The sequence below is a fragment of the Vicia villosa genome, linkage group LG6 (assembly GCF_029867415.1).
Source record: "Vicia villosa cultivar HV-30 ecotype Madison, WI linkage group LG6, Vvil1.0, whole genome shotgun sequence".
NCBI lineage: Eukaryota > Viridiplantae > Streptophyta > Magnoliopsida > Fabales > Fabaceae > Vicia > Vicia villosa.
The window spans coordinates 149,311,001-149,455,179 of record NC_081185.1 but is presented as its reverse complement, the minus strand read 5'-3'; the positions used below and the strand labels follow the sequence as shown (position 1 = coordinate 149,455,179).

The following is a 144,179-nucleotide window of genomic DNA, read 5'->3' as shown; positions in this document are numbered from 1 at the left end:
CCTTTCCTTTCATCGTATGTCTTGCTTCAGTTTGTTGGGTATTTTGCGGAGGTTCGCCTTAATATGAGCTTGGACGCAGTTTTATCGTAGTACACATTTTGAGATGGCTAGCCTCATTCTTGGTTTTGTAATACGATGCCCCTTGACTGGACGACTCTTGGGATCCACTCCTTTTGTTTGGGCCTCGTAGTGTTTTGCCCCAACATTAGCTTTTGAAAAATATGCCCCTCTATCTCCAAGACTTGAAGGAAGTATCCTTAGAGGGGGTTCAAATTTTTCCATGTTGTGAACTTGATATGTGCTGCCCCATTTTTGATAGTTGAAAGGTCTGCCCTTAATCTCCGGGATATGGAGGGCTATCCAAGGTGTGGTATCAATTTGATACGGATTGCTCCGAGTATTTTAATTTTGCACTCGAAGTTGCTTCACAGTGGAACTCGGGTCCACCATTAAGACATGAACTGCCCCAATATTTGGATTTGTAAAAGATATGCCCCTGAGTGTTATTGCTTCGAGACGCGACCCAAGTCGATTGGATCTTAGGGTGAATGTCGCTAGTTAATAGGATCTTTGTATACCCCTGTGATCATTGGGATTTCCCCCCTGGTTAGGAGAACCCCCTGGACGTGGTTCACCCATTCAAGAGTCTTTATTAGAAATGATCGCCTTTGATTAAACCAATTTCGAGATCTCCTTGATGCTAAGCGTGTATTTGTAGATAAAGTTGTACCCTTTGAGAAGTAATTCCAACGTGAAGTACATGCAAGTTTTGAAATCGAAGTTTGTTATGAATTGGAAATGGATGAGTAGAAATGGATGTTTGAGGAAGTGAAGTGGTTAGCCATTAACAAACAATAGGAATCAGTTTAACCAAATTAATGTCAAGTATGCTTTCGTAGTTAACCGAGCTTCAATCAGGACTTTTGAAGGGTGTAACGTGGTCGTGGTTCGCAGTTTAAGAAACTTGGTTTCTTTATGGAGTTTTCCATCTGACTTAGCGGACACTTTTTTTTTGAAATTCCAGAAACTCTTTTTGGGGGGAGCCGGCCATTGTCAGATTGAGACAACAATGGCCGTAAGCTTTGGGTTTGAGTGGTTTGAAAACGTGAAATTGTGAAAATGTCACTCAAGGGATTCGAACCCGCGACTTCTTATTTGCAAGTCTTGCTTCCTTACCAATTGTGCTATGTTATTTATTTGTAATAAAAAGGCAATTGAAAGTGTATGAAGCATAGACAAATATTTTCTATTTATTAAAATATAAATAGTTTAAGAGTAAACTATTATACTTTTGATAGAAAAAAATAATTACAAAAATCCAAAATATTGTAGATAAACCGAGGAAGTTTATAAAACCCAAGTTTAAAAATAAATTTTGAATCCTAAAATTGGGCCTCATATTCTAATGAATAATAAGCCCAATTAAATACACACTTTTACTTAATGTATACTCCTATCTTTTGAATTGGACAATTTAGAGAATGGTTACTCTTTTGAAATGGGCTTGCCAATCAAGATGTCAAGCCCACTAGTTTGATATACACCCCTTGTAGATTTGTATTACGTTCCTGTTAATAAAATGTAATAGCAATAGGGCAAATTTTGGGGTATGACAATGGTTCAACCGATTTAATAAATATATAGTTCTGTTATAAAGACTATTTTATTCAACCGAGTTATCTAGTTTAGTCATGTGATTCGACCAATGACTCAATGGTTCGACCAGTGACCCAGTACCCTCACCGGTTTGATGACCAGTTCGATTTTTAAAACATCATATAATGGTATTGTTAATTTGTCATAATATTATAGAACAAATTCTATTCAAGTAATGCACATTCATCGATAGGGGAAATTAGGGGATTCAAATAAGATCTAATTGCCTTTGCATTATCGTGTCTTTTAACAGCTCTATTCGTGTAATTAATTTTCTGCAAACCAATCTGAAAACCCTCTCTATTTTATTTAAATTACATGATTACAACCTTATTTAAACTTGTAATCCAAGTGGTGACAAATTTAATTTTATTACTTCGGTCGTATTAGTACACTTGCTAAAAAGTCATCATTAGATAAAGCCACTTTGAAACTCTAACTGATGATTATATAATTGTCAACATAATTGATTGGATTGCTTCAAATAAATCTAGGTCATTTAGTGAATGACATCAGACAACTAACACAATCGCTTTTTGAGAGTTTTATTTAACACACCCTTCTGATCTTTCTACCCATATCCTTAAATTTTAAACTTATAAGATGTGATCAAAAGACCAACTCATAAGCCAATTGTTCGTGGAGAATATGGTAGTCTAATGGTCTAGAAGGTGGGGGTTGAATATATCATTCCCCTAAAACATTTTCTTCAATGGTTTCTCCATTAAAAATTTGCAGTGTCTTTCACTATTTTGTAAAATTAATACAAGTGTATTTTTGGTACAACGGATAATCAACAATGTAGGATACTACAAGCCCATTGCTTTAGGTAACACATGTCTAAATGACCTTTACTCAGTCCTACTAGTTCCTTGTTAGAGCCTTTGTTCTACCCAAGAATAATTGGAGAAGAGTATAAAGATTATTCTTTCTCTTTGTAAGATATCAATTTCCATATACCATAGACACAAAGTTATTCTTTATCTTGATACATACACAAAAATTTCACAAAAAACATTAACTTCCATAACGTACTTTGGATCTACCACTCAAAATCAATCTTTAGAGTTAAGCACCGCAACAATAATTTATTGGTACAAGAATAAATATGATGAAGGTTATCTAAAGAATCTCACAGAACACAACTTAGATCTCACAAGGTCAATATTCTAGGAAGTTTTTTCAAAGATTGAAATAAGGAGATGATGTGTTTGTGAAAGGAAAAACTCATATGGATTTTTTTTCAAGATTTATGAAAATATAGATTTAATATTGCTTGATCTCTCCTAAAATAATATCATCTTAGTAAGAGTTGATTCATCTAAATCACATCATCTAGAAAAATGGCAAAAAATTATTTATATAGGTGCTAGAGGTTAGGCATAAAAAGGCGAGGAAGGGAAAAAATGACTTGAATCAAATCATATGGAGTTATGATTTGAATCAGCAAAAAGAATGAGTTGAATCAAGGTGGTAAAATGAGGAAGTGGTCATTTTGATTTGAATCATCATTATCACTCATGATTCGAGTCAAATAAAAATGTCATTTGAATCGTGGTTTTTTTTAAATGTAGGGTCATGATTTGAATCAAAAGAAGTTGTGATACAAGATATTGACTTTGAATAACTTGCTCAAGTTTTAAAAACACATTAGCATTGATTCAAATCTTATTTATCAAAATAAAGATTATACAAAGTGAGTCATTTAAAAGAATACTCGAGTACTTAAAAGGAACATCTAGTTTTGGTCTCATGTATGATAAAGGAAAAGAAAGGAAGCTTACTGGATCAACATATTCAAGTTATGTAAAAGACCTAGACGATAGAAGAAGCACTTCATATATTTTTATGCTCAAAAAGGGATATTTTATAGTCATCGAAAAAGCAATCTATTGAAACTCTCTCCACCATAGAAGCATAATATAGCAGGTCCTAGTAGTGTTTGCCAAGGTGTATAGTTGAAGAGGATTTCAAACATATTAAAAGTTATCAAGAATCACACATTATTATTCATTAACGTCTTATCGATTAAATCGTCTAAAAATCCAATAATTCATCTATAAATATTAGATTTTCCTTTATATGTGACTTGACAAATGAGAAAATCTTCCCATTTGTTCGCTGCTCATCTAAAGAGTAAGTTGTTGATATTAAACCAAACTTCCGAATTTGAAATCCATTTATAAATTTAGAGGTATGATCACTTTAGGGTAAGATTTGTTAGAACTTAACCACTTTATTTGGTGAAATTAAATTACTTGCTTTGCAAGTAAACGAGTTATGTCCAAGACCAATTACCCATTAGTTACTTTGTTAGCTTTATGTTATGTTGTTAGTTAATAACCCTTGATGTGAGTACAACCTATTAATAAGCCATGTTCATACATGAGAAACATTGAGCATTCACTGTAATATTCCATATGGGTCTAATTCCATATACTAAGGGACAATATTCCCAATGAGTTAAGAAAATAATGGCACGTGAAATATATAGTGAAAATAGAGAAGACTTAGCAGCAGATTGGTAACATAAAAATCAATAAAAAGTGAGACATAAGGAATCTATCTTGCAACATTTCCTTTCCTATGCCACTTGACAATGTATCCTTGTGTTTTGGATTCATATTATCGAAATTCAGTGCGTTCAAAAGTTGTAAACCTAGCATGCTATAAGTATAGCCATGATCACAGTAGCTAAGGTCAATTTTCATGTATAACTTCATTCAATTCATTATCCTTCATAGAAAGAAGTGGTTTTGAATTTCTTTTAAGCAAGCAAGAATCCAATAATATGGACACAATTTTTTATTAGTGATTTTTTAAATTCCACTAGGGTATGTTTTTTACAATTTTTTTAAAATCATTTTTGTAAAATTATATGTTTCTCTTAAAAGCTTATTGTATTAAAATGTATTTAAAAAAATCAAATAAAAAGTTAATTTAAATTGTTTCTCTTACAGAATTATTTTACATATTTTATTATTTAACTATAATTATTTTGCCATCAAAATTTTAAGAAATTATTAAGATTTAAAATTATTTTAAAGATGTAATTTTTAGTAAAATTGTGTGGTTTTTATTGTATTAAAATTTTTAAGAACAAATATTTAAATAATTGAGTATCAAGATTATTCTATTAATTTATAAAATATGACTTTCAACAACCTCTATATTTTTTAGAAAGTTTTCATAAAAATATTTTACACTATATATTTTTTTTTGTGAAATATTAGATCGAACTATAGTATGGTTGAAGGCTTCTTGGTTCGACAGGATTAAGCATAAAGTCAAAGGGTGTTCACATGCTTGTGTCGAAGATGCTAGGGTTGTTAGCATGTTAAATTAGGTTTAGTGTTTAAACTCTAATTTATTAAGTTAGCTTGTTTATTAAGTTGACTTGTGTAATGGGCATTGTGGAAAAAGCTCATTAGTTAGTATGTTAGGTTTTATTATAAATAGCATACTAGTCTCTCATCATTGCTAAGCTGCAAATCCTAATTTAGGGTGTGAGAGGTTATTTGTTATTCTTGATTCTCGTGTTCTTCTTCTTTCTTATCCTTTATTCTTCCCTTGCATTATACTTTGTTCTTGACATTAAATTCACAACACTTTTTTTTTATTTCAAATTTTTAATATTTTATATTTTTAAAGATGAAATTTTGACCTGACTTAAAACTTAAAATTAAATCTATGAAAAATTACAAGTCAAACTTTGACTTTAAACAAATGTTAGTGAAGGCATGCTGGTTTGGGAAAGAGATTGTAGAAAGGCGGGCATTAGCAAGGACAGTGCTCGCGGTATATGGATTACAGTATTGTGGTGCGTTTGGAGGTATCGGAACGAGATCATTTTCAACGGAAATAGTCCTTTTATATCTGATTTGGTTTGGAATATCAAGATTAAATTGTGGAAATGGTTGAATTTAGGCCATATTTCTTTATTCAAGTGTAACTTTTACGATTTTTGTAAAAATCCGGTGGGAAATCTAGGATAAGTTTCAGTTGGTAGGAAATCTTCCTTTTCCAGGTTTCGGCCTCGGTTTTTGTAAACGGGTTTGAGTATCCCTAGTACTCGTTATTATTGAATCTTGCTTATAAAAAAAATATACAGAAAAACAAATTCGTTTAAAATTTAAGAAAAAAATATACACAAAATTTACTTTCTGAGTTTATAAAATATAGCACTTAAACAAATTGAAACTCGCTCGGATATTATGGGACCATTTGTTTTACCTTTTGAAAAATAATTTTTATAATATTATATATTTTTTGTTTGAAACATATTTACAAATAAATTATAAAAAAACATTGAATAAAAAATTAATTTAAATAGTTTTTAAAATTTTATTTTATGCATTTCATCCTTTTGAGTAAACTTTTTTTATTATCAAAATTTCAAAAAAAAAAATCGCTTAAATTTAAAATTATGTCAAATAAGTTCTCGTAAAAATTATTTTTAATACATATTTTTTTAAAAAATTGTAATTTTGATTATGTTTTTATTTTCAATAGTATATATTATGTTAGGAGGTAAAAATTTGTCTTTTATTTTATATAAAAAAAAGAATTTAAAAAAGTTTTTGTATTTTAAAAATTATGTTTATAAGAACTAATTTTAAAAATATTTTAAAAAAACATTTTTTAAAATTAAAACAAACAGAATCTAGAATTTAGATTTCTCTCAAGAGATAGCTTAAAAGATGATCTAGATATTCAAACACGATTATATATCCAATAATTTCGAAATCTAAAGAATATGAAACTCCAACAAGATAAAAACAACTACTACTATTTGAATTTGACTCTTAAGTCACTTATTAAATAAGTTACTAAAATTTGCCTAAAAACAAAAGCAATTTTGTTTTCATGACTATAAATCATTCTTCATTGCTTTAATTTTCTTCATGAGGCCGGTTGATTTGCTATGTCTTCAATTATTACATTATGTAATTAGTAATTTTGAAGATACCTAGCATAGCCAATAATGTTTCAATGTTATTTTCAAATGATTATTGAAAACTTCACAATCTTCACAAAGCCATTGGTAGTGGTGACATGGTCAACTAATGTGTCAATTCTTGAATACAACTTTTTGTGGTTCAATTCCTCACCTAATAGATGATGTTATCTTACACTATTGATTTGGATCTTTTGATTTTTTTTTTACTCAAAAAGACAAAGATTTTGGAATAATTAGATAACGATGTAACCTCTTTAAGGAATAGTAGAATATCACACAACATTACTACTACCACTAACTCATTCACTCTCTTTCTTGGTGTAATTGCTTATATACTTTTTTTTCCACTTTTTTTGAAACCCACTTTTTCAAGTAAGCTTCTAGCCAATTAAGTGTGGTATTGGTTTCATGTTGTAATGAGAATCATTTTTAATATTGGTAATTAAGGAGGTGAATCTTCCACACGACACTATCAAGAAAAAGGTTGTCCCTAAAGTTTATCATTTATATGGAAATAAACAACTCATAAAGAAAGTGGCAATCTTTTGTTGCATGCCATGGATGAGGAAATTATATTTATTCCATTAAATAACATGTGTGGTCTGAGGTGGAATTTGAACAACTGAGTTGTTGATGCGTGACGGGACAGACAACTAAAAGGTTTCTGTTATAGTAGAATATCTGCGAATACTCTGACGTTGTGTATAATTTTTAAGGGTTGGTCTGTTGGTGAAGTCTTACGACTTGACATTGTATTTCTCTTAAGGTCTCAGGATCAAATTTTACTAGGTGTTAACAGTTTATGTGTTGGATCAATCCATATAAAAAATTTCTCCGACTTTAAAAGGACTTCCGCATATAGACAATGGAATTCATCTCTCTTGGATTAGTTGATACTTAGGCAAGTGGACAGTAGAATTGGTTTTTCTTATTGAATAGTGCATGATATATTTTTAAAGGAATGAGAAGCTTTTAATATTGAGAAATTAGTGTGCCTTGTGTTGAGATGTGAGTTTTAAGTCTAACATTGATTGGAAAAGTGAAGATTGAGCACTTTATAAGTGAGAGGATTCATATATCAATTACCTTAAGATATTTAGTGAATATGTGGCATTTATTTCACTTGTTTGGGTGAGTCTTTGACCTTTAGGTGAGTGTTTGACCCAATCTAAATGTTTCCCCCTCATGATGACTCAATAGTAGTATGAGAGTCTGGTTCAAGTAAGTGACCGGCTCCTTGTATCAAAATTCTTCTTGACGTGTGTGTTATCGGCGGTCCAAGTATGTGGATGAAACAAGTGCGAATGTGAAGGGAATTCACACTTGAGGGGGAGATTGTTAAGAAAAAATGTGAGTTGAGTTTTGTTTGACTCAATGCAATGTTTCCCCTTCATGATGACCCAACAATATTGTGGACTTATAATGATGGAAAGTGCGGAAAAGTATCCTGCAGACATTATCTACAATGGATCTCGTCTTGCTGCACAAATCAACGTCTGATTGATATCATGTAGTCGCTCATCTTTAAGTGTGTTCGCGAGTGGTATTAGACCTTTAATTTGGAAGTCATTATTACTTATGGGCCTTAGTTATTAGTTATAAGAATGAGAATTTCTTAATGCATTCTAAGTGGTGGAAAAACACCTTATGAAAATATAAAAATGTCTCTTTTGATTTCGAAAAATACATTTCGGACGCACCTCATACACAAATCCTTCATTTTTTAGTCACGCCCCAATGCTATAAATAAATTTGTTTCGAAAATTCATTTTCGGAGAGTCTTTGGAAATACATTTCTGGAATTAAAAAATGCAAAAACTTTATCATTTCATAATGGCATTTATTTTCATTTCTATTCAATTTTATCATCTCTTAAACTCCATTTTGCAAAGTAAAAATTTCCCTACTTTCTGAATGAGATCCATCCTCCAAAATGAACTTATGCAGTATTAGGTCATAAGCTGGAATATATGTTGAAGTCTCTTGTCATTGACTGGAATATATGTTTTCCCTTTTTCAACCATGCCTCCATGTGAGCATGTCAACCTTACGAACATCACACCGTCAGGTAAAGTTCCTTCTCTCTGAAACCAATTTGTATTGGTTCAATAAGTATCAGAAATGCATTTTTCGGAGACTCTCCGAAAATGCATTTTTTGAATAAATTTATTCGCAAAATTGAAGCACGGTTCAAAAATAAATGAATTGTGTATGAATTAAATGCTTTCAAAGATATATTTCTAAAATCTAAAGATATTTTTTGTTTTTCACAAGGGGTGCTAGAAATTCAAAGAGCATTAAGAAATTCCCATAAAAATTAAGAATAAGAACCCGGATTCGGAGATGTTTATAATGTGATCAGGACTATGAAGTAAGTATGAAAATTACAAAAGCTATATAAACTCATCAGAAGTGATGTACATGATCCAAACTATTACAAGACTCAAACTAGTCATCATTTATTGAATTGAAATTTGAAACAAACTTGATGATGATATACATTTGCACAAATATAATCACATTAATAAACACAAGTAACAAGTCTTTAACCACATCAATCATTTTTTGCCTTGCTGTTTTGAGTCAGGTTTGAGAGGACTTACTCCCCTATTCGACAACCTCATCTCTCTAGGCATTATCGGACTATTAGGTCCTCTTGCGCCCGACCGAGGACTTTGTTCTGTCGTGAGTTCCCCTGCCCGAGAATTAAAAGAGATGCGCGGGCTAAGTCGGCTCTTAGGATCACTTCTCGGTGTTGGAGTAGAGCTATTGATCTTTGGACTGTTAATAGTATGCCTAAACTCGCCACGGCTTCTAGTGATAACTTCATCGAATATCTCACCTTCTCCGATATGAGAAACGCCAGCTCCAAACTCAGATTGCTGTTAATCAATCAATCGTAATCGTTAGATCATAAAAAGAAGTTTGTTTTTAATCATAACTACTTCTAAAGTCACACATATCAGTGATTGAGACTTGTTGAACAAGAAATCTTACCGATGCAAGGTTGAATGGTAACGCGGTTTGCTCTTCGTATTCCGCTGCATCCAAGTCTTGAAGATGGGCACCTTTGAAGAATTTGGGAAGAAAGTATTGTCGAACCGGAACTAAGAGCATGATCATCAAAGGAAACATGACTCCAGCAATAGGTACCCAAGTTAGTCCAAAACATATCAGTAGATAAATGGTTTGGAATATCGTGAATGTCGCTATTGTTTTGAAAGGAACTGTTTCGACAAAAGTAGCATGGTAATCTTCAAGCACCCTACACATAATAAAGAAAAATTGTTCATCATTTTATGCACAGTCACAGATAGAAGAATATGATTAAACATTTATAGAATTTTTATTAACAATTACTTGAATCTTCTGCTCGGTGCGGTGAAGAGTAACAAGATCCTTTCCCAAAACTGATTTCCAGGTAAACTTTCAATTGCCATGAAAGCGAAGTAACCCCAAAGTACTGAAGTTGGGATTTTCTTGAGAATAGGCATGGCTGCAACACATCCTCCAACCATTACTGATTGAAGCAAGTTACTGACGCGTTGTTCTTTTACCTCAACAGGTAGCAGGTCGTCTATTTCTTTCTCGACGTCAAATATAGACTCGTCGACTGGGGCGTCCACGCTTCCCATACTTGTAGCTGCTTGAATGGTTGTTTCTTTTAGTTCTTTTAGTCCTTGAGCCTAATTATTTTACACAATACCAACATATGTCATGTATTAGTATTAAGAACTCGTGCAATGCGCATGGAGAAATTCGTGAAAAGATAGTTCCGTGTCAACTTACTCGAGCGGAAGGATCCTGGTAAATAAGAGGTGTCTGCATTTGATGGTATGCTTCTTGCATGTTACCATATAACTGTCCTAAACTAGCGTTCTTACCGATGCTTTTTCGGGCGGTTATCACGAGTTTGTTACGAAGCAACTGTACCAACAGAACTCATTCTTAGTTAGACATGTTCATGTTAATAAGAATTGATACCGTTTTGTCGATACATATTTAATTCGACTTACCTGATGTTTAAGAGTTGCGAGGCTTTTCGTATGCATCGGAGATTGCGGTATGACTCCATTTGCCGGAGGAATTCCAATAAGGCCACATAATAACGTCTTCGATTAAAAAACATAAATGTTACGATTAGAACAAATTTAGCCAGTTAAAGTATAATGAGCTAAGAATTAAAATAATGCAATTTCATACCAAAAATCCCAAAAGAAGTAAATCATAATGGTAAGAAGATGGTTTTCTCAAATTGAACTCTTTCTGCTGAGAAAGCTGAGATGCGACACTATGATCGAAGTAATAAAGCACGGCGATCATAGTTGCTGGTATAAATGCTCCGATTATGAAAACAACGGGAACTTGAACCATATCCTGTTCAGAACAAAGCCATCTAGTTAATAAAACAGTGTTTCTATCAACAAGAAGAGAGTTTGTAGGTTACATGCCTTAACAACGGTCCAATTGTCGTAGGCACCGGGCGACCACGGATTCGGACTAAAGAGGCGTCTTGGGATACCGTTTGGAACACTTGCAGTTGGTATGTAGGATACACCTGTCCAAACTAGGACCATAAGCGGCACACCATAGTCGGCTACAAGACTACGAAGCCAACCTGTATTTTAACAAAAACGATTTTCTTAGAAAACCGAATGACTACAAGAAGTGACGGATTCAAAAAATTTTAAGCTATAGAGGCGACTCTCGTAAGTATAAAGTAGTGAGAGCAGGACTTACCACTGCCATAACGCCATGATCTAGCTTTTCTGCTTTTTAATGCAGTGAGGAGAAGGCCAAATGAAAGGACCAAAGCAAACATCCCGTTAGCAAACCTCCACGACGGTAAAAACTCAATCAATTTCGTATCTTCTCTCTTCGGAATGCGAAACTCATCCACGAGTCCCTAAAAAACAACGAGTATATATTATAAATATGCATTAAGTAACACCTTTACAGATAGACAGACAGATAAATAGAATAAACGAACAAGCTAATTAATTGTCTTACTTTGATAGCTTGCTGCATGAAAAGCATTGCGATAAGCATGCCAAACAACTCGCCAGCGATTCGGGTAAATCTGTTGATGATGGAACATGCTCCTAAGATGGCCAGTAAGAATAGTATCAATGCAGTCCAAACACATACCCTACAAAATCAAGTCATAAAAAAAGAAAACAAGAAAATGGTGAGCCACACGACAGCGACAGTACTAGAACATAAATAAGGGTCTGTTTGGATTACTAGCATAAGCACTTTTGTCAAACTCCCTCTGGTCCTATTATTTATAGATCAAATAGATACCCGGCATATTCAATAAATCTAAAAAGTAAACTTTTCTTATAAACAGGATCAGAGAGAATACTATTTTGACTATTATTTATCTTTCATTATAGTGTATTCATAAGAACTTATATAATAAGCACTTATGCTATAAACACTTAATTGACCTTTTTATCCAAACAGAACTTAATTGCGCCAAGCTCCGAAAAACAAAAACAAAAAGGAACAAGCTATTTACCATCCAGTCCATGCAAGAAACAGCTTCCTACCCAACTCAGGTCTTTCTTTAGCAAAATTGAACATGAACTGATACATGATCACAGTAGGTTCTGCCACACCTAAAATCAGCAAAGGTTGACCACCAATGATTGAGTGTATAATGCCACATATCGAAGTTGACACCAACGTTTGAACAGCTGTTAAAACACCCTCTGCAAATTCAAAACAAAAACACATTTTAACACTGACCCATTTCCAAATTTCCTTCCTTTTTTCCATTTTTCAATCCAAATTCCAAAAAAATAAAAACTTTTCATTTCAGTACCAGTGTTTCTCTCAAGCTGTTCACCAAATGAAATAACAGGTATTGCAGAAGCAAAAAATATGTATGTTGTAGGAGCCAAAATCCTGAAAAAGAAAAAAAAAAAACTTTTTTTTACAATCCAATTTAAAATTTATAAAGCATATGTATAATCGAAATTATACAGAAATAACAGACAAACAGACAACAAACTGAGCGACAAACAGGTAACAAACTGTGCTGTTACACTTTTTATAATCAAAATTCTGAATCTTGCTTTAAGAATATACCTTACACCTGCTTTGATTCCACTTGTCCAATCTTGTTTGTAGCACATTAACCTTCCTCTTAGATCATTCTTGATACCTTCAAGAGGCACAAAAGTCTCCTCCATAGTATTTGATTTTTTTTTCCCACCAAACAAGGTTAAGGAAAAGAGTAAAAATTCCAATGAAATCACAAAAAGTTTAATTTACATGATTTTTTGTATTGGTTTGTATCTCAACAAGGTTTTAATCACAGGCAAAGTGTGGAATTAGGATAGAGGAATGTGGTGATTGAGTTAAGAAGGGGGTGTGGATAGCATGAATGTTGCAAGTTAGGTTCAAAGACATATGGAGAATGAGAGATTCAATGAAATGAAATGACAGCTGTATGAAATGGTTTTTTGGGACCTTCTCAAGTGGTTCCTAATAAGATGAATGTGTTTGCAGAGTATTTATAAGCTTAAAAAAAGTGTGAAATGATGAAGGTAGATTTGGTTTGGAAGTATAGTGTATAATGACACTAGCTTGTAAAATGTAAAATACATTATAAATGTGTATATATGTAATGTAATGTGTCTTTCCAGCTTCATCATCAATAGGTTTTATTTTTTTAATGACAAGAAGTCAGCATCATCTATAATATGGACCCACTTAATAATGTGTGGGATCTCTAATTTAAGTGTTTTTGTTATGTGTTATTGAAATTGATTTTAATCATAAAAATGAAAAAAACTTTAACCCTACTAGCAACTTTAGAGAAGGCCGATTAATTATGTTAGATCGGTTGAAAAAATTGGTGGTCGAATAATGGAAAAATTCATAAATTTTTGAAATTGCAGTTTTTTAACGTTTTTTATGCGATCTGAAATGCGAGTTTTTGACAATAGATAGGTCGTGATTTTTGAATTGACACGGGTGTTTTTTTAGAGTTGGTAAAAACTCGATAGAGTTAGTAGTTGTTTGTGATATTTTGGTACCGTTCGACATTGATATAGTGTACTTTTATAAGACTTTGAGTCGAAATCGCATGTGTTGTTGTGTTGTTGGTTAAATAATGTTGACGGGTGTTGAAAATAGTGTTGAAGGCAATTCTAAGAAGCTTATTATCGAGTTCGTTACTATTTTCACAAGACTTTTTCACAAAACTCAGTGACATTAAGCTTGATGGGGATGGTGGAAATTATACAATGTAGAAGTATCTTGTTGAAGTTAGTCTCAGAGAAATGGGAAAGGGTGGACATTTAACTCAAGCATGTCAAAAGGGAGCAACAATATGGGATACAAAGGATAAATATTGAGAATAATGAGTAGTGTGGAGAAGTCTCACATTTGCCAGAAATGTGGATATTTGAGTATGTATAAGTGAGAGAACCCACACACTTATCACCTTAAGATTTTGAATGAGTATGTGGTGTGTCTCTCATAAAGGTGTGTTGCTCATAAAAGAAAACCCCCTAAATATAAAAATGATTCCTCATATTGGCCCTTGAACAGCCCCAACAGTCGCATGAGAGTCTGGTTAAGCGAAGGGATCAACTTACTGGCCACTTAAAAAGTATAATCACATTTGAGGGGAGTATATAGTATGTCTCTCACAATGATGTGTTACTCATAAAAAAAAGTCTCAAAATGATAAAATACTCTCTCGTGTTAACCCTCGTATAGCCCCAACAATAAACACACATTTTTTGGTGTGTTTGTTTCAAGATTTTAAAAATTGTTTTCAAATATTTTTTTATTTTTAAAAATGTTTTTACACATATATTTCTCATATTCATTCACATGTTTATAAGAGTGTGTTTTTTATTGGTTAAGTAGTCAGGTTCGGCGGGACTCACAGGAAATGTACTTTGATTTACTAGGAATGTGGCAGAAGCGGTTTTTATCTGTATTTAAGTTTAACTGTGATAAATGAATAATTAATTCATAATCTTAGATTCTAATTTATTGTCATCCAGAGTTCTGGATTGAATCGGTCAGTCGGACAGAAAATTGAAGGGATCACCGGTATGCTCTAATTGTTGGATCGAATATGTTATTGAACTAATGAAAATTGGACAAAATCGATGAACAGGCGGATTAAATTCATGCTTTTTTCTCGAACAAAACGATGTTGTTTTGATATTATTTTAAAATAGAATTAAATTAAATTAAATTAAAATTAGATTTTATTCAAAATTTATTTGGAACAATTTTTCATTGTTTACGATAAAACATGGTTTAAAATTTATTTATATTTCTATTTTTGTATTATTTTATTGTATTTAATAATTATACTCGCTTGTGTTGACCTCTGAATAGCATCCAAGAATAAATATACACAGACTTTTGGTGTGTTTCAAAGTTAAAAAATATTTTCAAATATTTTTTATTTTCAAAAATGGTGTTAAGATGATATTTATCTAGATGTTTATAAGATGAAAATTCAGCATTCCCTTAAAAATAAATTTAATTAAACTATAACTTCTAATTAATATTCATATTTATTATATTTTTTAATTTTAAATTAAATTAAATTTACACTCATTCTTAAAAAATATTATTCATAAAAATATTATTTGAAACAAACATACCCTTAAAAGTTATTTAGTTCATGCGGTGTTTAACTGTAATAAATTTCTTATCTTTAGGCTCTAATCTTAATCAATAATTAATTCATAATCTTAATTCTAATATCTTCTCATTCAGTGTTTTAAAAAATGTATCAAACCGACTAATCAAACTAAGAATTGGAGTTGTCACCTGTCTGTTCTAATTGTTGGACTGGATATATTATTTAAACAGTGAAAATATGACAAAATTGGTGAGGCAATTTTGAAAATCGACGAGTTAAATGTATGTTTTTTTCTTGAACCAAACGACGTTGTTTTGATATTATTTTTTCAAAAAGATATAATTAAAATATTAATTAAACTTTATTCAAAATTTATTTGAATGAATTTTTCATTGTTTACCATTAGACATCATTAAAAATCTATAAATTTTTTTGTTTTGTTATAGAGATCGATTTATTCAACTGATTTATTTAATTTAATCTAATTTAGTCTTGTAATTCGACTCATGATCCAGTAGTTCGACCAATAAATCAATGACTCTATCTTCACCAATTTAATGACCGATCTGATTTATAGAATTGTCATTTTTGTATTAATCAATTCTTAAAATATTTTAATAGAAACACATTATTTTTTTTACAACCCTTTTAACCTTTTCCTAAGTGAGATAACAAAATAAAATAATCACTAAAAAATCTAAACACGCGTGTGTTATTACTTTAGACAAAGTGACTTACCATGTCGACCTAACTAAACAAGATATTGTAAAAAAATAATGAAAACAAAATGTTTAAAAATAAGTAGTCAACCCTAGTTTATTTCATTTATTTACAACATTATCATAACCGTCATCTTGTAAAATAAATTATATTTCCCTCTCCATAATAGGTCTCGTTGAGTATATACGTAGCAACTTATTTAGTTGACTATCTTTTTTTTATTTTCATAATTTTAATTACTTTTTGACAAATTTTAATTATTTATTATTGATCCACCATTTTATGCCCATTTGGCCTAGTAGATAGATGGATCATTGTTTGCATCTATCCATTGGACTTGACACCATAACAACATTATTAGAGATTTAGAGATATAGTATAAAAAAAAAGCTTCAAGAAAAGCAAAAGAAATTTTTTACTTTTAAAAGAAATAAACATTTATATTTTTTTACTTGAAGTAAATATATAGAATAATAAATGGAGAAAAATTAAAAATTAAAAATATTTAATAGTTTAATATAAGAGAAAACAAATGTTTATTAATAGTATATAAGATAGTTAGATAGGGACAAAATTTTGGTAAATAGTTTAATATCTGATAATAGTATCTCTTATTTATTCGAAATAAGTTTTTGATACTTTCAAATCAATAATTTTTTAGAAAAAAATGATAAATATTAGTTTAAAAAAATTAATTAACAATTTTATTACAATCAATCAAAATTTTAAGAAAAAATACGATAAAGAATTTAGTCAATTTCATTCTTATTTTTTCAAATAAAAGACATGTATATTTTTAAACATTATACTATATAATACGATTGTAAAATGACTAGAAAATTCTTTATCTAACTAAAAAAACTCCCTCGTCTCTAATTTTTAATGATTTTATTATCATTTATTAAGTAAATATAGTTGTAACTTTTTTAAAATAACTTTTTTTTATAGTTATAGAATATATTTATTTTTTAATATATTTCTTAGGTATAATTTGAATTCGTATTCCACTTATTCATCTTATTCTTATACTGATTTATGCATTGGAATGCTATCAGTGCAGGTCTACCACTTTTCCACCGTACTAGAAGTTCAAGTCTATTGTTGCAATTCACCTCTTCTGATACTGATCGATTTTGGTTCCCTCGTGGAACAATGACATTGTTTGTGGAAATCGGCATCTGATTCCCACATTTACACGTTAAAAAATTCACCTCTCGATTCACTGAACCAAAGCGTCCTCAAATTAGAAACTTAGATTTCCTAAATTTGAATCGCAGATCTGTATTCTCGATCCTCACTGATCAAAGATCAACATCGCTTCTCATATCTCCACTAGTTCCACCAGCAATGGAAAGTTCCATAGTCACTCGCTCTGTCGTGTAACCCGAAGCAGACGCATTCGCTCAATTTGCAAGTGATCCACTTCATCCTCTAAAAAAAGGTAGCGATCAAGTCCTGGTGAACTCTTCGTTTGCACCGTTGCATCCAGATCTACCTCAACCTAAAGTGTCTTAAGGAGTTTTTGAACCTCTCATCCTCTTAGGATATGCTCCCCAATTCCAATAAGGAAAACCATTTCTCAGACCTCCACACTTCAAATGGTGCTTATACTAGAGGCATTACCTGGTTTCTAACTACTACAAGTCAACCTTGGCGTGGAAGGCGCCAACGAACTATTGAATCGTGCTTACAACATGGTTCAACGGTTAAATTCACAAGCAGTAGTGGAAAGGTTACTCTGATTCGAAGAAAGCTTACACAATGTGAATCCAAAGAGAAACACGGTGCACAAGGCTATTTTCTAAAGACACAATACTCCTTCCCTTGGTCCTAAAGAAGGTTGAGGAAGTCACACTCCCCTCCTGAGGTTCTCCGCCCTCAAAGGGGGAGGAACAGATGAAGAAGCCTCTCCTATTAAAAATTGGGAGAAACATCCTCTTTTTGCTCGTATCCTCAACAGTCTGATACTGAAATTAGTAGAGAAACTTCCAAAGCTAAATATTTATGGCATAAAGGAAGATCGAGTAAGCAGATGCAACATGTTGATGATCTCCTAAACTATTATCACGTGGATGATACGCACAAAGTGATTTTTCCAATATTGTTTAATGATCAACTCTCTTCTCTCAATAAAGTTACAACAATATTTCCTCTAAAATAAACTTATTTATTTAGAAACACAAGATTTTTCCAATATTGTTTAATTATTAGGTGTTCTTCACTATCTAGAAAATATGATATTAGTTTATTTAAATTAAATTAATTATCATATCCAACATATTATTATAATAATTATCACATGAATAATACATAGCTTTTACAAAATAAAAATAAAAATTTTAAAAATTTAACATGTCATTGTCAAGTTAATAAAAATAATGATTGGTTTTTACAAAATAAAAATAAAATTTTTAAAAATTTAACATGTCATTGTCAAGTTAATAAAAATAATGATTGGTTTGAATGAGAGGCCAAAAAAATCTTTGTATTACATAAAAGAATATTTGTTTTTTATATATATATGTTTTCGAATCGCTCCATATGATAGGACGAATTTAATACTAACCCTTTTTTCAAAAAAATTAAGTTGGATTTATATTTCAAATCTAAATTTGATCTCCCAATCCTCGTAAATATTGTAAAATTGAAAATGTTCAAACACACCAAGACCTTCTCGTTATGAAAATCTAACAATAATATTAATTTTGTATCATGCTACAAATAATAATGTGAGGGACAAAGAACAATGACAATCAAACTAAATGGTCTCAAGCAACAAAGTTACTTTCCAGGCATTGTAATTTGTAAGTAAACCCACAACAAAAAAGAGAAAGATGAAAGACGAGTACATAAAGAATTTTATTTCTCAATTTAATCAAACAAATCTACTATAGAGGAGAGAGTAGCTCTCCAATTCAATATACTTTCAAATGTTGTTACAAAAGATTACAAATGAGTTATAAGAAAATAATATATTATGTTTCCAAGAACAAACCTTATTGCTTATCCAAGTGTTTCTTAATTTTTCAACTCTTTATATATGAATCACACAAACTTAAGATATTTAGAAGTATTTCTCGATCCCCTTATATACATCCAATGATTTCCCTAATCTTTACCATTGTCTCTCTAAGAATGATTTTCATCTCTTCCCTTTGTCTTTTTCTCTTATTAACAAAAGTGATAGAGAATCATATTTATAATATCCTAAAACTCTATTGGGCTAGATATCCAAGTCATATTGATCCCCCAAACCACCTAACTCATGGTCCAATTGTACCCTTAACTAGCCAACCCATTGACCTACTCAACCATTAAGCAGTGATCGATCCAACATGTTGACCATTTACTATTCAACTAGTTAACTATTAACCTAGTGTTGACTTTTTGATCAAAGTCATTTGGGCTAGAAAAATTCTTCTCATCACTTTAGTTTATAAGAAATACTTCTACAAATACTCGACTAAAAAATGATGGTGATGTCAATTTAACCATCACTCACCTTGGTGCTTTTTCCAAAGTTGAATAATTATTTAACAAACTTGATTTCAACCCACACTTTTCCTAAATGGGTATTTTAGCAAGCCCACAAATATGGTTCTTTAACCATTTTTTACTCACTTTACTTCTAAATACCTCCTTGAAGATCCTTGTGTCAGAATCTTACAACCATTCAGCTACATTCAAACTATAACAACTAAGGTTGACATAATTGTATCCCTAAAATATGGGTGGGAATAGGCCAGGCCGGCCTACAGAGGCCTATGGTCTAGCCTATATAAGGCCACGCCAGGCTTATTTGACAAAAAGGTCAAGCTTAAGCTTTTTTAAAAGCCTATTTAATAAAATAGGTCAGGCTTAGGCTATTAAAAAAAAACCTATCAAGCCTTATAAGGTAGCCTATATTTTCATGTAGATTAAAAATAGGCTAAATAGATTCGCCTATATTTGCATGTTTATTAGAAAAGGGGCTAAATAGGCAAGCCTATGTATGCTTATATAGGACGACTTATAAGTTTTCTTAAATAATATGGATTAATTGAAAACCATAATAAAAATAGGCTTTTAAATAGGCTTTCAGGCCATGCCAGGCTCTTTAAAAGGCTAGGCCATGCCAAAAAAGAGAGCATATTATAGGCCTCAGGCCAGGCTCAGGCCTTTCAAGTTTATCATAGATCAGACTCTGGCCTTATAAAGCCTAGCCTAGACTAGCCTATTTCCACCCCTACCCTAAAATGGTAGAATCTACTTCCTTATCTTATCACAAGTCAAATGATAACTAGAGACTACTGTAAAATTTCTTTCACTAAAAGTAGTATCACTTGCATGAACCTCCACCTCAAACTGAGTCTTTTACACCATAGTTTTTAAAACCTTCATCTTTAGATCTTTAAAATTCCTTCCTTTACGGGCCTCAATGAAATTAATATATCTACTTATGATGAATTTTGATCTTCCAAGTCCCGCTTCCCACAACTTATAACCCTTCCGATATTATGAATAACAATAGAAGACATATTTCACTACTTTACCACCAAGTTGGACTAGCTTTATTTGTTTAAATGAAAAATATTTGAAGACCTTCACTTTAGAGTAATCTACAAGTTTCCCGCTCTAAGCCTCCATAGGTTTTTGGAAGTATATTCATGTGAATGGATATTTGTCGATCATGTAAGCCATTTTGAAACCGATCTTACTCCAAAAAATCACTGGCAACTCATCTTCTAGCACCATGCTAGAAGTGTTCATATGTGTCTTAATCTTATCTCCTGCAAAACTCATTATAATTTTTTAAAATAACCATGATCACTCCACCATGCAAAATCATTAATACCTCATGTTCAATTTTAGTGGAATAGCCTAGATCATCAAGCACGCTTATGGATGACAAATTATTCCTGAACTCGGGAACATACTTCATGTAGCATAGAAGGAACTCACGATCATCAAATATTTTAAGTCAAATTGTACCAACACCATGAAGCTTGCAAGCATGATTATTATCGAGTCGACGACTCCACCATCTTCCAGCTTCAAAGTCTCAAAGTATTTTCTTGGGCGTACGTGACAAGAGAATTTTAAGTCCATAACCCAACTATTTCAGTCTTTAAACTCGGCAAAACTAGTGCATCAACACTTTCATAACTATCCTCGTTTGAGAAAATTGCAATACAAACAAATTTTTTACTATCCTCCCTATTGGAATCCTTTTTTAAGTGACTAATTTTTTAACAAATAATGTATTTTACCCTTGACTTATCAAACCTTATGGATTTGGACACCCTCTATATGCTTTCTTCCTCCTTTTTAGACTCTAAAGCCATCACAACTATATTCAATCTTGAAATTTTTTACCTTTAAAAATTTCTCAGATCTCACATTGTTTGGACTTTATCTAAAGTAATAATATCTTCCTTATAAAAAATAAAGGCATCCTTAAAGTGTTCAAAGGATCAAGTTAATGTTCTTATAAGATTAAATTCTTGTCATCATCATCATTTTTCACCTCAATATTCTCCAGATCATTAATGGTCTTGTAAAATTATGTCAACTTCTCCACGGTAGATTTAATCTCTACCATTTAGAATAAATAGAGTTGTTATTTCAAACACAAGTAAGTCAAAGACTTGATCATATACAATATTTTAAGATTTTCCCACATCGAAGTCGGAGTCTTCTCCATGGTGACTTCCCTTAGAATTTTATCCTTGAGGCACATAATAATGACACTTCTGATTTTATCCATTATATTGGTATTCTGTGTTTAGTGTTAGGCGTGCAGGCATTGATGTCCCACTCTTCAATGCTTCAACACACTTCTTTTGAGTTAATATTGCTTGCATCATCACTTTCCATAACTCAAATTTGTTATCTCCAGAAAAAAATTGATCTCCCATTTAAAACTCATGGTGCTCACTCGTAAAATTAACCTCATTTCCCCACAGTAGACGTTTCTTGTTGTGAAATTGAAAAGGTTCAACCACACCAAGACCTTCTCACGCCAAGAATAATGATGTGTGAGACAAAGAAAAATGACAACCAAACCAAATGACCTCAAGCAACAAAATAACATGTCAAACAGTGTAAGTAAACCCACAACAACAAAAAAAGAAGATAAAATATGAGTACACAAATAATTTGTTTATCTAGTTTGATCAAATCAACCTACTCTGAAGGAAAGAACAACTCTCTGATTCAATATTCTTCCAAAAATTGTTACAAAATATTAAATATGAGTTACAAGAAAATAATTTTTCATATTTTCAAGAACAAACTCGATTTTCTACACAAGAGTTTCTCAATCTCTCAAACTCTATGCATATGAATTATACAAACCTAATGTGTTTAAAGTATTTCTCAATCACGATAAATACCTCCAAAGATTTCCCAAAATTCAAAAGATTCAAAAAATTCTATAATTGTCTCTATAACTAGGATTACCACATCTTCTCTTATCTTTTTCCCTTACTAACAAAAGTTATAAATAAATAAAAAAAAATCAATTAAATTGTTTGTCCTTTTGAAAAAAAAAATTCAGAACCAGCGTTCATTCAATTGTATGTACTCTTTTTTTATTTATTTATTTAGTTGTATTGTACATGGAACATTTTAGTATGTTTAGTTATTAACAATTGGTATAATTTTAATTTATTTTTAGAAAGTTAACTAAAAACATGCTATCTATTGCCCATGTGTCTTTCGAAAAGTTGACAATTTTTTTTTTAAAAAAATTATAAAAATTGGCAGGATATGTATATAGAGGTTTATTCCGAGGTATAGCCTCCCCATATCGCAAAGTATTTAAATATAATTTCTTATCAATAGTCCTAGTTTTCGATGCATGGTTGGTCAGAAACAAAAAAATGGGGTCATATGATGAAATCATTGAATTCAATAATACAACACAACTTGGTGATGAAGCAAAATCATCGAAAGAAAATTTGGAAAAGGGACAAAAATAAAGCTCTTTAGTTGATATGATAGAAAACAAGTCTAAGGGGAGGGGGGCTATTTTTAAAAACAAAAGTCTAAGGGGACATGAAGTTAACTCCCTTGTTCTCTTCATATCTGAAGGCAAAAAAATATTAGTTTTATCATTTTTTTTTATCACCACCGATGTAGTCTGGTTTGAAAGATCATCGATTTTTTTATTATCACCGATATAGTTCGGTTTGAGAGATCAGTTCTGACATCAAGTGGGTCAACTCCCTTCCCGATCGAGGTTGCGGAGATTGAAATATAGTCTTCTTTATTAAATTCAATGTCAATCATCACTGGATCAACTAACTATTAGTTTATTTTTATCATTTAATACAATTACTTTTGAATTTTTTTATAATGCTCCAAATGTAGTCAATGATGGATAATCCTAGTGAAGTCAATTTATCTACACAATAATTATCTTTTCTATATAATGTGATTCATTTTGAGTCAAATTCTAACCAAAGGTATGTTCCACCCTTTATCATAAGCAAATTATATTGCCTTCATAGCTCATATGATATTAACATGAAGAGCATACGTAACACCAATATTTTATGCAAGGCAACCAATGGAACAACCATAACTTTTCTGGAAATTCAACCAATGGTACAAAAAAATATCCTTTTTATTTGGGCTTGAATTAATATAGTCAGTATTTAGTTTTCTGATCTAATTGGCTATATATAAGACACTTGTTCCTCTTGTAACGAATATATAATAATAATTTTCTATATGAATGACCTTTTTACATGTCATTAATTTGTTATGGTATTATGTGTAAATACTTCAACCCTTCTTCTTTTCCCTTATCCATTCAAAATAGGGTTTTCCGTATTCATCATAGTTTCCAAATTCCTCTTCGGTCACCATGGCTTCCGATGCTGATTTCGACCATGAAGATTCCACCACCAATGATAACAACAACAACAAAATCGACCCTCAAGATTCCATCTTGAACTTCAAAAACCCCTACTACCTTCATTCTATTGAGAACCTTGGTGTCGTTCTTGTGGCGCCGCCAATGGATGATAACAACTGCCACAATTAGAACAAATTTATGCGTCACACCCTAACATCAAAGAACAGACTTAGATTCATTAATCACACATTCTCCAAACCTCTTATGTCTCACTAAGATTTTGATTTGTGGGAACATGCTAATAGCATGGTACTCTCATGGATCAATTGATCTCTTTCACCACAAATTGCTCAAAGTACCATCTGCTTTGACTCAGCGTTCAATCTTTGGGACAACCTTCAAGAAATATTCACCAAGGGGAACCATTTCGCTTCTCCAATCTTCTGCGCGACCTTCACTCCATCAGACAAGGTGACCGCTTCCTTTCATAATATTTCACCGATATGAAAATTCTATGAGATGAACTTGAGGATCTACGTCCAACACCCTCTTGTTCTTGCATCGTCCCTTGCACTTGTGACTTGGCCAAGGTTGTTCGTGGTTACAAACACGTGAAATACATTTCTTATTTTCTCAAGGGATTGAATCATACATATCACAACATCCACACTCAAATTCTTCTTCTTGATCCTCTTCCCAATATCATCCGCGCTTATTCCATGATTGCATAACAAGAAGTTACTTCTCCTTCTTCCTTCAACACCACTCCTATCGTCCTTTACGCCAACCATTCCACCAACAATGGTCACAGAAGAGGGAAAACTCCTAATAAAGGTTCGATTGTTGTGCACTCATTGTAACAAAACAAATCACATGGTAGATTCATGTTATTTTAAACATGATTTTTCCCTTGGGCATCACACCAAGAACAACAAACCTTCCTCAGATTCCAAGACTCACACTGCTGACAAGGATGGGGTAATCTTGAAATAAGATTATCAACATATTCTTCTCCTACAACAATCTAAGAAGAATGCTCAGCACTCTGCTAATGAGTTCTCACACCATTCAGGTATTTTCAACAAAGGTACTGATTTAAACTTATCTTCTATGTGGATCCTTGATTCAGGGGAATCTGATCATGTATGCCCCTACATCAAGTGTTTTTCTGAAATTAAGTTTATTGAACCCATACACATTCAGCTCCCCAATGGAAATAATATTATTGCCAATTTCTGAGGAACTATCATTCTTGATCCCTCTTTAATTCTACATGATACAACCTTATTTTTATATCTAAATTATGTAACAATCATCACTATCACATTTCTTTCTCACGTAAATCATGTCATATTTAGGATGTGTCTACAAAGAAGACGATTGTTCAAGTGGTCCAACATAGGAATCTATATATTCTGCACAAGGACACTTACACACACACACCCTGTTCACACTTTTACTTGTAATATTGATAGTTTGAGTAATGATGCCTCTAGTAATTTGGATGTATGGCACCACAGAACCGGCCACCCTTCTAATGAGGTGTTACAACACATGACTACTTCCTTGACTGATATCAAATATGGTAAAATTTGTTATGTCGTGCTTGCCATTTAGCTAAACAATGTAGACAACCTTTTCCTACTGATAATTTTGTTACTTCTGTTTGTTTTGAACTAATACATCTGGATATTTTGGGTCATATTGTTGTGCATTCTTTAGTAAGTTATTAATATTTTATCACTATTGTAGATGACTTTACTGGATACACTTGGACTTTCTTAATGCACAGTAAATTTGAAACTAGGACTAACATTCATAATTTTAATGCTTATTTTCAAACCCAATTTTCAGCCAAAATTAAAACTATTAGGACTGATAATTATAGTGAATTCCTCATGTCCTCTTTGTATGCCTCCTTAGGAATCCTTCATCAAAGAAGTTGTGTAGAAAACCCCCCAACAAAATTCCACTGTTGAAGGAAAATATAGGCACCTTTTTCATGTCACTAGATCCCTTCCACTTCCTGCCACCTTACCTGAATGCTCTTGGTCTTTTTCCTTATGCCATGCTACATACCACATTAATAGACTATGCAGTTCCTCCATAAAAAAATAGAACACCCTATGAGCTCATATTCAAAGAACCTTTTATCTTTACATATCTCAAAAATTGTGGGTGTTTAACCTATGCCAACACCGTTACTAGACATAGAGATAAACTTGATCATAGGGCCACTAAATGTGTTTTTCTAGGTTATCCTAATGGTTTTAATGGATATTTATTATTTGATCTTAACACTAGGGCCACTCTTGTTTCCATGGATTGTGTTTTCTATGAAAACACCTTTCCCTATACCAATCTGCCATCAACACATAAACAAAACAATGACAATGATCACTCAAATATACCCTTTATATTTGAAATCCCCATCCATCCCTCAACCCCTCCTACCACTGTTGATCCCACGTATGAAACTTTAAATTCCAACCTTCACACATCACCAATTTCAACCCCCATATCTAGACCCACAAACACGTCCTCTCATGCCTCACCTGCACCTTCCCATGACCTGTCCCCTGACTCATCTTCTTCTCATAACATAGACAACAACAATGATTCCATCATTCGTAAATCCACTAGAAATAAGACCGCACCTACATATTTAAAAGATTGTGTTTGCAATGTTGTACATTCTCCTGTTCGTGATATTTCCAAATATGTTTCCTATCATAACATTTCTCCTGCATATTATTCCTTTATCTCTACTATTACTATTATCTGTGATCTTATTTCCTTTAAGCAAGCTAGCACTAATGCTCATTGGTTAATATAAATGGACATAGAAATCCAAGTGCTTATAGCCAATAAAACATGGATTTACACACCTCTACCTTCAGGTAAGAAGGCTATAAGGTTGCAGCAAGTTGGTTTATAAGACTAAGTTTCATGCTGACGGTTCCATTGAACGGTATTAAGCTAAGTTAGTTGCTCAAGGATTTATGCAAGTTACATGTATTGATTTTTTCACACATTCTCTTTGGTTGCTAAACTGACCATTGTAAGACTCATTCTAAACTTAGCTTCTTCATTAAATTTACACTTTCACATGAAGGATCTTGGATAGGGGTGTCAATTTGTATATGTTAATAGAGAGCTCTATGGGGATTATCTGTTTGGAGAATCGAAGTTGGGGATCTTTTTCCCCCGTGGGGATGGAGGGAAAAATTCCCTCAATGACACTTTGGGATGGGGATTGAGAAAGTACCATTCGACCCGTGGATTCCCCGACTCCGACCATATTATTTAATTTTTATATTTTATGTAATATATAATTATATAATTTTACAAACAAAATATTAATGTATTAGAAAAGTGCATTGTCTTCTCTTTTTCTTTTCTCAATTATCTTTGTCTCCTCCATTCACCATCTCATCTATTCTCATCATCATCACAACAACCACTCTCTTTTGTTCATTATGATTATGGTAATTACTCTTCAAATTCACTTTACTTCCATTAGTAACATGTTTTTCATTCAATTAATAAATTAGTAGTTATGAATTTTTCACACTCACACATAATAAATGTGTTTTTCATAGATGTATTTTTATTTTTATAAAAAGAAAGATGCAAAATATATGTGTTTTTATTTTAAAAGAAAATAAATAACAAAATATTCATAGTTTTGATCGGAAAGTATACAATTTTTGTTAAGATTCGATCTCTCTGGATCTCCGTGGGGATCTGTGGGGATGGGGATGGAGGAAAATATTCCCCTGTGGTGGGGATTGGGGAAGGGGAATAAATTTGGGGGCAGGGAGCGAGGAAGCACCCTCCAAACAATTCCTTCCCTCATTGACATCCCTAATCTTGGACATTTAAAGTACTTTCTTGGATTAGAGGTGGCAAGTACCAATTCAAGGATCAACCTTTATCAGCGTAAATATGCTATCGACATCCTCTCTAATGCTGGTCTTTTGGGCGGTAAACTTGATACAGCTACAATGACTCATGACACAAGACTAATCACCAACGCATGAAAACCTCTAGAGGATCCTACTCCATACCGCTGCCTCGTTGGATAATTAATCTACTTACTCAACACTCGCCCAGGCTTGTCCTATTTTGTTCAACAACTTAGTCAACACATGAGTCACCCAACTAACCTACATCATCAAGCTTTCATCCGCGTTCTCCTTTAACTAAAAAATTCTCTAGCTCAAGGACTCCTTTTTCCTTCTACTTCACCATTACAGCACAAAGTTTTTCTGACTCTGACTGGTAAACCTATTCTCATACTCGCAAGTCCATCACATGCTACTGTATATACTTGGGAGACTCTTTCATCTCGTGGAAATCAAAGAAGCAACCAACTATTCCACGAAGCTCCATCGAAGGTGAATATCGTTCCATAGCACCCACAATTTGCGAGCTTTAATGGTTAACCAACATCTTAAAGGCATTACAGGTTTCCTTCATTGAACCATCTCTTCTCTATTGTAACAATGCTTTAGCACGCCATATCGCCACGAATTCTTTGTTTCATGAACGAACTAAACACATTGACTTAGACTACCATATTATTCACGAGAAATTACAGCTTGGGCTATTCCATCTCCTTCCAATTGCTTCCTCTCAACGGGTTGCAGACATCTTCATCAAGCCCTTAAATCTTCAACCTTTCAATATTAACTTGTCTAAGCTTGGTGTTCACTCTATTTACCCCCAAGCTTATGGGGGGCTATTAGATACATAAAAATATCTTCTTTATTTGGGCTTGGGTTAATATAGTGTGTATTTAGTTTTCTGGCCCAACTGTCTATGTATAAGACACTTGACCCTCCTGTAAGGAATACAATCAGATAATAATATTTCCTTTGTGAATGGACTCTTTAAATGTCATTCCTGTATTAATTACATGTTAAAATTCCTGTATTAAAGTTTTGATAATACAATTAAAGTCAGTGGCAATAGTTTTCCACCTTGATGATGGTGTTCCAACCAAAATATATCATGCCTCGTCAACAAAAGAAGACTTAAGGTGAAAGTGCTAATATGATCAGAAGCAATCTAGCAAAGAATCTTGAAGCATCTCAGATAAAGTGTGAAAATTTGTCAGGTTATGTCTGTCTGTCAGAGTGGCCCAAATATTGCTAAAATAAGAAAGTATCTTAAAAATGTTATTAAGGCAACTCTCACACACCTAAAAATATGTGGATTATCACTAAGAACAACCATACAAATGAGTTTAAATAGTACGACTAATCTCAAAATGAGTTTAAATTAGAGGTCAATATAATGAGTTTGAATTAAACATCTATAATATTGATATAAATGATCACATTTAATTAAAATAAGACACAAATGAATTTAAACGTGACATTTTCACTTAAACTTTTAAAACATTATATATTATTTTACTTAAACTTTTAAAACATTATATATATCATTTTACTTATTAGTTGTCCAACTTTTAATTTTATATTAAATGTGAGATTTATAATTCACAATTAATAGATAACAAGATTGCATATAAAAAACAAAAGCGGTGTATACTTTGAATTTTGAACAAAATACTAATATATAGTAAGTAACATGTGTACGTTGAAAAAAAAGCAAAAAAATATTTTATGTATAGAATGTCGCATCATGCCAAGTTATGGGACCATGGAAGTCTTAATTAATAGAAGCATAGTGGTGTAGCTATATGTTTTATTGGTGTGTATCTATATGTTATGAATAGACTCATGCAGATGCATGATTCACTTTACATAACGACAATTTTTAAAGACAGATGCTTTAAGCCGGTGATTTGCTACTTGCCAATATAAAAATCATGTTTTATTTGTACGATAACTTTCCTATTTTAAAGTTTTATTAAATTATTTGTTTATATGTTATCTATATTCAACAAAACTTAAGATACCAACTAATTTTTCTATATGTTTTGGTGCTTAAAAGTGAAAGTACTATACTCAGTTTTTTTCCCTTTCTAAATCCCATTTATTTAAGTTTTGAAAAAGAAACTAAAAAAAATTAAAAAGAAATGTTTTTAAGGTTTTCACATCCACATATAATAGAAGCAATAATAAACATTGAAAATTTCTTTGGCCACCTCTCTATGGGGTCACCCCAGCGAAAATACCAAAATACCCCTGCTTCGGAAGTTCATTTCCGAAAGCGTGTTTTTTTGAAAAAATTGACTTATTTCGGAAGTTCATTTTCGAAAACATTATTTCGGAAGTGAACTTCCGAAATACTGCGATTTCTGCAGATTTATCAAAACACTCCCCCTCCCCCAATCATTTACCCTAAATCAAAACAAAAAGTGGCAAAGGCGAAAATTTGTGCAAACAGAATTCCAAAGGTGCATCAAGGCTCCAATCACACTGCTAAACAACATTCAAAAGCCCTCAATCCTAACACTTTGTAAGTTTTGAAATTTTTAGATCTATTATTGAAATGCATGTTATTTAGGGTTTTAATTGCATAAATGATATATGGTTAGGTTGTTAGTAGTATTTAGGTTGTTTAGAAGCATTTTGATTTGGTTTGAAGTTTGGTTTAGGGGTCTGCCATGGAAGTTGCAGAAAAGTGCATCGCAGGGGTGTTTCGGAAGTTCATTTCCGAAAACACCTCCCTCCCAGTTTTCGGAAATGAACTTCCGAATTGTATCAGAAGTTCAAATTTTTTTGTTTTTTATTTTGTCTCGCATATTAATCGATTTCAACTGTTTACAGGAACATGTCAGACAACCAACAAGCACGCAGGACTGCGTCTTCTAAAGAGGGCGCTAAGGGAAGAAAGGGTTCTTCAAAGAAGGAGGTGAAAGAGGTGAAGGAGGTGAAGGAGGTGAAGGAGAAGAAGAAGCTTTCGACTGGTTCTGCTTCTCGTCCCCTGGGAGTCCATGGCTCGGACGCGCAGGCTCAGCCTTCAGGCGTGATCAACGCTGATGGTTCTGATACTGAGTGGGATGAAGATTGGTATAATTATCTTCATTCGGAGGAGTTCGCTCGTCGAGAAGAATAACGTGTTTTTATTTTGTTTGATGTGTATTTTGTAACGCTCGTCGGGCAGAATAACATGTTTTTGTTTTGTTTGACGTGTTTTGTTTTGTTTTGTTCGGATTTCGGATTGTATCGCACAATGTTTTTGTATTGGATTTATCATGTTAATAAAAATACGTACTACTGTAAGTAACAAATGACGGAGGAGGTGTAACCGGGGTCGGAACATATGACGGAGGAGGTGGATGTTCGGAGGAAGAAGAACCGGAGGTACGTCCACCGCGAGACAAAGGAGCCAATCATTGTAAGCTATAGTTTATCATTATCATCTGGGGACGTCATTTCTAAAAAATCAAGATTAAAAATAATAAGATTTTTTTCCCAATTTTTTGTAATGACGTCCCCTGATGATAATGATAAATTATAGCTTACATTGATTGGCTCCTTTGTCTCGCGGTGGACGTACCTCCGGTTCTTCTTCCTCCGGACATCCACCTCCTCCGTCATATGTTCCGGCCCCGGTTACACCTCCTCCGTCATTTGTTACTTACAGTAGTACACCTTTTGAAATTTGGAAGCCTTTTTTTCTCCCCACCACTCTCTCATCCCCACCTACCCGTGTTCAACAATATGTAACTTTAATTTTATGTAATATTATCGTTGTAATATTCACCCGATTAAATAAAGCGAATTGTTGTTGTTTTTCATTTTATTCTGTCCAGACATATTTTCGGAGGTTCATTTCCGAATTCTCCAAGGGGGGTGTGTTCGGAAATGAACTTCCGAAACACCACATTTTCTGAAAATGTAACTTTATTTCGGAGATGCATCTCCGAAATCAATATTTTATATTAAAAAAAACACGTTTTCGGAGATACATTTCCGAAAACACCTTTTTTAAGAAAAAAAGTACAGTTTCGGAAATGAACTTCCGAAACAAGGGGTATTGTGGTAAATTCACCAAGGGTTGGCAAGAAGGTTAGGAGGTGGGTGAAGAAAAATTCTAAACATTTAGTAATGACATGATAATCGGATATACTCCTGCTTTGATTCTTTAAATAAAGCTTACTTAATTTTTTATAAAGAATTCTCTGCTTTGAATTCTTTCGGATTTTGAATAAATTAATAGATTTTTTTTAAAATTATTTTTTATAAAACATATTTTTAACAAATAAAACTATTAAAAATTGGAGTTATTAAAATTAACTAAAAAAAAGTGAGTTTAAGGCGGGACAATCTGAACGAATAGACGGGACAGGTTTTGACGGGCAACAGGGTTTGATGGAGCAAATTTTGGCGGGGCGAACTTTAGTAGGCAGCTGTTTACCTTGAAATTTGGTAAACAAGATCCTCCAAAACAAATATTTTTAGGTTACTCACATGATCAACTATATTGATCCTAGAACAAGGTCCTGGTAAACAAATATTCGGTATGTCTTTCTTTCACCCTAAAGCTCTACGCGCATGTCTTCTGTTGAAATTGGATAAGGACGAAATTCAATTATTCCTTATTCAAATTCAGACCTTCGTCGAATGTCATATGCTATTACGTCGAACTCATTTAACACTTCGAAAATATTTCTAAATCTCATCCAACATATTCCTTTTGTGCAGAGGTGGCTTCGGCTGAACTTCTTCAATAAACTTTTCTCGTCGAAAAGCTCACAATATCTCTAAAGATATTTTCTCCTCTTTATTATTATAACATGACGTCGAAAACTTTAGCTAACAGCAGAGGGCCCAAAATTCCAATCCAACCCCCCATGGCAGGTGTGCGGGTCGGCCCGACGCACTATGACCCGTTTTGCCACTTCTAGTAGTGGATTCTCTTTAGGGGTGGCAAAACAGACCCGACCTATCGAACATGCCCGTTTTGCTCATATTTTTTGCGTGGCGGGCAAAGATTTTAAGCCCACACCCTTTAATGTGCATTCTCCGTCCCACCCCATTTTTGCAGGCTTTTGCGGGCGCTGGCTTTAACATGAAAATTATTAATTTTTAGGTTAAAAAAGTGCAATGCTCGCGGGCCCGTCCTTTCCCGCACTGATTTTTTTGCGGGACATGGAAAATTTTTATGTCCGCACCATTAAAAAATCCTGCTCTGTCTCATTTTTGCGGGCTTTTGCAGGACGAGTCTAAATGGGACGGGCATGCCCATTTTCCATCCCTAATTCTCTCAAATGAGGGTGTTTTTCTGTCTCCTCAGCTTACTTTAGTCTCTTTGAGCATGATATGTCTAGTGTCCCTGTGGTCATTCCAGAGAATTAAATTCTTGGTCTTATCTGGTGTATTTGGGTTTAAAATGGTTGTTTTCTCATGTCAACTTCTTCAAGAGATGGTTCCTAATAGAGATAATATGTTTATGCGTAGAATGTTTGTGGATCCTAAGAGTGTTTTGTATCTAATGTGATGTGTATAGGGAGACATAGTCAGTTACTCATTTGTTTGTGACATGTGATTTGACAACGTCTGTTTGGTATGACATCTTTAGATGAGTGTGGTTGTGTTTTATTCTTTTAAGGGATCTTAGTTCTATTTTTTTTAGTCTTCATATCGTTGAGAGGTAGACCTTAGGTGGTTTGGTAATGGTATGTCACATAGTTGTTTGGTTAATTTGGAAATTTCAAAATATCATTTTTTTCAGTTTCTATATCAGTGTGAAGGATGTGGAAGATAACAACATTTTTCTTGTTTAAAAATGATATTTTGATAGGTATTGAGAAACTCTTGTACATTCTCAACATGACTTGAGAACTATACACTTTTTGTCTGAGTCAATAGAAGAGTGAGTAACTTTGACCTTGGTGGTGGAGAATTCGTAATGATATCCTCGAAGGTGCTTTTTGTTTATGGTGATTCTTTTGAGCTGAATTCTAATCTATGCTATATTAGAAAAGTTTTTTTTTCTTCTCTTTTTGTTTAGTATTTATTTTTTATTAGACTGTGATGAACTTTATTTCTTTTATTTGAACTTTATTTCCTTTATTTATTGCTGAATTCTAGTTCGATTACTCATGGTACCTAAGTGAGTTCTTAATTGTAAAAATAAATATACCTTTATTTGCCTTTAAAAAATATAAAAATATAAAAATGTAAGCCCATATATTATTTTCCTCCACAATAGTACATATATTCCTTAAACAAATTGTATTTCTACACTTTAAAGCTCATCTCTATGATTAAAGATGATAAATCGCATTCCATTATCATTTCATTTTCATACCTAACAAGGTATTCAGGGAAGGTTCGTTCATATGAACCCAAAACTTGTTATTCAAAGTAGTTTTCCTCCATTAAAAATGTTGCTAGACTTGGAATGATTTTGTCGAGCACAAAACATTATTCTTAGTCATGATTGAAGATTTGAAAGGCAATTAAGATACATAAAACACCTGCTAATAAAGGGATATCACCCTTTTTATTGTTAAGTTCATAACCATTGACATAGTGGTTGGTAGGTCCATTCAACTATGTAATGGTTTTATTCACTTTACATCTTTATTTTTGAGTTTTCAATTTGTTATTTATTAAGAAACTTTTTTTAAAGCAATTTTTTCATGTCTTTTTAGCTGTCTAGAATTGAGAAAGTGAGGATCATATAATCATATAGTTATGTGTCAAATTATTCTTATTTTGATAGCATTAGTTATGTATGTGCCTTGTGGATTCATGTTGTCATCAAGAAGTGTCTTACTCTACTCCTCATGGACCACATTGCTCCGAAAATGAACCGAAAGAAAAACTTTCAACAAAAAGTCATTTTCAACTATATGCTAAATACTATTTGCTCTATTTTCGAGAATGGTTAGAGACAAATTATACCCAAAAAATACAAATAACCAAATAACTTTTTGAATTAATCTCTCATTAGTCAAACAAGCCAAGCTTTGAAATTTTTGTTGGTAAGATTAGGAATGAGGTATAATCGGATCGATTTGGACCGGTCTTTTATCAAAAGAAAGTATGAATCAATGATATCTTCATCGGTTTGATTTAGTTCAATTTTTAAAAGTTTTCAAAAATGAAACCGAACCAAACTAGTCGGTTTGGTTTGGTTCAGTTGATCGGTTTATGATGTTTTTTCTAAATATTATATTTATCAATGTATTCTCTACTATCGTATTATTGCTTAAAATAATACATTTCATATAATTTATTTCATGTTCTATTTTTCAAACAAATACAAGTTGCTCTTAATCCATACCAAACAGTTATATGATTTTCATTGCATCAAGAAATAATTTCACTATCAAATATAAAACTTTATACTTTGCAATAAAAATTTGAGATGGGATTCGAAAGCTTAACAAATAGAATTAAAAAAAAAAACACATAAATTATCATCTTTCACACCTCAAACACACATAAATATTATTATGTAACAAGACTAGAAGTTTTTTTTTTTTTTGAGAAGAAGAAGAAAAAAAAATAAAAACAAAATAGGAAAATTAACAAAGAAAACTTGAACACGAAGAAGACGGCCATAACATATCAGAACAGTGGTATAGAGAGCAACAATTATGACGAGCAGCAAGAGCAACAGTTCAAGCAAGTTTTTGTGACTTATGGTTTCTACTTTGTATGTTTTGGAGTTTGATTTTAGAGGTGTGTTTTGCTGAAAGGAATGAAGTTTAAACAAAGACGGAGAGTTGTTGGACCGATATAAAATTTGGACTTAATGATTGGTGGAATAAAAGATTTAGAGCATAATTATATTTCATTGATTCAGTTCATTAGTTCCTAAAAATTAACAACGAAAATCGAACCAATCCACATCGATTTTTATTGATATGGTTCGATTTTTGAACCAAACTAAAAACAATCGATTTAATTTGGTTTGAATTATTGATTTAATTGATTTTTTCTGATCCGTTTACATTCGTAATTAGGACCTTTAGAGAAATCACCGAACCGAACCAAAACAAAAATTGAATTAAATTAAAGTTAAATTAATAAAATTATTATATTTTATTAGTGAACTGAATTTATACTGCACAAATAATTTTTAAAACCGAATTAAATAGCAAATAAATAGAAGAAAAATTGACATATTATCAAACTAAAAAGAAAAATTACTAAAAATAAATTTAAAAAATATAAAATTTGACTATTTAAAAAATAATTTGATAAAAAATAAAAAGTCTTCTAACAATTTGTACGGTTTTAACTTAATTTTAAGATAAATTGAGACGGTTTAATTCGGATAGATGACGTTTTACTATTGTTTCCTTTCCTTGGGTCTAATTTTTGGAATGAATTGTACTATGAACCATCTTAGGTGGGGTATCCACACGAATGGCAGCTTAGTTGAGTTTTGGACTTGTTTTAAGTCCTTCCTTGCAGAGCCAGGTTGGCTTGCTGCATGTTACTTGAACATTCTACTATTTCTAAAATAGAAAGTATAGAAGAGACACGTAACAAACTAAGACATTTTAATTATATTGGCATCTCTGAGTAGTCATATATCAATTATCACACTAAAAATATTATTAAATAAAAGAAAGATATAAAAATACTAATAGAAATTGGGACAAAACTCAAGAAAGAATTGATGAATGAACAATACATAGCATGCGTCTAAAAAAACTAGAAAATTTATAAACATGTTAAAACTTTGACCAATTGCAAGCAAAAGGTTGGTTAGTGCTCACTATATTCCTTTTTATGCTTGGCTTATGCATTGTATGCAGACAATGATTGGGTAGATGGGGTATACTATCCTTTCTTAATTTATGTGCCTCACCTTAATGTTGAAAGTATAAATTTATCCTTTCTTATCTTTTAATCTTGATAGTTTAAAAACAGGTTACTAGATATTATAACCTCTAAAAAATGTAATACTATATGTGTTGATAATGAAGTTTCATTGACACTTTTTTTGTCTTATGAGTAAAAGTGGAAGTTATTGATTATGTTATTTCTTGTAACACTAAATCTGAGTCCAAACAAAATGGATAAATAAAATGCATATAAGAACTTGAGATAGAGAGTAGTGTCGGTTCAATTGGAAGGAATGTTTGTTTCAAGTTTAAAAATCAGGAAAATATATAAATAAAAAATATATATAGCTTACATATTGAAAATAATGATTTTTAATATAAAAATTCAAGAAAAAATAACTTTTCATAATTTTTTATAATCTCGTGAAATTATTTCTAAATTAAACAATAAAAATTGGATTGTCTTGAAATTATATATAAGTTTTGATTTCGTGAAACATACACAGAATTAGACTACAATTTAATTTAAGATGATAAGCATTTAGTATACCTAAGTAGTACGTGTCTACTAATATATTTGAAAATTATTTTAATTTTTGAAAATTTCATAACTCAAAGTTAAATTTGATTTTAATTTTAAAAATTTATAAAATTTAAAAAAAAAATTAATCTTTAAACATTTATGACAAAAAATCACTCTCAACTTATTAGTATGATCCATAATGAAAAAGTGCATGACTAATACGGTCCCAATTATAATGATTAGGCGTTGTTCATTGCACTCTTAATATAACCCTTAAATTCTTAAATTTTTGAAAATACATCTCTCATACTATTTTGATTTCAAAATCTAGGGGCACTCATTGCATAAATAGGGTTTAAAGTCTGCTTTAGGTGAATTTGAACTCTCTTATAATATGTGATGCATTAGAATTTTAAAATTTAGATAAAATTTGAATTTAGAATTTAAAAATTTAGATAAAATTTGAATTTTGAAATTCAAACAATGTTATTTATGCATTAGATGCGTTTCAGATGAACTTGAACTATGTGGTGCGTCAAATTTCAAAATCCAGAAGGGAGATTTTCAGAAATTCGATTTTGAAAGTAATATTAAGAGTGCAATGAGTAAACCCTTCTTATGAGCAACCCTCTTATGATTTACTCAAAAATGGAGTTTGTGGCCCACAGTTAAGTTGCACACGGAAATTTATAATCATGCTACCGGCATGAGTCAACTATACTAGTAAGTGATATGTGGACAAAATGGATATTCGAATATACATGAATTTATTTTACCTTTCTGATGATCAGTGGTGATTAGATTGGCTAGCAATTGTGAACCAAAATAAATCTCAAATTGAATAAATAAATCAAGCTCCTCCAAAAAAAATTGTGGTAAAAAAACACTAGTAATTAATCATTAGCACATGAAAGTGCTTTAGCAACGGTTTGCGTGGCTTAAATTGCAAGTAATAAAGAGAAAAGTGCCACTAATGATTATGTAGGGAAAAGAGAATTCACATTGAGAAGTAGCAAATCAATATTCCTTCCATGAACTAAGGTAGTGCCGATAAGGGCACTTCACACGCACAGTAACTTTCTTTCCCTTCTAGTGCATTGATTTGAACCATCAATGCAATTGATTTTGGCCTCATTCATGTTGATATGATTCTCCACTCAAAACAACAGACAAAATTATTAGCCTACAAGGAGAGCTAAAACTCATCAAAGCAGAACTTGCTATTGAGCATTGACCAAATCCACAACTTTTAAAATTAATTGACAATAACTTTTTTAAAAGTGAACATTAATGGTTGATTAGTTAAGATGAGATTTAATTTAGAACAAAATTTAATTATTCTGGATCGGCAAATTTAATTACTCACCATGGTTCGATCTCTCGCAAATGCGATCGGAAGGGGTTGAAACTACTTGATGTCCTAACTAACCCCCAAACTAGACTATACCGGTAGTGAAAAGCCAAAAAAAAAAAAATTAACATAACTAATCCTAATCAGCCGAATTAGGAGTCCATATCAAATTTCTCCAATGTTCCAACTCATACCATTGAGATACTCCTTATGACACATTGTAGATACTTGTTTGTTTGACATATCTTAACTTTCATGTCTATACCCTACAATGTTGGGTGATAAAACCTGCAGACAAATAGCAGCTATGTGCTGGCATGCATATTGCATACATTGACTTACTGTGTGTGAGGTTACATATGACCTATTCAAGGTCAAATGTTAGATGTATAAATTAAGAATCAATAATATATTAATATGATATCACAAAGATCTGCATCTGTTTCTTGATCCCATGTGAAGTGTTGATGCTTCTTTGTGAAGAAATGTATTTACTTTAAAATGACATAAAGGGTCAATAACTGTCTAAGATTCCATTGAAATGTAATGAAGCAGATCACTCACATGACCATATGGAGGAAAGCTGCAAAATATAAGCCTCATAAAGTTGGATCTATTTTATTATTCTGTCAAATTCTAGAATCTAGAGAAAAGTAGTTCTGTGATTTTTCAAATTACAAAGCAGATAGCTAAATTAGTTACTAGTAAAAAAATAGAAAGAATCTTCTGCAACAAAAGGAACAACTAAGTAATAATCAAACCACTAAAAAAATTTGGTTCGGCGCCTGTATGGTTGAGCTTTTTAATTTTTTTTACATCGTATGGTTTTAAATCATTCAGAGATTTAATATTATTAATTAATAAGCTTATAAGAATAAATAAATGCTACCTTCTTCCCTCACCTATGGCACCCCGTTACGATTATGACCCAATCACCATCCACTGCCCCTTGGATTCAGATCCCCTTCCGTTAACAGATCATGCATTAGCCACAATCAAGCAATCAAGGCTATTAGATGATGATTCGACGGTTCATGATTTGACTATGTCAATTTGATTCAAAAGATTAGTTGTCTAATCTTGATGCGATATTTAGGAGATCATACATTAACCACAATCAAGCAACCAAGACTAATAGATCATGATACGACGGCTCCTGACATGACCATGTAAATCAGATTCAAAATATGAGGTCAAAAAGTGAGTTGTTTAATCTTGATCAGATAATTAGGAGATCTTGCATTAGCCAAAATCAAGCAATCAAGACTAATAGTTCGTGATTCGACGGCTCATGATCTTGACTATGTAAATTAGATTCAAAATATGAGGTCAAAAAGTGAGTTTTCTAATCTTCATCGGATAGTCAAACAAGTAGTCTTTGTAACTAATTGTGCTGAGTCAACATAGTTCTAACCCACTCTAAATCAGTTTAGATTGGGTATAAATACTCATTCCTCAGCATTATATTATGTAACTAACTCACATTTGATGAAATATACAAAATATATAGAGATTACATTTTCCCTCGTTTTCGCTCTCTTTCTCTCTTTCTGTGATGTTCTCTACTACTCTTAGTTTCTATTACTCCTGCCACCCTCTTAAGTTTTACTACTCTACTAAGAAAAAGTTAGGATTACTCAATAGAAACTCAAAGTTATCTGATGGGCTTGCTGTTGGGCCTCCATTATGTCTCTATTTGCATATACTGCTATGTATTTCTCTCTTTCTGTTATGTCTTACTTTGTACATGTAGTCGTGTTACACATTCATGATAGAAGGCAATAACTTTTGAAAAACTCCATAGCTTACTGCTACCCTCCTTTTCGTAAGGTAAAAAAAAATTCTTACTTGGTTTTTCAACTTCTTCCTTACTATTTGGTGAGAATTTATTTTGTTGTTCTGCAACCTAGTTCAAATCATGAATGTGTTAAATTATTGGGATTTTTCGCCCCCTAGCAAATAAATTCTCAAAGACTATTTTAGTTTTACACAACCTAAGCTACTCTTCTTAATAAATACTAACGATTCGATGTGTTTTGAGTTTTAATAGTGGAAATCGTGAATTTTTTAAAAATAATCACCATTTTAGTCTGTCAAATATAAAAAATCCTCACCATATTTATATTCTAAAACCTTTATCACCAAATTTGTCTTTGACTTTTACATATCTCAAATGTCTTGATTTTTAGACCCTCCCCAAGAACTAAAATACTACACAGTTTTTGTATTTTGCAGAAACTAAAGTTACATATAAATTTTAAGATGTCCAAAATCTAAATTGGCCAATTTTTAAGAGAACACAAACATATCTAAACCAATACACTGCTATCATCCTAATAACAAGAAAACCTACTTTAAGTCCTTTTCAAATCAATTTTTGAAATTCAGAAACTTGCTAATTATATTATCTCAATTTTATATATCTATTAACTAATCCTTAGTGAAGATGATGCGATGCTTACACGTTGTTATTAACTACTAGCACGTGACAAGTATTTTACATCAAAAAACTCTACAACGAAAAATAAATCTCTCGAGGTTAACATCATTTTCTGTGTAATTGCAGTGATAGTGTTTTTTCCAATCAAGCAAACCAAGGAGATAGTACATGATGCTTGAAAAACAGTAGCCTGAAACAGTTTTAGATGAAAAGATCACTATAAAGACTAAGAAAAAGAATAGAAACCTGGTGATTTCCACTTTTCATTTTCCCGAACGTGTCGAACAGAGACAGCTGCACTAGGTCTGCTACACGACAGGCTACTCTTGTAGAGCGGGTGAACAGGGAATCTTGGTTCAAAGTGCTAACAATTTAATAAATAAACTCCCACTGGAGGAATGCTCGTGTGATGGCAACCATAGTGACAGGATATCCCAGTACCCAGGTATTATTTCACCCTATCATTCAAAGTGCCATATATTGTATGGTTTTGGGATCAAAATCTTCATTTTTGCAAGCAGGGGAAGTTGTTATGGAGAAAACGTTATAAACAACAGTTACATGTTGATTGAGAATTTGAGATATGTAAAAATGTTACAGCATAATCATTGGTTGAGAAGCTACATCAAATTCCTACAGTAGCATGTCAACAACTCAACATTCCATCTCCTTCATTAAGAAAGGATGATCATTGTTTGCCGTTACAGAGATACTCGGCCCTCCACACACACATTACAAAGAAGTATAGGAGATAACAAGAATACTTAATCAACAGAATACTTAATCAAGTAAACTACAGCTCAACCGACCATTTGAGAGAGATAGCTTCTCCGCTTTTGTGACCGCATCTAGAGGAAGAGGGATGAAGCTTCGAGATGGCCCATAAAAATGAGGGAAGCTATTTGAACCATCCACAATTTCATACACCAAACCATCGCCAAGCTGGGGAAATATCACAGCAGAAGAGAAAACATTACTTTACTATTAGCAAGACATTAGAGTGACCTCATAATAAATAGCAATGCTTTTGTTTATTTATTTGATTCTATTTCATTGAATAATTAATGAAAGTATTTTCATCGAAAAACCTCAATTTTCCAATGGTAATCAGATCAGATTCTTGTAGCAAGTGACAGCCAAGAAAATGTACACTTCAAGAGAATCAAAACAGTTTTCCAACTGTAATCAGTTTTTCTGTCATAGATTGTTAGAATTGTTTCTCCATTAAGGACCTGTTTGGATGGACTTATTTGAGCTTATCTACTACCATAAATTTTGTTACACTGTTGGGAAGACTTAACCAAAACAACTTATGACATTTTTCATAAATTGTTTTGAATAAATTCTTTAAGATGGCTAACGAAAACAATATAACATATATAAAAACAATTTAAGTTTATTTTATCTTTTGTTATAAAAATAGCTTATGGGAGCTTATTCATAAACACTTGTTTCGATCCGCACTTATGCTATAAGCTGCGAATAAGTTGTTTATCCAAACCGGCCCCAAGTTGCTGAGATTATAATCTAGTGAATTCTCATATGACCAATTGAATTGAAACAGAGTTCCATTTTCCTTCAGATTTTCATTGAATGATACTTTTCTAATGATCTTCATCAGTCATCAGTCATCACTACCGTTAATAAGGTATAAACAGTAATGCAATAAATAAAATCACTAACACAAAAAAAAAAATCACAAAAGCATAGGAAAATAATTGCAAAACCTTGCTAGCATCAATCTGAAGCAGGTAGAGTTCGTCTTTACAATTCAAGAAAAAACGATCCAGTGTTGACCGAACCTGCAATATTATCATATCAGCATTCAAAACTCAAAAATGACTGAAGAAATTCACAATCCAGAATCTCAACGAATCAATAGAATTTCGAATTCACAGCTTAGAAACTGAAATGAATGAGGCAAAAGAGTGAAGTGAAATCGAAATGCATGAAAAACATGAAATTAACCTGATGGAGTTTGCTAAGATGGATGAATCGAGAAGACTTGTCAAGTTCCCTACCGAAAGTGGAACCATTTCTCTGCAATTCCTCCCACTCTGTAGCTACGCTGATTCTGTACACGAAATCACTCATCTTCCACAATACCACAAAAAAAAAAAAAAATTCTTATTCTCACCGCGTCCCAAACTTCATACAGTTCAAAGAAAAATAAACTCAAAATTATTTTTTATTAAAGGATATTGAAAAAATAAATTCAAAATTATTATTTATTAAAGGATTTGAAAAAAATAAACTCAAAATTATTTTTTATTAAAGGATATTGAAAAAATAAATTTAAAAATATAAAAGAAGGGACTTACTTTGTACACCCTGTGGGTGTGCTGGCGCATGCTAGTAAAATATTATAAACGGCTCTCAAATTTATATATGCATTTTCAAACGTATTTTTGAATACACACCTCAATACTTTATAAATGAGTTATTCTTAGTTTTTTCAAAATTTTGTTGTAAGATATATTATGTTAAGTGACTTTGTAAGTGTATTTTTTGTAATTACTTTGATTGTAAACGTCAATGAATTTTATAAAGATATATCTCTGAACGAATTTTAATTGATATATCTCGCGTTAGAACTTCTCATTCTTTTTTTATTTGTTAAAATTTTAAAACACCAAAAGAGTTCGATAGAAAATTTCAACTAGATCATTTTTCAAGTTAGAACACTACTTCTACCTCGTTTCATTCAATCCAAAGGCATATGCTTCACTTCATTTAAGTGCTCTCAATTATTCATATTTGTTAAGTTTCTTCTACTTCCTTTATTTTATATTTGATTAATGCGTTAGTTAGTAGATTTTTTTAAGTACTTTAGGATGTAGTTACATTTGTAATGGGTAGTTTATTGAAACATGCATTCACATTGTCTGAAGATTAAGGAAAAAGACAATGTCATTTTTTCGTGTTTTTGGTTTATAGAGATGTATCTCTGGAATTTTTCAAATTTTAATTTTCTCAATTTACGGAGATGCATTTCCGTAATGTCTCTACACATTTAAAACTGTTTAATTTTCCATGTCTATCATCTGGTTTTGACTTGTTTGACTATGATATGATTTTCTGGTTTTATTAAAAGTGTAATGGTTGAAAACCGAGACATATTGAGGCATGGTCGAGTGACCTAACATGCAACGGTTCACATAAAGAAGGTCAAGCCCTCACAACCACTAGTTGGTGCGACTTCATTTAATCTTGAAACGTCGACTTCTGGAGCTCACGTGTCTTCGGCGTTGTCCTCTAGGAGACATGCTTATCATGCTTCCCTATAGCCCCTAAAGCCTAACAGGAGGAACCTGTTGTTGCTGCTGCTCTCGTTCTTGATAGTTTTCTCTGAGGCTCCTATGACACCTGCATACTTCCCCTATATGCATACCATGCTGCTAGGCATGTGTGGGAAGGAAGATGTTCGCATCGGGCATAACAAATGGCAGCAACGGTAGGCTTGATCTTCGATTTTGTATCACAAATAATATGCATTGAGGTCATACTTCATGTATTTGGTTGGCACGACAATATTTATGGAAAAAAGTGCAACTTACGCCAATGTAGTCTACATGACATACTTCATCGATTTAAAGCGGATCCATAAAACAACTGTGGGGTCGTGTGTTTGGTTTTTTGTGCTCGAAGCTATGTAATGATTGTCTTTGGAAGACGAGACAGTTAACAAGAAGCTACACACTGCTTACGATAATATATTTGCACCTTTACTTTTACTAACATGTCATAACACTTTTGCAACTTTGTTACTAATATTTTATCTGAATCATCTTCAGGCATGGATCCTCTATCACTTTCCTTGCATATCCGCCTAGTAAATTGATGATAGTTACACTGAGGATTGGACACGTGCTTTCTCTTATATCTCGCTCTGAAGGAACCAGACGATAGAGTTGTTCCGAGTGTTTATTGATCACACTATAGCAGATGACATATATTACTGCTCGTATGACGATCACCGTCAAACACGTCTCTTAGATGACATAACCTTCTATTTTTGATGGTTGGTTTGTGCATCGCGGCTGATGTATCCATATTTTTCTGAGCGGGTCATGCGCCACTTCGGGTCTTTTCAGTCTATTCAAGACATCTATATGTGTCTACTCCTCCAATAGTCTGTCGTATATATCTTGATGCCATACTCGATGATTTCTATAAGCAACTATTCAAATCAAGTGAAAACCATGATTCAAATGAATTTTGGATTCTTGAACCTTTTGATTCGAATCAAATGAAAACTATGATTCAAATCACTTTGGACAGAGGCAAAAGAAAGCTTTAAAAGGGCATTTGATTTGAATCAATATATGTACTTGATTCGGATCACATGAGGTTGTGATTAAAATCATGCCTATTTTTTTATTCGAATCAATTCCACTAGAGATTTCTCCATATTTCACACAGCTTATGATTCGAATCATATATTGTACTTGATTAGAATGAATCAACTGATACTTTAATTTTGATAACTTTAACTTGTGATTCAAGCTACGCTTGTGAAAAAGACAATAGAGCAATCTCATAGGCTCAAAAACATAACACTAACAAGGATTAAAAGAGGTTTATTTCATGAAATGAAGAGGGTTCTTATTAGTATAAGTTTCTAATAGCCGAAGCAATTACAAATGATAAAAGCGTACAAGCACAATGAACAAATCAAATTCAAATTACAAATACACAATCCAATATGATTAACTGTAATCAAATGACAAAGCATCAAAACACAAATGATACTTAGAGAACGTAAAAGGCACCACATGATACTTGGTGCTTTCACTAGGGCTTTCTCGGGAAGGATCAAACCCAAGAATCACGCCTAAGAGGTGCGGCCAATATCTCACCCGAGAGACTTGATCATAAGTCTTCCCTGAAAACTCGATGGAAGCCCCGCCTGAGGTAAAATGCCTCGCTTAAGGGACTTAGTGTCTCGTCAACCAAGCTACATATTATCACGCTTTGGGGATTTAGACTCCCCAGGCTAACCAAAATCTCTCATGAGGGACTTAGTGCCTCATCGGGCAAGATCAAACTTAAGAATCATGTGCAAGAGGCGCGACCAATATCCACCCTGAGAGACTTGATCTTAAGTCTTGCTTGAGGGTTTAATAGAAGTCTCGTCCTAGAGGCCAAATGCCTCGCCTGAGGGACTTAGTGTCTCATCAGTCAGGCTACATATTATTGCACCCGGTGGATTTAGATTCCCCGGGCTAACCAAATTCTCGTCTGAGGGACTTAGCACCTCTTCGAGTGGGATCATCCTCAAGAATATTCCCTAAGAGGCGTGACCAATATCTTGCTTAAAAGATTTGATCACAATTCTTGTCTGAGGAATCAATGAAAGTCTTGCCCGAGAGGTTATATGTCTCTTCCAGCCCTTGAAGGGGGAACACACACATCTGAACTTTTTGACTAGTACACAATCCTATGTAGATATGGTGTTGTTGTAATACTTAGGAAGGTTGATGATCCAAACAAGTATGTACATAATTGTTATCATAGGTCTACTTACATAGAATGCTATAAAGAAGTTGCCAGTCCCATAAATGGGAAAAAACAAATGACCCAAAACCACCGATCCTATCATATTGCCACCAATTTTCAAACGTGGTCCAGGAAGGAAAATTAAATTACAAAGAAAGGAACCAGACGAGGTAAACCAAACCAAATGGAAAACAACTATTACAAGCCACAGGTGCAAGAAGTGTTTTAAATATGGGTAGGGGTGGCAAAACGGGTCGTGGCCCGCCGGGCCGGCCTGCGCATCCGCCAAAAAATGGCGGGTTGGGTTGGGATTTTAGGCCCGCCTCGCCAAAACTCGCCGCCTGACAATGCCCGCCGCCCGCCAAAGCCCGCCCATCCTCCAAACTTCTCTCTTTTTTAGTTAATTCTAGTCATTTCAATTCTTGATGGTTTATTTTATATATTTATTTGTAAATATATGTAATTTTTTTTAAGTAAAATTTGTTAAAAGTTGCTTTTATAAAAAATTGTTTTAAAAAATCAGTGAAAAATTTAATTAAAAGATAAAAAAACCTATTTATCTATTAAAAAATAAAAATAAATAAATAAATAAAAATAGGCGGGCAAGTTCGCCGCCCGCCAACCCGCCATCTTGGCGGGGCGGACATGATTTTTGTGCCAATTTCACTTGGCGGACATGCCCGCCCCGCTCGTTTTTTGGCGGGCTTAAGGTGGGGCGGACAGCCCGTTTTGCCACCCCTAAATATGGGCACAACAATATATCATTGAACCGGAGTGGACTGGGTCATATCGATTCATTTGACAGCTCTAAAGAACATCAAGTGGAGAAACGCGGATTTGAATTCATCATGCCTCCCTTATTTATTTTTAGAAGGTGAATTATAATCGCTAAACTACTTTAAAAAAGAAACTACTAAATACTCAAAAGCATAATTTTTTTTTAATTGTGGATAAGGGCTTGGTGTGTGGTATAAAGTATTAGAAAAAGTTGTTGGGAATGAACTCTTTGACTAGTCTCTCCTAAAATATACGTAATGCGGTTTTCATTAATATTACCACCATAAATCATAATCGTAAAAAATAAAAAGTTGATTAAAATTTTAACATAATTAAAAAACAAAATAAATGAATAATAATGATAGATCATAATCGTATTAATAAAAAAAATAAAATATAAAAATGCAGTTTGGTTTAATTTTTTACAAAATAACATTCGGGCCTCAAATTCGGGCCTGAGGTTTGGGCTTCCATTTCACCAATCACCATGCGTAAAACGTTACTATATATATCATATCCTGAAAAGGAAATTCCATTCAAGTTGACTGTATAGTGAGCGTGTAACTGAGAGTAATAATGGCTTTGATCTCAACTACCAACGTGTTCAACCTTGCGAGTTTTCAGCTCAAACAAACTGAAATTCCTTTTTCAACTTTCAGCGTCATTCGCAAGCGTTTCGGAGATTGTCCTAACCGCAATGCGGTGCTTCTAAGAACCAGAAGAAACGCTCCGATTCTTCCCAAAGTCCGAGCTCAGAATCTTCCTGGTGCGAATACATTTTCCATTCTTATCTTGTTCATTGATCTTCATTCTTGAAATAGCGTTGCTGAATCGTTTTCGTTTGATCTCAGACTACGTTCCGGATTCCAAGTTTTACAAAATTGAAGCGATTATCAGGTTATAACGCTTTTCTTTTAAGTTTACTGTGAAATCAGTTGAATCTGGAATTTTCTTGATGCTTATTTGTGTTTTTGGTTCTTTTGATTTCTTTTTTGAACGATGAACAGGTCATGGAGAATTCCTCATGTTTCTTCGGTAACGCATTTTCCTTTTTCGTTGATTTTTTTGCATGTGTAAAATTGGATGCGATTCTTGTTATTTCCACTGAATTGGATGCGTCGTCTTTGATACCTATGCTTTCTTGGAATTGAGTTATGCATTGTAGTAGATTTTTACAGTATAAAAGTGTTGGTTAGTTTGTTAAGAATTCAGTTAACTATTCTGTTAGTTTTTTTTAACTGAATTCCGGTAGATATATTTTTGACTGAATTCTGTTAGATTTTTTAACTGAATTCTGTTAGATTTTTTAAACTGAATTCTGTTAGATTTTTTAAACTGAATTCTGTTAGATTTTTTTAATTGAATTCTGTTAATTAGTTAGTTAGCATTTGGTTAGATATTCTGTTAGTTAGTCTTTCCAAAAAAAAAAGTTAAGTCAGTTTTTCCAAAAAAGTTAGTTAACTCTGTTTTTCAAAAAAGTTAGTTAGTTAGTTCTGTTTTCCAAAAAGTTAGTTAGTTAGTTCTGTTTTCCAAAAAGTTAGTTAATTAGTTAATTCTGTTTTTCCAAAAAGTTAGGTGGTTAGTTAATTCTGTTAGCATAGTTTTAGTAAACTAGTTTCAAAGTTGATTAACTATTCTATGATTTGGTTGGCACATATTTTGTGAGTCAATTAACTATTCTGTGAGTTGGTTGGTTATGTATATAAATTTAAAAAATTATGCGTCTCTCAGTGTAATGTATAGAAGTGTTAGTTAATTAGTTGCAAAGTGAGTTAATAATTCTGTTAGTTAGTTGGCATATGGTTAGCACACATGTTGTGTTTATAAATTATGTATCTCAGTGTAATATTCATTTAATTGATTTCATTCAGTATTTCAGTTTTTTCTACTTCCAAAAGGTTTTACTCAGTAGATTTCCAGCAGTTGATACATAAAGTTGTTTCTACAAATGCAATAAGCAAAAATACTGCATTAGTTTTTCTTTTGGGCTTTACATTTGTTGAGTTTGTACTTGCAACTTAGAACCTCTCTCAAATAACTGATTTAGCCAAGACTGCTCATATATAATTCATTTGGGGGGTCTTTGTGCTATTATACTTACGAGCTTGTTGACATGTGCTGATACTGAGTTTATTTTTTATTTTATTTGAAGGCTTTGTTGAGAATGGGAATTCGTGGGGTCACTGTATCTGATGTCAAGGGGTTTGGTGCTCAGGGTGGTACGAAAGAGAGGCATGAAGGTAAGTACATCACTGAAGAAAATACTGAAAATATATTCTATGAATAAGTAATTGTTAGAGTAGCCAGTTTTGTTGAATTTGAGCCTTCAAAAAACAATTGATTTTTTCTTGATTTACTAAAATGTATGCACAATAGGTCTAGCCAACTTTAGCTGTGTTTTAAGTTGGTAACTCTTGTTCTATTATGTATAGCTCTCAAGAGGCAAGACATACTACATTTTTACCTTCTTTTTGGAGTTGATTTGTACACTTTGCTTTATGATGCATATTACTTATAGGTCACATGCACACTTACATCATTGTCTTTTATTAATGATGTATTCTTCACAGGCTCTGAATTTTCTGAAGACAGTTTTGTTGTCAAAGTTAAAATGGAAATAGTAGTGAGGAAAGACCAGGTGTGTTTACATTTGGTTGTAATTTCACTAGCATCATGAGCTACACTTGGTTATGTACTTTTCTTTTCATGTAATATATCGAAAGTATTTCAAGTCATACGTGGCCATATTAAAAAAAAAAACTGGTTCACCATAACATAAGAATGATCATTTAGCTTGCACAGTTTGAACAAAATTTGTTAGTATGCCCTTAATTTATAAGTTACCTTTTTACTTGCAAAAATCAACAAAATTTATTTTGTTTGTTAAATTCTTATACCTTCTGAAAGACTGAAACAAATAATGAACATGACAATGTCAGAAGAAGTCTACCGATTTGGGTCTTCACAGGTTTTGTGGCTAGACCTATTGGTTCTTGTATATCTGATAATCCCATCACCATTGGTTCTTGCCTTTTCAGTCTCTTCTGAACTCATACATGATTAGCCACTGTTCTAAAGTGTTTGAATTTCAAGAGACTAAACATAACAGGTTTCTTTTGTTTGACGATAAATGACATGGCTTGAGTAGTTAGAATACACTTCTTCAGTTCATTGGTGTTTGATTTATTTAGTAGTTACAACTCAGAATAAAACTTCGAACTACTTAAATTACAAAGAAAATGTTACTTTCTGCAGCATCTCTGATATGTATCATCTATTTCTTCAGGTTGAGGCGGTACTAGACAAAATTTTGGAGACAGCAAGGACTGGGGAGATTGGTGATGGCAAAATTTTCTGTAAGGCCAAAACTTACTCTTTTTTTTTAGCTGTTATACAAGTGAATTATACACTGTGGTCTGTTCTTAGCTGATACAAACCTAATTATTCTTAATTCCTATCACATGCTCTTCTTATTTATAGGTAACTAACTATTTCTCTTAGTATCCTAATCCCCCAAAATTAACTATCTAGCTAACTAAGAAGTTACCTATTATCAGCTGCTTTCTTTTATACCTTAATCTAGTTGCATATTTCATCTATCTTATCTAATCTGCCCAAGCTCTCATAATGACATAACTTGGAGTTGTATTTTTAATGGAACTTTAATTGTGCAGTGATGCCAGTATCTGATGTAATAAGAGTTCGCACAGGTAACCGTTTGCTTCGCTAAATTGTCTAAAAATAAAATAAACAAATCCATTTTTATGTAATCAGCATATATGCTCATGTTTTACATACCAATTTTCAGGTGAGCGTGCGGAAAATGCTGAGAGGATGGCTGGTGGAATGACTGATATGTCATCTGTTTGAACGAAAGATTAGCATTTGCAATCTGGTTCTCATACCATTTTGTTTCTCCCCAATGGGTTGATTACTATGATGTTTGTTTTGTGAATATTTTGCCTTTTCCTGTTAGAAACTTTAGATGTCTGCAACATATAAGCACAGACAATGTATTTCACACATGCTGAGTTGCTGATAGTTAATAAGACTTTGTTAATAGTATTTGATTGTGAGACCAATTTAGTCTTTTGTTTTTATTTTTTCTTTTGAAAAATATTTATCATTCAGTTTGCCACTAAAATATAAAACTCTTTTGAAAATATATAAATTTGGATAACTTGATATTTTCAAGAGAGCGGTTAGAAATGATATTTTCAGTAAAGATTTAAGATGCTATAAGTTGATAACCGGCTCCTTAAAAAAATGTTTTGATGTGGATAGGCGAAAATTTTAATTAACTATTTTGCACTTTGTTGTTCACAGACAATTAAGTTTGGACCACTTGTACTACACCTCATTGCCCTTAAAACATCCACACAAGAATTTGTTTCCTAGTTTGAAGTAATAACTGGTACCATGCTATTCCTTACTCAGATTGAACTCTACACCCAGGAGACTAATGTAGCAGTCCCCACAAGAATCTTAATCATGAAAAGTGTTGAAACAAGTAAAATGAGAACAATATCTTAAGTATGTGTGGAATTGAAAAAATTTGATTGAGCTAACTTTTATTTTTCAAAGTATTTGTATGGTGAAAATAATCTTTTAAGATGTTGCCTAAAAGCTATAGAAATTTTGGAAAAAATGACAAAGATTGACAACTGATGATGAATTCACTTTGGTAGAAACAATAAGAAGTAACTCACATTTATTGGCTCCTAGTCCATTCGACATATTTGACATTGACCAAAAAGAAGTCTCTCATCTTCTTAGCCGTTGACCATAGTCTAACTAGTAGTACAAAAGAAGAGAAAATTTGCGGGAGAAAAGCGAATCCTAGTCCAGAAAAATAAAAGCGAATATATTCAAAATCTATTAAAGACATTATTTATTCAAGAAATTATATATCGGAAATGGCTAGTTAACACCGAGATGGTAAAGGAAAGCAATGGAAAATGGAGCATATGTATAAATTATACTTATTTAAACAATGCATGTCTAGAAGATCTCTATATCCACCGATAGAGATAAACATGTTGATAGATGGAACATAAATGTGCAAGACCCTAAGTTTCTTGATGCCTAATAAGTTATAACATATCCTAATGAACCTTATAGATGTGGCAAATACGACCTTCATAATAGATGAACCAAATTTCTGCTATTAGCATATGCCTTTTGAACTAAAGAATGCTCGGGTCATCTCCCAAACATTGATGGACAAAGTTTTCACAAAGTAGGTCATGGATAAAATCAAATTCTTCATGAATGTGACGGTATTACTGAAGCTTACATTGACATCCATCTTAGCAGACATAATAAGTGATTTCACATCAAACCTAAACAAGTGAACAAATCTTGACCTATTTGATGACATAATAAGTGATTTCACATCAAACCTAAACAAGTGAACAGAACTTGACCTATTGGATGATGTCAAAGAGCTACTGCACATAACTAAGTATGCTACGAAGTCATGGTTGCAAACAAGTTTATCATAAACTAAACTTATAAATTTTGAGAAAAAAAAGTTTAATAGTATGAAAGATAAGATTAATGATGTAATGAAAGAAATACAACATGGAAAACTAGTGGTTAGTTTGGGCATGTCCATATCAAATCAATTATGCATTAGAAAAACGAATATATTGTTGAGAATTAAGTGTGAGGAAGAAGTCTCATATTGGTTAGAAAAAGGAATAATGAACACTTTATAAGTGAGAGAACCCACACACCTATCACCTTAAGGTTTTATGTGGCTATGTGGCGTGTCTCTCACAAAGTGTGTCCCAAGTGTAAAATGCTCTCTCGTTGATCCCCTCCCGAGTTGCCTCCAACACATATCGACCAGAGGAACTGGCCGAAAACATTTATTTAAGATCGAGAAATGTGACACACTTTGAATTTTATATCAATTAAATTCATGTATGGGTGACATACTCTTTTTTTGAGTTTTAAGGATTTTTTAATCTTTAGAGGTCTTAATGAAGCACACCATTTTCTTTTAATAATAAATTAATGGGTAATGCTAACATACATGTTCCCTCCCTAAGGACACATGTTAAGAGTTAAATGTAGAAAGTAGTAAAAAGTAAAGATCAAAGATTATTGCTTGCTCTTAGCAAGTGAACTGATTTTATACATTGCATCAAGTGAAGTGGACTTGAGATAGATTTGGCCTCAGTCAATTGGATTTTGGTCGGACTAGTGGATTTGAGGAATCGGGAAAAGCCTTAAATAATGCAGGCCGACCTCTAAGACAGGGTCCGATGTGAAATGAGACTGAAACACTTGGAATGAGTTGAAGAGTAATGAGGGGAGACATGAGTGTTAAATGCTTTCTTATCCTAGGAACACTTTGATACCTGCTCATAGCACATCAACCTAGTGAAACAGACTAAGGAAATATTTCCCTATCTAGGACACTTAAGTACTTTTGTTACTTCCATTTTTGTACGGTGGAGTGGTGTAAGGAATTCCCTTAGATTGATGCCTTACCTTTGATCTAGACCGTAAATATATGACCAGTTTTTCTATATAAAAATTGGGTTTTGCCCACAGGTCTTCATTTTTCTCTTCTTAATGTTCCTCGGTATTTGCTTTCTCTGGATCATTAATCGTCGTCTTCTTAGTTCCAACTTCAAATTTCCATCACGTGCTTTTCTCTACGCTAGGATTAATGTCAATCATTTCATGCAGGGTTATAGAAAAAAGGTCAATGTTATCTTGTGGGAATTCAATCAGTGTTGCTCTTACTTCTAAAGGAAGTCCAACACCTACTTCAATTGACCTGGTCGGGTCTTCTCTGAGGTGGATGAACTCGATATCACCATCTAGAATTGGCCAAACCTCATCTTCATAAGCTTCTAGGTCGAATGCACTAGGACTCCCTGGTTATCCTTATGCTTTTAAGGTCGTAGTCGATGCCAAAAGATCATTGTTGGATAATTTCCTTAATATGTTTCGCTTCACCTACGTCAGTAGTTACTGAGACCAGCCTTTCTTTTGCGTCGTGATAAGTCACCCTAAAATGAAATGAAGATGCCACTACTTCTAGTCTCGCTAGGAAGGATTTCCCTGAAATTCATCTAAAGGAGCTTTGACGCGATATTATTAGAAAATTGAGGATTACTTTTCTTTTGTATGTTCCTTCTCAAATAGTCACTGTAAGATATACAGTTCCTTAAGGACGAGTGATTGAATTGTTGAATTCAAATATACCTCCTCCGTAATATGGATTCATATCTGTTTGCTTGATACCTATCAAATCTATCATATTTGAGTAAAGGACTTACATGAACTTCCACCGCCCACGAAGAATTCAGTTAGATTGTGATCAACTATGGTGACCGCAAGAGTCAAAGGCATACCAACATTCAGAATTCCATTAATCTTATCGCAATCTAGAAATCCTAATTCCAATAGGTATTTTCTTTATCGAATTTCTACATAAGTTATGAGTATAAAGCGATTTGATGAAAGATAGGTGCTAGATAACACAATATCATGGAATTCGTCAGTCGGTGATACTCGAAGAACGATTGATTCAAGGGATTTATTTAATGTTGGACATATGACTCCACACAAAAAGGGGAACGAATTGTATGTTTCCTTAAAACTCGATTTTGAAAAACATTTAGGATTAATTTCAGAGTTTGAAAATATTTTAGAATTTTTTTTGAAGTAAGCAGCAGAAAATTAAATGCGGAAATGAAAAGTTAAGAGATAGAAAGATAATATTTGAAATGAAAAGTTAAGAGATAGAAAGATTTGTTCTTGAGAGTATCCAATAATCTTAAGAGCTTTTTGTAGGTCGAACTCTCGACCCCCCTCAAACAAGGGAAATAAATTGTGTGGCTAACTTCTAACCAAACAACAAACACATTTTTGGATGTAAAAAAATGAGGGAATGAACCTTTATTTACTAAGGGTGGTAAATTAGCATGCCCGCTCTGCTCCGCAAAAGCCTGTAAAAAAACTAGGCGCGCGGGCATAGTTAAAGGTGCGGGCCTAAAACTGGAGGATGCGAACCTTTAGTTTCAAATGGATTGATTTGGAAATGACTTTTCTTTTCTCCATGGGATTGATAACAATGTGGTTTAGGGTTGTGGAGTCTTTGAGGTTCCTAAATCCTACATGTATCTCATGGGTGTAGGTTTTTCCCTCAAAAGGTAACTCGAAGATTCTTTCAAAATGATCGTTATGGACATTAATTTCCACTCCCCTTACCAAAGTTCTTAGTGAGTTTCCCATAATTCAAGTTTAAATAGAATTCTCTTAAAGGTTAGTGAGAATCAGATGTAGTTTCCCACAAATAACATCATTGTTTCGTTTAAGAACTAGAAATATATGCAGTTGAAGAATTGATGATCTTGAACGATGACTCTGATCTCCTTTGTGGTGGTGCTATATGGTTGACACTCCAACGTCCAACAAGTCAATTCAAGGTTCAAAATAAATGTAGTGAAAAGTAAAGATCAAATATTCTTAGCATGTAAACTTATTTTATACATCAAATCATGTGAAATGAATTTAAGATAAATTAAGCGTTAGTATCTTATCTTATAACCGTAATTTTTTTAAATAAAATTATGAAAATGACACGAGCTCTTATAATTACAATTATAATTGTAGTAAATATTACTTTCAAAAAGAATTATTTTTTGTTATTTTTTATTTTCAAAATGAAAATAAAAAAGTTTTAACTTTTTTTTGTGAGATAAAATTCTTTGATTCAAACAAACGTGGTATATATAAATCTTCAATATTCCATTCTATTTTGAAAACACCAAAACAAACCACTCGTAGGAGAGGAAAAGAGATCTCGTCTTCATTTCACAACAAAAATATCTTTCTCAAATCTCAAAGGCAAGTTCTCCTCCTTTTCCTTCTTCATCATTTTCCAGTATTCCAAAATCGAAACGCTATATCGATCTACTCATTTTCTCTCTTTCTTCATTCCGGTTTCTCTAATCTGAATCATACTTTACGATTCGATCTTTCCCTCGCTCGATCCGTTGCTGCAATCGTAACATTACGATTTCAATTTTGAATTTCTTTTCGTTTTTCTGAATTGCTTTGAAATTAGGGTTGATGTTTGTGTTTGGAATTGATTCAGGATAGTTGAAAATGGGTCTGTCATTCACGAAGCTTTTTAGCCGGTTGTTTGCGAAGAAGGAGATGAGGATACTTATGGTAGGTCTCGATGCGGCTGGTAAGACCACCATTCTTTACAAGCTCAAACTTGGAGAAATTGTCACCACCATTCCCACCATCGGTAAGTTTTACATTACAATTATGGGTAGATATTTTCAATGTTGATCTTTTTGATATATTGTCAAGGGATTAAAATTGAGTGCAAATTTTGATAATTTACGTCATATTGTGTAGGGTTCAATGTGGAAACGGTTGAATATAAGAACATCAGTTTTACTGTCTGGGATGTTGGAGGCCAGGACAAGGTATATCTATATTTATATCTATATTTGTGTTTGTGTTATTTCATATAGTTTATTGTATATATCTTGGTGTCAGAAGGAAATACCGATGCCTTGACGGATTTTATGTTGTGATCTTTGGCTGAAATCGGTACGGTTATCTGTTTTTGTTTATGGATTACACCTAAAAGGGGTAAGGCTTATAGGTATAAGGACCAGAGATTCCTTAGAAGAGAAGGGAGATATAAAATTAGTTGGAATAGGAAAAGGATGGATGTTTGATTCAGTTGCATTCTACCACAAATGTTATTGACTTATTGTTCACTATGCATATCAGAAAACAACTATGTAATTCACGCTAACCAACTCACTGCCCGATCAATACAATTAGAGCTCTCTACAAGTCATCTTGTAAATGAACTCCCAACCAACAGACCTTTTGACTTGTTTCTTGGGCCTATTTTGGATATCGCTTGCAACTGCATTAATGTTAGACACTGTACCCATTGGTCACCATTCTATTTGGCCATTTCACTCATTTCTCACTTTTAGAACTGCCAAGAGACTTGGGTTCTCTTACCTTGCTACCAGTTTCATTTCTGAGTTGGAAGAAAATCTAAGTCCCAAGATCCTTAATTTTAGCTGGTGACCGGTGAATTAACAATTAACTTATGTTGTGAAACAATCTTCTTCTTTTTTTATGAAGGTTTTATTTATTTATTTATTTATTAAGAAAATATTATTTTCCTAATATTTGTTGTTATTCTGTTACTAAACACGCTATTGTACTAGTCAGTACTCTTCTCCATTGTGATAAAGTATGACCAATGCATATTTTGTTTTTGCACTGATGTTTATTCAAATAGTTTTGATTGTACAATGTTTGTACATTTTTCAATTTTATAATCCACTGTGCTTAGTTTTGATCTACTGTAGCGATTATATTGTCCATTAAGGTTTTCATCATGAATTTGAATTAATAGTAGTTTTTAATACTAGTGACATCTCTTTACTTCTTTTTTGACTAAAACATCTATGACTTGTTTTTTTGACTAAAACATCTATGACTTGTTTTTTTGACTAAATCATTGCTTGACTTTAAAGTTATGGAAGTTTTTAATCCGTGCACTCAATGCACATCAAAATTAATCCCGAACTAATTATACACAGGCATCTTCTACTCTTCTGTTAATGAATGTTGCTCGATTTCAAAACTAGCTAGTCTCTGGCTCTCAGCGTATTTCTATCATGGATTGGCTTAATTTTTTAAATCACCTTAGCTTTGACCTCTAGCTATATATTGTTATTTATGAATTATTTTTAAAATGCCGTAGTGACCATTGATATGCTTTTCTTACTAGATTCGTCCTTTGTGGAGACATTATTTCCAAAATACACAAGGACTTATTTTTGTGGTTGATAGCAATGATCGAGATCGTGTTGTTGAAGCTAGGGATGAGCTGCACAGGATGTTAAATGAGGTAATAAAATATACCCTCAATAAATAAATTGGCTTATGTAGAGACTTATTTCTTATAGCTTGATTGTGTTATTGTTTTGTATGTTTATAAAATTGTCAGGATGAGTTGAGAGATGCCGTGCTTCTAGTTTTTGCTAACAAACAAGATCTTCCAAATGCTATGAATGCTGCTGAAATTACCGATAAGCTTGGACTTCATTCACTTCGTCAGCGTCACTGGTAATCTGAATGCTAACAACTGTTGTTTGCTTGTGTCCTTAATCTCCTCTCTCCCTGTTTTTACCCTATCCATTGACGTCTATATGATCTATTCTTGCAGGTATATCCAGAGCACATGTGCTACCTCTGGTGAAGGACTTTATGAAGGACTTGACTGGCTCTCAAACAACATCGCAAACAAGGTTAACACAGAAAATTATTTTCATGAACTGCAATTTTAATTACAGGTTGGCAGATTTCTGATGTGTACTTCCACTCATTTTATTATTATTTGTGTTTACAGGCATAGATATTGTTAGTCATGGGCTGCATGAAGTTCAGTTGAGTTAGAGATTATGATTTCAGATGTTTCGATGTGGTTACCCTGTTTAGAGTTTTACCCGCACTTGCATGTATTGTTTTCATTTGTCTTTGAAAAAGAACAAACTTACCTAGGTTTAATACATTTGCAATTTTTTTTCCTTGTATAACCTAAAGTTTTTGTTTCACTCATTGATCTGTGTGGTCAATTAAATCACTGAAAGCTTTTACATACACAATATATATTATCCATAAAACAAACAATTGGATTTTCAGCAGAGCAGTGTCAATATGGTTTGTTTGATGCAAAATCCAGCGATGATGATTACATTTGCTGCTTTTGTTCTTCAATATCTATATTTTCAGAACGAAATTGTGGAGTAATGTACTCCATGTTTAGTGGCTACTATTTCTACTGAACAAATTAATCGTCTGCAAAAACCCACGAGGATCAACCCTTCTCTTTCATGAAGATCATTAGTGGATAGCACATTGCGCAAGAAGATCATTAGTGGATAGCACATTGCGCAAGAAGATCATTAGTTCATTGAAGTATCTTGACGATACAAGGCCTCATATTTATCTTATTAGCATATTTCATGAAGCCGCCAAGGTTATATCATCTATTTACAGTAAAGAGGATTCTAAGGTACATTAGAGATATAAATGACCATGAAAATCTCATGTCAAATCAACAAAACACAAGAGCGGAAGCTAATATGTATGGTTATTCTAATTCGGATATCACTCAAGATGAGAAATAGTGCAGTTGATTATTTGTTCATACTTGTTTAAAGAAGTAATGAATTCTGGTTTTGTCTTGTGAGGCATAGTGTTGCAACCTCCGTTACATGTCAAACAATTGAGTTGAAGATGTTGTTTGAAGAGTTGAATGTGAGCAATTGTGTGCAAATCAAGTTGCTAGTGAAAAATCAGTCAACAATAAATTTGGCAAACCATCCTATAAACCATGCTAGAAAGCAAGAACATGAAAAAATGTACCATTTTCTTATCAACCAGGTTAAGAATTAAACATCAAAACTGAAATAACCTTTTTAGAAATCCGCAGCGAATGCTCTTATATTTCGGAAATGCATCTTCGAAGTCACATTTTTATGAAAAAAAAAAAAGGTGATTTTGGATATGCACTTCTGAAAACACCTATTTTTTTTAGAAAAAAAATGCATTCGGAGATGTATCTCCGAAATAACCTATTTTTGAATATTTCGAAAATGCACTTCTAAAATAATGTTTTCCACCTCAATTGAATTGCGTGAATACGACGTGGAGTTGATGCGTGGCCATGGTCTAAAATGATTTGTTGAAGGAGCTTTCACAATTTGCAGGTGTCGAGGTCTAAAACGATTTGTTGAAGGAGCTTTCACAATTTGCAGGTGCCGAGAGTTATTGATCCGTTGAATCACTGATGTGAATTTGTATATTTTCAAACAAAGTGAATTAAGGGCCACGATATAATGACAAGCCCATCTAACAGAGACTGTAGTGGATCTGGTCCAGAAAAATCAGTGTCACAATAGCATTCCTCTGGTCCAGAAAAATCAGTCATAATAGCATTCCTTTTTTCTTAATTGTTGTTAGAGACAGTTTGAAAATTTTGCAAGCAAAGTGTCACAACAGTTTGATTAGTCAATTGATTTTGAATTTTCTTAATTGTTGGTAGTGACAGTTTGGAAATTTTGCAAGTGTGAGCAATGTGCCACACTCTACTACTTTTTATTAGTTAATTGATTTTAAATTGTTTAACCAATATAAATAGTTCCTTTTATTGTATTTGTATTACATCAATTCTCTCCATTGCTTTCAATTCTTTCTAATTTTTTCGGATGAATTACCAGTTATCCAACATTTTCTAAAAACTTTTAGAAAAGAGTTGTTGTTACAATTCTTTATCGCAAAGAAGTATATTTGATACATATATATTACAATTACAAAGGAAGAAACTAAATAAAAAAATACCATAAATAAAAGCACAACAATATATACCTGAAAATACAGACCCGTATATATACAAAACCAAATTATCAAAATTCCCAAATTAAAAACAAAAAACAACACACACAAAATTAGAAATCTATATTCTATTTGACTACTAGCACCGACGGCAAAGTCTTCTTGCATGTTGCACCTCCTCATTCTTGTTCCTAAAAACAGCTCAGTTAAGCTGCCGAAGGTGCTGTCACATATCGAACACGACCAACCTCCGACAAAGCCTGTACAAATGGCTCTCTTCCAACTTCATTCCTTTGAATCTCACCATTTCCAATCAAATTCTTCTTGTAGTCAAGAGAAGAATCATTGTATATGTCCCACCATTTCTGCACCAACATCTTTATATCCTCCCTCTGCATATTCTCTTCTTTCCCTGTATACCTCCAAGGCTTTGATCCCTACACAAAAAGAACAAAACAAATTCAACAGATTCAATTAATAATCATGCAGAGACATCAGATACAGAGACACGCAGATAAAGAGACATCAGGTTCAATTAAAAGAACTACTTACCGCTGCACAATAGTGAACAACCTTGACTTTCCGAACATCAACATTCTCAGGATGACGCCACAACATAGCAAGAACAAGATTATAAACCAAAGGAATTGGCCTATAAATATCCTTAAAATACATGTTCAAGAAATCCTGTTCCGCAAAAGGAGTAGGAGCCGTAGCCTCACAAGTTTTCAAAAGACCATGATAAGTTTCCATGCTTGGCTCAAACAGAAACATGCCAGCATTGAAGTAAAGTGAAGGAGGTTGACCCATTTCTTTCGGCCATTGCACCTTCTCCGGACACTGCTGACAGTACCCAATCTTGTACTGTGGTGTATGACTCCAAGTTTTTTCACAGAAACAATCCATCACAGCGTAGAAATAACCGTCTGGTAGATCAAAAAGATGATCTATGTTTTCATATACTTGAATGTCTCCATCCAAATATATCATCTTGCTGTATTCCACAAACTGTAACATAAATAAATACAATTCAATTAATCAAAAATTTATCTTTAAAATCAGTTGATAACTATACAAAAACATAAGTTAATAACTATACAGAAACATCAAATTTCAGAGACATCAAGTTGATAACTATATCAAGTTCATTAGACTGCAGAGACTTCATTCAAACCCTAGACATTACAGGTGACACGTGTAAATATATAAACCTATTCAATATTCCACGTGTAATAATATTAATAAAAAAAGAAGTGATGACGTGTCAAAATAACAGAATGCGGAAGTATATACCTCCCATATACGGAGTTTGGAATAGTTGATGACGTAATAAGCCATAGCGAACTGAGTTTGATTTTCCGGTGGGTAAACAGGTTGAATCTCACGGACGATACATCCCTGAGATTCCAGCATCTGACGGTGCTCCTCCGGTACGTCTGGAAGCACGGCTACGACCAGCGGGTACGCCGTTTTTACCTTACGTAAACCTTTTGCCAAACCAATTACGCCTTTCACGTAGTCGCCGTTACCGGCGAGAAACGTTACGTATGCACGTTTCGGTTTTGTGAAACCGGTAACTGGTTTCACAGTGGTTTGAACAATTTCCGGTGCCATTTTTTGAGTGTTGAAAAGTGTTTATGTTTGAGAGTTTGAAAAAGTTTGAGAGAAAGTTTATGAGTTTATTTGATGATTGTTTTGTGAGTTGAATTGTGGAGGGTAAAGGTGGTATATATAAGAAAAATGTGGAAGGTGATAGAAGGAGAGACATTGTGATTTTTGAAGAAATTGTTGTGGCTGTGCTTGATCATGCAAGTTGAGTGATCTTGGTTTTTGTGACTAACACGTGTCACTGTGAGATGATCCAATGGTTATGAGAAGATTCTTGAAATGGTGCCGCGTGGGATTGAATAACTTGCATGTTATGGAAATCACTAGAATCGACTGGGAGTTCCTACGTTTAGTCAAGAGTTTTGTGGAATTACTATCATTTTTGGTGTTACAGCCTACAACAAAATTCAAAATAGTTATTGTATGAAAAGAGAAAAACAGATTCAATTTTTATTTTATAAATGTAATAGCATTTTATTTCATGCTTTAATTATGGAGAGATTAACTAACATTAAGATAATATTATCTACATAGAATAATCCAACAATTGATTTTTTAAAATAGAAATTGAGACTGTGAAGTGACAATAATTCTTAGTTTAATAGAGAAAATTCTCGTTCAGAGAGTTAAAACTATATTTCAATTAGTATATGATCTTACAACTGATCAGAAAGAATATGATCTTACAGCTGATCAGAAAGAATATGATCGGCAACACGTCGTAGACTTGAATGGTCAACGGATGAGGGGGTATGCCTCCAGTCACTCCGATGCTTAAGTTAGTTCGGAAGGAGAGGTAAGTGATAAAGGATTAGAGAATAGAATACACGACCTTCCTACAAAGGAGGGTATTTATAATGACTCCCCAACGCGAGGCAAATAGTCTCCGTTATGAGCTGAATGTCAAAACCTATAATGGATGACTGTCAGGATCCTTACGTGAAAGTAGGAATGAGCAGCTCGTGTTCATTGTCCTGGGTCAGCTGTCCCGCAATTCCTGGATCGTGGGTGGACTTGCTCGTTACGAAGAGAAAGACACTTTAGCTAGTCACGCAAAACGTGTGGGTGCAGTTGGTGAAGTGTCCTCAGACGAAGAGCACGTGGGAAACGTGTTCCCCGCTGGTCCTAATAGTTTGGGCCAGCACTTTGGACCGTCCTCGACGTGGACATGGATTGGACTATGCTTGGCGATGGGTCTGCCATAAGCCCAGTCCAAAACAACAACCCCTTAAGTTGTTGCTTTTAGGCAGAGGAGCGATGACTTAGAGTCAAACCGTACATCGAGGAGGAGAAAAGGACTCCCCGCGAAGCGATTTTTTATCCGGGCTCGCGATGGCGAGCTCGTGTTACCGTAGATGTTGCTCGCCATGGACGTCTGTTGTTCATGAGTTAGCGAACACGAGAATGATATCTTGCATGTAACTTGATTGTGGTCGACGGTTTCACTTGGGTCTGAGTACGCACAAACTCATTATTGAAAGCGTTGTAAACCACGCCGAGGAGACAATTTTTGCTGGTGTCAGTTCTACTTGTGCTCACGTTGAGTGTCTGGGTTACATTCTGCTTGTGAATTCACCTTAAGTTTCCCCCCGAGTCAATGCTCGTAAGGGAATGCAAAAGTTTGTCAATTGTGTTCGACTAAGGGTGTCAGACGTCTGGGGAACTAGAGAATTTATGGGACTTAAAGAGACAACAATTCGTCCCCTCGAGCCACTCATCACAACTATAAATGTGTCATAATTAAGGCTTAGGCATAGACGTATCCATGAGTCGAAACGGCGACATGCTACTCCAAGCGGTGTCACTTTTTCCTGTTCAAGGAGATTTGTTTATAAATATACAAAGTGGAGGGACATTTGCGAACATTTGTGAAGTTCATTTTTCCATCCTCTATATGTTTCCCTTCCGGTTGCAAAGCATTTCCTTCTTGTTTGCCACTGCTCCTGCTGCTAAATCATCGTCAATCATTTGTTTCTCTTCCAGATCAAGTAAGTTTTCTTATGGTTTTATCCTTTTACCCCTTGTTTCTGCTTTAGCGAGTTTTTGCATGTTAGGTTCCGGCGAGTGTTAGTGTTTGCCGGTGCTTTAGTCATTCCCAAACGCCGGCGCCAGCGAGGAACACTAGTATTTTGAGTAGGAAACTCGTCATTTGTGTGATATATGATATGGTGCCACAATTACGACAATAAATGGACCTTGCGTCGGTGGAACTAATGAGTTTATGATGAAACTCAAATGAAGTTCTTCCCTGCATGATTTGTGCGCCTTATGATGAAGTTCATGTGCTAAGGAGCTTGTTCCATGTGAAACTCGTGAGCTTTTATGATGAGGTTCATGTGCCGAGCAGACACTTCCCTGTGAAACTCGTGAGCTTTTGTGATGAGGCACATGTGTCAAGGATACTCTTCCCTGTAAAACTAATGAGCTTTGTGATGTGGCCCATGTGCCAAGGTGACTCTTCCCCGTGAAACTCATGGGCTTTGTGATGAGGCTCAGAGATAATCAACGCATATTTAGTTCTGATACTTAGTGCTGGGCATTCTCCAGAGATAGTTCAGAGATAATCAGGACAGAGATTTAGTTTTGATGCTTAATTATGGTTATCCTCCAGAGATAGTTTAGAGATGATCAATACATAGATTTAATTCTGACACTTAGTTTTGGATATTTTCCAGAGATAGTTCAGAGATAATCAAGAAACGAGGCAAATATAATCAAAGATTCATTCTGACTATTCACAATACAGCTACTGGGTATAGTTCATTACAGACTCATCCTAGTGTATGTCTTCAAATATAATCTAATGTACGACTCATTCTGACACTCCTCAACACATCTACTGGGTATAGCCAGACATAGACTTATCCTAGTTTAGGTCTTCAGAAATAGTCCAGCGTACGACTCATTATGCTCATCTTAGTTTATGACTTCAGATATAGTCTAGCACACGACTCATTAAGATACACATCATCAACAAATTACTATCCATCAGATATAATCAAAACATATGATTCATTCTGAAAAAGTGTCTACTTTGGATGACATCTTTAATCCCATCTCTGACAACACTCCGTCAACATCTTGATGGCATCTTTAAGCCCATCTCCAATGATACTACTTCCTGGAATGGCAAGTGCAAATTTTAAGGCACTTAAGTGTTCAATCATCTTCCACCTTAAGATCACGATAGGCAAATAAGACAATTTACGTCTTCAGGTTTAAGAAGATTGAACAGGGGCATCTGTCATACCCCAAAATTTTCCCTCCATATTTCAAGATCTCCTCAAGATCACAAGCTCATTGGTGGCTCAAGACTACACATGAATTGAGCACACTTGCTTTTCTCCTAAAGCAACAAGCCTCTAACTAGGGTTTTGGTTCTCCTAAAGGAAATGGGACTTCTAGGCTTCAAGTGGACTTCATAGCATCTCATAGGCCTCAAGGTACCTTCATGCCAAGTTTCAAGTCTTTCAATACAATATTTCCTAGTCAAGGGCACAAGTGATCAATAGTCGACTAATTTGACCTAAATGTTAATTACAGTCAACATAGTGTCAAAAGTCAAGATTTTTGGTCAACATCAAGATTATGAGGTCACATTCATCATTTGATCAAGGTTTGATCATGATTCATCAAGAAAATCTCAAAGATCAACAAAACTCAATGTCTCCAAATTACGGTTTTTAAAGTGAAAGTCAACTAAACTTTGACTGGCCATAACTTTCAAATGCTTCATAGGTTTTCCCCAACCAAAGCCTATTCTAAAGGTATTTCAATCCTCTACAAATTTGATGTTAGGCTCAAGTTTAAAGTATGCTTCATTCAAAAGATGAGGGTCAAAACATTACAGGTCCTTCTAAAGGTCAACAAAAAGCCATTATTTCTCAGAAAGTGGTACACAGAAATGGTAGACTCAATTGAGATGAAACCAAAAGGAGCTTGCAGAGGACACATTGAGCTTTTTAAAAAGTCCTAGAACACCTGCATGTGATCAAAATTGAGGGAGATATAAAGTGCATAAGTTGGTCAAATTTTAAGAAATGCATGAAACCCTAATTGAATAATCATGAGTTTTTGGACTATTAGGCCTAAGATTTTATATTTAAACATGATCATGGCTTAACCAAGGACTCCTAAATCCATTCCTTTATTTTTGTAGCCATTAATTATATTTATTTGGATTTTTATTCAATTAAAAACCAAATAAATTAGATAAAAATACAAAATAAAGGGATAAAAAGGTATGGCTTTGATTTTGATCAAAATAAAATCCCAAATAATACTTCATGATAGTCCAAAACATGTAGCTCATGTTATGAAGGGATTCTTTGTCCAAGTTTAGAAAGAAAATATACAATTTTCAATCAAATTTCTTTCTCGCAAAATACATGAGATCCAAGCCCATGAATTAATCTAATAGCCTCTCTTATATATGCTCAACAACGTCAGACCTAAGGGTGACGAAAGAGAAGAGCAAAGAATAAGGGTTTCCAAAGTTGAAAATTTTAAAGGAAGGTGCAAAATTCCTACCACAATTTCCAGCAAGTGTTGACTAATTCCAACCGTTCCATTAGCTTTCTGAAGTCTCCAGGAGTTCATCCTCACCTTCATCGAAGCCTAGATCATGTGGAGAAAGTTCACACAAAATCGCGGATTTGCTACGAAAATTCGTAGCAAAATCGAAGCCAAAGTCGAAGCAAAATCATAGTTGTTTTTTGTGAAGATAATGAACAGTGAAATTGAATCCTTGACCAATACGTGGGACGTTGCCATTGGACGGTTAACTAAGTCCGCCCCTCTCTCCTTTCATCCTCACCTACATCGAAGCCCAGAACATGTGGAGAAAGTTCACACGAAATCACGGATTTGCTATGAAAATTCGTAGCAGAATCAAAGCCAAAGTCGAAGCAAAATCGTAGCTGTTTTTGGTGAAGATAATGAACAGTGAAATTGAATCCTTGACCAATATGTGGGACGTTGCCAATGGACGATTAACCAAGTCTGCCCCTCTCTCCTCTTTTGATTGGTCGCAGCGTGACACCGTGGGCCCAGTTTGACTATTTTGCTAAATTGACCATTTATTCCACGTTTTGTTATTTCTATAATTTGTTTTGATTCATTGCTAGCTAGTGGATGCAACACAAGTGGTAACAAATAAAGGCTTGTAACCTCAAGGACCTGGGTTCAATCTCAGCGTCCTCCATCTCTTTTTACTCCTTTTTTTTCACCTTTTTTCTTCTTATTTCCAAATAATTAACTCTTAATTATTTTTATTAACAGTTTATCAAACCATTAACAACATAGGATTAAAACAATTTAAATAATTTATCTTTTTGTTTTCCAATTAATTTGATTAATTTAATTTAGAATTAGGGCATTTAATTCCTTTCATTTTAAATCATAAAAACACCAAAAAAAATTGATTTCTTTTCTAGTTTTTTTAATTAATTAATTAGTAAAATTAGGTTTTAGGATAATTAAAATTAGGATTTGGTTTTTAGGTTAAAATAATTAGACATAGGTTTTTTAAATTAATTTTAAATTTTTGTTTTTGTATATAATTAACTTAATTAAATAATAAATTAATTAGGATTTAGTATTAATTTAGTTAAATAATAAGTTTTTTAACCCTAATTTTATTCATAACCCTGGTCTCAATTTTCTCCATTTCTCCACCTTTTCTTGATTTCTCGATTTATTCGCTATTCTATTTCTCGCATATTTTATAATTATGTAATTGTTTCGAGGTTGTAATAGTAATTAAGTATTTAATTTCCACACTTTTATTTTCCCGCATTTTTTTTCAATATTATGTAACTGTTCTTGGTTGTAATAGTTTTAAACTAGGTTTTACTTTCCGCGCTCCCCGGTTTATTGTAATTCCCCTCCCCGAAGTCATGTAATAGTTTAGGGCTTTACTTTCCGCTTTTACTTTCCGCACCTCATAATTGCTTAGATTAAAATCAACCTTTAGCTCACTAAGTTCAAGATAAATGTCTGAACACAACACACTCCTTTTATACTGTTCACACACCCACCTTTAGGGTAACCCTCTCTTGTTGCCTTTGATTATATGGTCAAGTCCCTCAAACGTGAGGATACCTTGACACATGTTGCCTTCTATTTAAATCATCATAGTCCCTCCGATAAAAGATCATAGTCCCTTCAAGTTGCCTACGATTAAAATGATCTCATCCCTCGATGATGCTTCGATTAAATGATGATCGTCCATTTGAATTGCTAAGGTATTCTTACATGTTTCTTTCTATGACCATTCGATGACCCTTACATCCAATGAAAGGACTACCAACCTAACAATTGGTATGGATAGTCTCTTTCCCTCAACGAAATAAAAAGAACAAGAAAGACTGAACAATTAAATACGCTTAATTGCTTAGTCAAATAAAAATGCTTTTCACACCACAAGTTCAATCAAAAATTTTAAAACACTTCGTAAATATTCTTGAGGACTGACACAAGATTTATTACTAGGTTTTGCCTACTATTGGCACCTCCTTTTTAAACACACGCGACACTCCCGATTTACAAACAATTCAAACAAAAAAGTGAGCTAAACAATTAAGTGCCCATGGATAACCATGGATACAAAGGGTGCTTACACCTTTCCTTTGTATAACTTACCCCCCGAACCCAAGTCTTGTTTAAAAGGTCTTTCCTGTTCCTTTTAGCTTTCAAAAAGTAGATAAAATAAAAGTTGGTGGCGACTCTAGCTATCCGTAACATGTTTTGTGAAATAACAAAACAAAAAGTCAGTTCTCCCACCGTATTACATACCTGAATCACAAAGGTAATGTTATAAGCTTACCAACATAAAAAAATTGATAAGAAACAATAAGAATGTTCATGAGATACCTGTCATAAGTAATAATGGTGTCAAAACCTCTACTATAACTAACAACAATCAGAGAAGGCATGACAATTCTAATATTGATAGAGACATGCATCATAATAACAAAAACAATGTTAAGGGAAATATGCACAATTACAACAAAGGCAAAGAAATACATGAGAACTATAGAGATAAAAGTTATACGCACCGACTTAATGTTATCCTTAAGGGATCGAGCTCCAAGTCAGGTGAAAAAACCAAAGACAACAAGATGCAACCTTTGAACAACGTGATGAGCAACTCGTACATTAAAAAACAAACAAAGAAAAACAACGTCAGAAACATTTTAAGCAACATGCAAAGAAAAATCAAATCCACTACTTTGAACACCAAGAAAAAACAAATTATCTTTTGAACAATATAGTGGCGAACAAATTAAACGATAGTATAATCTTTCAGAAACGTCATAACAAAGACGAATGAGTGTAATGTAGATCATATGCTAGCATGGTGATTAGTGGAAAATTGGGACTCAAAACAGTTTTCGAAAATGAGGAAGGTAATGTTATATATAAAATAGCGAAGTGTATGAATGATGAAAAAATTTGATGGAAGTTAAAGCGACGGTGATGGTTTTTGTGGCAGAATAGGCTATAAAAATGGGTTTTCAAAAAATCATATTCTATTCCGATTGTTTGAATCTAGTCAACCTAATTAATGATGATAAAACAAAAATATCCAAAAACATACTGGGTGATTAATTCAAAGATTTCAATAATGGTTTAGGTTTAGAGAAACTAGGGTTTCATACTTGTTTAGAAACCAAAATAAGGAGACTCATTCTTTAGCTAGACAGATAGTAATTTCATATTTGGATAATAGGGCCAACAATCCTACTAAATGGGTCAACGAAATAAATGCGTCTAATATAACAAATAACAATAATATCAATAAATTATATTTTCTGGGGTTAAATAAGTTTTTGGTCTCTCTAAATATAGCGGTTTTCAACTTTAGTCTCTCTAAACATTTCCTTCAAAGAATGATCCTCCTAAAAATTTTAATTTTAACTTTTGGTCCATACTGCAATTTAGCGACGATTTTAGCGACAATTTTAGTGATGGTTTTTGATTTAGCGACAGAATTATTGACAATTTTAGCTACGATTTTGCCATGAGAGACCAAAAGTTAAAATTAAAATTTTTAGGAGGACCATTCTTTGAAGAAAAATATTTAGAGGGACTAAAGTTGAAAACTGCTATATAGGAAAAAAAACATATTTAATCCTATTTTTTTTTAGTAAAAAAAATGTAGAAAAATCACATTCTAAAATTTTTTAAATGAAAAAACAATTTAAAAAATTAGTAATAGTAATAATCGACAAAAACTTTTCATATATATTTTTAATTTAAAGAAGGATGGGTGTAGAATTTTTTACTAATGTTTTATTCACTAGTTAAAAAGTAAAAAAAACTTTTTCACACGAAATGGAGGGGGTGATGATAGATTAAACATAGGGGACGAGAAGTAAATTGGTTGTAACAACTTATGGGCTTTCCGAGTAGCGGATTCAACGGAAAAAAACCAACAGGTAACTATTGCCTTTTCAAAACGACGGCGTTCCCGGATCCTATTATCGCTCCCTCAGAAACCCTAGTTCTCTCTCTTATAAATTCAGAAGCTGCGTTCATCTTTACTCAATTGTCAAAGGTTAAATACGCCTCCACTCTTTCTAATTATCTAGTTTGTATCTCAATTCTACAGCTTATCCATCTGATTTTGTTGATTTTGTAGTTATTTTTTTGCTTAGATTCAATTTTTTTTCTTTCTGAATTTTGAATGTTTTGATGAAAAAATTGAGATCACAGTGATGACTCCATGAAATTCAAGCTCAACAGACCGGAATGCAGGGCTTTCTCTATGAGATTGCTTTGCGTGTCGAAAACCCCGCTGAACTGAGTGATCTCTTTTTGTTTTTCATTTTCTCTGTTTTTGATTTGTTGTAGTTTTGATTTTACGGGGTAAAAGTTTTCACGATGAGGATACCAAGCTCCCTCTTCTGATTTGAAGTTGAGGAAAATTGCAGGCAGAATCGAACCTTAATTAATCTAGCCAACACTGAGTGAAAGCTTTTTTCCCCTAAACTAATCATCTGTTTTTCTTTCGAGTTGTAATTTTATGTATATTTTCATGTTGTTTCTTTGATTTCTCTAGTTTTTAATTGATATGAGGTCAGTGATGTTGTTCATTTGCCTACATTGGCTGATTATTTAGATTATGATGTATTTACAATTAAATGACCTGAGACCTCTCAAACAATTTAAAAATTAAATTTTGTTCTTTTGACAGACAATTTTGATTACAATTTTTTTCGGTGGACTTTTCTAAATTTTAATTATTTCTTAAGAGTTTAATTTTTCCCATTTATTAATCAATAAATAAATATTCATTAGAGGAATTTAGTTTTTCTTAAATTTGTTTTTGATATATGTAAAAGTGGTTTGCTTGCAAGTACGGTTAAAACACATCTAACTATGTTCAGTTTCGTTTTAGAAGTTTAGTTTATCTGTGGAATCTCGTGTGTAACTCTGGAATACTAGTGTGGAACGTTCTAACTTTTTTATGAGTAGTTCTAGACATACTCTCTGAATATATGTCTCACATAAAATGATAATACTCTCTATCGAGTAAATAGAAATGTTAATTTTAAATAAATATATTTATTTATTTATTTTCATAATAATAGAAATTTAATTCTACAAAATTTATAATATTATATAAATTTTAAAAAATTTAAATTATATGATATTTTATTTAATAATTTTAAATAAAAGTATAACAAATTTTTTAAAAATTAACTAATAATAATAATTTTAAATTTATATATAATTTAATATACTTGATAATAATAATATATAAAAATAATAATTAAAAATTAAATTAATTACTTATAAAGAATATTTACAAGCTAAATCACATGAAATTATGATATCTTAAATTCAAATCATGTATTAAAAAGCTAGGAGAATATCACACAAGACAAATATTCTGGCGTTTATTCTTTTAAGTAAATAGATAATTTCAAATTTATTATAATTTAAAAAATTACACTTAGATTTAATTTTTACAAATTTAATTTTTACTATTTTAAAAATTATTTAGTTTTAAAATAATATTTTGTAAAATAATTTTTACTATTTTAAAAATTATTTAGTTTTAAAATAAATTAGCTTAAATGCCTAATTTTAAGTTTAGAATAATTATTTGTAGAATAAGTTAGTTTAAAAGCTTAATTTTTAAAAGTTTTTTTATAAACATTTAAAAGCCTAAATTTTAAAAGCATAATTAGTTTAAAAGCATAAATTTTAATTTTGTAATAAATTTATAAACCTTTTTTTTCCCGTGTTTCTTTTTCTTTCATTTGCATGCATTGTCTTAGCATTAAGCTTTAGATTTACACACCCTTACCTTATCTCTGGTCTCGATGGGACAAATATATTAGTCGCGACTCTGTGTTCATATTTTTGCAAGCCTGCGACAGCTAAGTTATAGTTGGTATCTCATAGATAAGTTTACATCTACCTGTAAATTCAGATGAGTCAATAAACTATTCCATTTTTTCAAACCTAAAATATATGTCCCGTCAAATTTCAAATTTACTAATTTTACAAATTTAAAATGTATGATAGTATTTCGTGAAAAGAATCAAGAGCAAAAGATAAAATATTTAAAAATTAAACAAATAATTAAAATATGAATATGTTATTAGAGTAATTAGGTTATAAAAAAATAAAAATTTAAAATCTAAGATAAATAATATATATTTACTCATATATATTTAAAAAAATCACATTTAGTAATTTTCATTAGATGGTGTAATAAATATAAGGATCTCAAATTTAAAATGCTTTGTTAAAATAATTCTAAAATAAAAAAAATTATGAAAATTTCATAATCTGCTTTTTATTCTCATTTATACAGAATTGTATAAATAGTTAATGTTATTATTTTTATTAAATTATTTTTAACTTATTTCCGTTTATAAAAATAATTGTAGCTTATTTAATTTATAAAATTGACTATATTTTAGTTTTAGTTATTTCATAAGTTTACAAAAAATTATAAAATCTCTATCTACCTCCCAATCGCAGTTACGGGAGATCGAACCGTGGTTCTCTCTATCAAATCCAGCGCCAATCACCACTGGACCAACTAACGATTGGTTACTTACTTTCAATTTTAAACAAATAAAAAACTCATTTTTTAAATAAAAGTTGTTTAAAAATTATAGTAAGCATTATTACATTAAGTTAAAAAGACAATTCTTAAATTACTTTTATAGTAAAAATATTTTAAGTTTAAAAACTAAATTATTCATATATTTTTTAAATTTTGCAAGTACAGTTCTCTCATGACATGTGGTCTGCTTTAGTAAAAAAAATTAATAAATAAAATAAATGGATAATTTAATTTTAAATGAATATATTTATTTATTTATTTTCATAATAGAAATTTAATTCTACAAAATTAATAATATTATATAAATTTTAAAATTTTTAAATAAAAGTATAGTAAATTTTTTAAAAATTAACTAATAATAATCATTTTAAATTTATATATAATTTAATATACTTGATAATAATATATAAAAATAATAATTAAAAATTAAATTAATTACTTATAAAGAATATTTGCAAGCTAAATCACATGAAATTATGATATCTTAAATTCAAACCATGTATTAAAGAGAAATTCTTTACCCACCTCTTTACTTTCTTGGTCACCCCTAGTGAAATCTCTAAAATACCCCCGGTTTCGGAAATGCATTTCTGAAACCTCCTTATTTTTTCAAAAAAAATGTAGTTTCGGAAATGTATTTCCGAAAACGTGTTTTTTTGTTTGAAAAAAATTGATTTCGGAAATGTACATCCGAAATAATGTTTTTTTTTTCTTCAGAAAATGGGTGAATTCGGAAGTTTATCTCCGAATTCACCCCCTTGGAAGAATTCGAAAATGTACTTTCGAAATAAGGTCTGGACAGAAGAAAAAAAACAAACAACAACGATTCGATTTATTTAACGGTTGAAGATTACATCGATTACGTTACATAAGATTAAAGTTACATATTGTTAAACACGGGTAGGTGAGGATGAGTCAACATTTTGATAACATCGGCCCCCGATCTTTGAAGTTTCACATCCAACTCGATCAGACCCTTCGAAGAAAATCGGTCGAAAGTTGTCCACAAAACCGCTAAATCTTCGTCGTTCTTGATCTCAAAAGGTGTGAACTCAACGTCTCCGTCGTCGTTAAGCGATGGCGAACGGTACTCGAGCTTGGCAACCTTTTGATTTTCCGGATATTGCAATAGCATGTTGAGCGACGTTATCAAGTCCGCAAACGGCGTGTCGCGCGAGAAGCGGAATTGAAACGACATCGGATAGTCGCTGGTGAAGTAGACGAATGCTAGGTGGGGGTAGCCACTACACTTGGACTTCGGTGTCGGTGAATCCGGGAATGATGCATCAACATGTTCAAAGTAGGAAGGAGATCGTTTTGTTGATGTGTCTTCTTGTGTATTTTTGGACTTTTTCGGTGCACCTTTCGTTTTAACCGGTTGAGATGGCGGTTTCAAATCGGTGGTCTCCGGAAACGCAATTTTTCGTAATTGTTCCTTTATGTGCATTTTCATTGTGTCATCCGCTTTAGCAAACTTATCCATTATCACTTCTATCTCGTCGGAGATGGTGATTTTGGAATCATTTTCTTTCGGCGGGTCAAAATCATCAAAACGAAGCTTCTTCCAATGGTCGATTACCTCATCCATGCGTATCGGAGATTTCAACTTCATTTTTTTAGAAAGTATACAAGCACATGGAAGGTTGTATGTCTTTCTAATGGTGCACCCACATTTGGAACTATCCGGACCCGTAGTCTCCGCCCGCTTCGCTTCATGAAACATAAAATTCAAACCCGAATGGGATATGTTGTAAATCAATTGGGAGAATAGAATTTGACCCTTAAACCGATGTTCCATAACCGTCTTGCTCCGACCGAACGATGTTTGAATTTCATTGTGTTGATTTTGGAGCATTTGATTCACGGTGTCCCATCCCCGACACAAATCTCCCTTGCTATCACCTAACCACCTCTTCAAGATTGCATGTGCGTATTCAACTCGGTTAGTCGTGGTGCAACCAAGATGTCTTACTAGATCCGTCCAAGCACATACAACTTTTTGCTTTACTTTATCAAGGATGGTGGATTCGATATAATGACAAAAAGTCTTAATGGAAACGCACAAAGACCTAAAGTGTACCAATTTCTCGGTATACACCTCTTCGGAGTGTGCATCAAAAATCTCTCTCCATGCGGCCATAATCCTATCCACCACAACACCGGCTTTGATAACTTTACCGTTTTCATCCGGCCTATCTTTTGTCCCAACCGCGGGTTTGAGCTTACTTCTCACGTTGTAAGTTATGTGATACCGGCAAAGTAATGCGGTCAATGTCGGGAAGACGGTATCGACCGTATTCATCAAAGCTTGGTCCCGGTCGGTAACAATGACATTTGGCATAACCTTTTTATCAACCAACAAAGACTTGCATATTCCCAAAGCCCATGTAAAGTTATCTTCTTTTTCACACTTCAAAAAAGCAAACCCGACCGAATATGTCTTGTCTGTCGAGGTCACACCAACAATCTCTAGAAGAGGAAGCCTATACTTGTTGGTCTTGTACGTCGAATCCATCACAAGAAAGGTTGGAAATGTGTTGAACAATTTGATACTTTCTGGATGAGTCCAAAAAATGTCACGCACCGTAACTTTGTCCTCGGACGTACGGAAGCTTGACACGTATTGGTTATCGCCTAATAGTTTCAAAAGTTGTTGCATTTCTGACCGAGGGCAAATTTTCAAGACTTTAAGATTGTGTCGTTCATTGTAAACTTGCTTGATATTTGAAATGCTATCCGGTTTTTTACGATTCAAATCGGCAAGTATGTTGCGAGGCGCCACTTTGACTATCGTTAAATCCGAAATCACATTCTTCTCTTCGCGGGACAAACGACACGCCATTGGATGTCCGTGTAACTTGGCATCCAAGGCATGATTATGAATTCCACAAATTACGGTTAAACGCCACAAATCATCAACCCTCCGAGTTGCGCGCAACTTAAACGGACACCCACATTTTCTCGATCCCGTGTCTTCGTGTTTTAACACCCGGTTTGTTTGTACATAACTCCCACCCCGTTCGCAATTCAAAACGACAAAAGCTTTCCATCTACTATTTCCATTGTCGGACCTTAAAATAACAATTCCAAATCCAAGTTTACTAGCTTCGTTTCGAACCCAATCAAGCAATTGTTCACGATTACCGAAGCTCCGATCATTTGTAAATTGTTGTCGCACAACAACCGCATTGATCATAGATTTAACGTCGATAATCAGATTGTTATTGACGTTGACAACTTCCGGAACTACTACGTCATCGCCGACAATGTTGTCCGGATGCACCACACCTAACATATGCAAAAATTAGCAAAATTGGCCAAAACTGTTTTTTTTAACTGCCAGGGCTTATTTCGGAAGTACATTTCCGAAATTTGTTAGGTAACTTATTTCGGAAATGTACTTCCGAACCATCTCAGTTTTCAGCAGAAATTTGTTCAATCAATGTAGTGAAATAGGGGATGAAATGAGAGATGTTTACCTCAAATTGTAGCTTACTATGCTCCCTTTAACGTGATCAACGGTTTGAAACTTGATTTTGAGAGGAAAAATGGATTGAGATTGATTGAGTTTTGGAGAGGGTTTGGGAGAAAAATGATGAAATAGTGAAGGAGGGAAAACTGTATATGCAGAATTATTTTCGGAAATGAACTTCCGAAATATTACCTGATTGTAAAAAATGATGTTTTTTTTGAATTTTTATGCATTTCGGAAATGCATCTCCGAAAACACCAATTTTTTGGTGAATTCGGAAATGCATTTCCGAAACTTAAAAAACTCTGAAAAAAAATTACTTCGGAGATGCATCTCCGAAACAGGGGCAAATGGGGGATTTCGTTGAGGGTGACCCTCATAGGGAGGTGGGTAAAGAAAAATTCGTATTAAAAAGCTAGGAGAATTTCACACAAGACAAATATTCTGACGTTTATTCTTTTAGTAAATAGATAATTTTAAATTTATCATAATTTAAAAAATTACACTTAGATTTAATTTTTGCAAATTTAATTTTTACTATTTTAAAATTATTTAGTTTTAAAATAATATTTTGTAAATGTGTACTATGATATTTTCAAATTAATTAGCTTAAATGCCTAATTTTAAGTTTAGAATAATTATTTGTAGAATAAGTTAGTTTAAAAGCTTAAATTTTAAAAGCATAATTAGTTTAAAAGCATAAATTTTAAGTTTGTAATAAATTTGAAACATGTCAAAACTTTTATAATTTTTTTTTTTTACATTTTATAAATAAACTTATGTTTAGAATAAATTTAAAATATTATAAATAAACTAGGCATAAACTTATTATTGTAAAACTTAAAAAATAATTCCCCCTGCAAAAAATGTAAATAGTTTTTTTATAAAGGTTTTGACATGTCTCAAATTTAAAAATATGTACACACTTGAGGAGAAGATTTATCTCTTGTCAAATTAGCATTAGCATCAATCCCTTCAACCACACTATCCATTGTGACAAAGAATCACACCACGACAATTAGCTACCCGAAACACCGAGACTTAGACAACTAGTCTCATAATATACTAGAGTTAAAGTAGACTCCTTCAGAGCTCCTTAGCACCACCTAACCATCGACAGTCGACACAGTTAGACGAACACCCGCCGTCATCTTAAGCCAAATCAAAATTACACCTATCGAGCGAACCAGCCACTCAATCAGCCAGTCGACACAGTTAGACGAACACCCGCCTTCATCTTAAGCCAAATCAAAATTACACCTATCGAGCGAACCAGCCACTCAATAAGCCACAGGATGAAACTTCCATCTTGCAGGATCCAAAAGCAATGTTTAAAAATTCTAGTGTTTACACGGAAACGGTATAGGATTGAAAAATCGTAACTCTAGAATCGTAGCACGGAACGTAAGTTTCTACAACTGATAAAAAAAATATTTATATATTCATAATTTTATACACATGTAAAAAATAATCATATATAAAGAAAATAAGTTCTAAATCATAACCAAAAATTCATAAGTTCACCATCTATATTCATAAATTCATAACCAAAACAATAACAAAAAAAACTTAGTTCAAAATAAAAACAATCCATTTAGGATCAGACTTATTTCCAGGTGTTTTTCGGAACATTTCTGTTAGGTGCAAGAAGTATTGGTGCACTTCCAGAAGCCATTTGAGAAAAAACAGAAGAATGATAAAACAGAGAAGTTGATGAATAGGAAGAATATGAAACTGTATATATTTGTTTAGAGTTGAAAATACAGAGGAACGACAAAATAAATAAGTAGAAGAATAAGAAGAATAGGAAATTGTATATATTGTTGAGGCTACGTTTTTGTTAGAGTTTTTAAGGAATACTTGAGGTGTCTTAATAATAATAATTAAGCAAGAGGCGTGAAGAAAACGGAATTAGATAAGTATAGAGAATAATAATAATTATTATAGGCTAGGTTTAGGTCTGAGACAATTATTATTATTATATTGATAATATACTGATACTAATATCAATAGTATTAATGGCCAAACGGTTACTTTTTGACAATTGCAAGTGGTGGTTATATTTTACTGTCCAACACATTTGCAAATTCTGATTTTTATTATTTTTTTAATACAACTCGACCCGGATCCATATCCACTTAAAAATTTTGATTTTTTTTAAAACCCAAAAAAATGGGAACGTTTTTGCTGGAATGAATCGTACGTTTCTACCGAGTTTTACTCTTCCATTTTCAACATACTCGCAGCACGGATGCATGTGAATGGAACGTAAAATCGAACGTTTTTACGTCTCGACTCTCGTTTCTGCATACACTGTCCAAAAGCCTTCAATTAAGATATGTCCATTATACCAACGCGAATGACTAGCAAATTAACACACCAGACTTATGACTACTTCTATAGATTCTAAAACACAAAATACTATATGGCTCTGGCACATAAGGCCAACCTGCAAAAACCAACCCAGCAACTGCTACTAACCCAAAGTGTGAATATCCTTCGATCCAAAATGTAAATATCCTTCGATTATCCCCGACCCGTCCAACCAATACACTCCCTAGGATTTGTGAACCATTGGTTGATACTGCACTCCAATCTATTTGTTTTAAATCTCAGCAAATTACATGTCATTCTTTTCGTCGCTTCGACTATTTGTTCGACGTTGATTTCCTTGTTTTTGAACAGCTTTTCACTTCGGGCCTTCCAAATGCTCCACATTCCTACCGCCCAAATCATTTTGAGTCTATTCGCGATGTCTCTCCTACCGTCAAATAGACCTTAAAATTGTTCTAGATGGCTTATTCCTTCGTTTCGAAATGGTGTATGAATTCTAAGCCCCCTACTGATCCAACTCCAGGTACCTTCAAACACAGGGCACTCAAAAAAGAGATGAGAAATTGATTCATTCGTCCCACATTCCCCAACGCAATGCGTGAATCTAGGATCTATTGCTCCTCTTCGTAAGAGATTATCTTTAATAGCTATTCTATTCTGAAATACTTGCCAAATAAAACACGACACTTTTGTCGGTATTGATTTTTGCCAAGCCTTCGCCAGGTATGGTTCAGTCATGGCCACATTCCCTATCATAATTTTCTTATACGTTTCCTTGACCGAAGTGTTAGCCGACACACCTACTCCTAAGTTTAACAAATTTAAATCTTTCCACCATATTGAACTGCTCTTATCACCTCGCATAATAGCTCCCTCACTAACTCCATATATATTAGCCAAAGCTCTATACCACAGCCCGTCATTCCTTGAACTGGTTTTCCAATCCCATTTTCCTAATAGGGCATAATTAAATGCCTTAAAGTTTTTTTTCCCAAACTCCCCTCTTCAATCGGTCTACACACCTTATCCCAATTTGCCTAATTAATTTTCCTTTCATCCCCGCTCACTCCCCACAAAAATTGTTTGAACGGAGACTCGAGTTTAGAGATGGTACATGCCGGAGCTTTGAAAAAAGAGAGATAATAGACTAAAATCGTTGACGTAACTGACTTTAATAAAACAACCCGACCTCCGATGGATGCTTTCTTGTGTTTCCAGCTTGATAGTTTAGCTCGCACTATCTCGATTATCGGTTGCCACGTCGAATATCTCCTCGGGTTTGCACCAATAGGGAGACCTAAGTATTTGAATGAAGTGCTTCCCACCTTATAGTTTAAAATATCTGCTTCTGGTTTGATCCAATTGTGCTCAATGTTAATACCTACCAAGAGACTTTTGTGAAATTTAACCTTAAGACCCGACATCAATTCAAATAAAATCAAATTTGCCTTAATAACCCAAATATTTCCCCATCCCTTTCTACCAATTATCAGGGTATCGTCAGCATATTGGAGGTGAGAAAAGCATTCATCGCCTTCATTGAATTAGTATCCTGAGAGTTTTCCTGACGCCACTACGCTTTTCATTAACAAGTTGAAACCTTCTCATGCCATAATAAAAAGGAATGGAGAAAGAGGATCTCCTTGTCTAAGTCCCCTCCCCATTCCAAATTCATCCGTAGGACTTCCGTTCACCAACACTAAAATTGAAGCTAACTTAAGGCATTCTACTATCCATCTCCTCCACTTCTCATGAAAACCCATCTTTTCCATTACATAATCCAAGAAGTTCCAATCTACTGAATCATGTGCTTTTCAAAATCTACTTTAAACATTAGCACTTCCTTATTCTTCTGTCTAGCCTCATCTTCAATTTCATTTGCTATCAAAATACCATCCAAAATCCGTCTATCAAATAAGAATGCTAACTGAGTTTCTAAAATAATTTTCCCTAACACCTTTTTCAGGCGGTTTGCCAAAACCTTCGTTATCACCTTATAAATGCATCCGATCAGTGATATCGGTCTAAAATCTGACAGCTTCACAGCGTTCTTTCTTTTTGGAATTAGAACTATAAATGAGCTATTTGCCCCTTTAACCATCTGTCCATTGAGATTCTATATATTTCCTAAAACATTTCTCTCTCTATTCTTTTGAGATTCATACAAAGCATGATTTATTCTTTTACCACTACAAACAATACTACCGTGTAAGTTCCTTGGGTAATCAACTTGCCATCACTTTTTTATTCCGCCAGATAAAGCAAGCTTATACATAAAACGTAAATCATTTCCCAAGTTAATGTTTATAAATGAGCCTTCATCTGATATTTTGGGTGCGAGTTTGGATAGTGTGAAACCCGCACCCGAAACTCGAAACCACATCTGATTATATATATGTATATATTATATTGTGAAAAGTTGTAGGAAAATTGTAGGAAAAATGTATTTTATGTATTTTGCTGTGGGTTCGAGTTTGGGTGAAAAAACCCGAATTCAACGAGTGGGGGCGTGAGTGTTATTTTGTCACCCGGACAACATTTGGGTTCGGGTTCGGGTGCCAATTTCGGGTGCAGGTTTGGATAATGTGAAATCCGCACCGGATCCGTTGCAATCCTTAGAATCTACCACAAGTTGAGAAGTTTCATCAGAATCAAGATTCATTTTTGGTTGCAAATATCCAACAATCTCTTCGTAATTCTCTCTTCCACCCTAAAATATAAATCACAAAAAACATGGGATAAATAGATTAATAATAATGCTTAATTTTTTTAATGATTGTCGCTGGTTAAGAAATTGAACAAAAAATTGTGTGGTTGGAAATCTCTAAAATGGTTTACCGTGACTTCAAGAAGGGCGTAACGTAATTTATTAATTGCAAATCATTTGGAAGTATCACTACCATGCTCCTGTAAAGGGAGGAAAACTCAAATATGAAATAGTAACCAAATACGGTGGTGAGAATGGGACACGAGCAATGGTTTTTGATTTGCAAACAAAGATTACGAATGAGAGATTTTTAGAAAATTAGGGTTTTAAAGGAAACATATAGAAAGTTGAAAAGTTGGGCTGATACATGTGTTATGGGAAAATGAAAACTATCAAAGGACACAGGAAGTTGTGTTTGTGGTTATTTGAGTAGTGCCTCTTCATGTTCCAAACCCTGTACATGAACGTGTAATAAAATTATGAAGTAGTGGAAGGGTTTTGGAATAGTGTAGCATTAAAGAATAAAACAAATAAATCAAATAAATAAAATATCTCACAAGATATGTAGTGATGACAGATCAGTAAAATTCATTGCCAAAACAATGTGGTGAAAATAGTGGTTTAAAAATACTTTGATGTCTTTATAATTATTCTAAATTAATTTTGGACTAGTGAGGTTAAACTTGATTATTCCAGGTACTTAGGTTTTTATAGAAGTGCTAGTGTGATACATATGCGTTCCCACAGGTACACGTCATTTTTGCACATTTGGATTGAGAAAAATAAAAGGTATTAATAAAAGATTAAATTTTGGTTAAAATGGGAAACGTTATAAAAATACTAATATTAAAAAATTGAATATTGAAAATAAAAATTAATTAAGAAAATAAAGTTTATATTGTTTTAGATTGAATTATACATCTAAGAATGCATTTAAGAAATGGAGAGGTTCCATTGAGAAAAAATATTTGTAAAGAAAATGTATGGATTATAATCCATATAATGAATGAGTTATTTATTTAAAGGCCTATATAACTGAAGTCCCAATAAGAACAGGACTAAACAAGGGTTCATTTTGTTTGGTTGCGAATTTTCTGTTTGTTACGATTATAACCCATAAGTGAAGTCCTATAATTTTATATTTTGTTAATATTCAATATTTTGATCAGTAACTTCATGTTCTCGTTAATATTTAATATTTTGATCAGTAATTTCATGTTTCCGTTAATATTAATATTATGATCAATAATTTCATGTTCCTGTTAATACTCAATATTTTTATCAATAACTTCATGTTCTCGTTAATATTCAATATTTTGATTAGTAACTTCATGTTTCCGCTAATATTAATATTATGATTAGTAACTTCATGTTCATCTGCAATATTCAATTCATTTTTCCATTATTATTCAATATTTTGATCAGTAACTTCATGCTCTCGTTATTAGTAAATTCATTTTTCCATTATTATTCAATATTTTGATCAGTAACTTCATGTTCCCGTTAATTTTCAATATTTTGATGAGTAATTTAATATTCCCGTTAATATTCATTTTCTTGATCACTAACGTCATGTTTCTGTTAATATTAATAGATTAAAATCAATTTACAAATCAAATATATTATTTCATATATATAAATATTTGAATCAATCGTATAATTATTTCTATGTATAAATAATTTTGTTTTTGAATTATCTATAAAAATATTTAAATCAATAGTAAACTTATTCTTGTTATTATTCACTATTTAATTAAATGTGTTAATATCCGTACTATGTACGCGTACCATATTCTTGTTTTTATTATCGGATTCCGTGCCTTACGGTCGGCCACCAGGTATATCTTTAATTTTCTGCTTCGTGGAAGGTCCTCCCGAAGAAACGGGGCTTGCTTAAGTTGGGGACGGAAAACCATCAGAATCAACGTCCTTGCCATCAGTTTTCAGCTGGTGAACATGAGTCTACTTCAGACCATTTTTTGCCCCAATTGTTGCTATCAACTTGATCATCTTCTCATGCAGATCGGCCATTTCACCTGCAAGCGTCAAAACAAGATTAGCACGAGAAGAAAGACGACATATAAACACATGATAAACATATTGTACCTAACAAAATCATAGCCTCCCTGTCCGTTTGACACTCGAGGAAAGTCTTCGTATTTATATATCAAGGAGCAAAGACAGACACCCCCTGAGCGTTGAAAATTTGTTGCCCGTCGGGTGTATTGCACCTCGCCAGTCTAAACCGCCAACATACCTAAAGAGCAGTTGGTAGGCAGCTCTATCACGATCATTCATATCTTCATTCTTGAAGATATAAGCTTTTGTTCCCCTCTCGAAGTGCTCATACTACCACTCAAAGGGAAACTTGCAAGCCAACCCAGTCTTTACATCCCCTTCCTTCTTGTACTCCACGGGATCGAACAAAGTCATATTCGCGGTCTAGGTAAGGGGCTTTATCACGAAATATCTATCTCTAAATATTTTCACAGAATCCTGATAAATGCCGAACAGCTTTCTCGGTTGCTTAAAGGAAACCCAAACATATTTCTCATCAGCTTCCCTCTTCCTCTGCAAATGGAAGACCCTGAAAAATAAGCCTATGCTCGGTTCAACCTCGAGGTAACGACTTACATGATCAAACGCCCGAAGAAAGGCGAGCACGTTGGGGTGAAGTTGAGAGGGGGATAGCTGTAACGAGTTAAAAACGTTCATTTGCAATTTTGTGAATAGTAGCCGCATTCCCGCATCTCTGAAGGTGAACTCATACATAGCAAAGTGGTTCCCCAAAAACTCCTAGCAGACCCGTTGGTGAGGCCTAGGGGGATAGCCCCTCTAAGACCCCCTCGTGTCCGACTCCAGATCCTCGACGACATTGAATACTTCCCCAGGACGTGTGGCAAAGCGCGAGTCTCCTTGGCGTAACTACCTGCACCGTGGGAACCCCCTGCTCGACAAGAACTCCACCTCCATGATCTTCGTTCATAACTTCTTTGGGATCTGTTTTGGGGTGATCTTCGGCCATTTAACCTGAAAGGCAGAGAAAATAATGAATTAGACTGAGAATAAAATCCACTATTCCACTTCAAATCAAGTGAAAGGGCGAGGATAGTTGGTCGGCTCAAGCCACATTTCGTATGGACGAATCCATGATCAGGATTCAACACTCCATTTTTGACGCAGTACAAAAAGAAAGTGGATCCTCCTCGGGGCATCCCTTTAATATCCTCATCGCATTCGTGCCCTACTCGACAAAAACATGCAAATAACGATAAACCCTCCCCATCTCACTCATGGCCTTTTCGGGTTAATCAAAGGTTATTCATCCTACTCATGTGAATTCCCTCAAAGCAATTCATTCTATCATCGGTATATTCATGGTGTGCTATGGGATTTCATATAATTTATGGACATTTAACCTAGGAGATTCAAACAATCTGCTGCTACGACCTATCTAACTCATAAACAACTCCTAAAAACCCAGGACGCTGGTAATACATTACAAAGTTAAGGAGAAGTTTACTTACTTACTAATAACAAGAAGTTGGAAAAAGATTCCAGCGACAGAAGAGACCTCTGTTCTTGATGGCAGAGCAACGGAGAAGAAAAACTTAATGAAATGAGCAAATTGTCCTCTCTTTCCTTTTTTATAGCGAAGCATTACGGGGAAGTGCAGAGGGGAGCCATCATTGCCATTATTTCCTAGACTGCTAGACTCCCCTAGGTCATGATGGCGCCGCAATTAGTTGCCACACGTCATAAATGACCTGACATCTTACCTGTTGGGACTCAAACGATTCGTATTTCCTGAACACATTAAGGCAAATGGAATGATCCACCTCCTCGGCCCTAGGGCTCCTCGGGAAGTCTCGAAAACACGTGCCAATTAAACATTTCAGGAAGTCGATAAGACGATGCCCGTCAGGGTACATCATTGTCCCAACGCGACATCCGACCATCTAGGAGCGCGCATATAAACCTTTGCATATAACAATCACGATCACGACAGTACACAGCGAGCTCGGCCTAAAGGTCTCTACGACGCTCCCTGTTGGGCGAATAGCGTAAAGTCATTGCTTCTGGAAGAAACAAAGACTTAGGGGGCTCCTGTTCTGGTCTGGGCTGAGCAGGTCCAAATAAATGTCAGGCCTAATCTATAGGGTCTGGGCCGAGCAGGCCCAATCCACGTGACTTGGACGAGCAGGCCCATATATCCTTCAGGCCCAATTCACGCCCTCCCCCTTACGACCGTTATGGGTCTAACCCACGTGCTCTACGGAGAGCACGTGGTCAGACTCGCTTGCGAATGATTCAGACATCTCCCTCCGTAAATACATTGTGCGCACCCAAAATATGAGCCACTCGTTGACTCATCCCTACCACATAGGATTCTAGCAGTTTCCTAGCACTTGGGCCTCCAATGGATTCGACCCAATTAGAAAATATTGGTCCAGTGTTGGGGCTATAAATACCCTATTTCACTAGAGGGTCAAGTATTTATTATTCCTTCACACCTATTTTGTACTTGCTCTGCTTGCTCTCGTATTTACTTTAGCATCGGAGTACCTTGCAGGTACAACCCTCAATTCACAATAGATCACAATTTGTAGGTCTTGACGATCCATTTTATTCAGGTACAATCAACAATATATCTTGACTTATTTAAGTGAAATATTTGGTACCCCTTTATGACTCTTTTCCGCATATTTTAAGTGAAATTTGTAGAAAAATTACACTCTCAATATCTTTTAATAAATTTTTATAATATTTTATTAGAAGTACATTTTTAAAAATAGGAGTGCGAAAAAGTTACTAATAATATAAGAGAAAAACATCACATGTATATTTAATTTTGAAGAGAGATGGGTGTGGACAAATTTTCTAAAATATTTACCGTATAAAATTTATTTAATGTTTTACTTATTAGTTAAAAACTATAAAAGACATTTTCATATTAGAAATGAAGGGGTGATAGAATAAATATAAGGGATGAGAAGTAAATTGGTTGTAACAACTTATGGGCTTTCTCATTAGCGGATTCAACGGAAAAAAAAAAACAAGTAACTACTGCTGCCTTTTCAAAACGACGGCGTTCTCGGATCCTATTATCGCTCCATCAGAAACCCTAGTTCTCTCTTATAAATTCAGAAGCTGAGAAAACCATTTCTCAATTGCCAGAGGTTAAATACGCCTCCACTCTTAAAATTCTTAATCGCTCTTACAAATTATCAAGTTTGTTTCTAATTTCTACAGTTTATGCATCTGATTTTGCTGATTTTGTTTGTAGTTTTTTCCTTAGATTCAAATTTTTTTGTTGAGATTTAAAGTTTTTTTGAAATAATTGAGATCACGGTGATGACTCCATGAAATTCAAGCTCAACAGACCGGAATGCAGTGCTTTCTTTATGAGATTGTTTTGCGTGTCGAAAACCCCGCTGAACTGAGTGATCTCTTTTATTTTTCATTTTTTCTGCTTTTGATTTGTTTTAGTTTTGATTTTATGGGGAAAGAGTTTTCACGATGAGGATACAAAGCTCCCTCTTCTGATTTGAAGGTGAGGAAATTTGCAGGCAGAATCGAACCTTAATTAATCTAGCCAACACTGAGTGAATTTTTTCCCTAAATAAATAAATCTGATTTGTTTCTCATTGTTTTTATTTCAATTATATTTTGAAGAATTTTTTTAATTACTTTGTTTATGATTTGAGGTTAGTGATGTTTTTCATTTGCCTACATTGGCTGATTAATTATGATGTATTTACCATTAAATAATCTTAGACCTCATAATGATCCTATATGTTAATGTTAGCATTGTGTTTTTTTTTTTTGAGTATTTTGTTTAAATTATTTGTACTTAACATTAGTTTGAGAGACAATTTTGATATCATTTTTTGCATATCTTTTCTTAATTTTAATTAAGACTTAATAAATAAATAAATATTCAGTAGAGGAATTTAGTTTATTGAAATTTGGTTTGATTTAAAAAAAACCTAAAATATAATACAAATAATTTTTTTTATATAATTTTAGAATATTTTAAATTTTAATAAATTAATAAATAGCTATAATTAAAAATATAACAAATTTATAAATATTATGAAATTTATAATATTTGAGATTTTTTTTCAAACATTTTATTTATTTATTTATTTGTGATATTTATTTTTTATTATTTATATTTTTTCAACTTAAAAATATTACTACTTATATGTGCATCCCATTTTTTCTTTTTTAATTAAAATGAACCAGTTGTTTGGTGGAAAAAATATGCAATTAACATGCTTTTGGCTTGTACTCTTTTGAGAAGTATGCATGTCCTCTTTTGAGAAGATCCATGTAAAAGAAAAAAAATATGCATGTCTTTTAAGAAGATCCATGTAGAAGAAAAAATATGCATGTCGATGTACATAGAAGAAAATAGAAGATCCACATAAAAAGATCCACATATATTGTTAGGAGATAAATATGGTGGAAGAGAAAGTTTAATCATAGACTTCATGTTGTTTCTCGGTTTTAGAAAATAAAAATGCCACAGAGGATATTATCGGCTGAGTTGCAGATCGGTACGTTTCCTTTAAGACGTTTTGCGGTACTGTCAGATTTATGTAAAGCAGGTCTTAAATACCCACGACGCCTCCAGGATAAAATAACTCGTTTCAATACGATTCACACTTGCACGTGTGATGAATAGTTCTAAATGATAAACGAAATGAATAGTTCTAAATGATAAACGAAAGAAATATGTTTATAGGCAAAAAAGGATTCAAACGAGTGGACCAAATTGTGGGCGAAAATATAGCGGGAGAGTTGAACCGGCCCAGTCAATGTAGTCGTTATTTACTTGATCAGCAAGCTTGGGGGACAAGTAACCTAGCCAAAATCTAGGTTAAGACTGGGTCTCAGGACACGTCACCAATTCGTATTAATTAATATTAAATATTAATTAATTTCCTATTTAATAGTATTTAATTTTTACCGAATTAATTAATTATTCAATGATAATTAATTTCATTAATTCGTGTTCCAAAAAATTAACTCATGTAGACCGAGCCGGACGGGCGGCGGCGCGCGCGCGCGTGTGTTTTCTTGGCACATTGGCAACAACAATTGTTCAAATTGGAATATATATAAACTACTAATATTTGTGTTCCCTCCAATGTGGGATTTAAAATGAATCTTTTCAAGTTCATCTCCATATTAGTTCTTACTTGTGCTCATTTATTGCTCATTTAATGTCAATAAATTATTCCAACTCTTCCCCCAAGTTATCATCATTCCAAGTATTCCAACAATCCCCCACTTGAATTTAAAAGGTGAATTTTAGAAGTACGTTAAACGTTTCTAAGATTGTGCATAAGCAAAGGTGTCTACGACTTGAACCTTTGCGTAGCAAGTAAGATTCCGATTCAATAAGAGTGACACTATTGTCTTGAACTCTATCTCAGACATTAGACCCGCACACAACCTTTTCTTAAGGTGTATTCTTAATAGCTCGTGCTTTTAATGGCACTGCACGTGTATCCCGGTTTAATGAAGGCTCTAGGAATTCTGCCTCAAAATTCCATAGGAACCGGCCTCAGTTCCACAATCACATAGGTGAATCTATCAAGAGTACTTTTGTAGCCTAGGTACCCCCTCATATAGAGTATAGATCTCAATAAGAGTTTCTATTATCTCATCCTCTTATCACTTCAAGATTCATGCTTCTTTTATTTAGTTTAGCATGATCGTCTCATATCACTCACAACTTGTTATTACCCATTGAACCTATTTCTTGGGATCTCCAGTCATTTAGGTCGGGTTGCCATCATAAGCGACTCACATTCCTAAAGGCATTAGTCCCATCTTATATGATGTATTATAGACTTTCTCTCTAGCTAATCCTTTCGTCAAAGGATCTGCTAAATTTTCATCAGTGCGTACATGATCCACTCTCACATCTCCTTTAGAGATACAGTCTCTAATAGTGTTGTGCTTTCTTCTAATTTGACGTCTTTTACCATTATAATAACGGTTCTCTATTTTTGCAATAGCCGCGGTACTATCGCAGTGGATCAACACAGCTGGCATAGGTTTTTCCCACAAAGGAATCTCAGCTAGCAAGCATCTTAACCAACTTGCTTCTTCACTAGTATTTGCTAATGCTATCATTTCAGACTCCATCGTGGACTGAGCCAGGATAGTCTGTTTCTTTGATTTCCAAGATACAACTCCTCCGGCTATGTTGAATACATAGCCACTAGTAGCTTTGGAATCATCTGATAAGGTATTTCGATCTGCATCATTGTATCCTTCAAGTACTGCAGGAAATCTCTGATAATGTAGACCGAGGTTCATTATCTTTTTAAGGTACCGCATGACTCGCTCAATAGCTCGCCAATGCTCATTACTCGGTCTACTTGTAAATCTACACAACAATCCTACGACATATGCAATGTCCGGTCTAGTACAATCAGTGGCATACCTAAGACTGCCAATGATGCTTGCATATTCTGCCTGTCTGACACTTTCACCAGTGTTCTTAAACAGTTTCATACTTGGATCATATGGTGTACTTGATGGTTTACATTCAAAATAATTATATTTCTTTAAGATCTTTTCCAGGAATTTTGTGATCTTGATGCCAAGAATCATACTCGCTTCTCCGGGGTCTTTCATATCAAAGTTGTTGCACAACAATGATTTCATAGCATTAACGGCGTGAATGTTTGATCCAAATATGAGTACGTCGTCTACGTATAAACATATGATAGTGCAAATGCGATTCTCAGATTTGTAATAAATGCATCTATCACTTTCATTCACTTTATACCCATTTGATATCATTAGGTTATCAAACTTTTCATGCCATTGCTTAGGAGCTTGTTTTAATCCATACAAGGATTTATCTAACTTACAGACCTTGTTTTCTTGTCCATGGATAAAAAAACCTTCAGGTTGTTCCATATAGATTTCTTCTTCTAAGTCACCGTTTAGAAAAGCTGTTTTTACATCCATTTGGTGTACTATCAAATTATAAATAGCAGCGATTGATATAAGTACCCTAATGGATGTAATTCTAGTGACTGGAGAGTAGATATCAAAGAAATCTACATTTTCTCTTTGTCTAAAACCCTTGGCTACAAGACGATCCTTGTATTTATCAGGTTTTAGTTTCTTTTTCAAAACCCATTTACAACCAATTGGTTTGCATCCAGGAGGCAAGTCTACTAAGTGCCAGGTCTTGTTAGACTCAAGAGAGTCTATCTCATCATTAATAGCTTCCTGCCATAAGTCTGCATCTAGCAATGACAGAGCTTCTTGAAGATTTATTGGATCTTCTTCTACATTATAAGCCGCATAGTCAGGCCCATAATCTTTAAAGACTCTTACTCGTTTACTTCGTCGAAGTTCTGTTTCTATATTGTCGTTGTTTTCTGTGCTTCTTATCACAGGAATGTGACTCGATTGAGTGCCCCCACTATTTCTTGATTTGAAGGGAAATTTGTCTTCATAGAAATCAACATCATTTGATTCTATGATCACTTTTTCATTTAGGTCATAAAACCTATATGCCTTACTGTTTGTTGCATACCCAATGAATACACATTCGTATGCTCTACTAGCGAGTTTAACTCGTTTCGGATCCAGAATTCTGACATAGGCCAGACAGCCCCAAGTTCTCAAATAAGACAAGTTTGGTTGTCTTTTCTTTAATATCTCATAAGGTGAGATCTTAATCTTTGACTTGGGTATTCTATTCAGGACATAACAAACAGTCAATGAAATTCCCCCCCCACCAGTGAGGTGCAGCACCAGAATTCATCATAATTGCAACAACAAGTTCAGTAAAAGTTCTATTCTTTCTCTCTGCTTTACCATTCATTTCAGGAGAGTATGGAGCAGTCGTTTCATGTACAATTCCATGTTTAATATAAAATTCATTGAATAACCCAGAATCGTATTCAGTTCCCTTATCACTACGAAGTCTCTTAATCTTATTACTAAATTGATTCTCAATTTCATTCACATACATCTTAAACATGTCAAGCGCTTCACTTTTATTTTTCATTAAGTATACATAAGTATAATCAGAGCAATCGTCAATAAAAGTGATAAAATAACGTTTACTATTTCTAGTTAAGGTTCCATCTAATTCACATATATCAGAATGTATAAGATCTAGGGGATTAGATTTTTTAATTATTGATTTATGCGAAGTCTTAGTTATTTTAGCTTGACTACAATATTCACATTTATTAGAATCATTCACATTTAATTTAGGAGTTAAGCCTAAGTCGCTTGCATTAGAAATAACTCGCTTATTAACGTGACAAAGTCTAGCATACCAAATATTAAAATCACACAAAGAGTAAACGGAAGGAGAAACTTTATTAAAATCAACATTCAACTTAAACATGCCATCAGCGGCGTATCCTTTCCCAACAAAAATACCATTCTTAGTGATGGTGTACAAATCTGTCCCTATAGTTTGACTAAACCCTGCCTTATTTAAAAGAAAACCAGAAACAAGATTCTTCCTAATTTCAGGAACGTGCATGACGTCCTTCAAGATCAAAGTCTTTCCTGAGGTGAATTTCAGCTCAACATCTCCAATTCCAGCAACATTAGTGGTGTGAGCATCTCCCAACAATACTTTCTTATCTTCAACAATAGTGTATGTCTTGAACATAGCACGATCATAGCAGACATGGCGAGAGGCACCAGTGTCTATCCACCTGCCATCACTTCCACCAACCATGTTGATTTCAGTGATCATAGCAACATATGGTTCATCAGTCATGTTAATTTGAGCATTTGATCCAGCAACAGGTTTAGGCCTGCTCTTACATTTCTTTGCCATATGACCCAGTTTTCCACAATTGTAGCAAGTGAAAACCGGAGTGTCATTTCTCTGAGGTGGTGGTTGCTGCCTAGCAAATGGAGCAGATGGGGCCCTAGAGGGATTCCCATTCTTAATTCGGTTCACAGCATTGCGGTTCTGATTATTTAATGGTTTGCCAGTAGGCTTCAGAACTGCACCGAATCTCTTTTTGTTGTTTGAAACAACTAAGACTTCATCTTCAATTAGGAGGCGAGTAATCAGACTCTCGATTGAAAATTCTTTTGTTTTGTGTCGAAGGACATTTTTGAAATCTTTCCAACCGGGGGGCAGCTTGTCAATTATTACAGCAATTTGAAATTGTTCATTGAGGGGCATACCTTCAGTAATGATTTCATGAGCAATTTTCTGAAGCTCGTGGCTTTGAGCTTCCACAGACTTTACATCCACCATCTTGTAGTTCAAGTAGCGGCTCACAGCATATTTCTTTGCACCAGCTTCTTCAGTGTCATACTTCCTTTGAAGAGCTTCCCAGACATGTTTAGCAGTCTTCTGATTACTGTAGTAATCATACAGGTCATCAGCAAGACTATTCAGAACGTGATGTTTGCATAGGTAATCATTTTCTTGCCATAGGGCAATTTCTTTTCGGAGCTATAAGTCATCTGTTGCGGCTTTTTCTTTTGCAGCAGAGTCTCCATCAGATGTTTTAGAAACTCCGTCCTTTTTGGAGGTTCCGTCAGATTCAGCAGTTGACTTACCATTAGTTATCTCGATTGATCCAGAAGGAACAATTGGGATGTCCTCAGTCAAAACGTGGGCAACCTTTTTCAGAGTTAAGAAAAACTTCACCTTAGATTGCCAACGTTTGAAATTAGATCCCTCAAACTTGAATGGTTTGTCATTCACAGAAGCGGCCGCAGTATTACCGATAGTTTCCTCAGTCGACATGGAAGTTACAGAAAACGTCTTAAAATTGTTGTTTCTCGGTTTTAGAAAATAAAAATGCCACAGAGGAAATTATCGGCTGAGTCGCGGATCGGTACGCTTTCTTTAAGATGTTTCGCGGTACTGCCAGATTTATGCAAAACAGGTCTTAAATACCCACGACGCCTCCAGGATAAAATAGCTCGTTTCAATACGATTCACACTTGCAAGTGTGATGAATCGTTCTAAATGATACACCTTCTGATGGTTAAAAACCAGTCTTAGTATCTGGAAAAATTCCAGTCGGTAAAGAAACGAATATTTTTAAGAAGAAGCAGAGTAAGAGAGAAAGGAGAGAATTCGGTATTGAATTCTGGAGTGCAGAACAAAATGAACGAAAGAAATGTATTTATAGGCAAAAAAGGATCCAACCGAGTGGACCAAATCGTGGGCGAAAATATAGCGGGAGAGTTGAACCGGCCCAGTCAATGTAGCCGTTATTTACTTGGTCAGCAAGCTTGGAAGACAAGTAACCTAGTCAAAATCTAGGTTAAGACTTGGTCTCAGGACATGTCACCAATTCGTATTAATTAATATTAAATATTAATTAATTTCCTATTTAATAGTATTTAATTTTTACTGAAATAATTAATTATTCAATGATAATTAATTTCCATTAATTTGGGTTCCAAAAAATTAATTCATGTAGACCAAACCGAATCGAGCCGGTCGGACGGACGACGGCGACGGCGCGCGCGCGCGTGTGTGTCTTCTTGGCACATTGGTGTATCCTCACTCCTTCACAAAATTGTAGGTGCCCTTGGGCCCAACAACAATTGTTCAAGTTGGAATATATACACACTACTAATATTTGTGTTCCCTCCAATGTGGGACTTAAAATGAATCTTTTCAAATTCATCTCCATATTAGCTCTTACTTGTGCTCATTTATTGCTCATTTAATGTCAATAAATCATTCCAACTCTTCCCCCAAGTTATCATCATTCCAAGTATTCCAACAGTTCACCATGTAGTGTTTTAGGCGTGTCAAGTGTGTTATGTGGTGAAATAAAGAAAAGAGAGGTGTCAAGTGTGTTATGTGGTGAAATAAAGAAAAGAGAGAGGTGTCAAAGTGTGTTATATGGTGAAATAAAGAAAAGAGAGAGGAAGCAATTGTGTGTGAAAGAGAAAAAAAACAATTAAATTTAACACATATTAAGAATAAAAGAGATGAGGAAGCAATTTCAATACATTTTTTTTTTAATTTTATCCTCTAATTAATAAACGTTTTATTATTTTCAATATATAATAAGAGTAGTATAGTAGGGTTTATTATGTGAATAAAAGAGCCAATTTTACCCTCAAATTAATAAACGTTTTATTATTCGCACTACATAATAAGTGTAGTATAGTAAAAATATTATTTCACTCGTAGTGGAACGGAAAAGGGAGAGAGAGGAAGTAATTATGACTAAAAGAGAAGCACGTGGTATCATAATGATTTTGAAATAATTTCCATCAAGTTAACCTTTATTTAAGGTGTCTCATCAGACATAGCGGGTCCCAAGTGGGTTCAATTTTTTTTCCTCCCCTAGAGTTTAGGTATTCATAAAAGCCTTTTAGGTTTGGATCTTAGAATCCATTAAAATAAGTAAAAACACCTCTTTCCCTAGTATACTGGGGGATGTATCCATTAAAATAGTAAAAACGCCTCTTTCCCTAGTATACTGGGGGATGTGGTCAATTTTTTACTCTAATTTTACTCTAAACACTTTAATTCCATTTGTTTTAGATTAACCCAAACTATAAAAATTAGTTCACACAAAAAGAGAACGGTAGATTCTCTTATCCTCGCTTTCACTGCTCTTATCTTGAATTTTAAATCGACTTGAGCATTTGAGTGCTAAAGGAGATCAACACTACCATTCAAGATCATTAGTTCTCCATCTGCATCCATTTTTAGTTCTTGAACGAAACACCATCACCACGATTGTTTACCCCTATGTCTAAAACCTCTTGATTTTACCAAGTCAAAAATCTTTATTCATTTACTTTCATAATCTCTTGGGCCATTTTATTTCACTTATCATTTGAAATTCTTTGTGGCTGTTAGACCATATCTCCAATATCTTATGTTGGAAATTCCCTTGTTTTTCTCCCTACAAATGCTTTCACTTGATTCATGAAGCTCCCTTGTAATTTCTTCTATGTTCTTTCTTCCTCTTGACTTTTACATTCATAACTGTTACTTTATGTAAGGTAGTCATGCTCTCTCTTGTAATAACTTTATAAGCCAAGCAAATATTCGTATTCGCCTCCTAATAAAAAATAAAACTATCTATATAAGAAAAGTATACTTCTAGACATTTTTGGTAAAATAATTGTGCCACTCAGTTACGAAAGAGTGTGGTGTATATGAAATGCGTCCGAAAGTGCATTTTCAAATTTTGAAGACATTATTAATTTTTCACTAACGTGCATGAGCACCACTAAGGGTACAATAAACAATGGTTAAATATCTTTCTCTATAAAATGAGAATGTGTTCTAGAAAACATATACTTTCCTCTTCCTCTACTTCTGCCACGCTGTCGAATTGATGATATTTTGAGTCCAAATTTTATTTTATCTAAACAACTCATGCTACTGATTTTGTTTTAACTTCATGTCCATTCTTTTCTCTCTTGTTGCTTCTGTTTTCGTAACTAATTCTTCTTGATTAAGCAGAAATCCTAACTTTTCTGCTTCTCTTTCCAACCATGCATGTAACACCCATCTAACCCACATAAAATATTCGAAATATAATATAAATTAAATCAAATAAAACATCCACACAAGAGTGTCACCTTCATGAAAACTTCATAAATAAACTCCTTTAATACCACAATAATAACACCACTTGTCTCGCACCGGAATTCATAATCTGAAAATATCTTTATAAAACTTCATAAAACATCATTCATAACTTCACCGTTCATGTTTCATAAACCTATCAACTTGAAACCCTAAAATTGGAAGATTAGGTTGGTTCGTTGGAAGTGCATGAGATTAGGATTGGCAAACGGAAAGGATTTCAAGATTCAATACAAGCATTGTAGGCTCAGTCATGGAAAAAGAATGGTGGTTCCAACAAATTCAAAGTTAAAGTCGACAAGAAGGGTGTGCAGTGCTATCACTGTGGGAAGTTGAGTCACTTGTCTATACATTGTTGGTATAAGAAAGACAACTGATCAACAAAAGGCAAGGACGAAGGAGCGAACCTTGCAGGCTAAGATTTAGATGATTCTGAATGTATGACAGTTATGGCTGCAGTTGTAAATAACCAAGTTGATCCAATATATGGTATTTCGAGTCAGGATGTTCGAATCACAAGACTGGTCAAGATATTGTGGTTGATGAAAATTCTGCTTGGGATTAGAATTCTAATGATGCAATCAATAAGCCATGGATGACATATGGTTTCGACGAAGAAATTGATGAAGTCGTAGTCAAAGAAATCAGTCTAGTCGAAGTCAAAGCAATTGCTGACATTCTAGAAATAGTCGAAGTCAACGATGGTGTGGCTGCTACAAGCCAAAGACCTTAAAGAACTCAAATTCTTCTTGCAAGACTTCAGGACTATGAAGTGGCTAGTGATGATGATGTCACGCCAGATGGAAATCAGTTCATTTTGCTTTACTTGCAGTTGTTGAACCAATCAACTATAATGAGATTTTAAAGATTCAACAGTGGAAGTTAGATATGGTCGAAGAGTTACATGCAATCGCAATAAACAACATGTGAGTTAGTCAAATTGCTTGCACATACAAAAGTTATCAAAGTAAAGTGGGTGTTCAAGGTTAAACACAATGCTTAAGGTTCGATATCAAGACATAAAGCAAGATTAGTAGCTCGAGATTTTCTTCAAAGAGCAGGACTTGATTCCTCTGAAGTATTTGCTCCAATAGCAATATTGGAGACTATTCGACTAATGGTAGTATTTGCATACAGCCGAGCCTGGTCGACATTTCACTTAGATGTGAAGTCAACATTTCTAAATGGTCCTTTATACGAAGAATCATATGTCACACAACCTCCTGGTTTTGTGATTCAAAATGAAGCGAGTAAAGTATATTAGTTGCTCAAAGCACTTTATGGTCTCAAGCAGGCACTTAGGGCATGGAATAAGAAGATCGACTCATTCTTCGTCGAAATATGATTTATCAAATGCAAATATGAGTATGGTGTCTATGTTCAGGTTATGGCACAAAATATAACAATCATATGCTTATATGTCATTAACTTGCTCGTAATTGGAAATAGTTTGGAGAACTTGTCGAAGTTCAAAGAGCTAATGATGAAGGATTTTGAAATGTCGAATATAGGAAAATTGGCTTATTTCATAGGCATGGAATTTCAAATGTTGAAGTAAGATATGGTGCTGCATCAAAGGAAATATGTATAGGGGATACTCAAGAGATTCAAATTGGATGGTTTGAATCCTACATCCTCTCCTGTCGAAACAAAATTGAAGTTGGAGAGGAAGACAAAGTCTATCTAACTTTGTTCAAGCAAATTATTAGATCTTTGAGATATGTGTGCAACAGTCGACCTGATATAGATTTCGCAGTCGGATTAGTGAGCAGATACATGAGTGAGCCAAGAGTGTCACACATGAAGGCTGCAAGAAAAATTCCAAGATACCTAAAAGGATCAATATACTATAGAATTCTATTTCGACGAGACTCTAAAGTCGAAGAAGCAATAATTACTTGCTATTCAGAAGTTGATTGGTTCAGAGATAAGGAAGATCGAAGAAGTTCAACTGGATATTTCTTTAAAGAATTTGGTGCCCCAATTTTATGGTGTTCGAAGAAACAACTTATGGTGGCATTATAGCAGGATCCTATGTTTTATGTCAAGCAATTTGGATCAGATGAGTACTTGAAGAAATGGAGGTCGAAGTGAAGAAACCTCTTGTGTTGTAAATCAACAACAAGTCATCCATAAATCTGGGAAGAATAGTTCTGCGTGGAAGGAATAAGCATATCAAAGCTATATTTCACTTCCTGAGGGAAAAGGTAAATCGAGGTGAACTTGAATTAGGCATTGCTCGAGTGAAGCACAATTGCCCGGCATTTTAACAAAGGATTAAAGATCGGCAAATTTCTAAATTTGAGAAAGAAGTTAGGAATAGTTCATATTGACTATTTTTAGAGTTGTTCGACAACTTGGACTATAGGTGGTATGTTGAGATATTATTGGATTGATATTATTAATATAATATCAAATATAATCTAATATAATAATTTTAAATATAATCCAAGTTGTGTAAGCCTAAGCCCAATCATAATTATATATAAATAGTCATACTATGTATCATTATTGTATAAAATCCAAGTTGTGTAAGCCCAAGTTCAATCAGAATTTTATATAAAAAGTCATAGTCTGTGTCATTATTTGTACAATTCAATAATATAATATAATCCTTATTTTCTTTATTCTTTCCTCACTAAAAATGTCTCACGCACTAAAACTTCTTTAAAAATTTGAGGAATTATGTTGATTGATTGGATGTTGTTTGAATTTATAGAGTGTGATATTTATAGATGGAACAGTCCTATTGGTCATATCACTATTTCATTCAACTATTTTCGCTGATTATGTGTGATTATTCTTTCCATTAACGAATTACATGGTGCCTAAGTCTGGTTGTTTCCTTATGTTCGTCGATATGATGTGTTAACTTTGTCCATGTACAATTTTCTTGATTAGTTGTTCCATCATTATCATGTTGTTTAGTCAGTGGTGCTATAAGCATGATCAATGATCCAATCCTTTTCTTAAAAGAGATGAAAAATCCCACTATTATAATTATGTATATAAAGTCACATAAATGTTTACCAAGATGTCACAAATTTTAGAAAAGTGTGTCATATGCACATATAACTACTAGGAAATGGAGAGAAAAAAAACCTTAACCCGGTAAAAAGTAAAACGTGGTCGTAAAACTCCACTATTGATGTCCACCTCTTTCAATTGTGTTTATATTCATTTCTATATTTTATCTAAATAAAATTAGAAATGATCGTCTCCATTTTCTTTCTCCATTTATCATCTTCATTACTATGGTTTTGAAGATATTTGTAGTCTATATAAAATAAATTAACATACTAAATGTCACATTATTACAATTGAGAAGGCCAAAAATGGAGAGAATCTTGACTTTAAAAACCATGTTCTAAAAAATTAAATTATAGAGGAGGACAAACTCCATTAATCCGCCCAAAATTGTTAAACCTATATACTTTATTAAAATCAACATTTCTAGTTGAATGTTTGTGGTAAAGTTTGAAGAAAATAGAGTAAACATAATTTTCAATAGTTGGTTTAGAGATTCCATAAATTACAATTCAACGATATTCATGACTGACTAGATAAAAGATATTCGAAAACTTTTTTTTTTTATTTTTAAAATTAACTATGTATACATAAAAATTTAAAACTAGTCTCACTCTCCCTCGATCAATCTCAACTCATATTTTATTTATTTTTAAGAATATACAATAATTATAGGTTTAATTATATTTTTTTATTTTTTAACTTATTTATTAATTAAATTTTAATATAATAACTAATGGTTGTCACTTTTAAATCTCTTAAGTCAAAATGAAATGTTTGTGTAAAATGTGTTGTGTGTGTATTAAATTAGTTTGGGCTTTAACCATCATCTCTATAATACTATGGGCTTTTTCCGCTGATTCAACGAACCAACAACAAACTATTGCCTTTAAAACGGCGGCGTTTATTCAGTTTATTATCACTTCTCAAAAACCCTAATACTCTTCCTATAAACTCTAACTCCAATCTCCGTTGCCGCAACTTAACAATTTCTAATCGCTCTTCCAAACTATTTTTTTTGTCTTTGTTTCATTTATATAGCTTATGCATCTGATTTTGTGTGTTTTATCTTTGCTTAGATTCAATTTTTTCTTTCTGAATTTTGAATGTTATGATGAAATAATTGAGATCACAGTGATGACTCCATGAAATTCAAGCTCAACAGACCGGAATGCAGTGATTTCTCTATGAGATTTCTTTGCGTGTCGAAAACCCCGCTGAACTGAGTGATCTCTTTTTGTTTTTCATTTTCTCTGTTTTTGATTTGTTATAGTTTTGATTTTATGGGGTAAAAGTTTTCACGATGAGGATACAAAGCTCCCTCTTCTGATTTGAAGTTGAGGAAATTTGCAGGCAGAATCGAACCTTAATTAATCTAGCCAACACTGAGTGAAAGCTTTTCCCTAAACAAATCTGATTTTTTTCTCATGCTTCAAAATATTTGGTTTTTGAAGAATTATTTTAATTACTTGTATTTGATTTGAGGTCAGTGATGTTTTTCATTTGCCTACATTGGCTGATTAATTATGATGTATTTATATTTAAATGACCTGAGACCTCTTAATCATATATTAGGGATTTGGATTCTCTCCAATTTTTCCTCCATAGCTCCTTATTCAACAGCAATTTTGACCTTTGATTATATTCTCCTTATTCAACAGCAACCTTTGATTATATTCAATGCCTACTGATATTTTATATCATTATATTTTTCTTACTTACTAGCCATTGGATGTAGCCATTGGATGTAGAGCAGAATAAAAATTGGAGAGGATCCATTCTCATATATTTGTCTTTTTAATAATAAAGAATAATAATATATTGATATGTTTAGTATTACAAGTTGAATACGTAAAAATTTGCTTTAGAATCCTAAATCTAAAAACAATTAATTTTTAAAGAAAAACAATTAATATAAGTAGTCAATTTAATATTAATGAATGTAATATTGTAATATTGTGACTGTTTAGGGTTATTATATTGTTATTATTATTATAAGTAGTCATTTTATTATTAATGAATTGATGAATTGATATTAGAATGTATTATGCGACCATGGAAAACATTTTGGTTAAAGAAAAAAAAATATTGAATGCGCGATTAAGGAAAACATGTGGGTTAAAAAAAAATATTGATTGGATTGAAAAATCACTTCAAAAAATATCAGACACAATTTCATATCCTATTTTTATACCCAAATAAAGATTATTTTTATGCCTAAATAAAAAATAATATTATAGTGAATTAATGTGATTTTGATTCAAAAATAATATTATAGTGAATTAATGTGATTTTGATTTAATGTAATTTAGGGAATTAACGTGAATGCATCTATAATAATGGGAATTGAATATTTTGTGGTAAAGTAAAGAAAAGTGTTGTCGTTATCTTATTTGCTGTGTATACCAATATTTATAGACGCGATCTTACTAATTTTGACAACAGTTTTCAAACTTGCTCTATCCATTTTTAACAATGATTTTCAAATCCTGGTATGTTTATATTATTGAAAAATATTTTTATAAAAAAGAAAACAATCGGAAAAGTTATAATCAAATTATCCAATAAATTAAAGAAAAAAATATTATAACCAAATTATTTGGTGAACAATATAGTAATGAATATAAAAATTATAGGGAAAGGGGGATGTGCATTGACGGTGTAAATTATTTTTACACCGTCAACCAATTGACAATGACAATTATGTATCTTACCAAATCAGCTTTTAAATTTTAAATTACTGATAAGCTTTTAAATTTTAAATTACTGATATAATTTGGCACTTTAAAATAATCTAATTGTATGTTTTTGTAATACTTTTTTACACTGTACTACCATTAAACTCAAAATTATAACCAAATTATTAGTCAAAAATTATAATACTTAATAATTTTTATGTAAATTATTTGGTGAACATAAAACTACTCAAAATTATAACCAAATTATTAGTCAAAAATTATAATACTTAATAATTTTTATGTAAATTATTTGGTGAACATAAAACTCTACTGGGATATTGATTCCAATTTCAAAAAAATAAATCAATAACAAATAAAAAAGTATAATTGGAATATTTTAAAAAAATGTAAGGGTGAGGGAATAATTTTTGGGGTATAGAATAAAGTTTTCCTTGTAGTTTTTTTTGGGGTTTTGGCCTATAAAATACACCATGTATGAAAATTTTTTGGGAATTGTTTTGTTGGGTGAGAATATGAAATATTGAAATGGTTTAGAGTGGGTGAATAGACAAAAAAAAAAAACTTTTTGACCAAATATCTAAAATTGAATATTAAAGGTCTTTTAAAAGTGCGAGGAAACAAAAATATGAGAATTATACTTTGATTGGAACTTGATTGATACTTAATCAATTCACAAATACCAATAGATGGTTTTATATGATACACGAAGGTATTCAATTGATTAAGTTGTATATGTACGAGATATGTTTATACAAAGATTCAATTATCAGCGAATTCTAAATTCACTGATTTCTCAAATTTTAATCACCACTAAAGCTCGATTAGGTTCCAATTCTAATAAAACCTAAAAATTATAACCAAGTTATTAGAAAAAAATTATAATACTTAATAATTTTTATGTAAGTTATTTGGTGAACATAAAACTCTACCGTGATACTGAGGGCAAGTTATTCGATGAAGAGAAAAGTTATTTAAAATACTGAGAGACACACACATCGAATATATAGTGGTTCAACGTTTATCCTCATTTTACCTATTTCACTCATCAATAACGTTTATCCTCATTTTACCTATTTCACTCATCAATGAAAAATGCTTTGTTCCTCTTTTTTTTTTTTTTTTTGACAAATATTGCAATAGTTCATACAATCACTAATCCACACCAATACTAGGAAAAACAAATCTCATATCTTGATTTTGATTTGTATACAGCATAATGTCAAACTCTTTTGTGTAATCTTTACTTAATTCACATTTCTTGAATCTTCTAGTATCCCCAATCTATTCACACTCTTCGTGTGTGGAAACCAACCTTGATCCCACCAATTTCTTGAGCAATGAAATGTCCAAAGGTTGGGAAAAAATCCATCTTGTATGTAACTTTCTACACAGTCACTACCAAAGTCACCTGGAGAGAAGAACATCATTATTTTCACTGAAATTTGTCAGCACCAATGACAACAACCCCAATCTTTCAAGCTTCCTGAAAATCTCAATAAAATCTTCAAGAAGACGTCTTCTTCAATCAATTACAAATATCTTATGATAAATATCACGAATAAAAAAGAAGTTGAAAAAGAAAGAATTTTATATTGTAAATATTAATAGAGGAGAATGAAAGAGAAAATATATATTTTTAGTAGAAAATAAAATAGTATTTCAGTATTTTAAATAACTAGTGCCAATAAAAAAAAGTTATTTTTGTTTTTTTAAATAATTTGTACAAAAGACAAAAAAGAGTGTTTTCACATTTCAAATATTAATAGAGGAAAATGAGAGAGAATATATATTTTCAGCAAAAATTAAAATGGTATTTTTGTATTTTAAATAGCTTATACCACTAAAACATAAAAGGGTGTTTTCATCTTTTAAATAACCTATATTAGAGACAAAAGAGTATTGTCATATTATAAATATTAATAGAGGAGAATGAGAGAGAAAATATATATGTTTTTTGTAAAAAATAAAAATGGTATTTTTGTATTTTAAATAACTTATATTAGAGACAAAAACTTGTCCCATGATTTAGTGAAGACAAAAATTTGAGATTTTGTCTAGATTTTAATCTTGATTTTTGTCGACTCCTATAAATAAATTTTAAATCAAACGCATAACAACTAGAATTGTCCTGTCTAATCCTTTATTTTTTAACAAATAACACACACATATTGAATTTAAATGTCGACTAAATTACAGTTTTGGTCCCCCTATTTTGTCTAGTTCACGAATTTAATCCCCCTATTTCAAATTCAACCAGTTTAGGTCTCCCTATTTTATATTTAAACTGTTTTAGTCCCCCTCTCTGTATTTTTTCAAAGAAAATCGATGAGATTTTTTATTTTTAACTTATACTTTTATCTATGAAATTCAATAATAAATTTATAAACGATGATTTGTCACTTTTTACAAGTAATTTGTCATTTAAAAAGTGAAAATATCGTTAAATTTACGTGAAAAAGTATGAAAGGAGACCAAAATTGTTTAAATCTAAAATAGGGAACCAAAAATGTTTAAATTTAAAATAGGGAGACCAATTTCGTGAATCCAAAAAAAAGGAGGACTAAAACTGTAATTAAGCCTTGAATGTTTTAATGGTTGTGTTTGTTTGAAATTATTATACTTGCATATGACTTATATATTATGAGACATAAACAATATTTTAATTTTGTTTTATTTTATATTTTACCTTAAGAAAAAGTAATGGAGATTTAAAAAAAAAAATTGAGGAATCAGTAGTTCCCAATCACTTGTTGATGTATAAATTTAAAAATTAAATTCGCTCGGAAAAAAAATTATAATTATAATTTTTTTACAAGAATCAATGGTTAATGTCAATTTTTTTCCATATTAACATCCAAGTGACAAAGATAAATGATGAGATGTTATCTATAAAAGAGTCTTTTTTCAATAAAAAAATTAATTACTCACAAAAGAAATGTGAAAAAATAATTAAATATTTTCAGACATGAAAAATCTTATAGAACAATTATAATATATTATATTTTTAAAAATGGAAGATTATATTTATTAGTATATTAATCCCACTATACAAATTTCTGGATACATTCCTACATTAAATATTATATATGATCCCATTAAATAGTGGGATTAATATACTAATAAATATAATCTTTCGTGAAAATTTCTTAACCAACCTCCTAACCTTCTTGGTCAACTCTGGCGAATTTACAAAAATATCCCTTGTTTCGGAAATTCATTTCCAAAAACGTATTTTTATTGGAAAAAATGTGTTTTCGGAAATGAATCTCCGAAAAGGTGAATATTTTAATGAAAAATATTGATTTCGGAGATGCATCTCCGAAATAAGGTTAATTTTCAGAAAATTGGTGAATTCGGAAGTTCATCTCCGAATTCACCCCCCTTGGAGGAATTCGGAAATGCACTTCCGAAATAAGGTCTGGACAGAAGAAAAATAACAAACAAGAACGATTCGCTTTATTTAATCGGATGAAGACGATGGAGGAGACGCTGCAACAGGTTAGAAAGTCCTGATCCTCTAGAAATCCATACCACATTGTAACTTACCAACATAATAAACAACAACAAAAAACTTATGAGCAAACTATACTTACATCATAGTGGTGTAGATCCTTATCAGCCACTCGCAACTGAAAATGATTAGCACGAACTTGAATTTTCCTTCCCAATTGACCGTAACCAGGTCGGTTAGGGAACCTAACCGCCTTCTGAGACGACGGAGCCGACTCTAGAGTGGCCTTCTGTTTAACTTCGGCAGTCAGGCTTTCGATGGAAATCAGAGCCGAACTCAAGGAAGCAACCGGCGCTGCAACAGATGGAACAAACGGCGCTGCAACAGGTGGACGAACAACCGGAGCTGCAACGTATGTAGGAGTAGGAGGTGGATGTCCGGAGGAGGTGGATGATTGTTGAGAATGTGCAGGAGATGGTTGACTCCGGCAATTTTCGGGATGGTTTCCTCGACCGCGATGAGACATTGTGATGAAAGCGGTTACAAGAGAGAGAAAATGTGTGAGTAGAGGAAAAGAGTAAAAATCGAAAATCATTTTGGATGTGATTGGAAGAAAAATGGGTGAGAGAGCAGACTTTTAAGTAGGAAAGTGCTACCACATTTCTTAGAAGGTAACCGTCTGAGAGTGGTGGGGGAGAAAGAAAAGGCACTTCGAAATTTCAAATCAGGTTGATTACAATTTTTGTCCTGTAATGGTTTTCTTACCTGATTGTAAAAAATAACTGAATTTTGATGCATTTCGGAAATGCATCTCCGAAAACACCAATTTTTTGGTGTTTTCGGAGATGCATTTCCGAAATCTAAAAAAATCTAAAAAAAAAAATAACTTCGGAGATGAATCTCCGAAGCAGGGGTAAGTTGGGAATTTCGCTGGGGGTGACCCCCATAGGGAGGTGGGTAAAGAAAAAATCTCTTTCGTAATATATTTATGTATTAGTGGAGTTCCATTTTAGTCCCTCACAAAAACTGTAGATGTCAGATTAGTTCCTGAGAAAAAAAGTTCATATTAAATCCCTTACAAAATTTAACCGAGCCATGCTAGTCCCTCTGCTAATATTTTTTTCAAACCGATTTTTTTACTATTGAACCGTGACTAGACCACCAGTAAAGACCTATTTTAGTCCCTCAAAAAGAAGGGAGAGTCCAAATTAGTCCCTGAGAAAAAAAAGTCTCTATTTAATCCCTTACAAAATTTAACTGAGTCATGTTAGTCCCTTTTTTAATATTTTTTTCAAACGATTTTTTTCGCATTTTTAAACTATTACTGGACTTGACAAGATAGACCTGCTTTCATAATTTGAGTCTCAAACTTCTCTTCATATGTTCCTATCATGGTAAATTCTTTGACTAATGATCCTGCACATTTGAGCATATGTTAGTGTACCTAATTGTTCTTTAAATACTTTGTTATCATAAAAACCTAAGTGATATGGTATAAACCAATTTTCTTCAAATATACCATGTGTATTATTTTTGCCACAAGATTTATTTACCATGTTTATTATTTTTTTCAAATCGATTTTCTTCCAACATACCATGTGCATTATTTTTGCCACAAGTATTATTTACAAAAGCAAGAAATTATCCTAAATCACTTTAGTAACAAAACTAAACATTCTTAAAAGATCATTACCAACTAAAACAATAACGACACCTAATACACAAGAATACATAACAACAAAAAATCATAGTCACCCACCCATAAGCCTGATAATAAACCAAACAAAAAAAGAACGTCGTGGTATCGCGATGATTTATCTACAATCCCTTCATAAATAATTTCAATTCAACAGTCGTAAAATAGGAGTCCAGTCACAATTAAAAAAAATTGATTTGAAAAAAATAATAAAAAAGGGACTAACATGACTTGATTAGATTTTGTAAGAGATTAAATATAGAACCTTTTTTTTCTTAGGAACTAATTTGGACTCTTCCATTTTTGTGAGGGACTAAAATGAGTCTTTATTAGCAGTCCAGTCACGGTTCAAAAGTAAGAAAAAAACTAATTTTAAAAAAAATGTTAGTTCAGAGACTAACATGATTCGGTTAAATTTTGTAAGTGATTTAATAGAGATTTTTTTTTTCAGGGACTAATATGACCTCTACAGTTTTTGTGAGGAACTAAAATGAGACTTTACTAAAAAAATTGTTTTGAAAAGAGAAAAAAATACATATAAGTGGTTAAGATGACAGCTAAATGGGCAACAATTGAAAATAAATCAGAGAGAATCCTGAACCGTTTTTTTTTCTCTACTATAAATTTAAGATAATGCAAACTTTAGTCAAATATTTTCATAATATAATAAATGAAAATGCTAACAAATGTCCTAGAAGAACTGGTTAAGAGTTAAAAAAAATATGAACCTATAGTAAAATGATGCACAATTCAAGTCTAATCATAAAAAAAAAATTATTTATCCACTAGCAGGAATGAAAATAGGTTAGGTTAGACTAGACTTTAGAAGACTTTAGCATGACTTACGATAAACACACAAGGCCTGAGCCTGACCTATGATCTACTATAGGTCTTTTTTGGCCTGACCCGACCTTTATAAAAGCTTGATCTTTTCAAAAGTCTAACATGACCCAAAAGCCTATTTAAAAGTTTTTTTCTCATTAAATTTTTTAATTAATCCATATTATATTACTTAAAAAAACTTCATTGGTCGATCTATATATACATATTTAGGACGATCTATTTAGCATTTTTTCGACCTATATATGCATTTTTTCCATTCTCTATCCACCATATTACCTCACTTGTTTACATAAGGTTTTTTTTTTCCTTTTTAAAAGCTAATAAAAACAAAATTTAATCTTATTCTTATTAAATTAAATACAATTAAAATCACAAAATATTTTTTTGCTAAAAAAACAGTGATTTGTTTGTTCATATAGTACGACGTCGTAGCATCGGAGCATGTCAAACAGTGATTTGTTTTTTTTCCTTTTTAAAAGCTAATAAAAACAAAATTTAATCTTATTCTTATTAAATTAAATACAATTAAAATCACAAAATATTTTTTTGCTAAAAAAACAGTGATTTGTTTGTTCATATAGTACGACGTCGTAGCATCGGAGCATGTCAAACAGTTGAGAAAGTGAGAGGGAAAAGTGGAGAAGGGGTTTCTATTCAATCAAATGCAAGTTTTTCCCTTCCAGTAATGAAGTTTTCGATTCCGAAACCCTAAATGGACGCAAAAGATATCCTCGGATTACCCAAAAACTCGTTCCCATCTTCAATTGAGAAAAAATCTCGACCTCCCAAAGAGTCTCAGCGAAAACCTGATGGCATTTCTCGCGAGGTATGGTAATGATTCGATTGGTTTTTTGGTTTGTAGTTACTCACTGGTTTGAATTTAATTGATTTTGTGTTTCTAGGTTTATGCACTTACTGGTGGTGTGCCACCTCTTATGCCCGCTGTTGATGCATCACAGTTGAAGAAAAAGCCTCCTCCTCATGAAAAGGTATTTTTTTTAGGCAATGTTTGGATAAATGGCTTAATCAAGTGTTTGTAGAATGCGTGCTTATCATATAAGTGCTTATTTTAGAAGCTATTTCTATAACTAAAGATAAAATATAGTCAAACTGTTTTTGTATGAACTAGAAATTATTTTAATAAGCTATCCTGGAGAGCTTATATGGGCCTGTTTTGATTGACTTACTCAAGCTTATTTATTGACATAAGTTTTATGACACTGTTTGGGAGACCTTTTGATAAGCACTTGTGCTATAAGCTGCAAATAAGCTGTTTATCCAAACAGACCTATAATATGATAGCAAATTATGAACTTATGAACATGTTAATATGTTATAACAAGTGTTTATGTTAGTAGGTAAGGTTAAGTAAACCAATCTAAGCAGACCCTATTTCTTTTATTCGGTTATGTTGCTTATGTAATACTTACTTTGGTTATTGAACTTCTTGTGTACTTCAGGTTACTTGGCAGTGGCTTCCGTTCACCAATTCTGCTCGTAAAGATGATCTTAATCTTTATCATTGGGTCAGTCACAGCACCTGTTGAATTACTATCTGTGGTTAATTATGAGCGTACAAGTTATTATTGTTTAATGTTTATGTGTCTCTTCTCGATCAGGTTCGAATAGTCAACGGTGTTCTACCTACCGGAGACTATTCCTTTGCCAAGTATAACAAGGTAGCTATATTCATGTTAATACTGTCTTCCTGCTTCCTCTGCAATGCTTATCATTTTGGTTTTGTTGTCGAATTTGGTTTTCTAAATCTTCTATTTTCTATTGTGCAGTCTGTTGATATTATCAAGTACACAGACGAGGAGTATGAAAAGTATTTAACAGATCCTGTGGGTAATCATGTCTAATTGTACAAATTTTATTGAAATTTATAGATGTGTTTGCTTAAACCATAATTTTGCAAAGTTTATGCTATCTGTAGATTCGGTACTGAAGTTTATTCCATGCAATGTAATGAGTTGTATTGTGGGCCCTTCATTGCTTTCTAGTGTAAGGGAAGTGGGGAACAAATTGAACGTTTTTTTGTACTTTGTGTATAAAATTTGTTAATTCATGATTCCTTATGTTGAAGGTTATAAATAACGTTCCATAAAAGAGATGGATATTGGATTATTCTTGTGTTGGCTGATAAGAACAACCTATGCTGATACAATCCTCGTAGTGTTTTCTTTAGTTAATATTTTAACACCGATTTCATGTAAAAGTAGAGTTCAGTGTGATGTGGGGTTAATTTAATATTTTGTGTGGATGAGTTGACAGCAATAGGATTCTAGAAACCTGAGCAGAATCATAGAAATCACAACTCTAATTTGATTTTGGCTACCCGGTATTGGCCAAATTTCTTATCTACATTTTCTGAGGGTTATCTACTGTGAGGCAAACTATTAATGTAATAATCGACATATATTTATTCAACAGTCAGGTGTTGTATATATGATGTTCAAAATACAAAGGAATTCAGTTTGTTTGAAGTGACAATTTATTCAAAAGTTAATGTTTTACCGACCTTATGTTTACCATAGTTAAGGGTTAGATGGATGGCTTGGTGGCTAGGGTGGGGGAGTTAAGGAATTGAGTGATAAGGTGGCTTATTTGCAACTGATTTTTTTGTACACTGCATCCATTGCACATTTTCTCGAATAACATTATCCACTTTTTAACTGTAGTTGTAAAGTTCTATGCTTTTGTCAATTGAATTTTAAATTCATTACTCTGATTTTGTAAATTGAATGATTTTACAATTATCTCTTTTACTAAGTGTTCAATTCATTACTCTACCTGATTCTGCTTTATCTACCTAGATGTGGACCAAGGAAGAGACAAATGAACTATTCGACTTGTGTGAGAGGTTCGATCTTCGTTTTGTTGTGATAGCTGACAGGTTCACATCATCTCGGACTGTTGAGGAGTTAAAGAGTCGGTATCATAGTGGTATGTCTTTGTTCAATGCTTATTATATATTGCACTCAACAATTCATTTTCTTTAACTCATACTTTTAATTTTGATGATATGGAGACTGCATGCACAAAAGTATGATATTCTGAACTTAAGTTTTTTTAATTACATGTCCCTGTCATGCAGTGTCACGGGCTATATTACTTGCTAGGGCTACGTCTTCTGGCGATGTTGCAACACATCCTCTCATAAAGGTGAAGTCAAATTTTATCTTTTCGTATACTACTTGTTGCTAAAAAACAGACTCTCACCTGTCTTAAGCCATTGCCATGTAGCCACTGTAACTTGTTTTTCTTTTTCAATGTAGGAACCTTATAATGTTTCACAAGAAATGGAACGCAAACGGGCACTGTCCATGGTCCTCTCCCAAACAAGACAGCAAGAGAAAAGAGATGAAGAGGTCTTGTCCTTAAAAGAAAAAATAATACTTTACCGTTTCTGCCGTTGGTTTACCTTCAGTAAATGAAGTATGTATGGCTACTTATAATGTTTTATGCAGGTTCTTATTGAAGCTAAAAGAATAGCCGAGTTACGGATGGCTTCAAAGGTAAGATTTTCTAGACTTAAGAGTCATTGTTATCAAGATTCAAAATTGAATTACCTATTATCTAGTTCTGATTAATTGATTAATCTTGGTTATAAATTCCTTCCCACCACTTTGAGTACTGGGGAATATTTCTGGGTATGATATGCAATTTTCTTTTGCATGGGAGGTAAGTTACATAAGTTAGAGCTGCATACTCTTAACTTAATATATGTTGAAGTAGTGTTTTTGAATCACTTGTTCCTGATTTATAATCACCAATTTAAGGTTACAAAATTTGTGGAATGTATTCACATGACCTAGTACACGCACATTTGTGCCTGGGATTCTGATTTTATAGATTTTTCAGGTTACTGAACAGTCTCAAACGGCTGTTGCTTCAAATGCTGAAGCAGGAGTTACAGAGAGGGCTGTCCCTGGTGAAACTATATCTCCATCAAATGTGCAACTTCCACCAATGGTTGTTCCTTCATTGGCAGACAACGCTTCTACTCTAGCTTCTCTTCGTATGGTAAGTTATGTAGAAGGTTTCCAATTCATGTATCTTGCATTTTTCTCCATTTACATATTTGTTTCTAATATGTAACACCTCTAAAACCCCACTCCTGCCTCTGTACCTCGGGGAAGTTAACAAGGATTCTACGAAAACAATAGCCTTTTTGCATTATACGGGGTTGCTCACATAAACCAAACAATACCATAATCTTCTTTTACAAATCATGTCAAATTATTAACAGTCGAAATAAAAATCATTCTTAAATTAATGGTTTTTCTCCATTTACATATTTGTTTCTAATATGTAACACGGTAACACCTCTAAAACCCCACTCCTGCCTCTGTACCCCAGGGAAGTTAACAAGGATTCTAAGAAAACAATAGCCTTTTCGCATTATACGGGGTTGCTCACATAAACCAAACAATACCATAATCTTCTTTTGCAAATCATGTCAAATTATTAACAGTTGAAATAAAAATCATTCTTATATTTTTGGTTTTTGTCTAATACTGCATTTCATAGCTAGTCCCTAACCTCGAGAAAAGAAGAAAGTTGTTTAGGCTATAGACAAGCTAACTTAAAACTCTGCTTTGTGGCATTGGCATAAACTAGGATACTCACTTTCGTATATTTGATCTTGCATTGATCAAAATATTTCAAATAACATATTTTCTTTTAATAAGAGGCAATTTGCACAGTTTGTCAAAATTCTCATACTTTATAGCGTTACCTGATTGTGAGAAATATTTCAGCTTCGAGTATATTTGAGGACATATGCACTTGATCAAATGGTGCAAGCTTCAAACTCATCTGCTGGACTTCGGACTATCAAACGGGTTGAGCAAACATTGCAAGATCTTGGGGTTTGTCTGAACTACTATAACTTTTAACGCAATTTACATATTTCTTTCTTTGATTGTGGATAAATTTATAACTATTAACCAAATTAACCATCTTTCTTAATACTCACGAATTAGGTATGAAAATCATATATTAAGTCAGATATATGTCAAATCCAAACTAAAATGTTTGTAATGAGTTGAGTTTGACTATATATTTGGGTTCATGATGCATTTTCTTTGGATTTGGTTCTATAATTCCAGGTCAATTTGAAACCAAGGGTTCCAACAAAAGCTGTTTGTGCAGAGCATCTTGAACTAAGAAGAGAAATACTAACTTGGCTGAATCTCCAGAAACAGGTATCAGTATACGATAATGTTAGACCTCTTATTTAAATGTGTATAAGATGAAAGGGAAAAACTGATTATATCAGTTATAGGAAAATTACTGCTAGTTATGGGACAGTGCCTGCTAGTTATGGGGTGCTATTGCCCTGAGCAGTAATTAGTTATATAATTTTTTTATGACTATTCAGTTCTGGGTGGTGTGTAACAATAAAAGGGAGCGACGTTGAACAGCGAGGGTTTTATCCAGGAACTATCGAGTGGTTAGGGGAAGAGACCCAACTTTCGAACATTTGGGAAGGGGGGAGGTCAAGCTCTTGAATCTTGGAATGTCTATCTTCTTGTTAATTCCTTATAAACTTTCTGTCACTATTGTATTGAATTGACACAAAATTATTCGTATTTTGCAAATTGCCACTGTTCAGAACCAGTTTCTATCAGATAGTTGAGAATTATATTTTCTGAATGTATTTATTAAATCATATCATAAGCTGATGTTGATGATTTCACATGTTTAAATTGTCTTAAGGTTTACAATATGCCTGTCTAATTTATGATTGTTTATAGAACTAGCAACATTTATACTGACTTGTTTTTCCATCCCTAATTTTTCTGATTTAATTGCTTGTTATGATATATGTTATGATATATGTTGCAGGTGCAATATAAAGAGGCTGAAGGTTCATCTTTCCGTGACGGGTCCTATGGTGAAACACCAGGCACACCAAAGGTCAGATATTCGTATTTCCCCTCTATTATTTTAGGCTTGTGATTTGAAACCTACTGACACACTTGCTTCTGGTGGGAATCAGGATCGCACATTTATTCCCGACTCTTTGAATTTTGGAGGTAATATATTCTATTAATTTTGTTAGCACATGCTATCTAATTTTCTATAAAATAAAAGGGATCATCTACTTATATTAAATATATCCTTAAAACTGTAGTTTCAAGCGAAAGGGTTAGCAAAAAGGACCAAAAACGCAAGGTACACATTATTTTGTCTAAGTTACTCTCTGATTTGTTTTACATTTACTTTTGGACCAATTTAATATCGTACTATTATTGATTATTAATCATGGAATTTTTACGTGTTTAGGGGCATGGAGCTCCACCTACAGCGGCCCATAAAAGACCTAGAAAACAAAAGGCTTCAGATCTTTAATTCCTCCTGTAAGAGCTTAAATATGGCACTGACTGCTCTAGTAGGATTTTCTTTTAAAGGGACTAACTAGTAGGACTTGTTAAGCATCATATTTATTTCTAATGTAATATCTCCCTATCATTTTGTATGATTCTGTAATATAATTCTCTCTTGTTTCAACAACTTCATAGGGACTTGTTTCTTCAATTTGAAGTTTTCCATGTTATCTGTCAGGTGCAATGTGGAAAGGTGTTTCAATGTGTATAATTCCTTTTTAGCGTTGCATTGATATCAATCTTATGAATATTTAGATGTAAGTTTTTATCATCAGGAAACAATATTTATTGTATCAGAAATATAGTATTGCAATTCATGTTTACATTCCTTGTGAAATCTTTTCACTTTCTGTAGCAATTATTTAAAGCATAATGAGAAATGTGAATGTTGTGGAAAGCAGCACTTAAGCACTTGGATGTTTGATTGCTGGATATTAGTCTGTTTTTATATTATGACTTAAAATCGAACTGGTGAATAAGGTGTGAAAAGAAATCCATAAAAGAATTGATATATAATTGAGGAAAATTCTCAATCCATCTCATTTATTTCTCCCGTTCATTTTTTAGGGAACTCTGAAAATTTTCATATGGATTCTGTTCGTAATGATCCATTCTTTCGAAAACATTCTTTCGGACTGTATGTTTACATGTATGATTAGATTTTTAACTTTATCCAACACTATCTCATATTTTCTTAAACCTTCCCGAAACTTTCCCCTTTTATTGAATTACTTGTGTTTAGTCATATTTTGGATGATCACTAGCACGAGATATAGTTGGAGATCGATAACGATGACATTGAGATGATTGTCTCGACTCATGCTATGAACCCTATAACATATAATATATTGTTTGGTGATTAGAAAACCATATATGATAGATTGTCTGATGATTAGAAGAAACTTGCGGCTTAGTATATAATTGGGATGAAAAATGGATAATTTTATGATTTTTGAAAGGTTCTTGATTTTAAAAGCTTTTTGAATTAAAATGTGATAAAATGAGAAAAGAGGAAGAGAAAAGATGCATGTTGGTATATTGATATGTTCTAGAAAGGGTTTCCAATGGCAAAACCTCTTAAAATAGATAATTTGGGAGATCATTAAAAAATAAATGAAATGAACTGAAAATTTCCTAAAAACAATGACATTCACCCTAAGGCTAAGGCTATATGTTTGTGTATTATGAAATGAAAGGAGCGGAATGAATCTGAGCAAAATGATGGCACTCACCTTAAGGTTAAGGTTATGTTTGTGTATTATGAAATGAAAGTAGCAAAATCAATCAGAGAGAAATATGAATCAGAGCAAAATGATGGCACCTACCTTAAGGCGCAAAATGATGGCACTCACCTTAAGGCTAATGTTATGTTTGTGTATTATGAAATGAAAGTAGCAAAATCAATCAGAGCGAAATATGAATCAGAGCAAAATGATGGCACCTACCTTAAGGCTAAGGCTATGTTTGTGTATTATGAAATGAAAGTAGCGGAATGAATCAGAGTAGCGAAATGAAGATACTATTCTATTGTTTAGAAATTTTAGGAGAGTATAACGAAAGTTGTTACACTAAAATTAGAGAGAAAAAATATGATGATACGAGATGGAATGAAATCTATATCATTAATTGGAGAAGAATGAATATGATGGTAAATGATGAAATGTAATCCATACCACTCTATTCCGTTTTGTTCAAATCGGTTTTAAATTATCCAAATAATCGAATATCATTCAATTTTATTTTACTTTGCATCTGATTCCATAATCCAAACAAAGTCTAAAGACGGTTGTTATTGTTATTTTGATAGTCCTATTTTGCCACTTATTTTTTAACTCTATTAACAAATATATAAAAAAATGTAATAATAAAAATAGTCATAACAACACTAAAATAAATTGATGATAAATTTTTAGAAATAATTTATTTCCTTTACATTAAAAACATTTTTATTTATCCGTGCATAATTAATTATTGATATTCTTAACCCTACGAAGATTTGTGTTAAATACATTTTATTACGAGTTAAAAGGTAGTGTACTGTCATCCAATAGAGAATTATCAATATGTCATGTCATTAATTTTTTTTTTAAATAAAAGAATGTTTTAATTGAATTCATGATGGTGATTGGTTGACAATGTAATCCATTATTATTTTTTTTATCTTATTGATTAAATTTATCATTTGCTTTAAAAAATTATTAAGTTTAGTATTTTATATTTTTTCTATTCACGCCACTTGAAAATTGATTTTACTCTAAAATGAAAAAAAAACATTTATTTTAAAATTAAAATTTTAACACCCATATTTTTTTCCTCATTCCACTTTCATCATTCCTTTTAGATAAAAAAAAACATATCAATCTCAAATAAAAAATACAATACATCTCTAAAAATTCAAAAATTAAGTAAATAAATTATAGCCATAGGTACAGAATTATGGCGCCCTTCAAGTAATTTATTCATATGATGCATGTTCTCAAGAAATTGTTGTTGCAGGCACCATGTTCCCGCAATATGTGTACTATTACAACACCACACTTGAACTACATGATTAATCCTCACATTGATAACAACAACGTAAAACAAGCTCACAAATTGTTAGATGAGAACCCTTTATCCTGCAACATTGTTTCATGGAACATGATTATGACTGCTTACGTGCAACACAATCAAATCGGACTCGCTCATAACCTGTTCGATAAAATGCCCCACAAAGACGCAGTTTCATGGAACATCATGCTATCTGGTTTTCATAGAACCAGAAACTCGGAGGGACTGTACAACTGTTTCTTGCAAATGGGAAGAGCTGGTGTAGTGCCCAATGACTATACTGTCTCTACATTGCTAAGAGCGGTTGGTAGTACTGAGTTGGATGTTTTGGTCAATCAAGTTCATGCTATTGCGTTCCATTTAGGACTTAACTTAAATGTATTTGTTGGGTCTTCTTTGATTAGAGCTTATGCGAGTTTGAGAGAGGAAGATGCTTTGAGGAAAGCGTTTGATGATATATTGATGAAAGATGTTACATCTTGGAATGCTTTGGTTTCTAGTTATATGGAATTGGGAAGAACGGTTGATGCTCAGACAACGTTTGATCTAATGCCTCGAAGAAATGTAATTTCTTGGACTACTTTGGTTAATGGTTATGTCAAGAACAAGAGAGTTAATAAAGCTCGGTCTGTTTTTGACGAAATAAACGAGAGAAATGTGGTTTCTTGGACGGTAATGATAAGTGGGTATGTGCAAAACAAGAGATTTATGGATGCATTGAAGCTTTTTGTTCTTATGTTTAAGACTGAAACTCGTCCCAATCATTTCACATTTTCAAGTGTATTGGATGCGTGTGCGGGTTCTTCGTCTCTTCTGATGGGGCTGCAGGTTCACCTGTGTATCATCAAGTCTGGGATACGAAATGATGTTATTTGGTTGACCTCGCTGGTTGATATGTATGCAAAATGTGGAGATATGGATGCAGCGTTTTGTGTTTTTGAGTCTATTACGGATAAGAATTTGGTATCTTGGAATGCGATAATTGGAGGTTATGCAAGCCATGGGCTAGCTGCTCGAGCACTGGAGGAGTTTGATAGGATGAAAATTGTTGGCGTAACGCCTGATGAAGTTACATTTGTGAATGTGTTGTCAGCGTGTGTGCATGCTGGTTTTGTTGAAGAGGGCAAAAAGCACTTCACTGATATGCTGACCAAGTATGGAATGCAAGCAGAGATGGAGCATTATAGTTGCATGGTGGATTTATATGGAAGAGCAGGGAAATTTGATGAAGCAGAAAAATTAATCAAGAATATGCCATTTGAGCCTGATGTGGTGTTGTGGGGTGCTTTACTTGCAGCTTGTGGTCTGCATTCAAATTTGGAACTTGGACAGTATGCGGCTGAGAGGATTCGCAGATTGGAAAGCAATCATCCTGTTTCTTACTCGATGCTTACAAAAATCCAAGGTGAGAAAGGAATGTGGAGCAATGTGAATGATTTGAGGGACAGAATGAAGGAGAAAGGAATAAAAAAGCAGAATGCAATTAGTTGGGTTGAGTGATCTCCCTCTGTGCCTCGTGTGATAAAAACTGTGCAATTCAAACAATTGTAGAGGTTAATCTGAAAGCTCCTGCATGGGAATGATTATATTGAAGCCTATAAGTGTAAGCCAATTGGAAACCCCGTGTATATGCAATTACTAACAAAGCCATAGAAGAAATGATACAGGGTAACTTTTTTGCTTTCTTATATATCTACATATAAGATTGAATTTTAGAAACTGTGATGTGACGCCTCATTTTTTACTTTTTTATAAGAGGCTTCTATCTATGTTTTATAGCAGTTGTAACTTGTGCAAGTATACTGGCCACAACTCAATGTTTGTGTTTGCAAGTTTAATGAATGCCTTGTTACAAGTCACCCATTGGAGGCACCTCAGCTGGCCCAACAGCAAACCCAACCGTTACTGTGTTTGATCCAGGAAAGAGTAGTAGGTGCAAGAGAAACAGCACTCAACCAAAGAGATTGTCTGATTACTATGTCAGCAATAAGTAGCTTGAATTTAACATAATCTAGAAGAAGTATGACCCAGCTAGTTTGTTATGAATTCTGTTGAACATTTATTCAACACATATTCTGGTGTAAGGCTAGCTGCTATATATGCCTTGTATCGTGACTACATGAATATCGATGAGAACTTAGTCTCTCGTCTTCTTCATCTAATTTCTCAGAAGGCCCTCTATCCTTGAATTTAGAGTTCCCTTAACAAGTTTGGTATAGAAGTCTCCCATATTGGGGCCATGATAAGTTTTCTCAAGATTTTGAACAGAAATTTGTTCGACACATTACTTAGGAACTCATGATAAGTTTCCCTCGATTTTGAAGGATAAAGTGAAAATCGTATCATATACACAATGCGAAATTCTCCTGCACATTCTCCACCTTGCAAACAAGTAGTCTTGCATTTAACATTAGTAAGTCTGTTGTTTTTCTGATAATTTTTAGTATTCCTTCTGTAATAAAGAAAATTTGTGAGGACTAATTTTTTTACTATTCTTGTGACAAACTTTCTACCTTTCTATTTGAAAGGCCAGACTTTGCAGATGCAATTTAGGTAGATTAACTGTTAGGTCTAAGTTCTCTAACTATCCATTTCAGATGAACATGCCGCAGGAGTTCTTTGATTGGCTTCGGAATTGATTTTGTTGTTATTTTAGCATACATTCTGTCTTGTAGACCTTACTGGTGCCTTTTATGAACCTTAACAATTTGTTTCATCTTTTAGAAGTTGCAGAATAAGGATTTCTCTTTGGTATTTTTTCTACTTTTCTTTATACATTGTAATTGCAATGGTCATCCCCTTATCCAGGCCATGGCACATGATATCTGTTTGTGGGAATTTTCAGTTTCTTTTTAATGCAAGTGAAAAAATTTAGAATCTCTTTTACCTGATATGACATTCTTTTGCCTCTTATTAGGGACTAAAATGTTTCTAATATGGACTCATTTGATTTTCTTATGAATCAGATTGATATTTTAATTTTTCGTTGACAAAATTGGTCTCAAACAAAAATACAGAGATTCTATAAATTTGAGTATTTACTCTTCAAGTTTTCGATCAATGATGAGTTCAATGTAGGGACATGATTGTTGAGTCGAGACTTGTGTAAGTTAAATTCTATCAAATCCGCACCATTGAAATTGTTAGATTCAATGATTTACAATATTCCCTCCTACAAACTTAAAAAAAGTACTCAACAAAGGCATGTGATTCCCTTATTCCTTAGATACACAATAATAAAACAAATGAATGAACATAAAGAGACAATGATAGTTGAGGTGTAATGTAACAGCTTAGATGATACTTCAAGTTTAAGTTTATCAAATGATGGCCTTATCATACACATATATCCAACTACATATTCAGAAGGAATAAGTAATCACATTTCAATTAACTAGTTTACAAAGACAGTGCTGTGTGAACATTAAAAAGTACAAAATTGCAATGAAGAATGAGGAATCATAGCATTGCAACCTAGGTGGAGAATGTAACATTGAGAATATCCGGAAACTTCTCCTTGATTGCAGCTTTTACTCCTGATCCAATAGACTCAGGTCCAACATACTCCACAACACAATCACCACCTTCAACCGATAACACCTCCACGCTACCGCCGTAGTTCTTTATCGCCGGTCTCAATATCTCCAAATGATTATTCACCGCCTAAAATACACAATCAAACCATAACAAATCATAATTCATATCCAATTATATTATAATTATAATCCAAAGAAGAAAAAAAAAGGAAAACTAATAACCTCAACGGTTGTTTCCTTTGATTGATCTTCATCGAAAACCTGAACGATATCTTTGATGGAATCTCCGAATTTTTCCTTAAGAACGCGTTCGATTCCCATCTTCATCGTTGTGGTTGAGCTAGGACAACTTTCGCAAGCTCCTTGTAGCTTAAGAGAAACGACGCCGTTTTCGACGGATACGACATCGACGTTTCCTCCGTCGGAGATGAGGTAAGGGCGAACGTCTTCGAGAACAAGGTCGACGTTTGAAGCGGTGAGGTCGAATATCTTGGCGGAGTATAATCCCGGAGATGGCGGGTTCTGGTTGGAGGTAGAGGCTAATCGGATTACTGTGTTTGAATTTCTTGAGTTATGATTTCGGTTTGTGAAATTGAGATTGTTGGCGTGGTGGTTGTGTTGTTTTTGTTGGTTACTGAAACTTGATTTTGTTGTTATGGAACAAATTGTGGTTAGAGTCGCCATTGGAGGAGCTTCCGGAGTTGTGGTGCGTAATACGCACACTGAATTATGACAATATTTTTTTTGGAGTGGATGTAATGGGTCACTTTTAGCCCAACTTAGTCTAAGTTTTGGAGTTTGGTCCTTAGCAGTGAATCTAAGGTTTTGTTTGAATAGATGAAATTAGATTGAGTAACTGAAATGAGATGAAATAGTATTTTAATATTTAAATCATTTAAAATCGGTCGGAGCAGAGCTGAATGAGATAGAATGAAATGATATTCAATTGTTTGAATCATTTAAAATCGGATGGAGCGGAGTAAAATGAAGTAATATGGATTCAATTTTATTCTATCACTTACCACCATATTTCTTCCATTCGATTTGGACGGAATGAACAATTTGTCTTGTTTCGTCCAAATTTTTCCAAACAATGTAATGATATTTTTGTTCCGCTTTGCTTCGTTCATTTCATAATTTCCAAACATAGTCTTGAGAAAACCTGAAAACATCATTCACTAATCTTGAAACTCAAACCTGAAAACACCATTCACTAATCTTGAATTATATTTCTAGATGCACATATTGCAGAACAATACACGATTTAAGTGAGTCACACCTCCATTTTCCTAAAAATTAGTCCGAAAGTGTATTTTTAGTCTCACTCCTACAATAATTTTGTTTAAAAATACCACCTTGCATGTATTTCACAACTTGTTTAGAAATGCATTTCAGGATTTGTCAAGTGAGAAAGTTAATAAAACACCACATTGCATATATGCTTGACTCATGATCATACCTCCATTTTGTGGAACCTTGTTTTGCATGTGATATGCTTTTAACAAGGACATCAACTTTTTACGATAACAACTAATATCTTATGATAAGTCAACCATGAACGGTTAAGCGGATAAAGATGCAAACATTATCATTAGAGTTTGATGGTCTTGACTATCTGATGATGGCAATCAAATGAAATGCAACCTAAAGCCTCATCACAAAGCTACTCAAGCAAAGTGTCCACAAAAGAGAAAGTATCTGACAAAGTCTTGAAGTAATGTGGTACCTCCTAATTTAGTAGTGAGTGAACCTGCTTGTAAAGCATAAAAGCTTTATCGTAAAAGCGCATGACTAAAGCGCACACTCACTAAAATGCTTTTCAAAAATATTTTTACCAAAGAAAATACATTAAAAAACATCTTGAAGTTATGCCAGATGAATTAGGAACTGTCGAAATTGCAAGAGACAAAATTTTGACTTATATAATCGGTTAGAGCTTTTGTCTAATCGGTAATGTCAGTTAAAAATTGAGCTCAAGCGATTAGGACAACGCCTTAATGATGTGCAACAACTAGATATCTTTTCCTTCCTTTATAAACTTACAAACGATTATATTTCAAACTTATAATTGGTTAGAAAAACTTGTCAATTGATTATATTGTCTTAAAATGCATTTATTGAAAATTCCTTTTTGAGTCAACCTCTAGCCTATAAATAGAGGTCATTTTTCTCATTTCATTTCATTCAGAATTGTGTTTTGACACTTTTAACTATCTCACACACTCTCTCTAAATTTTTCTTTAACTTTCTCTCATTAATATTTTAGCCTAAGTGCTTTTGTGAGTGAGAAAAATTTGTAATTTTGGAAAGGGTAGAATTATAAATTCACCAAGGAAATCTTTTGTATACACCTTGGTTGAATATTATCCATTTAGTGATTTATTTGGGTTTAGCTAAAGCCATTAAAATGTTTGGTTTGGAATTGTGTGATTCACTTCCGGTTTAGGTTCGAGATTAGCCCGTTATAGAATCTCATGGGTTCTTAATCAGCCTAGTGTTAAAACCAAGATTGGTTCAAGCTCATCCAATTATTAAAAGCTTGGTAGGTTTTTGGTCAACTCGGTATTAAAATCAAGATAGGTTGAAGCTCAGTGCGATATTAAAAGCTTCATAGGTTCAAGATCAACCCAGTGTTAAAATCTCACAGATTATTAGTTATCCCGTGTAAAACCAAGGTTTAGAGCTCATGGTTTAAGAAGATTGAAGACTTATAACTTCAAGGTTTTTGTTTGTGGAAAGATGACTAACTACTTCAATCCACCATTGGGAAGGAAGGTTGGTCACTTTATTCTTAAGATTACTTGAAAGAAAAGACGCAAACACTTAGATTCATCATCTTTATTATTTGGTTGGAGGTCAACCATCATTTCCTTGTATAAGTGGGTTTGTGAGTCTTTTATACTAAAAATAAAAGATAATTATAAAACAAGCGGTCAAAATTTAAGGTACGACACAGATACGTCATTATTACCAGTTATTTCAAGAATTTTGCCTCCTGAATTTTTCTTTTTGCCAAAAGACTTATTAAAAATCATGAATATTATGAATTTATTTTGATCGATACTAATTCTATTTCTCTTACTCATCAATATGATGAGAATGATAAATAAAAAATTAAGTACTCTAAATTCAAAATTATTAAAGTTTTATCTCTAGTAGATTGGAAGCATCCCTCCATAAAAAGAAAATCCTTCTCGAGGTCTTACTCTACTCAAACATACAATTATCTCATTAATTGAACATTAATTGAACGTTTGGTTCAATTTGTTTAATAAAAGATAGAGAATTTCTTTTTACACTCATATACTTTCTTACAAATCTGCAGTGAAATTCTTAAAATAACCTTATATTTCAAATGTGCATCTTCGAAGACACATTTTTCTTTAAAAAAAATGTGATTTCAGATGTGCACATCCGAAGACACATTTTTTTTTTAAAAAAAGTATCTTCGGAGATGGACATCCAAAATAGAAAATTTTAAAGAGAAACGATTTCATAGATGCATATCCGAAATCTTTAAAATTAAAATATGAATGCCTTCGAAAATAATCTTCAAAAGAGTAATTTTAGATTTTCAGAGGTGTTTTTCACCTTAGATGAGTGCACAAACAAATTTTTTTAAGATATTTCTTTAGACTTTTCTTATTGAACTCAATTTGGATATTTTCCTGGTTTATGCTTCTAAAGCCTTCAATGACTTTACCTAAAAAAAAAAACTATTTGTCCTTTTATTATCTTTTTGTGTAGCTTTTGAGATTACTTGAATTACCTCATGAACCTTTTTATCTGAGCAGTTATGACAAGATTGTCCAACTCTCTAGTCAATTAAGAAATTTTTCTATTAATGGTGGATTAAGTTTAATCTAGAAACAACACTAAAGTTGGAAGCTTGATGCAAAGCTCGTCCCAACCTTTGTAAAAATACCAATATTAATTCAAAAGATACTGTATATTTTTTATGGATTGATCTAAGTCGGTAACAAATTAGAACACAGAAGTCGTAACAAATTCCTTGTTGTAGAATGAAACCCTAACCCCTTTTAGCTTTCATGAGCTCCCTAGCAATCCAAACGTCAATAACCGAAATAGAAGAACAGCAAGACTCTCCTTCCCTCTCGCTACAAATCCTCAACGGTCCTCTCAAAAACCCTTCCAATTTTAGGGTTCTTGCTCAGATCATCTATTGTGTTGTTGTATCTGGGAATGTATAACCAACTCTGGAAGAGAAGAGGGATGAACCAAAAAATGCAAGGGTGACTTCTTAACTATATGATAAGCTTGCATTTTTGCCAATTACAAACCCTTTATTCTTTCAACTACTCACCTTTACATTTTTTTTGGTTGCAAGGGTGACTTCAAAGAATAAAGGATTGTAATTGGAGAAAGTTCAAGCTTAGTGCAAGAGCTGTTTCTTGAAAACATTGAAATGATATGGCAGGAACTGTAGTGTCATTTGCTTTGGAACAACTTGGCCAATTTGTGTATTGAAACAAACTTTCGGATCAGTAGTAGAAGAAAAAACTTTGGTGAAAGGAGTTGAAAGTGACTTACTTCAATGAAATCAAAGATGAACTTGAGAGCATCCATGCCTTCCTCAAGGATGCAGACACAAGGTATGGTGATGATGGTGGAGGAGGAGGTTCCAACGGAGTTAAAACTTGGGTGAAGCAGCTCAGAGAAGTATCTTTTCGTATACGAGATGTCATTGATTACTACATCATGTATGAGGCTTTTCTATAGCAGCTATCTTCAACAATGACTTGACAAATACTAGCAACTCAGGAATTCGTGCTATATTTGTTTTCGCTATATTTGTTTTCGACAAAGGTGAGTTTCCTAATCACTTCATAGATGGATTAATTGCCAAGTTCAAGGTTTTTAAGGTGCTGGATTTTGAGAATTCTTTGTTGAATTCTATTCCTGATGACTTGGGGGATCTTTTCCATCTAAGGTACTTGAACTTGAGCCATACAAAAGTTATCGTTCTTCCCAGATCCATCGGTAAGCTAGTCAACTTAGAAACCTTGAATCTAAGGCAAACTCAAGTGCACGAGTTACCAGAAGAGATAAACAAGCTCATAAAGTTAAGGCTTCTTCCGGTTTATTATAGAAAATATGAAGGGCATTATTCTATGTTGAACTCTACAACAAGAGTGCAAATGCAAGATGGTATTGGGTGTTTGATATCTTTACAAAAACTTTACTTTTTGGAGGCAGATCATGGTGGAATAGACCTTATCCAAGAGCTCAAAAAGTTGAGATAGTTAAGGAAGTTAGGCATAAGGCGGGGAGAATATGGAAATGCATCTTTTTTGCTTGACAATGGAGTACATTAAATAGAAGAAAATCAAAGAAGTAGTACAATGTTGCATTGCAGAAAATAATTCTAATTCTTTTTAAGCAATACTTCATTAAAAACTTTTTCTATGTTCATATATGAACAACCTCCTGGTCGAGTGCTTTCCTCCGCCCTCTTCTTCAATTCCATTGCCTTTTGCTTCATCTTCTTCCCTTTCTCTCCCACCATCAATTCATTGACAAGCTTCTCCACCTCATCTCTCTTCACGTTTGTATCGATTTCAGCTCCAATCTCCCATTCGTTGCAAATAAATCTACAGTTTGTTGGCTGATCAGCGAAAAATGGCCAACACAACATTGGCACTCCAGCACATATACTTTCGGTGGTTGAGTTCCATCCGCAGTGAGTCAAGAATCCACCAATTGAAGGGTGGTTCAACACTTTCTCTTGTGGACACCAACTTGAAATTAGGCCTCTATCTGAAATTTCATCGACAAACTCGGATGACATAACCACCGAGCCACCAATGACAAGATCAGGCCTAATGATCCACAAAAACGGCTTCTTACTATTGGCCAAACCCCAAGCAAACTCCAATAATTGCTCTAGAGTCATAACTGTGATGCTACCGAAATTCACATAAACAACAGACCCCGGTTCCTTGGATTCAAGCCATTCGAGACACTTGGTATCTTCTTTCCAAAGATTGGAATCTAGAGATGCTAATTGATGATTATGTGGAGTTTGGTTTAACAATAGAGGTAAAGGACCAATAGGGTAAAGAGAAGGAAACATAGAGACTAGAGCATTTATTACATCACTCTCAAGTTCATCAAAAGTATTCAAAATAATAGTAGAATCTCTATGAATTCTATCTACCATCTCAATGAAGAACTCTAACATGATATCATTTGGATTTGTTGTCCTGATAAAGTCGACGACGTCCTTCAACCGAAAGTTTTTCAATCCTGGAATCCAGTCTACTTTGGTTTCCAAGTATCCATTTGTTAGATAACTCTCATCTGCATATCATGAACATATCAAAGTTAATAGTTTGAAATTCCGCGCGCACCTACGCATATATTATATTCTGAAGAAAAAGCTATATCTAGTAGTACCTTTGAGTGGTGTGAGACCTTTCTCTACAAAGGAACGAAAGTGCAAAATACACAACAAAGAACATGCACTAGCTGGAAAAAAGAGAACATTTGGTAGTGAAAATTCTTCAGCAGCTTGTATAGTAAATGACATGTTAGTATCAGAAACTATGCAAGTAACTGGAGGGACAAGGCCAGAACTTGCAGAGTCATGAAGTCTAGAAAGAAGTTCGCGGAACGGTTGGAGGAAGTTCTTTCTAATTGATTGACCAAGAGAAGGTATGTCTTGACTAACATCTCCATCACCATCTATTGGAGTTAAACCATCTGGTATGGTCACAAAGGTAAAACCAGCGAAACTGTCAAAGGCTTTTGGACCCCTTGATTTGAGCAAGCGTTTGTGATTGTATTCGGTGTTGACAAAGGTTATGTGAAAGCCTTGAAGGTGAAGAAACTTTGCTAGTTTGAATACTGGATTTATATGGCCTTGAATTGGACATGGAATCAATACTGCATGTGGCTTTTTGTTATTCATTTCTGAGTTTTTGTGTTTGAATGTTGAGCAAAGGGATAAGGCAGTGGTTTTATAGGGATATAATCAATTTTGTTTGATTTGTGGAAAGGAAAATAGAGCAACAAAACAAAATTCAGTCTAGATATTTTTCTGTTAAAATGAAATAATTCTACGCAACATAATAGATGATGCATACTAGTCTAGCTGCCACTTTAATTTGTGAGAGAAGGATAACAGTTTTGCATTAAAATTTTTTGGGGACAAACTTGAGTTTTTTCTTTGTTTTGTAGTTGTGAGAATTGATTTGAATTAATTAGTTTCATAAAATTATTATTTTTTGAGTAAAAGTGATTTAATATAAAATAAATTATGTTTAGATAAATTTTTGTTGAGAATGATGAAATAGAACAAGAAAGAAGATCAACAAGAGTTAGATATATCAAGAAAGTAATTCTTAAGCTAATATATAAATTTTACTATCTAGAAAATTATGTACTCTGAAAAAGACTAAATTGTTCTGCTACTCATACATGCTGTTCCATAGATGTCCTCATTGTATTTCTTGAATTTGTTATAACTTATCGGCTTATTTTTATTTATTATTTTGGTTTGCATTCTACACTTCTTTTTCAAACTGATGCCATAATATAATACTTCAATTGGTCCTATTTATAAGAAAAATTTTACTTTTTTGTTTATTGAAAAGACAATATATCTAACCCATATATTGTCTAGATACATTAGTTACTCAATGTATTTAAAAAACAATTTTTTCCAAGTATTTATTGAATTATGTGTTGGTCACTAAGTGAATAATAATAAAATTATAAAATGAAATAGTTAACTAAGATAAATATATAATACAAAAATAATTAATGTAATCAACTTAACTTGCGACTAATTATAATTTAGTTTTAACTACATTAATTTTTTTTTATATCTAACAAATGCTTGCATGGAAAATACAACCACTCAAGTGTATGTCACAATGTTTGGAGCTTTATGGATCCCAGTTTACAACAAGGAGCTGATGAAGTTGGTCGTAGAAGGGACCAGTTGGCACTTTCACAAATTCATCAAGGTATTGATTATTCAATATTTGAAAAAATAGCAAATCAAAGACTGCTAAATGAAGTTTGACCAGTTGGCACTTTCACAAATTCTACGTACGATGCCAATGAAGTTTGACCATGTCGTGACTACAATAATTAAGTCCCACGACACAGAGACTTTGTATGCATTTGTATTAATTACAGGGAAGCATTGAAAGTCATGTCAACAGAATATTAGAAAAGACTGAGAAATTAGTAAAAGAAGAAGCTCTCAGGATTCAAGTAAATTTAAACCACATTTCTGAATTAAGTCATAACGGAGAAGAAAGAGGCCAAAATAATTACAACAGAAGAAGAGGAAATTATAGAGGCAGAGGTTGAGGAAGTTATAGAGAAAGAGGACGTGGAAACTTCAACCAATGGAGAGACAATAATTTCAATCCATCCAATCAAGGAAGAGGCGGAAATAATTTTGGATTCAACAATCGTGGTCGAGGAAATAATTTCGGGTTTAAAAATCGTGGTCGAGGAAGAGGTAACTAAAATTAAGAAAGGACAAATTATAATTGTTATCATTGTGGAAAGTTTGGGTATAAAGCAGTGGAATGCAGATACAAACATCAAGCAAATGTGGCAGAAAGTTCGTATCAAAATATCGGTGAGTACTTTGAAAATCCACAAAATTTATTTTTGGCCAGTAATACATATTCTGAAGAAGAGGATATTTGGTATCTGGATACTGGGTGTAGTAATCATATATGTGGGAAAAAGGAATTATTTTCTTCTTTAAATGAAACGGTAAAATCTACCGTGAAGTTTGGAAACAATTCAAATATTCCAATTTTGGGGAAAGGCCAAATTTCCATCAAGTTGAGAGATGGAACTCAATACTTAATTTGTGATGTTTTCTATGCTCTTGGTCTCCATCATAATCTCTTGAGTATGGGACAACTATCGGAGAAAGGTTACAACATGCAAATTCACAATGGTTTTTGCACATTGATTGGCATAAATGGTAGATTTATCACAAAGGTAAGAATGGCACCGAACCGCCTATTTCCTTTGAAAATTCAACATGAAAAATTTCCTTGCTTGAGTTCTACCATTCCAAATGATGATTGGTTGTGGCACATGAGATTTGGCCACTTTCATTTGTTTTGCTTGAATTACTTGTCGAGAAAAGAATATGTTTCTGGATTGCCTATTGTGAATATTCCAAACGGAGTATGTGAGACTTGTCATATTGGAAAGAAGCATATAGATTCATTTCCAACTGAAATTTCATGGCGAGCAAAAAAACTACAGCAGATAATTTATTCAGACTTGTGTTTAGTGGAAATACCAACACCAGGTGGTTGTAAGTACCTTATTACTTTTATTGATGATTTCAGTAGAAAGACTTGGGTATATTTCTTGAAACAGAAATTAGAAGCTTGTGATGAATTCAAGACATTCAAGGAATTTGTAAAAAAATAAAGTGGTTGTAGAATCAAAGCATTGAGAACAGATATAGGCCAAGAATACCTCGTTGGTACAAGTTTCTTTGAGCAATATGGGATTAAGCATCAACTAACAACAAGATACACAACTCAACAGAATGGGGTTGCTGAAAGAAAGAATAGAACAATCATGGATATGGTGAGATGCATGTTGAAGGCCAAACAGATGCCTAAGGAATTTTGGGCAGAAGCTTTTGCTACTTCAGTTTATATCTTAAACAGGTGTCCTACAAAAAGTGTTCAAGAAAGAACTCCAGAAGAAGCCTGGAGTGAAAAAAGACCTCCAATCAGTCACCTTAGAGTTTTTGGATGTATTGCATATACCCATGTACCAGATCAATTGAGAAAGAAGTTAGATGACAAAGGAGAAAGATGTATCTTTGTGGTTATAGTTCAAACTCAAAGGCTTATAAGCTCTACAATCCAGAGACACAAAAATTTATTGTCAGTCGAGATTTGACTTTTGATGAAGGAGGAATGTGGAATTGATCCTCAAAATCACAAAAAGATCCAATAATGACTTCAAATGATTACGAAGATGAGACTGAATATAATTTAACACCTGATGAGTCAGAAACATCCAACAGATAACAAACAACACCTGATAAGCCATAAACATCCGACAAACAATAAAGGACGCGTAGATTACCAGCCAGACTGCAAGATTTTGTTTTGGGTAATGATAATGATCCATATGATGAGGAGATTATCAACTTTGCTTTAATAGTATATTGTGAGCCATTTACTTTTTAAGAAGTAGTTGATGATGAAAATTGGAGAAAAATCATGAATGAAGAAATCAATGCAATAAAGAAGAATAAAACATGGGTGTACAAGACAAAGTAAAAACCAAATGGTGAGATTGATCGCTATAGAGCAAGGTTGGTGGCAAAAGGATACAAACAAAAACCAGGTAATGATTACTTTGAGGTATTTTCTCATGTTGCAAGGTTGGATACAATTAGAATGATTATTTCGATCTCAACTCAAAATAGATCGAAAATACATTAATTGGATGTTAAGTCTTCATTTCTTAATGGTAATCTGGAATAAGAAGTGTATGTTGAGTAGCATTATATGGCTTGAAGCAGACGCCAAGAACTTGGTATAATAAGATTGATTCTTATTTTGTGCAGAATGGTTTTCAAAGATATCCTCATGAGCACATGTTATATATCAAATACATTGATCCTGGTGATGTCCTTATTGTATGCCTATATGTATGATTTGATTTTCACTGGAAATAATTCAGAGATGATTGCAAAATTCAGGGAGGCTATGATTAGAAATTTTTAAATGACAAATTTGGGCTTAATGTCATATTTCCTTGGCATTAAGGTCGTCCAACAAAATGATGGAATTTTCATTTCCCTAAAGAAGTTTGCAGGTGATATTCTGGAGAAGTTTAAGATGGAGCATTCAAAGTCAGTTTACACACTTATTGAAGAAAAGTTGAAGTTGACAAGAGAAAATGATGGAAAGAGGGTAGACTCAACCCAATATAAAAGTTTGATCGGAAGCCTGGGATATTTGACTGCTAAAAGACCAGATATAGTTTATGGAGTTGGTTTGCTCAGCAGATTCATGGAAGAACCATGTGTTAGCCATTTACAAGGAGTTAAGAGGATTCTTCGATATATCAAATGTACGCTAACTGATGGAATTTTTTATACTAGTAATAATGAAGTGGAACTTGTTGGATACACAGATATTGATTGGGTTGAAGATATAGAAACAAGAAAAAGCACGTTAGGGTACGCATTTCATTTAGGAATAGGTGCAATTTCATGGTCTTCGAAGAAACAATCAGTTGTTGCACTTTCTACCGCTGAAGCATAATATATTGCAGCAGCCAGTTGTGATACTCAAACAGTATGGATAAGAAGAATTTTAGAAGTGATACATCAGAAACATAATAGTCCTACAAAGATATATTGTGAAAACAAGTCAGTTATTGCACTAGGTAAGAATCTGGTTTTCCGTGGACAGTCCAACAATATTGATATTTGGTTTCATAAGATAAGAGAGTTGATAGCTGAGAAAGAAGTGGTGATCAAATATTGTCCCACTGAAAAACAAATTGCAGAGATATTTACGAAATCCATGAAGATTAACTATTTTATAAGTAGGGGTGGAAATAGGCCAGACCGATAACAGGGGCCTACAAACTAGCCTATACAGGCTCAGGCCAAGCCACGGATTTTTTTTTAAATAGAAAAGGCCTAGGCATTTTTATAAGCCTATATAGTTAAAAAGGCTAGGCCTCAGGCCCTAAAAAAAGCTTTTTAAGCCTATCAGGCCGATCTATTTAAATAAATATGAATAATTTTTTACTATCATTATGTTATGTTTTATACTTTGAATAAAAATACATAAATAAAACTTGATTATCTTGAAGACCTTGTGAAAATAAGATGAAAATATGTGATGAACATTGTTTTCATAAGTTCTCTTAAACAAATAGTCTTACAGGACTGATGCTAATAGGTAAGTTAAATAAGTCAATGCAAACAAATTTTTAGTCTCTTGCTTTTTTAGTTAGTTAGTCTATTTAAACATTATTTTAATTACTTATTTACATGTCTAAAACAAATAGCCTTTTATGTAGGCTAACCGGCTAGTCCGGCCTTCGAAAAGGTCAGACTCAGGTGTAACACGGTGGAAGAACTGACTTTTTTAAATGTGCGGATAGCAAGAGTCGTCACCGACTTTTATTTTATCCAATTGGAAAGGCAAAAAGAACAGGAAAGACCTTTGAAAGATTTTGAGTTCGGGGGGTAGGTTATACAAAGAGAAGGTGTAAGCACCCTTTGTATCCATGGTTATCCATGGGCTCTTAATTGTTTAGCTCACTTTGTTTTTGTTTGATTTGTTTGAAAAGAAGTGTAGTGTGTGAATAGAAAAAACTTTGTTAAGGACTTTAGCTTGTAAATAAGCGTAGCCTTGTTTTTGAAATTAAGTGGGAAACAGAGATTGGAATTTTGAATTTGAATAGAGCAAGCAATCAGGAGCACCTACCCTAAGTTAGAAAAATTATTCTTTTAGCTTTTCAGTTTGAAAGGGCTATCCATACCATAGGATTACTAACCACAACAATTAATATTATGGCGAAATAAAGGCAAAAAATATAAATTCCTACGCTATTACAATAAACACCTGTGGGCAGAAAAAATAAAGGCAGAAAAATAAAATCCTAAATCTATTACAATAAACACCTGCAGAGGCAAAATAATAGAAACCCTAAGCTATTACAAGGCTTTGGGGCAGATGCAAAAATTAGGCAAATGAATAAAATAAACATAATAAAAGGCAAACCCCAACTGGGGAACAAGTTAATCATAGTTAATAGAATAGATAAGGCAAGGCAAAAATTAAAGGTTAAAAGACCCCAAAATTATAAATAAACCTAAACCTAAACTTAAAATTAATTGATGTTAAATTCGCCGAAAAATAGGGTTAAGGATCAATGGAGATATAAAGTAAAATTAAAGCTAAATTATTTAGTCTAAATTAATTAATTACTTTGGATAATAAAAACTTATTAATTTAATTATTAGAATTAATTAATCCTAAAAAACTAAACTAATTTAATTATCCTATAAAACAAACCAATTAATTTAACTAAAAAGGGGACTAATTTGTTAAACAAGAATTTTAAAGCCTTTTTAGAAAAGGAATTAAGTGAATAAAAGAAAAGAAAAGGAAACAAACAAAATGAATATAAATGAATAAAAAAACCTGGGCGCTATGGTTCAATGTGATGAAGTCCTGAAGGAACACCATGGGGTTGCAGCTTTGCGCCCTTGGATTGGTCATGGTGGAGATCCGGTGGTGGATGCATGAAGCCGTATCGTAAGGAGGCGCGAGCGAGAGACATGGGATCTGGAATAAACTTGTAACACACAAAGGTTAAAATATAAAGCCTGGAGGGTATGGATCGAACCCATTCCCTCACGCTTATACTCAAAGCGCTATTGCCAACTATATTGCGCTACGCTTTTTGATTATTATATGCATGCACTAAAATAAATAACAACATAAATGACTAATGGAAAATTCAAACGCTCTCAGAACCTGGGCCCACCAAGCTTCGCTGTAGCCAATCGTTGGAGGAGAGAGGCAGGCTGAATTGTTGACCAGCGAATGAAGGCCAGCCACGCGTGCGTAGAAAGGTTGGGTTGTTGACCGTGTAGTGGAGTGCTTCCACGCATGGAGAGATAATGTTTCACATTCCACCTCATCGTCTTCAAGCTTCGTGCCTGCGGAATTTGCTGCAGATTCTCCTACGCAATTTCGTGCGGTTTTTCCTTGGCTTCTCCATGCTTATTCCCACACTCAAGGAACCTGCAAAATAACTTGAATAAATGTCAAAGAACATACCTATCCCCCTAAATCAAACCTCCTGAGTCCATTGGTGACCTTGGTTTAGCCTGAAACGAAACGCATTATGGAATCCGAGAATTCTCTTTCTCTTTGCCCTAACATGGTGGATTCTTGTTCCTGTATCAAAACTCAACAACAAACGTTCTAAAAGATGCCAATTATGATTATCAGCAAGTGTACATGCATAGAATTGATTTAAATGGCATGAATTAAAAGAATGAATTTCAAGAATATGTATAAATCGTGAGTGATTTATAGATGATGATCTGGACGTGCTTAGGCTTGGGTAACGATGGGGATCGACTCCTGGAGGCTTTAAGAGGATTGATGGATGCTTGAGATTGCTTGAAACTGACTGCCACAAGGGTTTCGAGTTTGCCCTAGTTTTGAGAAATTTTGAAAGTTTTAGAGGTGTTCGTGAGGCTGCTCACTCGTCCCCTTATTCTTGTGGTCTTGCCGAGTATATAAAAGAGTGTAACTAGGGCAATTGGTGGGCTTGGATACCAAGTGATTGGAAAGATAAAAGATTTGAATGGAAATTATCTTATTCTTTCTATACTTGCATAATATCTCTCTCATGGCATGCTCCACGAATTTGGACTCTCTTCTATGATTATTTGGGCCTTTGGGTGGTTAAAAGAGAACCCATATGGTTTGTTTCATATTCTTTTTATTTTTACTTAATTTATTTCGAATTTAAATGTATAAAATTCCAAATAAATTAAATAAGTGGTGCAAAAATTTAAAAATGATTTTATGGGATCTTTATCAGGTCACAATCATATTTAGAATCCAAAACTTAGGCCCATTTGCTTGAAAGTCAAAGATTGGTCGATTAGGGTTTTGAGTATTTCTTGAAATTTGACCAACTTGCACCAATCATAGCTCAATCAATATTTATCCTATGAAGGTGTTATAGGAATTTTTGGAAAGCCCAATGTGTCCTCTACAAGCCACTTTAGAACCTTTTTTGCATTTGAGGATTTTATCTTGAAGATATGGCTCCTGACAAAAAAATGGTTTTTTGCGAGCTTCTAGATGGACCTGTAATGTTTTTGCTTATATATTTTATGCGGAAGCATTTATTGACCTTGGGCCCTACATCAAAGTTATAAAGAATTGAATTTCTTTGAGAATGAGCTTTGGTTGGGGAATTTCTGATAAAGTATGAGAGAGATATGATCAATCAAAGTTGGGTTGACTTTCTCCTAGAAACCCTAATTTAGTAACCTTGAATTTTGTGGATTTCTGATCTTTCCCTGATGAATCATGATCAACCTTTGATCAAATTATGAATGCTACTTCCAAATGTTGATTTTTGATCAAAAATCAGAAGTTTTGACTGTAATTTGACCATAGTTGACCTTTAGGTCAAACTGGTCGACTGTTGACCATTTGAACTGTTGGTTGATCAAACTTGGGAATCAGATCTTGAAACTTGAGGTGAGGATCCTTTGAATCATATGAGAGTCCATGGGGTCCATTTGAGGTATCAGAACCTGAGTCTCCTTTGAGAAAAGCAAAACCCTAGTTCAGAGGCACTTGTTTAGGAGATAGGTAGCTTTGAGCAATTGGAGATCTTTGAGCATTTGAAAGTCAGATGGACTGAAATATGATGGGCAAATTTTGGGGTATGACATCAGGCCTAAAAATAAGCCAACGACAGCTACAGGCCAGGCTTAGACTTCGATTTTTTTGACAGGCCAGACTCAGGCTTAACAAAGCCTACCTCGACTCAGTCTATTTCCACCCCTATTTATAAGTTGAAGAAGATGCCCGGAATGACAGAGTTGAGACCTTAATTTAAGAGAGGCATGTTGAATTAAATCAAGAGACATCTAGAATTATTGAGAAAGTTTTGAAATTAAATAAATAGTTACTAGAACACTTTAGAAGATAGATAAGCTTATAGATTAAGAAAGTACATTACATCACCGCCTCAAATTTCTTATTCATTTAGGCTTTGTTTGCGAGTTTGGAGGGGAGGGCTTAGGAAAATAGTAAGAATTGGGTGAAAAGAATAGAAAGATTTTGAGTACGAGGGTTTTGGAGGGTTTGATTTTATTAATAACACCAAAAACCTCCTAAAATGGAGGAACTCAAAAATTGTATTGAAGGAGGGTTTTGGAGGGCTTACATAAAATTTTCAAATATCTTTTAGGTTGTTATAGTATTTTGAAAATTATTAATTTAGTAATGATAATGACTCTTTTATCATTCTAAACAAAATCATTTTTTCAAAAAATGTCAAATATTTTTCTAAATTTTTTTAAATTTTCGTTTTCAGAAGCCTTTCCCTCCTCTTCTCTCCCCTCCATACTCGTAAACATAGTTTTAGTCTCTTAATTAGTAAGTTTCTTAGGCATTAAGTATGTCTACTACAAAGCCTATATAAAGACATGATTGAATGCTTTGCAACATCATTTATAAAGAGTTGAATTACAAATATCATTTCATCTTGTTCTCTCTCTCTCTCCATTATAAGTGTGTGTTTAAATTTTACATAAGTCTCATTTGATATCATATACAATAACGAATACTTCCTTCGTTTCATATTAAAGCAAAATTTATCTTTTTAAATTCATTCAATAATTAATATATCTAGAGTGTATTATAAACAAAAATTACCTTGTCAAAATCATTGAATAATTAATATATCTGAATGGACTATATATAGTCCAGATACATTAATTATTCAATGAATTTGAAAAGATAAACTTTACTATAATATAGAATGGAGGGAATATTTGTTAACGATTAAACACTCACAAATGTGTTATTTTTCTTCATCTTCTTTTCTTCTGGGTAATATTATTCTTGCAAATGAATCTAGGTTGCTAATTACCCAAAAACATTAAAGTTTTTATTTGGGTTTGTATTGATTTAGCTTTATTCTTAATTTGGGGGAATATAAGCTTCTGGGTTATTTTATAATTTGGGGGGGAAATATGCTCTCTCATCTGGAGAGGGCCTTGGATTGAGAGTTTCGGTAGAATTTTGTCTTTATTGATATGCATAATTTATTTATTTTTGTATAGCAAACACATTTGTTGAAAAAGAGATTTAAAGATGAAAGTTTTCAAATATGGGAATGGAATATTTGGCATCTGGATAGAACATAAATCGATTTATTTTCAAATATGGGAAATGAAAATTTGGAATGAAGACAAACAATAAAACAATTTATTTTTTGGATATGGAAAATGGAGATTTGAAATTACACAAGACAAAAAATCTATTAATGTGCAGCAAAAAAATTTTATTTGAGACTTTTTGTTTTGGTTGCAGGTTTGAATATATGAAGACATTTTAAATTTTTTGATTTAGAATTTACTTTTGCTCATTTTTTTAAATCGATTTTCTGAATCAATTTTGAATTAATATTTATTATATTTTTTAATTATTTAATATTCATTAGATTTTTTAATCATTTTAGATTTTCAATTATGTTATGTTGTTGTTTGTGTCTCAATCCACTTTTATATATATATATATATATATATATATATATATATATATATATATATATATATATATATATATATATATATATATATATATATATATATATATATGGCTAGCCCATATGGGCCGGTCCGTCAGGCCCGGAAAATTATAGGACTTGGACCTTAAAATTATAGTCCATTTTTTTCAGGGCCTTTTTAGCCCAGCCCTGAAAAGTCCGCTACCCATTAGGACTAGCCCATATCGACCGTGGGTAGCGCATCAGGCCCGCATAATTATAAATTTTAAAATATATATTAATATTTATATTATCTTACTTCAAAATAGCATATTGATTTTTCTCACTTCACTAAATTTTATCTCTATTTTATTCAATCTTTCTCTTTTAAATATTATACATTAATATAATCAACATTTTTTCATCATATTACATTAGTTTTTCTCTTATAATAAGTATTCAAGTATTATTTTATACAATTTAGACATATATTGTATTTAAAACACATTATAGTATTAATAGGAGATAATATAGTACTTAAAAATGTATTATGTTTAAAATAACATAATTTTTTATTTTATTTATAATAAATATTATAGAGTTTTTATTTTAATTTTTTTAAACTAAAAAAAACTCATTTAGGGTCGGATAGCCCGAAGCCCATCTACGGCCGGGCTCGGGTAGTAAATCTCGAACCCATATTTTACCGGGCCTTTTTGGCCCAACCCTGAAAAGCCCAGGGCCCGCTAGGGCCGGCCCGTTTAGGGTTGGGTAGCCCATATTTACAGCTCTATATATTGGTGGTATTATGAATGAGACTAAGTGCATTTTCTCACCCTCAATTATATTCCCTCTCATTCTCTTTATCTCTTCACATTTAAATTCTCCATTTTCATCAATCTTATTTCAAATTCTAACATGTATGTGAAATGTTAATTTTGTAGTAATGATGATTTAAATTTTATACATCCAAAACAGTAATAAAACATTAATAAGATACATCTCTATTTTTTAATAAATTGAGAGGATATCTAGAATTTCTCACTATATCTCATGGATCTCCCACCCAATGTGAATTGATAAAAATGTCTTCCACCTTCCATAGATGCATCTTCAAAAACATCATTTTTTGTTTAACGTTGTTTTCTTTCGTAGATGTACATACAGAAGCTTCTGTAGATACATCTACGGAAGCATTTGACGTTAAACTGACGCCAGACTCTTTCCCACCCTCATTCTCCACTTTTCATCTTCTTTAACTCATACTCTGTTAACCTCAAAAATCAAACTTTCTCAATAATGCATTTCTTTCTTCCGAGTTCGGTCGACATTGTCAACATCAACTATTAACACATTCTATTAAGTTCAAAACTCTATTTAATCGGTAAGTTTTTGACTTTTCGAATTATTTTAGAGTATTTGTATAATTGAGTTGGAATTTGATATTTAGGTGTAGAAATGATTGGATAGTTATAGAAATATAGTGTAGAGACAATGTAGGTGTTGTTTGATATGTAAAACGGATAATCAAGCCACAGACCAGACCAAATCAGCCCACGAGAAGATTCTGCGGACTCATTAGGCTGAGTTGGACCACACTCAGGATCTTCTTACTCGATATCGTCAGATATCTGACACGGGCCTGGGAGCCATTGCAGATGGTTTATTTCATGAGGGGTCTGAGCTAGGGGTGTTCAAAACCAAACCAACCCAATAGAAAACCGCAAACCAAACCAAACCGAAACCATAAAAAATCGCATTTGGTTCGAATTTGTTTGGGTCATCTTTTAACCAAACTGCATGGTTTGGTTTGCGGTTTATATTTTGTAAGCCGAATCAAACCGCATTATATTACAATCTAAATTTTACTTAATTCACTTTGAAACCAAACTTAAACCTATTATACATTAGCCTTATGATTACGAACAATTTTCTCATCTTTACACTTATGGTTTCAATTTCAGTCTTCTCAAATCTCTCATAGAGTTATCGCGTCATCTTCCCCACATACATCTTACTTCTTCTTCTCTAATCTTTACTATCTTATATTCTTTCTTTTTCACCTTCTCGTTTTTATGCAAATATTTCCTCTTTCAATTTCGTTTTTGTCGCACATCTTCTTCTATAATCTCTCATGTCTTATGTACCTTCTTTTTCATCTTCACTAATCTCTTTTTTTTTTCATTATAATATTTTTTATATTATTTTATGCTATTATTTTATGTTCATTATTTCACTTTTGTCTAATCTAAGTTTTACATATTAAATGGAAAGTTGTTGTCCAAATATGATGAGTTTTGTTGTTATTTGGTAGTGTATGAATGACTAAATATAAAATTATGTTTTCATCTATATGTGTATGTATGACTCAATAAAATATTTGTAAAAAACCTAACCAACCGAACCGAAGCAAACCACATTGATTTGGTTTGGATTGGTTCGGTTTTTTTCTAAAAGTCAATCGAACCAAACCAAACCTCACGTCTTTTTCTCTTGCGGTTCAGATGACTTTTATATTCGAAACCGTCCAAACTGCACCGCAAACACCCCTAGGCTCTGAGTAGAGGCGTGTGGTGGATATTATGATTAGATTGGCAGAGAAGGCATTTATGTACCATAGACATTGTGCCAGGACTGGTGGGGCACTTGACTCTAGAGACAAAGCCAGCAGAGGGCGTGGTGGACGCAGAGGCGGAGGCGGGGCCAGAGACAGAGGAGAGGCGCAGGATGATGTCCGACACACACAGTAGTGATGTATGTGATTTTTTTATATTTGTATTTTTATTTTAATTATGTATGTTACTTTGATAATGTATTCGACATTATGACCGACATTATTTATATGATGTATTTTTTTTTGTCTACCATTTACTATTGTCTTTAAAATGCATTACTTTAATTTTACATTTTTATAATAAAAATTGAGTTTTTGAGTTGAATGAACATGATTTGAAAATATAGCAGACTGCTCCGTAAGTACATCTACGGAACACTTTGTTTTCAACACGTTCTGTAGATATATCAACGAAAGAATTACTGAAATGAAATAAGTTCATTTTAAATATACAATACACTATGTTTTTAACGCTTCCATAGATGCATCTACGGAACAAAATAAATTTTTTTAAAAAAAATATATTTTTGGATGTGCATCTACGAAAGCAATAGACAAAATTGAAAATTCACATAGTGGCTAAGAGATTTATGAGTTCTATCGAAAATATTGTCTTATCTATCTACCCTTCTACCCTTATACGTGTGCCACTCAATGATTCTACCTTGAAAGTTTAAAAGAAGCTACCTCAGATGGGTTGGTTTCTGATTTGGTTAAGTGTTGGTTAAATTTCGTGGGCAGGAATTTCCATTTTTGCTTTTAGACAACAGGGTCTGGTTTCATGATAGTGACACTATTACATAATTCGAAATTGTCAACTCACTTTTGTTTTTTAAAATCACAACTTGTAAAGTGCAAATCCACGGCCAAGGCCCACGTTATGCTTGTAGTTAGAATTAGAATACTAATGGTACACATAAAACCATTTTATAGAAATGTTTTAAGATCATTTTCTTTTTATGCAAAAACTTATTGCTCAAACTGTTTTAGCAGTACTATACTAGTATATAAGTAATATAAACTCTTCATCATGTTCATAGGTCTTTCATAAAACACAAAAAATAAAGACTAAGTTGTAAGACATTAACAAGTGCATGTGTTGCTGAAGTTTCATACTAATAATAAACAACAATGAAGAGTTTTGCTTCAAAGGTTGAAGAAGGAAGAGAAGGTACAAATGGAAAGCTGTCGGTTGGTCCAGTTTATCGCAACCTTCTATCCGAACATCAATTTCCACCGTCCGATCCTCATTTAACTACTGCTTGGGATATTTTCAGGTATATAGATTGCGGTCACAATCAATGTAATATTAGACTTTTAAAACTATTATGTTGAAATTTGTTTTGTATGATTGTAGTGTCGCAGTCAAAAAATATCCTCAAAACCGAATGTTGGGATGGCGTGAATTTGTTGGCGGAAAGGTATTTTTTTTTCTAACATTCACATATACAATTATGAGGTCACGGGTTCGAACCTGAGACATGATATTCAACCTGAAAATATAACATTTGTCAATTGGACAAGGTGTTACTGGTAGCACTTTTATTATTTATGTGTGTCCATGTTATGTAGACTAAGATAATGAAATTGATTTTAATTTAATTTTATTATATAGTTTGGATCATATGTGTGGAAGACATATAAACAAGTTTATGATGAAGTCATGCATATTGGTTCTGCTCTACGTGCTTCTGGTGCTAAACCTGTAAGTCTTTGAATTCAAAACAACTTTTTTTTTTAATTTTGTTATAGTGAATTTTGTAATGTATAGTTGTGGTAATTTCAATTATAGGGCTCAAGAATTGGAGTTTATGGATCAAATTGTCCTCAGTGGATTGTAGCAATGGAGGTTCAAATTTCTAAATAAAATTCTCACTATTTTTTTTCCTTCTATCATAATTCATAATCATAAACTTGTTTATGTTGATGTAGGCTTGTTGTGCTCATAGTTTGATTTGTGTGCCTCTCTATGATACCCTTGGTAAAAAAAATGTTAATATATTTACTTTATCAGCTAAATAATTTTTGATATATTTATTGATTTATTTGATGCAATTTAATTTAAATATCAAATGCAGGATCTGGTGCTGTAAATTTTATCATAGAACATGCAGAGATAGATTTTGTGTTTGTTCAAGATAAGAAAGTTATGCAAGTAAGAGTTATTCAATTTCAACTACTTCAAATAAATTCAAAGCAAATAGAGATTCTAATTATACTTAACATAATTGTACATTAATTATTTTTCAGCTTTTGAATCCTGATTGTAAATCTTCTTCACGATTGAGAGGTAATTAATACGAATAATTCGACATTTCGTAGTTTTTGTGTTAAAAAACACTTAATTTAACTTAATTTTTTTTTGTGTGGAAACAGCAATGGTTTGTTTCACTTCTTTAACAAATGAAGAAAAAGATAAAGCAAACAATATTGGGATTAAACCATATTCATGGGAAGAGTTCTTACACATGGTTAGTACATAAATATGTGCACGTAACTGCAGGGATTAATTAGTCCTCTGAATTGTGGATTACTGCAATAGGCGACTAAACTATTTATCGAGACAGTAAAATGGCGCTTGATAATTTAAATTTGGTATTATCTTGTAGGGAAAAGAAAACAGATCAACCATTTTACCACCTCAAGCTCATGATATATGCACAATAATGTATACAAGTGGAACAAGTGGAGACCCTAAAGGTGTTGTTTTGACTCATGAAAACATTACTTATTTTGTAAGAGGAATGGATATTTTCATGGAACAATTTGAAGAAAAGGTAAATGCCATTTTTTCTTTGCTTCAATTGTAAAGTGACACAATAATAATTAGTCCTCGTCGATACAGCCAAGTGATTTTGCTGTGAGAACGTCGATATAGTCTAATAGTTTTGTTGTGAGACGTCTTACGTAGAATATCATGCTCTGACTTCTAACACATGTATATAATTTTGCATAGATGACTACTCAAGATGTGTATTTGTCCTTCCTCCCTTTGGCTCATATCCTTGATCGCACAATCGAGGAGTATTTTTTTCATAAGGGTGCCTCTGTTGGCTACTACCATGGGGTATGTATGTTCATGCATAAAGTTTTCTTTTTTTACTTTTACAAATTTTAATTTATGGGGTTGCTTGTGAATGAAGGATCTAACCGCATTGAGGGATGATTTAATGGAATTGAAACCGACGCTATTTGCTGGGGTCCCTAGAGTCTTTGAAAAGGTCTACGAAGGTAAGTTCACAATTTCGAGGTCATACATTCGAGTCTGAGTAAAATGTTCAACATAACATTATCGATATTATCAGTTGTACTGACATAACGGAACATTTGTTTTAGGTATCAAGAAAGCAGTTGAAGAGCTCAATCCACTGAGAAGAACAGTTTTTGGCCTACTCTACAAACAGTAAGTTGCTATTACGTAACAATTGAATAATTTTGTTAAAATAATTGGTTAAAGTGAAATTTTGTTTATGTGACAATGTTGTGAGTTGGTGTGACTTTTTCACTGCATATCTATATTTTTATGCAGTAAACTTGGTTGGATGAACAAAGGATTCAAACATTGTAGTGCATCACCATTAGCTGATCTATTAGCATTTAGAAAGGTTTGTTTCTCCTTTTTTTTTGTAAATCTTCATTAAATTTTTCGCCCTTCTCAAGCTTGTTTCGTTGGCGGGTTAGGTCAAAGCTCGTTTAGGGGGACGTGTTCGACTAATAATA

General features: G+C 33.2%; 10 protein-coding genes and 9 non-coding genes across 22 annotated transcripts in view; 14 read left to right on the top strand and 5 right to left on the bottom strand.

The window, feature by feature from the left end:
• Positions 1–8,988: 8,988 nt before the first annotated feature.
• Positions 8,989–13,194, bottom strand: LOC131610463 (probable boron transporter 2). Its single transcript, XM_058882421.1, has 12 exons — positions 12,710–13,194; positions 12,444–12,526; positions 12,138–12,330; positions 11,627–11,765; positions 11,357–11,522; positions 11,068–11,234; positions 10,820–10,993; positions 10,633–10,728; positions 10,406–10,543; positions 9,977–10,302; positions 9,614–9,881; positions 8,989–9,498 (listed from the first exon to the last, which is right to left on the bottom strand). The coding sequence occupies exons 1-12, from the start codon at positions 12,811–12,813 to the stop codon at positions 9,175–9,177; spliced, it is 2,178 nt and encodes a 725-aa protein (XP_058738404.1). The 5' UTR covers positions 12,814–13,194; the 3' UTR covers positions 8,989–9,174.
• Positions 13,195–41,430: 28,236 nt separating this feature from the next.
• LOC131610462 (uncharacterized) lies at positions 41,431–42,976 on the bottom strand. Its single transcript, XM_058882420.1, has 3 exons — positions 42,815–42,976; positions 42,574–42,648; positions 41,431–41,788 (listed from the first exon to the last, which is right to left on the bottom strand). Exons 1-3 carry the CDS (start codon positions 42,938–42,940, stop codon positions 41,627–41,629), a joined length of 363 nt encoding a protein of 120 aa, XP_058738403.1. The 5' UTR covers positions 42,941–42,976; the 3' UTR covers positions 41,431–41,626.
• Positions 42,977–47,673: 4,697 nt separating this feature from the next.
• Positions 47,674–51,222, top strand: LOC131612728 (nitrogen regulatory protein P-II homolog). Its single transcript, XM_058884484.1, has 8 exons — positions 47,674–47,888; positions 47,974–48,019; positions 48,130–48,157; positions 49,275–49,362; positions 49,693–49,760; positions 50,409–50,478; positions 50,797–50,832; positions 50,931–51,222. Exons 1-8 carry the CDS (start codon positions 47,699–47,701, stop codon positions 50,990–50,992), a joined length of 588 nt encoding a protein of 195 aa, XP_058740467.1. The 5' UTR covers positions 47,674–47,698; the 3' UTR covers positions 50,993–51,222.
• Positions 51,223–55,877: 4,655 nt separating this feature from the next.
• LOC131610461 (ADP-ribosylation factor-like) lies at positions 55,878–58,839 on the top strand. 2 transcript variants are annotated; one of them, XM_058882419.1, is made up of 7 exons: positions 55,878–55,993; positions 56,244–56,402; positions 56,516–56,586; positions 57,924–58,043; positions 58,143–58,261; positions 58,362–58,443; positions 58,545–58,839. In XM_058882419.1, the coding sequence occupies exons 2-7, from the start codon at positions 56,255–56,257 to the stop codon at positions 58,548–58,550; spliced, it is 546 nt and encodes a 181-aa protein (XP_058738402.1). In that variant the 5' UTR covers positions 55,878–55,993; positions 56,244–56,254; the 3' UTR covers positions 58,551–58,839. The 2 variants fall into 2 exon arrangements, with proteins under 2 accessions (XP_058738402.1, XP_058738401.1); XM_058882418.1 differs by lacking the exon at positions 55,878–55,993 and adding an exon at positions 56,015–56,153.
• Positions 58,840–60,540: 1,701 nt separating this feature from the next.
• LOC131610460 (galactinol synthase 1) lies at positions 60,541–62,238 on the bottom strand. Its single transcript, XM_058882416.1, has 3 exons — positions 61,826–62,238; positions 61,085–61,540; positions 60,541–60,969 (listed from the first exon to the last, which is right to left on the bottom strand). The coding sequence occupies exons 1-3, from the start codon at positions 62,144–62,146 to the stop codon at positions 60,739–60,741; spliced, it is 1,008 nt and encodes a 335-aa protein (XP_058738399.1). The 5' UTR covers positions 62,147–62,238; the 3' UTR covers positions 60,541–60,738.
• An 8,612-nt stretch (positions 62,239–70,850) lies between these two features.
• On the top strand, positions 70,851–70,955 carry LOC131615422 (small nucleolar RNA Z107/R87). Its single transcript, XR_009287835.1, has one exon. It is a non-coding gene; the product is annotated as a small nucleolar RNA Z107/R87 (small nucleolar RNA).
• A 61-nt stretch (positions 70,956–71,016) lies between these two features.
• On the top strand, positions 71,017–71,116 carry LOC131615277 (small nucleolar RNA R30/Z108). The gene has a single exon (XR_009287701.1). It is a non-coding gene; the product is annotated as a small nucleolar RNA R30/Z108 (small nucleolar RNA).
• A 101-nt stretch (positions 71,117–71,217) lies between these two features.
• On the top strand, positions 71,218–71,302 carry LOC131615405 (small nucleolar RNA SNORD34). The gene has a single exon (XR_009287819.1). It is a non-coding gene; the product is annotated as a small nucleolar RNA SNORD34 (small nucleolar RNA).
• A 15,785-nt stretch (positions 71,303–87,087) lies between these two features.
• On the top strand, positions 87,088–87,192 carry LOC131615423 (small nucleolar RNA Z107/R87). The gene has a single exon (XR_009287836.1). It is a non-coding gene; the product is annotated as a small nucleolar RNA Z107/R87 (small nucleolar RNA).
• A 60-nt stretch (positions 87,193–87,252) lies between these two features.
• LOC131615278 (small nucleolar RNA R30/Z108) lies at positions 87,253–87,352 on the top strand. Its single transcript, XR_009287702.1, has one exon. It is a non-coding gene; the product is annotated as a small nucleolar RNA R30/Z108 (small nucleolar RNA).
• A 94-nt stretch (positions 87,353–87,446) lies between these two features.
• On the top strand, positions 87,447–87,526 carry LOC131615404 (small nucleolar RNA SNORD34). The gene has a single exon (XR_009287818.1). It is a non-coding gene; the product is annotated as a small nucleolar RNA SNORD34 (small nucleolar RNA).
• A 12,969-nt stretch (positions 87,527–100,495) lies between these two features.
• On the top strand, positions 100,496–100,600 carry LOC131615424 (small nucleolar RNA Z107/R87). Its single transcript, XR_009287837.1, has one exon. It is a non-coding gene; the product is annotated as a small nucleolar RNA Z107/R87 (small nucleolar RNA).
• Positions 100,601–100,661: 61 nt separating this feature from the next.
• On the top strand, positions 100,662–100,761 carry LOC131615276 (small nucleolar RNA R30/Z108). The gene has a single exon (XR_009287700.1). It is a non-coding gene; the product is annotated as a small nucleolar RNA R30/Z108 (small nucleolar RNA).
• Positions 100,762–100,849: 88 nt separating this feature from the next.
• LOC131615403 (small nucleolar RNA SNORD34) lies at positions 100,850–100,929 on the top strand. The gene has a single exon (XR_009287817.1). It is a non-coding gene; the product is annotated as a small nucleolar RNA SNORD34 (small nucleolar RNA).
• Positions 100,930–108,631: 7,702 nt separating this feature from the next.
• LOC131610459 (SWR1-complex protein 4) lies at positions 108,632–114,797 on the top strand. 3 transcript variants are annotated; one of them, XM_058882415.1, is made up of 17 exons: positions 108,632–108,883; positions 108,960–109,046; positions 109,518–109,583; positions 109,677–109,736; positions 109,845–109,901; positions 110,874–111,003; positions 111,155–111,222; positions 111,336–111,428; positions 111,528–111,575; positions 111,922–112,083; positions 112,821–112,931; positions 113,172–113,267; positions 113,911–113,982; positions 114,065–114,101; positions 114,200–114,240; positions 114,352–114,425; positions 114,631–114,797. In XM_058882415.1, exons 1-16 carry the CDS (start codon positions 108,770–108,772, stop codon positions 114,415–114,417), a joined length of 1,308 nt encoding a protein of 435 aa, XP_058738398.1. In that variant the 5' UTR covers positions 108,632–108,769; the 3' UTR covers positions 114,418–114,425; positions 114,631–114,797. The 3 variants fall into 3 exon arrangements, with proteins under 3 accessions (XP_058738398.1, XP_058738397.1, XP_058738396.1); XM_058882414.1 differs by having other exon boundaries at positions 114,588–114,797; XM_058882413.1 differs by having other exon boundaries at positions 108,633–108,883; positions 114,352–114,797.
• A 2,026-nt stretch (positions 114,798–116,823) lies between these two features.
• Positions 116,824–119,816, top strand: LOC131610456 (pentatricopeptide repeat-containing protein At4g02750-like). The gene is made up of 2 exons (XM_058882411.1): positions 116,824–118,670; positions 118,782–119,816. Exon 1 carries the CDS (start codon positions 116,916–116,918, stop codon positions 118,500–118,502), a length of 1,587 nt encoding a protein of 528 aa, XP_058738394.1. The 5' UTR covers positions 116,824–116,915; the 3' UTR covers positions 118,503–118,670; positions 118,782–119,816.
• A 436-nt stretch (positions 119,817–120,252) lies between these two features.
• On the bottom strand, positions 120,253–121,297 carry LOC131610457 (nifU-like protein 1, chloroplastic). Its single transcript, XM_058882412.1, has 2 exons — positions 120,761–121,297; positions 120,253–120,665 (listed from the first exon to the last, which is right to left on the bottom strand). The coding sequence occupies exons 1-2, from the start codon at positions 121,220–121,222 to the stop codon at positions 120,477–120,479; spliced, it is 651 nt and encodes a 216-aa protein (XP_058738395.1). The 5' UTR covers positions 121,223–121,297; the 3' UTR covers positions 120,253–120,476.
• Positions 121,298–125,832: 4,535 nt separating this feature from the next.
• On the bottom strand, positions 125,833–127,643 carry LOC131610455 (7-deoxyloganetin glucosyltransferase-like). Its single transcript, XM_058882410.1, has 2 exons — positions 126,956–127,643; positions 125,833–126,859 (listed from the first exon to the last, which is right to left on the bottom strand). Exons 1-2 carry the CDS (start codon positions 127,467–127,469, stop codon positions 125,925–125,927), a joined length of 1,449 nt encoding a protein of 482 aa, XP_058738393.1. The 5' UTR covers positions 127,470–127,643; the 3' UTR covers positions 125,833–125,924.
• A 13,850-nt stretch (positions 127,644–141,493) lies between these two features.
• LOC131610453 (long chain acyl-CoA synthetase 1-like) overlaps positions 141,494–144,179 on the top strand; it is a 4,164-nt gene continuing 1,478 nt past the window's right edge. Inside the window, exons 1-14 of the mRNA XM_058882407.1 lie at positions 141,494–141,736; positions 141,817–141,880; positions 142,075–142,164; positions 142,252–142,308; positions 142,392–142,440; positions 142,538–142,614; positions 142,710–142,749; positions 142,836–142,930; positions 143,069–143,236; positions 143,416–143,526; positions 143,603–143,690; positions 143,796–143,862; positions 143,989–144,064; positions 144,141–144,179. The exon at positions 144,141–144,179 is cut by the window's right edge and continues 79 nt beyond it. Of these exons, the coding sequence (XP_058738390.1) occupies positions 141,591–141,736; positions 141,817–141,880; positions 142,075–142,164; positions 142,252–142,308; positions 142,392–142,440; positions 142,538–142,614; positions 142,710–142,749; positions 142,836–142,930; positions 143,069–143,236; positions 143,416–143,526; positions 143,603–143,690; positions 143,796–143,862; positions 143,989–144,064; positions 144,141–144,179 (1,167 nt within the window). The 5' untranslated portion in view covers positions 141,494–141,590. The remainder of the gene's footprint in view (positions 141,737–141,816; positions 141,881–142,074; positions 142,165–142,251; positions 142,309–142,391; positions 142,441–142,537; positions 142,615–142,709; positions 142,750–142,835; positions 142,931–143,068; positions 143,237–143,415; positions 143,527–143,602; positions 143,691–143,795; positions 143,863–143,988; positions 144,065–144,140) is intronic.

Excerpts from the sequence above, each read along its gene's own strand:
- LOC131610456 (XM_058882411.1), top strand. The coding sequence starts at position 116,916 with ATGATGCATGTTCTCAAGAAATTGTTGTTGCAGGCACCATGTTCCCGC.
- LOC131610455 (XM_058882410.1), bottom strand. The coding sequence starts at position 127,469 with ATGAATAACAAAAAGCCACATGCAGTATTGATTCCATGTCCAATTCAA. Across the intron at positions 126,860-126,955 it reads AGGTCTCACACCACTCAAAG|ATGAGAGTTATCTAACAAAT; the intron begins GTACTACTAGAT and ends CATGATATGCAG.
- LOC131610463 (XM_058882421.1), bottom strand. The coding sequence starts at position 12,813 with ATGGAGGAGACTTTTGTGCCTCTTGAAGGTATCAAGAATGATCTAAGA. Across the intron at positions 11,766-12,137 it reads TTTCTTGCATGGACTGGATG|GGTATGTGTTTGGACTGCAT; the intron begins GTAAATAGCTTG and ends TTGATTTTGTAG. Across the intron at positions 11,523-11,626 it reads TCATGCAGCAAGCTATCAAA|GGACTCGTGGATGAGTTTCG; the intron begins GTAAGACAATTA and ends GTTGTTTTTTAG.
- LOC131610457 (XM_058882412.1), bottom strand. The coding sequence starts at position 121,222 with ATGGCGACTCTAACCACAATTTGTTCCATAACAACAAAATCAAGTTTC. Across the intron at positions 120,666-120,760 it reads CAAAGGAAACAACCGTTGAG|GCGGTGAATAATCATTTGGA; the intron begins GTTATTAGTTTT and ends TGTGTATTTTAG.
- LOC131610462 (XM_058882420.1), bottom strand. The coding sequence starts at position 42,940 with ATGAGTGATTTCGTGTACAGAATCAGCGTAGCTACAGAGTGGGAGGAA. Across the intron at positions 42,649-42,814 it reads ATCTTAGCAAACTCCATCAG|GTTCGGTCAACACTGGATCG; the intron begins GTTAATTTCATG and ends ATAATATTGCAG. Across the intron at positions 41,789-42,573 it reads TTCAGATTGATGCTAGCAAG|CTTGGCGATGGTTTGGTGTA; the intron begins GTTTTGCAATTA and ends ATATTTCCCCAG.
- LOC131610461 (XM_058882419.1), top strand. The coding sequence starts at position 56,255 with ATGGGTCTGTCATTCACGAAGCTTTTTAGCCGGTTGTTTGCGAAGAAG. Across the intron at positions 58,044-58,142 it reads TGCACAGGATGTTAAATGAG|GATGAGTTGAGAGATGCCGT; the intron begins GTAATAAAATAT and ends TAAAATTGTCAG. Across the intron at positions 58,262-58,361 it reads TCACTTCGTCAGCGTCACTG|GTATATCCAGAGCACATGTG; the intron begins GTAATCTGAATG and ends CTATTCTTGCAG.
- LOC131610459 (XM_058882415.1), top strand. The coding sequence starts at position 108,770 with ATGGACGCAAAAGATATCCTCGGATTACCCAAAAACTCGTTCCCATCT. Across the intron at positions 112,084-112,820 it reads CTCTAGCTTCTCTTCGTATG|CTTCGAGTATATTTGAGGAC; the intron begins GTAAGTTATGTA and ends GAAATATTTCAG. Across the intron at positions 113,268-113,910 it reads GGCTGAATCTCCAGAAACAG|GTGCAATATAAAGAGGCTGA; the intron begins GTATCAGTATAC and ends TATATGTTGCAG.
- LOC131612728 (XM_058884484.1), top strand. The coding sequence starts at position 47,699 with ATGGCTTTGATCTCAACTACCAACGTGTTCAACCTTGCGAGTTTTCAG. Across the intron at positions 47,889-47,973 it reads CCGAGCTCAGAATCTTCCTG|ACTACGTTCCGGATTCCAAG; the intron begins GTGCGAATACAT and ends GTTTGATCTCAG. Across the intron at positions 48,020-48,129 it reads AAAATTGAAGCGATTATCAG|GTCATGGAGAATTCCTCATG; the intron begins GTTATAACGCTT and ends AACGATGAACAG.
- LOC131610460 (XM_058882416.1), bottom strand. The coding sequence starts at position 62,146 with ATGGCACCGGAAATTGTTCAAACCACTGTGAAACCAGTTACCGGTTTC. Across the intron at positions 61,541-61,825 it reads CCAAACTCCGTATATGGGAG|TTTGTGGAATACAGCAAGAT; the intron begins GTATATACTTCC and ends TTTATGTTACAG. Across the intron at positions 60,970-61,084 it reads TTGTTCACTATTGTGCAGCG|GGATCAAAGCCTTGGAGGTA; the intron begins GTAAGTAGTTCT and ends CTTTTTGTGTAG.